Consider the following 144,179-nt stretch of genomic DNA (forward strand, 5'->3'; position numbering starts at 1 on the left):
ATTTATTCGTTTATTAAAATTTATATTTGTTGCAATTTTCATCTGTTTTTAACTGCGGTGATCCTGTGCAAACTAACAATAATTACTCAGTACTTAATAAAAATATTCAATAAATCATTTATTCAATCGGAGTTCTTAAAGCCGTGCCCTAAGAAGCTCTATACTCTTGTCACTATCTGATTTTAATGGTTTAGACAAAGCAATAAAATTTTTCACATTACGTAGGAGCCAGAAAATATATTAAATGCATGGTCAATGATCAAATTGTTGAAAAATAAAGAATTTACAGAATTTATGGGGTATTTTGTTAATTATTAATTTTTCAATCTAAATTCCAGGGAGTCGACTTTTTTACTCGTATATCTATTTACAATAAGGGGTCCCAACTGTATTCTTGGTGTTTTCTCTTTTCTCTCGGACCTACACTTTGACTTTGATCAATACCGCAAGATTATTTCAAATCAACTAATATTTATTAAGTTTCCCCGAAGATAAATACGCTTCTGGGCGTAATCAGTCCTTTATTGGTAAATATAGTTTTTAAAAATTACAAAAAAATAATCAATGTCTTCATTTTTTTTCTGACAGTTATTTTTACATGAGATGTTCTTTATCGTAAAAACGTAAAGACGAAAGTCAAAATCGTATATTTTTACTCATAAATATCATTTTAAAATTAATCCATTTATCTAAAAATCATGATGAAAAAGAAATACACTTACTGGTATTACGTTAAGATCTACGTTTAATTTTACTGAAATGGTTTTAATTACACATGGGACAATTGCTGCCATTTATTGAATAAACCACTACCTGTTAAAGATGGATATTGATGTTGGATTAAAAGCCAAGATAATAACAACAGGGATATATATTATATATTAAGTTTCATGCACTTTACTTAATTGTCAAAGCGTATTCTCAAATAATACTTTCACTCAATCTACATAATGTTTTATTCACTGTTCATCGGTCAGTGCAGTATATACACGTAACTGCAATAAAATGAAAACAAAAAGTATTGCAGGGTAATCAGCACATACACGGGTCGCACGGGTATCTGACGTTACTTATACTCCTACCTAAAAAAGTTTATTATAAGGTAGGGGTATTTTTTTAAAAAAGAAAAATAAGTAACGTCAGGTGCCTGTGACGGGTCGGTATTCCACGCCGATACCCGTGACAATAACGCAGTCAAGTGTAACGAATGCGAAGAGTATATGCCGGTGCTGATATCGTAGATACTGTGATACAATGTAGTAATACCGAAAATGGCGTATGTCCAAGTCTTGTTTAGCTTTATTGATATATTTAACGTATACTTACCAATAATCACTTATTATTTATTAAATATTGAGGGGTGCATCAAAGGCAAAATCACATATTAATGTAAGGATCTTCTAAGCTGTGATGAAGGATATGGACATAACGAAGAGTATTCAATATCGAAGTCCATAAAACAATACAAAATAGGAGCAAAACAACATGTACCTTCAAAACATCAGAGGTGGGGTCAGGTGCCATGGAGGAGTGAGCATCCCCTGCTGACCGGTCACACCCACCGTGTGCTCCTTTTCGTGATCGGGAAATAACGGAAAATCCGTCGTCATGACCAATTCAACTACATGTATTGGACTGTGGTGGTTGGTGTGTTGTCGATGTGCAATAAGGTTTGGATTTTTCAATTTTACCGCGGGAGCCAAACGAGCTTCGAAGGATTTTTTTCTATAAAAACCTGATTCCCAGAACTTCTCTTCAATTTTCATAGTAACCAAATTATTTTTGGACATTGCTTGATGGTGTCCTGTAGATGAGCAATAAATAAAACTTTCATTTTCAACCTGTGCTCCACACATTGGTCGAAGGACTTTTATTCTACAAAACAATCCTGGTTTCTCAAACTCCTCTTAAATTTCATGCAGTAACCATCTGATCTTTTCTTGGGGGGGGGGGGGGGGGATTCTGCTGTAGATATGCAATAAAGTTTCGGAATTTCATTTCAACCCCAGGGGTCAATTGGAGATTGGAAAGTATTTTTCTGATTAAAAAGCGCTGGTTCCTAGGACTCCTTTTACATTTTATGTGTTAGCCAAATCATTTTTGGAAGATGGTGAAATCATATAAACGTGCAATACGGTTTCGGAATTTTTTAAAATTTTCACCTAAGGGTCTTAGGGTCTAAACTGGAGGCTAACAACAATGCCAAAAACCTAATGAACAGTGATTTAGAACGGAAATATATTTGATTTTAGGGTTGGAATGTTTCTAAAGAAAGTTCAGATATAGTATTCTTATCCTAGCCTTCCCTCTTTTACACTTTCTTCCTCGCTCGAACTCCTCGCATGCATGTAATTCAATTGCAGCAAGTTCATCTTTTTATATATGAATTTTTGCGCCCTTTTGGTGCTTCTAGGTTTTGAAATTTTAACTTTTTACCGTTGTTGTCAAATAATGTTTTTCACAGAAACCTGATTCCCATTTTTTAAAGTCAGGATTTTTTTAAATTCATCAAATTATTACAAAAATAATTTTTTTGCTTGGTTGGACATTATATTCACCCAAGCTGCAATTTTCTTTCCGATATTGCACTTTGTGCCCTGGCCGCCTAAAAGATGATCCATGATTTCAACAATAACATGTCTCTGAGAATACCGAGGATATATGTACAAAACTTATCATGGTCCTTTTGCTTGTAAAGAAAAACTTTATTATAAGATTTTTCCTTCATATGTATATTCTTATCATATATTCATATATTTTTCAAAACTTATTCAGAGAGCTTTCTCATTAGTTTTGTAATTTCTGCATGTATGGTCCTTCAGAAAATTTTCAAAACATTTATAAACTACATACTTTCCATTTCTACAGCTTATTGCATAAAATTGTTGTTATATCTTTAGCCTTTCGTGGGCTTCAATGCCAAATTGGTGTAATAAACATAATGTGTGTTCGGCTAAAAAGAATTTCAAGTAATTAATTTCGTTAAATTCATAGAGGTTATAATAATACACAAATTCTTGGCTCATATTAAAGTAAAGGTGTATTATTTCGGAAAAGTTAGGGGGAGTTGAATAGCTGTTTATAAAGTGAGCAAAATTTAAAAAAAACATTTCTATTCATACTGAAAAAACTACGTTTAGACAAGATACCATTAATGAATTTTCCCTTATTTTCGCCTGATTCTCCTCGTAAATAAAGGCTTGATTCAAAATCTTAATGATAATCTTAGTTTCATATCATAGCGCGTGTTACATGTACAAGTTCTATATGAATGTGTATATAATTCATGTATGTATATATAATGATTCAAAACTATTAATAATGCACTTTCTTAGCAGGACATTCCCTGAAAGTTTCCACTTTGCACAAAATGATGTTTTCAGGAAAAAGTTTACTTATACTCGCCTACTTTTATATCTTACAAAAATTTCTCAAAGAAAACTTTCTGAATTCGAATCTTCTCTTGAAAACTTTTGCTACAAAATCATTATGATCTGCTGTGTTATATAATAAAAATATAATAGAAATTTGTTCATCACATGTTTTTGAAATGTCTTTGGACAAACAATTTTGTCAACTGTCCGCTGGATATCTCGGTAATTATGCCTCAGACACCCGACGTTACGTATTTTTCTTATTTAAAAGAAATTAACCCATTCATTCCTAATAATTCCATAAATTTGTGTATTACTAGGAAAAGGTTTTTTAAAAAATATATAAGAAGAATATGTAACGTTATGTGCCTGTGCAATGTGCCATTAAGCATTCAGACGGACGTGAATGAAAGCACTTAATCCCCTTTAATTTTTTTGCTAGAGGTAAGTAATAATACGACTAAATCATGTTCAATACGTATCCTAAAATCCCCTCTTTTGGCACTATACATGCAGCTACAACCATCCCTTTGCAATATGGAATATTACATTAATATGGCCAAACATAATTCTATATTTTCAGACTTATTTCTGCAATACGTAAATTTATTTGATTAGTAGAATGCAATCATTCTTTCAATGATTTAGAGATCGCTTAATAGATTGCAAGTAATTAATTGAACATTTTTAACACTTTAAATTCCCATCTGTTGAATAATGTTCATCAATGATAATAAAAAATATATAAGAAGTATCATACAATTTTATTAAGTGGTATAGGAGGAGTTGCAGATAAGAGATGTGCGTGGGTGTCCTACAATATATAGAAAAAATGGCAGCATCAATGTTTTGCTGTGCGAAACCTACGAAAGCCCAGAAGGCTCATTCGAGATTCAAGTTTCGAAATACGAGATTCAAAATTCGAGATTCGAAATTCGAGTTTCGAGATTCAAGATCCAGATTAACCAATCAAAAGGCTCATTCGAGATTCGAGGTTCGAAATTCGAGATTCGAAATTTGAGTTTCGAGATTCAAAATCCATATTAACTAATCAAATACGGGTTCAACATTTGAATACTTCCCTTTATTATGTTTTATCTATCAATAAATCGTTTAATATATTTATAACAAATGAGTCATTTGATTAAATTACAATACAAGAAAGAGTGTTATATATATTAGAAGGAAAGTTAAATAATCATTTGATTTTTGATCAGCAAGATATACTTCAATTTATATTATGACTTCTTAAATATTAAATAGAATGCATATATCAGGAATATATATATATTTTTGCATTGTCTGCTGTATATAAAGGGTTGCTGACATAATAATACAGTTATAAATAGTGTCTAAAGATTAACAAAATCCCCACCCCTACCGGCAACACCTGCCAATTTTTCCCGACACTGAAAATGTTACTTAAAAAATTTGAAAGGCAAGGTAGCCTTGATAAATAAAAACCGCGCTCGTTTTCCTAATAGAGGGAATACATTAAAATAAAGTTTTCAATTACTTATCTTCATCTAAGGCTTTGATTTCTTGAACTAATTAACAATTATATATACAATACAGATTGCAAATATGAATTAGAATAAATGCAGCATTCATTTTTCTGATATCAAACAGTAGATTAGTCTAAATTAGCTGCAGAACTATAGCGTTATGGTTTTATATTTTAGTCTCTGACCATAGCGTTATGGTCAAAGACTAAAATATACTCGGTTTTTATTTATCAAGGCTACAAGGATTTTGTTAATCTTTAGTCACTATTTATAACTTTATTATTATGTCAACAATCCTTTATATATAGCAGACAATGCAAAAATATATATATTCCTGAATATGTATTCTATTTAATATTTAAGAAGTCATAATATAAATTGAAGTATATCTTGCTGATCAAAAATCAAATGATTATTTAACTTTCCTTCTAGTATATATAACACTCTTTCTTGTATTGTAATTTATTCAAATGACTCATTTGTTATAAATATATTAAACGATTTATTGATAGATTAAACATAATAAAGGGGAGTAATCAATGTTGAACCCGCATTTGATTGGTTAATCTGGATTTTGAATCTCGAAACTCGAATTTCGAATCTCGAATTTCGAACCTCGAATCTCGAATGAGCCTTTTGATTGGTTAATCTGGATCTTGAATCTCGAAACTCGAATTTCGAATCTCGAATTTTGAATCTCGTATTTCGAAACTTGAATCTCGAATGAGCCTTCTGGGCTTTCGTAGAAACCCGTAAAACGTTTCCGATCAAAAAGTAAAATAGGAGGTTACAATGGCACAATGTAACAAAGAATCTTTGAAAGTATCATTAAATTTCATTCAGTGTTATGAGAGGAGTGAGGATAAGAGATAGGTACCCCAAAGCGTAACGGACAGACATCATGATCACTATAGGCCTATACCCTCCACGCTTTTAAGCGGGGATATAATAATATATATACTAGTATACAAAATTATTATTAGCATAAATATTGACCGATAATTCTACCATGAAGTTTATCGTAGCTGGTGTTGACAGTCAAATATTACGTTTTATTGAACGCTGACTTTGTATTACGTATACGAGTATATCCGAAACATTCCGAATACGAGCGTTCAATATCGAACGCCCCGTTGTAAACAATCAAAGTACTGAGACAGTACTGAAAGACGGGGTCAAAATAATCTTCATGCTGGATTTCACAAATGCGATTGTTTTATAAGTATTGATAACACTTTAATTTTTTTTTACATACTAAAAACAAACCTGTGAATAATATAAATTTACGTTTTTCATTTAATTTGAAGTGGAAATTTCAATAATTGCTAAGCCTAGAAACCTTTTTGAACTGTCCGAATTTCACCGGGTCCGAATTAATATTTTTCAGGAAGTAAACAATGGGTGATGCGTACGCAGTCGTAATACTACGCAGGAATGTACTTTGTTTACTAGTGTGATTTTCCGTTTTAAATTTTCAAAAATGCTTCATAAATTTGAGTTAGAAAAAAACTTCTTATCACTTTCTTCAATTTGATACAGAATGTTTATATTTTGATCAAAACAATTTCTGCACTCTTTCATATAGCGTAGATTTAATTCATGTGTTATCCCCACGGCTTCCGTTTTGAGGCCTCCGACAGTAAACTAATAGACGGGGTCACGTGACCCCGTCTAAAAAAAGTCGTCTGGTCGTTTGAATTCTCAAAGCTAAATTAACGACATGAAGTGGCATCTAGGTAAGATGTGTTTATTTTTCACACAAAATGAAATTATTTATTAAAATTTAGTACGTAGTAGACCTATTAAGGGGGTCGACTATAGTTTTATTGTGTGAAAACTACAATAACGAAACTCCTCATTTTTATTACATATATAACTTACATTAACTTCAGTGTACATGCAAAGTTTGGGGGAAATCTACCGTCCAGGTATTTTTGAGGGACCGTCTCAAAATACAGGTACATTTACTATAGGATTATATAGGAAAATGCCAATTTTTAGCACTTTAAAGCAAATTATACAAATACTACAATAGACATTTTGTTCAAACTATAATATTTGATGAGTAATAATATATTATACAATATACCGGTACTTGTTGGCTGTTCAAATGCACTCGCAAGCTCGTGCTGTAGCATAGGAAATCTGCAAGAACAGGTCTCTCCCTCAATTTAAGTTAAAAACTGTATAATTTTTTTAACTGATCTGGTGCTGCCCTACATGAGGGAAAACGGAGGGTCTATTAAACGAGTTAATATTCTAGTTCTTTTTGCCACAAAGATTAGCCAAAGCCCTTCTGATTTTTTTGTCATAGTACCAGTAAATAAATGGGTTACAGACATGATTAAAGAAGAAGATGGTGTTAAAGAATCTCCAAGTATTCAGTCCAGCATCTGAAAGTTGTAGTGGATCAAAGTTTTTATGGGTGTGATTAATAATAACTACTATAAAACCTGGTATATAAGAAATAATATACACTGCTATCACAGTGAGGAACATAAGGCTGATTCGGGTCGAGGCGCTATTGCCATTGGTGCTCGTAGGCGTTTTGTTTTTGCTCAGACCATTGGCTTTAGAAAGGCGATCGTCATTGTGAAGCATTGTTTCCTGAATGGACTCAGACTGCTGCCTCATGTTAATGGAACCGTTTTGTGTCTGTTTTCTTTTTTTCATTGACTTAATCGCCCGATACACGGTCTTGCAAACTGGAACATAAAGAATTGCTGTAGCAATGACGTTGCCTAGAGTTAGAAGAAATAGAAAACCGACGTATATGGTTGTAGAAGATGAAATTTCCATGACCATTCTACATACGAAACCTGTAAAGTTCTGTCCTCTAAAAGACAATTCTTCTTCTTTCACTCCACTGTAGAAGATCAATGGAAAAGCACAAACACAGGACACTAGTGTAATTAACACTATAGTTAAGCGCTTGGTAGTGAGTGAGAATTGCCAACCAAATGGTTCACATATCAAAAAATAACGTTGCAAAGCTATTACTAAAAGGCAATGGGCAGATATTCCAGACAAAGTTGTGAATACAAAATACAGAGATCGGCATACTATATCATTTGGAAAAATGAATGCATACTCGTCAGCTAAGAGATAAAAAGTTCCTTGCGTCAAGCTTCCAAGCGCATCCACCATTGCTAGAAATGGTATGAAGTAACGGGAATCTTCGTTGTTCTGAATCCAGAAAGTGTAGAGTGAAAACACCAGTATATTTCCTGAAAATCCCGTAACAATCCCCACACCTTTTATGACTGTGTTGGGGTATATTATAGAGGCATACTCGTCGTTCTTTTACCTTGCGAGAGTCTCCATGTCGTCCATGCTAGATAATTCAATATCTTTCCCATAAATAAAACTTAAGGTGATAAATTACACTTCACATATTTTTTTTAATAAATTAAGGAGTTCATGTGCCGATCTCCCGGTGCGGTGAGTATAAGTACTCGTATGGATGAGAACATCAGCTGAGTCAGTTTCTTATCTTGCGTCTATTGATGGACAGTCTCCGGTCTCTTCATCAAAGCAGGTAAAGTACACGGCATATATAGGATGAGTGGCCCACTACAAGACCACTCACCTCCTCGCATGGATACAAATGACAGACTTCCGGTGTAAAATTGCAAACAACAAAATTAAAGCTGACATGAACTCTTAAAAAGCCATCATTTTTCATCTTTGTACGACTTACTACATTCCTGTACGCCTTTGTCCGCCATATTTCTTCGATTCCGCCATATTTAATTGAAAATTTTTAGTCACCTGTACCTGCTATATATAGCTTTGTACGATTGCTTCACTTCAGTGATTTTCTAGCCTGACTGTCGACATGTACACATCTCCGATAACAAAGTTTTTAGAAGTCCAAAAACTGACCAAATACATGTTTGAAAAGTAAAAATTCAACAAAAAATAGAACTATACCGAGAATTAAATTATTTTTGAATGCATTTGCTGCAATATAGAAAATAAACTAACACGGAATACATACATGTACATCAAACACCCATGCAGGCCGAGAAAACGCGTCAAACGCAGTGATAAAAACATTTACCTGACTACTGCTATCGTTACAGGGATGTGCACATGTCGATAGAATTATCCTATTTTACTTTTATTGAAAAATTCATCTCAGAAGTCATGTAATCCATTGCTAACTCAACAGTAAAAGATGCCTGGACACACGTGGCCCATGCCGATCATTTTATTTGGTCAGGGAAAATATCAAAGGTTGAAAGCTCAGTGGGGTTGAATGAAAAAAAAATGCAAGTAATTTTTTCAAAGATAAACATTACTCTTGTCTGTACATGTTGTAAATAAAATTTACGATTAAGTACATGGTTTAACTTCATCAAATTCATTTAAAAAAAAGCAGGCATTATTACGAATCATTCACCTTTTGAAGATATTTTCCCGTGATATGAGGGGGGGGGGGGGTGGGGTGTAAGAAAACATGCATAACACTCTCATAAAAATAATGTAAGAAAAACGTCTGAAACAGATTGGATTTCTTTATGATCAATTATTATCAAATAAATATTGTGTATTGGCTTTATTAGACCTAATATAATTTGATTTAAAGTTATTTATAATTTTATGCACTATGAAAGAAAAAGTGAGCACGTTCACATACCCCACGCCAAAAGTCGAAGTAGTGCTGAAGTTACCAGAAAAAAATAAAGGAATCGTAATTTCCTTGTAATATGCACATCTATACACATTGTGTCCTAAATATCTGCAAAGTTTGACGAAATTGTGTGCAGCGGTTTATGAGGAGTTGCGCTGACAAACTGCTCACCTCTATATTCAAGATATGGCCAAAATCTAAATGTAAAAGTGCGGAAATTCCCGAAAAATAAAGAATGCGGAATTCCCTGGTGATGTGCAAATCTACACACACATTGTCTCCTATAAATATCTACAAAGTTCGACAAAACTCTGTACAGTGGTTTATGAGAAGTTGCGCTGACCAAAAAAAAAAAAAAAAAAAAAAAAAGACTGACTGACGGGTCAAAAACATTATACCTCACGCTGGGGTAAAATAAACGAGTTTGATTCTTTGGTACAATGATAATGAAAATAGAATTAAATGTGAATTAAATTTCTAGACATAAATAAGTAATGATTATTAGAAAAAGCATATAGGAAGAGAGAGTAAACTCCTCGTGAGAATTCCACATTCTACCTAAAACTAGCTTTTTAAAAAATCTCTTGTCTGTTGTCCAAGTTCGACACATACGTTTGAGAGGGTATTCGAGAAAGTTCCCAATGTTCCCATTCCTGTGATTTATATTTCACGTTTATTATATCCCCCGCCTGAAAAGTGGGAGGTAATCGTTATGTCCGTTCGTCTGTCTGTTACGCTTTGGGGTACCCATCTCTTATCCGCAAATCCTCTTACACCACTTAGAGAAATTTAATGAAACTTTCAAAGAATCTTAAGTTTATTACAGATTACCATTATGCACCTCCTATTTTACTTTTTGATCTGACACGTATGGGTTTAGCGAAATATGGACTTTGTCATTATAACCATATGGGAGGCAGGGGGTATCATTTAGTGAGTTCATTGCTCATAATCCATGTACGTCTAGTTTCTCTTTCAATATGGGCGTTTGGGTTAATTTCCTGTCCAAAGTAAAATTATTATTCAATTTATGAAGTTTCGACATCCCGCCTGAAATAGTACAGCACAAAGTGCGTAGGATTTTATACCTATCATTGCCCCAACGGGTGGTTACAGAAAGAGAGAGAGAGAGAGAGAGAGTTCAATATACAAAAGAATAAATAATAATTATCCGTATTCAACCAGTGTCAAGTATCCCTACCCTAGCTTTTAAAATTATCTCCCAAATTCACCTACAGAAATTATTTATATATATAAAAAAATACCTAGACTATCAGGCAGGGATACTGAAATCTCGAAATACTTCCTGTGACAACATAATTATAAAACAGTTACATTCCTCAAAAAGCACATACTTTGTGGTCGGAGTGACACATTTTAAAAAAATCTCATAACTGAATTCGGCAGAAATGTCTGTTTTCCCTGAATATTTAAATAACGGTCATGTCAAGTATTTTTGCATGCCCCCCCCCCCTCCAAAAAATAAAATGCCTAAATGTCAATCTGAACAGGGGATGGCCATCCTCCGTGTGTGTATGTGTTAAAGAATGTATAGATGTACACATAAAAATTTGTATTCTGGTAAATTGCTTTTAAGATTTGAAGTAAATTATAGCCGTATATCAAATTACTTTGTTTAGATTTGAGATTAGTACTAAAATAATCAGTTATAATTGACAAATGAATTTTGCGACGCAAACCAACTGCAGACTATATACATGTACATGACTTTGTCTAGAATGTATATTAGAACTACATGTAGATAAACAATTCACAATTATAGCTTATGAACATCAGTTATAATCCCCCCCCTTTCAGCTGCGTAAATACCAAATAACTTCTCTTTCCACTTTTGATATTTTCCCTGACCAAAATCTGATCAGCACGGACTAAGTGTATCGTCGTGCTAGTGTGTACGGAGTAATGACAGTGTGTTTACTATTGAGCTTTTATGGAGTTTATTTCTTTTTTGTGATGCATATTTCAATAAATGGAATTCAGGGTGTATTTCACTTGACTTGTGCACATCTTCGAACCGATGCAGTAACCTTATTACCAGGTATGGGTACGTTTACAGCGTTCGAGGCGTTTTCTCGATATGCATCAATCAGTCAATTGCATAGGACCTGCAAATCACAGACGTTGGTTGTTTTGTTCCATTCAAATGATAAAATTTCAAAATGTGTTTTCAAATTTTACTGCTTTTCATTTCAAGTTTATTCTGCATAAACTGGCGCACTGTAAAAATACGTACTCATGCATCTAAATTTCTCTTCCAAACTTGCATTTTTTTCTTTTGATTCAAATCAATATTCATTCAAAAATATGATTATTATGTTGTTTATTTTGTTTTTGAAATGTCTTGATCACCTCATGTGTTCTCATATGCTTTACCATCGGAGATGTGCACAAGTCGATACCCAATCCAAAAAATCATTCAAGTGTAACGAGCGCATTGGGGTATACATCGTTACAATGAGACAAGGTATCTGAAAGAAATATGGCGGAATACAGCTATAGTTGGTATGAAACAAGTCGTACATAGATGAAAATGTTGCGTATTTAAGAATTCATGTCAGCTTTAACATTATATAACAGTTAATGCCAATCGTTGGTCTTTTTAGTACACAATCATTACTTTGCCTAAGATAATAAAAGAATGTCGTGTTATAACATGAAAAATATACACAAGCTTTTCACAATACATCCATTGGTTCAAATAACACTTTTTTATGTTATGGAGATAACGAAACTGTACATAATCTGGATCAACGAGCCATCGAAACCATAGTAATTGGGAGCAGAGTATAAACAATGACTTCCAAAAAAACATCCGAGGCTGAATTAGATGACCTCCCCTGTTGACCACTCAAACTTCGTGTGCTCCTTGTCATGATTGTCACGTGGTCAAGCTGGCTTTCTCCAAGAATCACACAAGTTCAATAAGTTTAATAAATTTATTTACAAAAAAATAATAACAATAACAAAAACCTCACACCATCTACCGCACTCTGATCCACACCCTTTACTCACTATTAAACAGTTAACAAAAAAAACCAATTATCTTGGTAACCAATTAACAATCAACCCCGGGTATATATCTCAGTTATCAATCATGAATCAATCAATGTTTCAATTATTGCCAAACATTTCCCAATGTAGTAATCGTCTCTGTACCATCGATCATCATCGTCATCATCATCATCAACGTATAAATAAAACCATCTCAGGTTTGCCACTAGTGTTCATCTAACGAACTATCACAACGTTACGTGGTTCGACTTATCTGTGTCTATCCACCATCAGCGAGTCTTGATCACACACACAGCCTCCTTCCGGGCTTTAGTCCTGGAACCTTTCGCTGTGTCACCACGATCAGACGATCCCCTCAGCTTAGTGCATGTACCCAATATCCAGTACCAATATCCTCGACGCTACAATGATGCATATTAATAAGTCACATGTTTCACTACATATGTTTGGCAATACCACTATGTTTGGCAATTCATTCTCAATATAAAAATTAATCAAAAAAGTACTAAGTATAATGGTTACCAGTTAACAAAAGTCAAAACAAATTATTGTCAATATGGCGCACCTTACTTTCAACTTCCGGTCATTCACTTCCGCCCAGACATTTAAACCAAAATTTAAATGGACAAAATATTCTACACAAAGTAACAAAATTGAGTACCAGAAAATAGCAAACATTTAACAATGAGAACTGTAAACGTTATCGATATAATACAACAGCCACTCGAACACTCTCGCTAACCGTCACACCCGAGTGAACAACAGGTAAAATGGTGAGAGCTGGCCAAGTTCAGAAATAAGAACGAAGTTGTACTCAATAATAAATTTGCATAAAAAAAACTATATACAAAGCAAATAATATCATAAGTAATACTTACCACGGACCTGTCTCCGTGCCAGTGTCAAAATATTGCATGTACTGCTGCTATGTACATATACTAGCTGCTTCGAATCAGAAAAGTGTCTGCAGCTACGCTTCTCTGCCGGGAATGACCAGGCCTCAATTGTTCTGGTCGGCTAAGCTATTTAGCAAGGACTTCTGGGTATAATAAGCATAGGGACAAAACGCGGGAAATACAAATTATATTACAAGTGCAATAGTGATTGCTACAATGATCGGGAAAACAGAAATATCCATAGAAAATTAGAGGAAGAGAAATCATCAAAGGTGGGATCAGGTGCCATGGAGGATTGAGCATCACCTGCCGACCTGTCACCCGGCCTGCCTTATGGTCCTTATCATGATCGGGAATAATGCAAAAATCTGTAGACAACTCAGTGTGAAAATAATTAATAAAACGTCCATCAGCTTTTGACTTAAAGATAGATTGTATTTGGAGACAAGGGCATTGTCATTACAAAAAAAAAATCAGCACAGGAATACAAATAAATATTGTTGATTGATTAAACGTCGTTGATATATCTAATGGTAAAATGAAAATCTGAAGGTCACAGCAAGAGGCTTCTTTTCATGTAGACAACAACACGTCTGCTTATATTAAATGAACACAATTAGAACTCTACCCATGGGAATTCTACAAGATTGTTGAAAGACTTTAATTCCAAAACAATACATTGATTTTGCTCATCAGAAGCTCAAGCATCTTTAAAATATCAGCTTCTCAGGACGGGTTTTTTTCACAAATTATTTTCTGAGTGAACTATATTACAATTTCTTTTGATTTAGAATTATGGATGGAGACTCATGCATATTTTGAATTTTATATTTCAAGATTTCATAAATTTCACTCTTATGAAAGTTGAACAAATTATAAGTTGAAATCATTAAAATTCTTTACTTTAAAATAGTTTACTTTCTTATAAACTGATTTTAGCCTTTATATTACAAAGGGAATCCTTTACACTGAGAAAGAAAGAAAGAAAGAAAGAGAAAAAAGAAATGGAATAATGCGAGATTTCCTTTAGAAGGGAGGGAGTCCTATTCCAGAGCACAGATTTCGGGAGAAAGCTCAATATTTATCTTTTGACTCAGTTGAGCTAAAAGAGATATAAATTTCCATGAATAGATTTCTTTCCTATGAGCAATAACTCTTCAAGATATGAAGAATAGAATTGAGTAACTAAGGGTATATACTATTTCCATCCAAAAAAGGGACACTCTTACCTTTTTCATTGATTTTAGGTGTACATCGAAATGTTCATTAGGTATTTTTTACTGTTTTTAAAGGATCATTCATTTATGATTATAAAAAAAGGTAAAGATAAGGAAAAGTGATTAATTTCATATATAAAGAATAATACAAGTCGAGAATAATTGCATACTAAATAAAAGATAGATTTGTTGGCAGGTAGAGTTCAGACAAATCTTATTCTTTAGAGGGAGCCCTGATAATCATTAATTTTTCGTGTTAAAAACAAGCAGAGACCACTAGGATAAGAATATGGGGTCTTATATTTTCTCAGTGAACAAAATTACAATTCTTTGATTTAAAATTATGGATGGATACTCGTAATTTGGACTATATATTTTAAGATTTCGTAAATTTTACTCTAATGAAAGTTAAACAAATGAGAAGCCTAAAGCATTCAAAATCAGTTAACTTTCATATAAACTTTTAGCCCTTGTTGAAGTGTTTTTAGCATTGATATAACAGGGGAAATCCTACACTGAGAAAGAAAGAAAGAAATTGGCTCCAATGTGAGATTTCGACAGGGAGGGAAGGAGGGAGTCCTATTCTAGAGCACAGATTTCGGGGAGAAAGCTTCCTTGATCTTTCAGCTCAATAAAACAGAAATAGATTCTAATGGATAGATTTCTTTTCTATGAACGATAACTCATCAAGATATGAAGGGAAGGGTTGAGTTTCTCAGAGGTACATCTTTGGTGAGGTGAACTATCTTCCTCTATTAAATAGACATTCTAACCTTTTTCACTGATTTTAGGTTTGCATTGAAATATTTTACCAGTGTTTCTTATTGTTTTAGGATCATTTGTTAAGTGTTATAAAAAAGATGAAGATAAGAAAAAGTGATTAATTTCATAAACCACATAAAGAATAATACAAATCGAGAATAAGCTAAGGCGAAACAGATAGCTATGGGTATACCAAAAGTGAGATCATGTGTGGTTTGGGTGGGGATAGGGGTTAAGAATCCCCTAATTAGCTTGTATCGTGTGCAGAGGTGAGCTTGACCAACCTACGGAAGCCTAGAAGTGTGCATCCATAGATGTATCATCCACCATGCAAGGTCAACATAGGGCTTACAGTTACTAGTACTTGGAGATGAGACCTGCACCAAATACTTTATCCTGCACCAAAACTTTAATCTACTTCCAAAACATTAACCTGGTTATTCCTTAGCTGAAACCAGAAATAGTTAACGAAACACACTCTCTGCTTATAAATCCAAAACTTCGAGTATTACACCGCTTTGGTCAAGGAAACAAACTTATGCTTTGGCTTGTTAGGGCAGGTTTGTTTTTGGCAAACTAGTGAACCCTCTAGATAATACACATGTAATTCCTATAAAATTTCCGCTCGGTTGAACTAAAAGAGATATAGATTTTAATGGATTTTCTTTCCTATGAGCGATAACTCTTCAAGATATGAAGGAATGAGTTTCTCAGAGATACATTTTTTGCAAGGAGAACTATCTCCCTCCACAAAAAAAGACACCCTTACCGTTTACATTGTTTTTAGGTGTACATCGAAATGTACATTAAGTGTTTGTTATTGTTTAAAGATCATTCATTAATAATTATAAAAAAGATGAAGATAAGGAAAAGTGATTAATTTCATAAATAACCACGTGAACAATAATACAAATCGTGATTAAGGCGAAACAGAGTCATGAGAACACTAAAAGTGGGATCATGTGTGAGTTTTTGTAGGGATTGGGGTTAATAATCCCCTTATTTCTGTAGTTCATTTCGTGTGCAGATGTGAGCCTGTGTGCAGAGGCAAAATAGACCGCTGCGCGCGATTATTCTGACACAAAACTCAACATCATCACTGGTTGTGTTCAGAGGTGGAACTGGGTTACTGGCTGTGTGCAAAGGTAGAACTTGACAACTGGTTGTATGCCGATGTGGAACTAAACTACTTGTGTGTAAAGGAAGAACTTGATCAGTGATTGCGTGCGGTGGCGGAACTTTACCTCTGGTTGTGTGCCGATGTGGAACTAAACTACTTAATAGTATTGCGTGCAGAGGCGAAACTTTTCAATTGATTGCGTGTATATCGATGTGGAATTTGACCACTGGTGTGCGGTGGCGGAACTTTACCACTGCTTGCATTCAAAGGCAGCACTAAACAAATGATTTTAGAGAATCGGAACTAAACCACTGGTTGTGTGCGAAAGCGGAACTTGGCTACTGGTTGCGTGCGGAGGCGTAACTTGATCACTGCATTGTTGCATAGAGAGACAGCACTAGACCAACGGATGTACAGAGTCAGAACTAGACTAGTGGTTGTTTGTGGAGGCGAAACTTGACCACTTCTTGCGTGCAGAGGTGAAACTTGTCAACTGGTTGCTGAATTTGACCACTGGTGTGCGGTGGCGGAACTTTACCACTGGTTGCATTCAGAGGCAGCACTAAACAAATGGTTTTACCGAGTCGGAACTAGACCACTGGTTGTATGCGAAAGCGGAACTTGGTTACTGGTTGTGTGCAGATCAATTTGACCACCAGTTGCGTGCGGAGGCGTAACTTGATCATTGATTGTTGCACGGAGAGACAGCACTTGACCAATGGTTGTACTGAGTCAGAACTAGACCAGTGGTTGTTTGAGGAGGCTGAACTAAGTCACTGGCTGCGTGCAAAACGATGCAGAATTTGACCAATGGTTGCATGCAAGGCGTAACCTGACAACTGGTTGCATGCAGCACTAGACCATAGGTTGTTCAGAGTCAGAACTACACCACTGGTTTTGTGCGGAAGGGGAACTAGCTAGAGAAATCTGTTTATGTGCAGTGGTCGAAAATGATCAGTATGTGCAAAAGCGAACTAGGTTGTGTGTGGAGGGCGGAACTTGACCACTGGTCGTGTGCAAAGGTCGATCTTGAAAACTTTTTATGATGGCGGAATTACAGATATACCAACAACAGGTTGTGCGGAAGCGGAACTACATGTACTTCACTGCAGTTTCTTGTGGAGTCGGAATAAGACCACTGATTGTGTGCAATGAAGGAATTTTAACGTTGATTGCATACACTGAAAGAAAAACCTAGTGAATTTAACTAGTGTGTTTCGTAAGGCGTTGATCGTGTTTAGTAAACTTTCAGTTTACTGGTTAAGATAGTGAGTTGTGGAGCGGGGGTCGTGTAGATACTTAGATACATGTACCTAGTGAAAGTTACTCATCAATTCTAAATTTACTAAATCTTATCTAGTAAATATACCAATATCTGGTAAAACTACTATTAAGGAAGTGATTGTATGGACAGTGAAACTACTAGTTTTCTTCGTGACTTTAACTAGTTATTTTTTACAGTGTGCAGAGGCAGAACTTGAATATTAATGACCCGATATCGTTATCCGTTTTTACCATCTTAATGAAGGATCACTTCATTATAAATAGGGATTTGACCTATAGGACCGGGCTTGGTTTTTTGCTCTACAAAAACCTTGTCGATTTCCGTTCTGAACTTCTGATTAATGGCATTAGGCTGAATACATATAACAATTTGTTTTTCCTAAATCTTTATTTCAGCGAGTAGAGGTAGGAGGAACCCTTTCATTGATTTCCTGTGTTTGTTATCTCAAAATGTAATAATTGATATTTGTCTTAACTTCTCAATGTGCATAATGGTAATGTTTACTACTTTGACATTCTATTCTTTATGTCTACGCTATTTAATCCGTGAATATAAGAAAACATGCCATTGATGTGTGCAAATTATATAGGCCTAAATCAAATCAAAAGGGAGTACGGTTACTGATATATGTAGCCAAAGTCAATGTTATTAAATTCCAAGGAATATATACAGTTGACAATCATCGCAGCTCAATGCTGCCAAGAATACATGTATTGAGTAACTCGGAGTGAGTTATTCTTGTCCTCAGAGAAAGTGTGCTTATACTAAGGTTTGTTCCGCCTGACTGACAACTGTACATTGGATTTTTACGATTTGATATTTCTTTAGTGTTTCTTATATCAAGAATGGGCATGCATAAAGGATATATAATTGAAGGAAAATACACAAGTCTATAAAAAAAATATTAAAATAGTCTTTGAAAAGGCGAAAATTTAAAACTTTGAAAGTGTGGTACAAGGTGGATTCGAACCCCCGACTTAAAAATGTTAGCTTGCACGATATAAAAGTCAGTGCTTATATCAACTGAGCTAGTCTGACTGCTAAATTTATAGATATAAATTCGAAGCAGATTATCAAAATCAGGTTTCCTTATTTTTTGTAGGTTTTTTTGTGAATTTCGACCCTAGGGCAGGGATGCCCCTAAAAAAATCGATCCTATCGTAAATTATTCCTTACACCCAAACCTATCAAAATATCACAATTGTATTTAGCGGTAGGCCTGCCCTGAAGGACTTCTAGGCCCAAATTCATTCAAAAATCAACGCTTTAACGGACAAAATGGTGTTTCGGCCAACTTTGGAGGTTTATTGTAAAGTTGTAAATAATAAATTTTAGGTAAAAACACAAATTTGAAAAATTTAGACATATGTACGGTAGAAAACAACAAATAAAGATTAATTTTTAAATATCACTTTTTCCGGGAAATTGTTTTCTCCTATAGGTCAATTCTTTTGTCAAAGTGAATACATCCTTTCAAAAACAACGACTGTGATCATTCTTAGAGTCCAACATAATTTAGCTTATTGAATGCAAAAGGTTCAAATGAGCCAAAAGAAATTATTTACATGTTTCTTTTACTTCTTTCAGACATCAATGATTATCTATAATGAGCTGCATGCTTTGGATCTTATTCTAAAACAGAACATATATCAGCTGCACTCGTGTTTGGAGTAGCTGTTTGTCAAATGCAACAAATATGTCTTCATAGAATTTTTCGGTTCTATAAATTTTGAGAAATGTGTTAGATATAAGCATGTGATCAGAGACAAGAAACGATTACGATCTACTTATATTTAAAGTGATGTGCATCAAGTGCTGACAATAAGTATGAAAATCAATTTCTCGTGCAAAATAGACTGAAAAGAACAATCCGAAGTCTATCAAAATGCCACAGTTTCCTGTGAGGAAGAAATGACTTGTTTCATTTCATCTCCCACGTCGGTATAATGCAAAAGGAAAAAAGTTCTCGTACGAATAGGAAAATAAAACACTGACTTAAATTAAATGTCATAAATTATGCATGTGTATTTTGTGTAGAATTAAAATCTGACATTAAGCATTTCCAGACGATCTTTCTTGTCATGGTAGGGATTTTGAGGACTTGGTTTAAGAGGGGGCCATACCGGGCCGTCGCTGCATATTGCGTGATAAATGAATGGATTTTAATTTTAAAGACGTAACGACAAGAAGTGCGAAATGGAATCGATAGATAAAAATGTCAAATCATTCCTACGTACCGACAAGATTTCCAAAAATCATTCTCAGTCTTCAGGCATTTTCATTAAATATTTCTTGTATCGTAAACACGCGTTGTATGTTGACAGAGAATTTTCTGTCCTTCGTTTATTTTTTTTTCAGAAAAACCATCACGGGTTCAACAATAAACTATGGCCTTTTGAATAATTCAAGTAAAAAAAACTCATATGGAGAACAAGGATGACATGTACTTCCGGTAGTTTTCGGTAGTTTAGTAAGCTATCACTTTTATTCTTGTAAAAAATGTGGTATGTATTTAAAGTAATTGCAATCCATTTTTCGATTTTAAATAAATAATCAAGCATCTTAATTAACTATACATATGTCCAAGTGAGCTAGGGGTTTTTAATAAGTGGAATTAAGTCTTAAAACAGATTTTACTGGATGCTAGATATAATCATAAAATAGTTATGAATATGTACCGTCTTTAATAATTCTAATCGGGGGTTTTAAATCTAAGATGAAGAGACAGTAATTTATCTTAACACCTGAATATACACATGGTTAACTCTGGAAAACTATATTATCTTAATCTTATAGCCAAAACAAGAACGGGCGTTTAAAGGCTAAGAAAAACTTTGAAACAGCCATGCATTTATAAATCCTAAAGATCAAACAAATGCCCTTCTAATGACTTTAAGACATCGCAGAACTAAAAGAATATTAGAGTCTAGTTAATTTTCGTTTCAAGTTACTCCATTAAATGGAATACCCCTAATTTATATCTATTCAGTTAAAACCATCGATCTTTTGCCGTTCGCACTAAATCCATGTTTTGAAGTGTCTCTAAATAGCAACCATTCTTTAATGAATTAAACCTCAAACAAATGTCCTCTCTCTCTCTCTCTCTCTCTCTCTCTCTCTCTCTCTCTCTCTCTCTCTTGAATAAGTAATTAAAATTTCAATTAAAAGTAAACAAATATGGTTAACAGTTATATGAAAGAAAACTAAATTCAAGCCGGTTTTTTTTTTTTCATTTTAATACTCTATTCAATGATGTTTAAATCTAGTCAATTTTAAATTATTCACATTAAAGATCTAGAATAAATCGGTGGATGTTAGTTTAACTCGATCAAAGACAATGCAAATCGTTTCTACATGAGTACCTTATGAGAATAACTTATTTAGACTCAATGACATTGTCTTTTATTGTATTAGGAATGGTACAATACGGCCAAAAGCATTCATCAGGCATCCGTCAAAAGCGTGCATTGGTACTGTAGCTCCTGGTAACTAGTGACAAATCAGATCGCAGTTTAAATGTCTGTGGGATCGCAAAGTGTCAGATGTTCAAATGTTAAATTGTTACCAGTAGCAGGACTTGCGATATAGCGTGCATGTACGACTTGTAGAGATCTACACGAACAGGTGATTTGCCGCCGACCAGGAGGTTTAGGACACTATCCTTGTCTTCTACTTAAAGAATAATCATTGTAATACTTAATAAGAGTGGTTTAAATAATCATTGATCGGATAGAAAAGACATACGCTGGTTTAACGGAATTTAAAAATCGATATGAGTACAAGTGTTGCCAAGAAAGAGGGTGGACCTCTTGGCCGAAAGCAATCACTGATGCCGGACGCGGCAGCCCGGAAGCAGTCCATGATCCCGCCGGACGCTAGACGTCCATCCGTCATTCCGCCAGACGCAAGAAAAGCATCTTTTGATCCGCAGCACGGCGCGGCCGGACGTCGGCCATCAGTGATGATGATGGACCACGCCAGAAGACCCTCTCAGGACCGGAAACAGTCCATCGTGGAATCGACCACGGGCCGGTCCACCATGATCATGACGTCAGCACATACACATCGACCAAACGTTCGTTATGAAAATACGTATAAAACGGAACCTGACGTCAAATTCAGGAGTGCTGAGGTTAGAGACACTATCAAGGACATTTTTGAACGTGACCTTGGTTCCATGGTGTATGACAAGGAAAAATGCATAAGTTTAACTACAACATTATCAGAGAAAATCAAACACCAAGTGAAGATTCTAGGGTTTCCTCGGTATAAGATTGTGGTGGTAGTGGCTATAGGACAGACTGAGACCCATCCCTCCATTGCATTTACCAGTCGCTGCATCTGGAATCAAGGCACAGACAATTTCTCAGAATACACATTCAAAAACGCATCTCTGTACGCAGTTGGACTGGTATATGCGATGTACATGGACTAACGAAGGTGCTCTGTGAAAGGATAGCAACGAAATGAAATGTGTTATTTAATTATCGGCCATAATATGTGTTATTTTACATAGATAATGTACACAAACACTTAAACAGTGCTGTGTCGCATGAGTATTGGAGCGACTGTATATATCTTCAGTCCCATGCATCCCTTAAGCCTGTTGTAAAAGGTTTTAACAGATTATGGTTTGCCGTTGAAAATGTCTATATAATTGAGTTGTGTCTATTTATTTCCTATTGGTGTGTCGAATTTGTTGGAGAGACCCATAAATTCTTATGTGAACTATTAATTGAAATTGAAAGCTATTGAAATCTTTGAGTTGACAGGTTCTCTAGCTTTAAGCTTTTAAACATTTTTCTTTCCTTCATGTAAAATTTTGGTCCACTTCATTGATCTGACAATATGCAACCCTTCCATATTGCCTGAATGAACCTTTCTGAATAACAGAGGGAAAATCTATATCATATTATTTGTTTTATTCCTGCAATAAATAAAATCATAAAAAGAAAACTATTATATCAAAATGAATCTTTTCTTTATCATAGCTCAAATCAACGTCATGGTATTGATCAGATATAACTTATGAATAGTTTTTGTTTGAGGAAATTTACAATGCTTTTAAATAAATCAATTGGAATAAACGGGACATTGTGGTGAACGGAGGGGTCGTAGAAGATTTAAATTCACGTTTAACACATCCTTTTTTGTCATCGGAAGAAAAAAATGAATGTCGTGACCACGTCCAATGCCTCGACGCTCTGGAATTCTGAACCCTCCATACAGCCGCGCAAACAAAAGATTCATAATGGATTCTTAAAACATCAAAGTGAATACCCGTCTAAGTGCATAGATACGGTGTGTTACAAACTTAGGTTCTGTGCACAAACATATTTTTTTATTAATATACATATTGTACATAAAACAGATGATTAATAATTAAATGAAAAGTAGGGTTCCCCGTTATCTATTTATAACATTATCCATGTTCTTTATCTGTGTAATGGGTTCACTTACATGGTCTTCGTAAATTTTTCTTTTTCAAATTGTGAGTTTCATATATTCAAATGTTTTATATACTGAAAGGAAAAAGAAACGCATATTTTACTTTTAAATTAAATTAAAACTATCATTTCGAAAATGTTTTCCAGTATTGTTATCAAACATTTCAATTCATCTTTAATCTACAAGTTACCAAAATCTTGTGTGACTTTGACTGATAATTCCTGAGTTATTGAAATTTATATGTCGATACCCCCCAAAATTAAAATAAACATTCTCATAATCTCCCTTGCACATTGGTAACAGCCTTGATTTTCCTGTGTATTGAGTTCACCAGAGCATTTATCTTTCTCATTTGATTATTATTCAACCCTTCCGACAATAGTCTTAATGGTTGATAGTAGCTGTATTATTCCAAAGCTAACAAATCCCCCCGCCAAATGAGTGCCACGAATTTTCATTTTAGGATAGAATTAAGAGAATCCAGCTGGTTTGGTACATTTGAATGTTTGTGAGAAAGTCTCGACAAACACTGGCTACATTTTCCCAGTGTGAACATGCTAAAAACATTACGCACACGACACGTACGTGCGCGCGTGAGAGTAAAATCGACGTAAAAGTTGCCAAGCTCGCGGACCAAATTAGAGCAGAGAATTTCTGTCAATTTTAGGGTGAAAATATTGGTATGATAGTTTGCTGTATAAATATCGATTTCAGTGATAATACCTTGACAACAACCGAGGTGACATGATGAAAAGCCCTGTCTTGATGTGACGTTGTTACGCGTCAACGTCACCGCCATGGTTGGTTGGAAACCTTTTAATTTACTCTCTGACAAATTAAAAACCCTTTTTTGTTGAAAAGGGCGAAGCCCCCGGAAGCTCCTGGATTCTAGAGATTTTGAAGGGTTAAAATGAGGTCTACCAAAGCCCTGGTGGGGGCTCGCGCGGGGGCGAAGCCCCCGGAAGCTCCTGGATTCTAGAGATTTTGAAGGGTTAAAATGAGGTCTACCAAAGCCCTGGTGGGGGCCCATGGTTGGGGGCGAAAAGCCCCCGGAAGCAATTCCTGGATTCTAGAGATTTTGAAAGGTGAAAATGAGGTCTACCAAGTAGACATATTTGATTTACGCTAACTTTGACAATTTTAGGGGGGGCGCGCGCCGGGTGCGCCCCCCCTTAAATCCGCCACTGAGCAATTTTAGTGCAAAGTAACAAAAATACATATATGACCAATTTTCATAATTTTCGGCCACATAGTCATTGATTTTTCGCATATTATGTTCTTATGCGTTTCTTTTTCCTTTCAGTATATATGCAGGAAAATTTAATAATTCTTTTTAAAAAGCAATTGTAATGACTGCACCTGCAAAAGCGACGAATGGTAATCCAACTACAGGTACCATTTAATTAATGAACTTAAAGTTCGTCTGAATAAACACGTGTTAGGAGGAGGGAAACAGCTTACGTCTGCTCGTGGATTAATAGAGACTTTTAACACATAACCCTCTCTAATCCACCGCCAGGATTACAAAGTCATTCAATATTATGGAAGATGATTATGTTCTTAGGCCGCACAAAGGAGGCTCCAATTTGGAATCAGAATGACTGACGGCCCCACCATGACCATAAATCATCACCACAAAAGAGTAGCACAAGTCACGGCCATAACGAATTAAAGACCCTCAGTTAGGTAAAAGTAAACTACCTTCAAACAATATGGCTTTTAAAAATTTAATTTTTTTTTTCTTTTATTTTAAAAATAACGTCTAAGATCTTGATTTGGTCCGAAATTACTTCCAATACTAAATCTTAACTTTTACATCTAGTATGCTGTGAAAGTCACATGATTTTCAAAAAGTCATCACACAATAATGTAGAACGTTACATTTTTTTAAAAAATAAATTAAAATTGGATTTCAACCAAGTAGACCCTTTGACTACTGATTTTGAAGATTTTTATGTTGACACTATTTGTAAAATACACATTTTGAGATGTTTTGGGTCTGGGCATTATCTGAGTAAGGACCTTAAAAACTCAGATGTATAAAAAATAGTATTTACATAACATGATATCAGATCTTTTTTGAAAAAGTTTCTTTGGTTTAATGACAAACTAAATTCTGTTTGATACTCCAAACTATTAAACATAAAACTAGAGACTGAAAGAATGAACACAGATATTAACATCCTTGAGTAAAGAACCAAACAAGATGATAAGGGTTCTCAGAATATTCACTATTCATGTTCCCTGAGCATTCACAAATTCTCTCTTTTAATTTAAATGACATATGTTCAATTTTTTTTAAATCTAAATATACAAAAACAAAATGTGAGCTGAATGTCTAAGAATCATTTACCTATGCTAAACCACAAGTAACACGGGGTGAATTAAGGGACTGAGTCTTCCACTTACAAATTGTGCAATTTCCACCTGTCTTAACTATTGTGTATCCCACTTATTAATTATGGGATTCAGGCCTGCCTTAACTTTTGTGTATTCCACTTAAAAATGCTATAATTATTGTGTATCCCACTAATAAATTGAAGGAGTCATGCCTGCCTTAATTTTTTTTGCATTTCACTTATAAATTGTGGGATTCAAGTTTGTCTCAACTATTGTGTATTCCACTTATAAATGGGATTTAACCTTGCCTTTACCCTTGTCTTCCAGTTATTTACATGTAACCAATATATAAAATCAAGCTAGTTAACTGCATATAAAGTTAACCAATTAATTTTCTCTTAAATTGGGCCATCCTTAAAAAATTGTTTGTTTGGAATTGCCGCCTGAAGGGTTTCAGACACAGGAGGGAGGGAGGGAAATTTTTTTTTTTTTTTAAATTGAAGAAAAATTTTTAATTTTTGATAAAAGTCTCAGTAAATAGTAAATACATTTTCTGACTTTTAAAAAAAAGTATCTACCATCAACAAAAAAACCTGATTTTACATAGATCTGACACTATATTTCAGTGTTTTGTATGGTGCATGTGATACATGTAATGGGCAAAAAAATTGATTAAATAAAAAAAAATCTTCCTACTTTTGGTCAATAAAATTTTTTCAGGAGGGGGCAATTTCAATGAGGCGGGAGGCAATTCCAAACAAACTATAATTTTATTTTGGCCTTGCTGTAAACTTAAATTGAAAAGAAAATGAGAGAAAAAATATATTATTTCTACCATTTTTTTTTTATTTCATTGTAAAATAGACATCTTTGCTTATCTATAAAACACTAAATTTGAAATTCCTTATCAAAGTCAAGTGTAAAATTATTCTGTCAATTTGACAATATTTATAAAGTTGACAGTGTGAGACACACTTTGTTCACTTGCGGGGTGAAGGTCGGTTAAGCTGTCCCCGATGCGGTGAATTACTGAATCTCTGCTGTTCCGTATTACCTCCCCTGTAAAACTCATTGGGAACGGTGATGCCTGAAAGTGAAATACCCTGTCATGTAATGATGTATTTTTTTTATTCATGTAAAAATAAATAAAGCCTTTATAAATTCTTTTACATATTCAAACCTGTATTTATGGTCATGCAATAAGTACGGTTGTAAACACCACAATCATTTTTTTTTTGCACTTTACATACTTTGACAAAACATTGGAAATATCACATATGACAAAGATCTATGTCTTTTTTTGTCAGCATTCAGACATTCATTATGTCATTTTAGTATTTGATTCATTTAAACTTAAGTCAAATAATTCTATGATATGATACTACCCAACTTTTATTTAAAAGCATAAGTTTATTTACTCCATTTGATCACACTAACATTTAAAGCATAAAAAATGGCACAGAAAAGCAAGGCAATGGAACAGTTGTCTATAGAAACATGCCATCCATGGTACATGTCCTTTTTTATATTGATTTTTTCCTTTGGATTTCTATTTTTATGAAAATGCTTTAAAATGATTAAATGATATATTTTCGTGTGCAAAATTGATGCTTTGCATCAAATTTACTTGTTAAATTTAGATTTAATTTTAATTATTTCACATTGAAAGAGAGTGTAATCCTTCATTTGAATAAACGTGAATCCCTTCATCCAAGAACTTTGTGAAAAGTTTGGTGGAAATTATTCGTACATGTACTTGAATAGAATCAAAAATATGAACAGTTTATAAGATGGAATGATACATGCTGGACAAAATGTGATCAGAAAAATTCACTTGAGCTTCAAATCAGCTAAACATAAAATCCTAAAATTAATTTTGTTTTATATTTTTTAAAAAATGCCCCACATCAAAATATTTCATTGCTGGTACTCCAAACAGAACCATTAATTAGGCCTAACTTTATAACTGTAGATACTCACCAAAGTTGACCTGGTTACTAGGATTGACAACGCGGCCTTGTTCTAATCCATGACTTGATGCCTACAAAATAACACAGGGGGTTGTACAAAAGGGAATTATATTGACAGAACATTCTTGTATGGTTATATGAAAAATTCATGTCATTCAAACGAATGCAAGTGTATTTTTTTTAGTAATTTTGTTTGCCACAGTATCAACAAAAGGCCCACAGGCCACATTGCTCACCTTAGTCCTGCTGTAAAACTGACCTGAGATTGTAGCCTCAATATACCCTTATGAGGTTATGATTTATGAGGTATTTGACCAAAGTTGACCATCTCATTTGACCACAGAAAACTCTAAAATATATGCTTATATAATGACCCCACCCTTTGCCATAATTTGCACAAAATTCAATAACACTAGTCCTTTCACTTAAGATTCATCTTCTATGGCCCTGTAAATTAGTTCTTAAATAGATGATTTTCAAAATGAACCCTCATGTACCCTTCTTTGTTTCTTAAACCCCATCCACACACCATCCCCCGGGAGATGATGTGTCCCTTCATTTGAAGAGAAAAATTGATCCACTTTATTTAAAATACTCTGAACAATGTTTGTATAGAATTGTCTCAGTGGTTTCGGAGAGAGAAAAAATATTTGAAAGTTTAAGACAACAACAATGGACAAATCATTTTGATCAGAAATGTCCATTTGAGCATTGAGCTCAGTCCAGGGATGGGGTAATTGAAAAAAGTAATTGTAATTGACCGTAATTAATTAAATTTTTTAAAGTAATTGGAAGTAATTTGTAATTGAACATTTTTTCAATTACTTGTAATTGTAATTGAATTAATTACACTGAAAAAATACCATGTAATTTCAAATACATTTTTCAATTACATTCAATTACTTTATACAGTGCACATTCATGATACATTGTCACCACTACCTCCCAATTTTACTGTCTTTCATTTAATTGTAATACATATCCTCAGTCCTCCAATTATAAAAAATTTAAGACAATGTTTACAAGCAACTAAATGAATGATTTGATAATAATTATCTAGTGTCTTTCTAATGAGTATATAATTTTTTTTTGTATAGGTTTATCTAGATTTTGTACGAGCCTTCGTGGGTCTATTCCTTAATATGAAACACACATTTATTATATTTCAATTTTTCTTGTTTGATCAATAATAAAGAAAAAGAATGTGTGTGTCATAATTAAGTTAATTCCCTCTTGTTGTGAAGAAATAATAGCCCTCCAAATCACAGCCATAAATTGCAATCAAAACAAGTCAACTCCTCTAAGAAGGTATTCATTCCATGATTCAGAAAACAAAGCCGATGGAGATAATTATTTCAATCATAATGCTCTGCTAACTTAAGAAAAGAAAAACTTTTAATTTGATAATTATTTTAACATCTAAAAAGATTTTTATATACATAAATTTTGTATCTGAGAAAATTATGTTCTGTACAATCATCTATGAAGTAAAAATGTTCAACATAAATAACAATTTAATTCAAATGTTTAGGTTCAGAAATATTTAATTTGAGGGGTTACAGTTGTGACTCATTTTACACTTTAAGATACCTCCTTTTAATAAAATATCATAAGCCATCAGGGATGCAATTTGTGTACATGTTAATATTGCGTGGAAGAAACTGCATCAGACTGTGATCTCGGATAGTTCTTCTTTTAAATAAAAGTTATAATTCAAACCACAAAGAAGTGTACACAATGCCTACATCATATCATTTCTTGTATTGTTTGAGCAGAGGCTGAGCTTATATACAAATGAATGTAGTTCTGTATATTCATTGACACGGATTGGAAAAAAATCAAAAAATTTAAGATGTAATTTGTAATTTAATTAATTACATGTCTTAGAAAGCCTGTAATTTAATTGAAGAAAAAGTTAAAGTAATTGTAATTTAATTAATTACTTTTTAAAGTAATTGACCCCATCCCTGGCTCAGTCGGGCTAAAAGTTTAATAACATAGTGATACTGCAACACGTGTACAAATCCAAAGAATGAATATAATCTTATCATACATGTAGTAAGAATGTCAAAAGAAATCCTTACATATAATTCACTTCACATCTAAAAGGTTGCTCAAACAATCTGTGTTATATCCTATTCCCACACAAAAAATTCAAATTGTTATGACCAAAGAAAAACATTTATTAAAACAAGAAAAGGATGTTTGAACACATTTACATGGCCAGGAACACGTTAAGCTCCAAGACAGTACCGTTGTCAGAAACATTTAAAGTTAAGCACTAAAAATGGCTCGTCATGAAATTACAGGTAAGGTTATGACAAAAACTGTCCGGTGTCATTACTTTAAAAGACAGGTCGTGAGCAGTTTTTCATTTTTTTAAATTAAATAATTTCAACCAATGTCTGAAATTGCAATGGGGAACAGGACTGACACCTCTTTTGGTGTTATATGAATTTCAGCCGTTAAAATGAAGTAATAAAAGAGGAGTTTGCGTTGGCAATCACATGCCCATGTGTGAAGTCATGATCGTCAGCCTGAAAATTTAATATTTCTTACGTAAAATTTATCGTAATGGTCCTTTTATTTTGAAATATGAAAAAAAACTTAATTTTACATGTGTTAGGCAACTGACAGCCTATTCTTTATAGCAGGCTTTAAGAAATCGAAATTTAAAAGCAAAATGTCCGTTGTCAGTACATGTAAAGTTTTTCTAGTCCGGTGTCTTTTTCTTAACATGTAAGTTTATCAATAAAACAGTCTGACTAAAGCTAGTCCCTATTTCACTTCGTTAGAAGTGAAATAGTAAGGGCTGGTTTTAGTCAGACTGATCAATAAATACGTATATAACAAAAATGATCAAATGTATATGTACTCTTACGAAAGAGAAAGCATATTGCAGAAAATTTTGAATCTTTTGGGGGGTCGTCTTCGGAGTAGTGTTGCCTACCATTCTCTGATGTTTTTTAATATATAGAGTGCAAACGTATAACAATTCCTGAAATATTATCAGTAAAACAAAAATAAAATATTGGATCTACACGAACTTAAAAATACAGAAATTTTAAATACGTATTAAATTATTGACAAACAAGTTGCTGAAACAAGAATATCAAAAGTCTTGTTTTAGAAAGTCATTATTTCAAAAGTTCCTTGGTCGAAGCAATGATATTGTCAGCAAATACAATTTATCATGGAGTCAAATGCTGACTGACGTTTTTCATAGTAATTATTAGGCCATTTTTTACACATTGACGGATTTTTCCTGATACATTTCCCGATCAAGACAAGGAGCACACAGTAGGTGTAAACGGTAGACAGAGGATGTTCACTCCTAAAAGAATTTTTTGAATACGCAAGGAAATTTATTCAAAATGAAGAGAAATATGAACCAATGACTGGAATCTTTTACTTTGAGATATAAGCTCTTAAATTAATGTTTGCATAAAATCTTTGAATATTTCCTCAATGATAAAAACATACATGCCAACCTTCCCGATTTAGGCGTGATCCTCCCGATTTTACCCTTTCATCCCGCTTTCCCGATCGTGAAAGAATTGCCCCAATTTCCCGATTTGAAAAAATCACCAAAATTTCCGATTATAAAAGATTCCCTACCGCTGAATTTTGACAATCGGGATAACAGTGTCAAACTTGTTTGTTAAATGCATTCAGATAAGTTTCATTGTTTATTTAACAATGTTAATTAGCTACGGGAAATCACTTCACGCTTGAACGCACGCAGTTGTCCAGGTACAAGTAATGTTATAGCTTTCTTGTCAGTTTTAAATGCAAGGTGAAACACATAGATTAACATTTTAATTGTTAGTCATTTTATTAAAAACATAAATTAAAGACAATGAAATACTAATCAAACTATAAAATCGGAATCCAGAGAGATCGTTTTTTTGAAAACGAAAGTAGAAAAATACAAAGCATAGCTGCTGATTTTATCTATCTATAATGAAAAATATTGTAAAGTTTGCCAGTCAAAATATTATGAAAAAATTAAGATGAAACAATCAAGGGTATGTCAGTTAGAATTTCTTTTCCCTTCCTTCTCCCAAAAGTAATATTTTATAGGTATGTGCATGACTTTAGGAAATACCCACATGGTACCATCAAGCCTGACAAATTTCATGACTGTAAAAAAAAAAATAATTCTCCTTTGGATATGTGGTATAAATTTCAGTAAATTTAATACCTTATTAGAATATCTAATTAACTGAAATATAATTAAAAAATCTCAAGTATCAAAACCTCATATATTTTTAGCCTTTGAAAAAAATGATTTAAAAGTTGTACAATTTTCAATTTTTCAATAAATTATGTGTCCTGGTAGAAAAAAAACAACAACATGTTTTTAACGAGAGAAGCACTTATTTTAGCAAAAATATTTCAATTTTGGAAAAAAAAACATTTTTTTAAAATTTTTTTTTAAATTAATTTTTTGTGTTAAATTAATCCTTAAGTTGTATTAATAAGTGATATCAAATATTATAAATTTAAAAAAAGATCATTTCATTATCATTTGATTTCACGACAAAATGTCGTGAATTTAGAGCTTTGAAAATTATCGTCACGCGCTAAATCCCCCATGGGAATTTTCAAAAGTTGGCATGTATGTAAAAATATTATAATATATATATTAATAACAGATAATACAATATTTGAATACATATTGTTTTTCCACCTACCGCCCAGATATAATTATCAAAAGTTAACATATTCGAAAAAATTTTAATATTTTTTTTTTATAGATTATTGTATAAATTTTCTTAAAACATCACTTATTTGGGAAAACAAAAAGAGATAACCATAAAAATTTGGTAAAACTTTTGTTTTTCACAAAAGAAATCAACGAAAAAAGGAAAATACCCCCCTCCCCCGTGAAAAAAATTCTTTTTTACAGGTGATATGGACTATTTTTTTCCAAAAATTCAAACCAAAGCATTTTGTGTTTCAGGGGGGGGGGGGGGATTTGTATACTTTATAGACAAAATCACAAAAACAATATTATCATAGATATGTTTATAGACAGAAAACGACAAAAAACAAAAAAAAAATTACCACAGATAATTCAATTTTACTCCAGCATGCTAGAGGTTCACGGCGAGATACTTTTGAATTGGCGCCACATATATAAGGAGCGTAGGGACGTTAACCGAGGCTCTTACTTGTAGGAGTAAATTCAATTTATGCCGCTATGAGAAATCTATTAAATCTTTAACCATCGGATAGTTACCATGGTTACGGATTTTATTAATCGAAAAAAATAATCTTTGTTTTTGTTGCGCCATTTCTGTTACCCTGTTAGTGCGATGGAAAAAACCCTCCACCCATCCTTTTTATGGGTTCATTTTTGTATTATTTTGCATTCTGGTCAAAATTTGTATTTTTCTTATAGTGGTAACTTGTCATCTGGGATTGGTGCAATTGTTTGGATGCCTCCAAGGATTAACTCATTTATGTTATATTTTATGCATATTTACATGTAAAGTGATATTTTACCTGCATGTAAATTTCTAGTCATTCTCAGGGGGATCACACTTGTACCTTTCATGCACCTATGTTCATGTTTTATCTTGTTTTGTTTAATATCAGGTGATCCCCCTTAATGGTTTGTTATAATTTTACTTTATGCCATTCAAGTGAATGAAATAATCGACAAAACTGCATATCTGTGTTTGGTTAATATTTACTGCACTGTCATGCTGATTTTTTCACCAATTTCGAAGCGATTTACAACTGAAACATTACATGCTATTAATACATTTATCTTTATAATTTCTTTGCCGAAAACATAAGAAAACATACTAGGAACATTTAATCATGTCCAAGACTATTTCAAAATATGGTGATCTTTCAATGGAGAATATTGTCTACCCCCGCCCCATTTTTAAGAGCTTGAAATAGGGATAATTCACTATTTAGCGCTGGTATCAAAACAATTCATCAATTACCACTTAACTGTTCTTTGTATTAAAAACGATTTTATGGCCAAATTACCATTAATATTAAACAAAATGAGTGACAAATGTTGGCAGGAATCGAGAGTTAGCGAGCATATTTCTTCCTTCACTTTGAAATTAGGCTGAAGCCCATATGCATGTCACACAAAAGCTGAACATTATATGAACTATAGAAAATAGCATACGTTTAGTTTCTTATGACTAATTAGTTCACCCATTTATTGAAGGCATGTTTGAAATTTATCAAAGCATTTTAAAAAAAACTAAAATCGACCTCCTTCATAGCGTATACGTACAGTAAAGTAGCGACAACGGACCAATGACAACGGACTCAATTTTCGTACAACGGACATAAATTATAATAAATCAAATATTTCAGTTTTAATTTGTTTTATTTTTTCCATAAATGCTTATAACATGTCTTGATACTGATTGCATCAATTGGTATATATATGATATTCTATTTACAAAAAATATAACATCTCAGAAGGAAAATGAATGAAATCAACGTTTGACTTCACCAGGGTTTAGTATCGCCAACGCAAACTCCTCTTTTATTACTTCATTTTAACGACTGACATTCATACAACACCAAAAGGGGTGTCAGACCTGTTCCCCATTGCAATTTCAGACATTGGTTGAAATTATTTAACTTAAAAAATGAAAAACTGCTCACGACCTGTCTTCTAAAGTAATGACACTGGACAGTTTTTGTCATAACCTTACCTGTATTTTCATGACAACGAGCCATTTTTAGTGCTTAACTTTAAATGTTTCTGACAACGGTACTGTCTTGGAGCTTAACGTGTTCCTGGCCGTGATTTATGTACTTCCATTTCCTCAGTGAAAACTGTGCATAAACTAATATATGCACGAAGATTGTACCATGGTAGGCTGAACTGTCATGAAACATTTGCTAGTACATGCGTATCATTATAATAATTACACAACCCTCACCCATCTCTACCCCTATGAAACAATGTGAATTTTAATTAAAAAAAATCTTTTTTATTTAAAATCTTTTCTTATCCTCTGCTTATAGGTCCTAGTCAATATCATCCCTAAAACAGTTATTTTTTGGCATGTATTTCTGTATTATTATAAATGATACATACCACAAGCAAATTTTCTTAGCTCCCATACAAAAGAGCTACATTGGGATTTTCTCAATTTTTTTTAAAAAGTGCAGAAAATTTGACAATTTTATCTTGAGAGAGTTGAGAGTAATATAAGATGTACATCTTCTCCGGGGAAGGCATCTATCTTTACTGTGAAATACTTATAACTGTTAAGAGGTCTTCAGCTAATAAAAAGGGTTGTTATGATAAATGTTGCAGTGATGAATAGGAAATATGGCTGCCAATGCCTTTTACGAGTCATGTGTAATTATTTTAAAAGATTGGGTGGTCCAGCTGCTAATTTTAATTGATAATTTTATTTGTACTAAAATTTAAGTACTGTATCATTATATAATGATTTACAAATATCAGGGGTAATTTCGGTTGGGCCAACAAGAAGAATTATTTGTTTGATGTACTCTGACTGACGAGTCAAAATGGCCCCTATTCAATCTTTTTCCTTTATTTTCCATTAACATTTTTAAGCTATGGTATATAATTTCTTCTTGATTCTTTTTGATTTATAAAAAATAAATCTGTCTAGATATCCAGTGTGTAATGAGAACATCTTTCTGAATCTTTGATTTTTATGAGTTTTCAAATTGTTCAATCCTGCAAAGCGAAAAAACATAAATACCTACCTACCTTGAAAAATGTGGTTCAGAGTACATCAAACAAATATAGTTATAATGATGTCCTTTTATCATTTTCTACTTATTTTAAGCTGTGCACAAAAAATACAACAAAATCATATAAACAAGCAGGCATCAAGAATTTAAATGTACAAGATGTGCTTGTAGGCAACTTATCGAACAAATTCAATTTTACTTTCTACATGTTCTATATGAATCCACATTCTGCTATTATCTTATGTAAGAAATATACAATTTTTAAACTCAATTTTGACATAGTTACTTTAAAAATATCCAAGAATACATTAATAGATAGTGAAACATTGTAAATACATAAAAGAGAATCAATTTTGCAAATGAATACCTATCAGTCATTTATAAACAATCAACATAAACAGAATTTAAGGCTATGCACAATTCAAAGGGGTTGATGTTATGAATACGTTGAATATTCAGTAGTTAAGCTCTTAAGCTATATGTTGTTATATAACAACTTACTAACTAGTGTTAAGCAGTATTCACTAGCAATTTTTTTTTTCAAAAATGAAAATGATATATCCAAAGCATTAATGATAGAAGTTTTATGAAGAAATAACACATCACAAACTTTTTTGATTAAGTACTTCACAAATAAAAATGTAAAGGCCAGTTTTAGAATACAGTGTCTAGCTAGGTATCCCATTGGCCAAAAGCATCATCATAGATCAGAGCTGGACTCTGACACTTGCAGTGGTATTAATTATCTTTTCTCCCATGAGTTTATACTTGTATTAAAGATGCCAGTTTTGCTAAATGGTATGATATAATAACTTTTTTTAGAACCAAAGCATTATAAATACAAATGTATATCTATAAATGCTTTAAATATATGCAAATTAGTGAATTATACTACCTTACAGAGGATTTTGTATCATGCTTCAACACACAAAACAGAAAATAAAGGCATCAGTCTGGTGTCAGGATGTGCAGGAAAAGGGCAGATCAAGCAACTGTCAGTAACAAGCGTGCAGCATTAAAGATTTAACCCTACCTGTAGGGGAGACAACACCTGCTGGTAACCAGGAACTTGTCCCTGTAACAGTTGTGTCCCCTGCTGACATGGATTAAAATACAATGGATAACCCACAAAGGTGGGCACGTTATAAAATAAATTGGGTATGTTAGTGGGAGAAATATCACCACTGGAATGGTCACCATCCTGTGGATTCGGATTTCTTGGAGGTGAATTATATGCTTGACATGTTATGTGCCCCTGCATCCCGGGATGCTCATGCAAATCATTCATAGGTGGAGATACCTGCATTGAAGGACCATGATTTCTGGACTGATGCATTCTGGGATCTTGGTTCCTCTGTGAGATCCTGTTAGTTTGGTTCCTGGGCATGCTCAGTTGTGGATCATGTCCTGGCATCCTAAAGATCTGCTGAGAGGGCGGGCCAGTAATGTTCATGCCCCCTGGGGGTCTGGAGTAGGCCTGAGACAGATGGGATGAATTATGAAAGAAGGGTCTCTTGTCCTAAAACACCATAAAAAATCAGAAAAGTTAAAAAAAATAGAGAATACATTTTTTTAATATTATAAATATCCCCTTAAAATAGGCTAGAAAGTATATGTATTCTAAATGCAGAGCTAATTACTCTTACAACTACAGACAGAAAGACAGACATGCCGATTTCCACAGTTGACACCCCTTTAAACTTTCTAGTGGATGGTTTAAAAAAATTAAAGATTTTTTAAGTCAACAATCTAATGGGGTTTTCCATACCCTCTGGTGGACTGGGGGAGACATATACCCCTGCATTTGAGGATATGGCAGTAATGGGTTCTGTAGAGACTGTCTGGTGTGAGGAGCATACTCCTGACTCTCCGAGTTACTTCTTCTGTAGGCTGTAAGAAAAGAGTTACGTTTATATCAATGAAATCAGGTACCAAAAATTAAATTTTCTTAAAATCATACTACTCACTATTGGTAACTTCAACCAGTGTATCATGTCACACATTGATAAATCTACAACTGAAACACCAATTCACCTCTTGGTACATTATTTCCTTGAGGACTGTTCTGGCTGTGGTAGAACTCCCTCTGGTGGCTGTTCTGGTTGTGATGAAACTCCCTCTGGTGGCTGTTCTGATTGTGGTGATACTCCCTCTGTTGGCTGTTCTGGTTGTGGTGAAACTCCCTATGCTGGTTCCTCATTTGTTGGTTTAAGAATTCTCTCTCCTTTTCAAGTTTTCTAGCTGCATTTATTTCTTCCATTATTCTTCTTTCCCTTTCTCTTTCTTCCCTTAATGTATTTTTAAAAAATATAATTTTAAATTTTGCTAATATGAAAAAAAATATATCTCCAATCCCAATTATAAAGAAGTCCAGGGATGTTTGTTTTGGGGGCATAGGAGAATATAATTGGGTATGATAGAACATGATAATCTGCAGAAGCTACAAGCCATCCTTGGGGAACAGGATTTCCACAATTTCGAATTTAAGACTGCCCCAAGATACTTCCAGATTCAGCTTTTCTGGCCAAATGGTTCTGGAGAGGAAAGATTTTTTTTCATTATATATCAATGTTAAACCTTGAGTCCCTATTGTGGCCCAACCTTACTCTCAGAGGCCAAGTTTTGAACAATTTTTAAAATTCTACACTACACCAGGAAACTTCCACAAAAATTTTAGCTTTTTTTGTTCCAGTGTTTATGGAGAAGATTTTTTTTTCATTTTCCATTTCATTTTAAGGTAAACTTTGAGTCCTCATTGTGGCCCAATCCTACTATTTACAGCTTACTCCACTTATATTGAACTCGCTTGTTTTGAAATTCCGCTTATTTTGAAATAAAAATAAAAAATTTTTGACTTTCATATTCTTTCCATTAAAATAACGGTTATATTGAAATCGGCTATATTGAAATATCGCTTATATTGAAGTCACTGATCGATCCCCACAGGTGATAATGAGTTGTTTTCTTAACGGTTATATTGAAATACTCCCTGACAGCTGTTGTTACAGTTGGTGACTGATATCATGCCTGACTGACCAGTTGATATACAAAGGTGTGAATAATTAAGTTTTCATCTTATGTGTTTTTATACTGCATGCTCTGACGAAATAAAATTTATCGCTGTTAAATGTATTATACATGTAATATGGACGTATTCACTCAGAGGCTAAACGCAATATAGTAACCCCCACAAATCTAGAAACTTAGCTTTGAAATTAAATACGTACCGGTAATGTTATTGATAAGCCTAAATTCGAAATAGCTATGGGATTAACCAGAGTACACTTACGATCAAATACATGCAGCGATCAGCAGTACTCAACAGTTTATGATCGGTGATTTTTCTCCAAAACATACATAAATGCGACCGGGGCATAATAATGAGGTTGAAGATTGTCTTATCAATGCAACAGAAAGAAACAATTTTATTTAAACTTTCAAGGACTAATATTCCATGTAATCAGTACACTGTTATAGGTAAACGATGACAAAATTAATTTGTTCGGGTTTGTTCTTTATTTACAGATCAGAATTGAACTTTTAATAAAAAAAAAAAAATGGCGGCTTCATGATTTCGCTTATATTGAATTACAAATATATTGAAATAATTTGCATGGTCCCCTGAATTTCGATATATCCTGAGTAGGCTGTATATTGACAAATGTAAATAGTTGTATAAATATATATGTATAAATGTTAAAAAGTTTAACAAAAGTTCAGCATTTTGATATCTGTCATTTAGATATTTGTAAAAATGTTCAGAACAATTCTTATTATTGTATATGAATGCTTCCTACCTCTCTTTCCTGTTTATAACTACTGGACATTCCTTCGCGATGTGTCCGATTTTGTTACAGACTCGACATCCTCTGTCATTGGGCGGACTTCCTGAAGTCAACCGGTCTTTGTCAAAGAAATAATCCTAAAACAAACATTTCAGAAATCTCATTTTTAAAAATTGAAAGTAATTCTATTAAAATGTTCATAAGATTGCTTATCTCTATTAATATTTCTCCTTACCGCTGGACTTGAGTACGTGGTTGGTATATTTTCTACAGGTGTACAGTAAAGCAGTCGTCCATGGACAAAGGCCTTCATTATGTACTGATGCACTGAAAATTAGTGGAGAACAGCTGTTAAACATATGACTCTTAACAACAGGCGATTAATATGTAGTAAAATATGAGTTCCACTATATCACCCAGTACCTTTTTAAATACTGTATACAGGGAAATTTTCGCCCCCGTTTTATTCTCATCCCTAGTTCAGTTAGACAAATCTAAAAGGGTCGAATTCAAAGAATACAGTATAATTTCTTAAACAGAACTCTGACTTGGCCAATCTAAAATGGGGCAAAATTGTTTGCAAGTGAAAGGGCAGAAATAAAGTGGGGCAAAAATAACCCTGTATACACTATTCTATTGCACGTCTTCTCAGTGTAAATCCAGAAAGTCTTATACTTTTTAACTTACAAAAGAACTAGTACTGGCAGACAGTTGTTGTATACCCAAAACTTTATAAAATAAGAATGAAATAAAAATACACTTACTTTTTCTAGACAAGCCTCCGCCCAAATTGTGGTTTAAATCAAATGGATCTGAAATAACGGTGTTAAACACACAAATAACTATAATGGTATAAAGTGTAATAGAGCAGCAACAAATTTATATTTCATGCCCCTTTTCTTGGTTTTCTGCAAATGAAGTGCAAGATATATGGAATATCATAAAGTTTATAAATGTTACTGGTGTGTACATTACACAGACCTTTTCATATAAACATCATTTTCATGAGTAGTTCAAGATATGTCTATGTAACATATTTGTTCATAGATTTATACTAAAAACAACACTCATAAACCTTACATCCATGTTATTATAAAATTGTTTGTTTCAATATTCATGTAGGACAAATCTATGTTGAAATACTCTTATTTTTTGCAATACATGAACAGTAATCTTACACCTTTACTCCGTATTACTTTATACAATACTTACCTTCTATTGCAATACATTTGCCATTCCATAACTTCTCAAATCTTGTCAGCATTTCATGTTGTCTTATACACACAACACATTCCTCCATTTTGAATTCTTCTGTATAGAATCTGAACAGCCCGGTCCAAAGTTCACTAACGCTGGCATTGTTCTTACCATAGTGGCTCCATAGGTTAGGCTGAAACAGTCATACACAGACATTATACACTTGTATGTAAACAGTAATACACTGGCATTATACACTCATACATATTCACACATTGAAATTTTACAACAGTATGTAAACAGTCATATATTGAAATCATAAACTCATATGAAAACAATTTTACATTGATATTACACACTCATATGTTAATAATCAATATTTTGTACTTTTGCATATCTTCAATTTCTCTTTCATAATTTTTTATACAAAAATTTGCTGGCTATAAAAAAAATCACCATAAGAACATACTAAAGCCTCAGTGTCGTCAAAGTGCCAGGCATTCCACCCCTCTACCACTCTCTCTGGTTTATCTGGCTCCATGTGAATCTGATTGTAAACAATAAACAGCTATATCTTACATAGTATTGTTACTATAGCAATGATATATAAACAATTGGAGAGATGGTTAGGAATCTTAGAATAATTATCTTTCCTGAACAGAGATCTGTTGACTACTGACCTCCTGTAGGACGGGGAGAACTGGTGGTTTACACTGCTGTAGATAGTAAATCAACATCAGGATATAGGCATAGGACGACAGGCTGCCACGGGATGCATCACCAATCTCACAGATCTGTAAATTCAATAAAATAAATATTTCAGGATACAGACACAGGGTGACAGGCTGCTACACAAGGCATCACCGATCTCACAAAAATATAAACAGATGCAAGGCCAGGGATGTCAAATTTTTTCAGACAGCCTAGTCAAATAGTCTGGGTTTTTGACTGAGCAATAGTCAAATATTCATTCAAATAATTTTCTCCCATCAGTTTAGCTTGATGTCCTTTTCAGGCTGCTTGTACACCCAATATTTACCTTTGCAAACACTTTGATGGCATAGCCCAGCACTCTGACTCTTGGGTCCATTGTAGCATACAAATTAATCATACGTGTATTGTGTAAGGCCTGAAATAAAAATCATATACTGATATTGATATATGCATCTTTTTCACAAAGTACATGTACTTTTATTTAAATTTCATCTGTAAACAATAGCTAAAACTGAAAGAAAGCAGTAGATACATGTATGTATAAGTTGTTAATACCAGAAGATTATATAAGCTGATATCTCCTTCCAGTTGGGATGATCGGTGTTTGAATTTGATGATTGGAACTTTAGCTGTCGTAATGGGAAACACATTGTACAAGCCTCTGTGTGTCTTTAACTTCTTTGTGACTTTCTCTATGCAGTCAACATAGTCCAAGTTCTGAGTGAAGGAAACATCAAGTCAAAATACATATTATGTCATTACCATTGTTTTGAAGCAGTAATCTTAATTACCCCACCTCTGTTGATTTTTCCGTGAAATCCTATTTACGAGGTTGAAAATTGTCACGTGAAGGAGGTTGATTATTGTATACCTGGTCAGTTGTAAATCAATACCCGGTCGATGTATTAGGTAACAAACATAATGTGACATCATAATAGGCACAGTATGACGTGATGAAGCATTTAGCAAAGAAAATCATTTATAAACCACAGATAAAACGTAAATGTTTCATCCAAAATTGAATGTTACATAGTGTTTTAGTGATTTCATTAGCAATGAATACCTGGTTAGTAAATTTCATACCTGTATATTGGTCCGTCTTTTCGCCAGGTTAAAATTTACTAATCGCATGTATATTCTTTATATGTATTTAAAACACTATGTAACTAATGATACCCTTATTTCATGCATATCTTACACCACATGATATTTAACAGAAAGAAATTTTACAACAGAACAGATTGAATGCATTGTATTATTTCAATAATTGTCCAAATGTTACATCATACCTCAGGAACTGGGAGATCATCAAAGGTCATACATAGGTCAAGGTCACTGTGACGAAATCCAAAGCCATTGTTTGATGAACCAAACAGCTCCAACCTTGCAGCTATTACGAAAAAAGGTTGTAAAATATTTTAAAGATTTTCATTTGCAATGAATATCAAATATGTCTCATTGCTGTAAATCAATATCTTTTCTCTGTTTACATTTTGTAAACCTTAGAATTATTCCCATTAAAATTAGACCTACTAGGGTAAAGTTCCTGGATGAAGAGTTCAAGTTCCAGGCGTATGGTCTCCCTCTCTCTGATCTCCTCTCGTGACGGAGCAAAATCTTCTACAATGTACAGAAAGAAATGCATGTCTTTACCAATGATATTTTCCTGAATTAATAATATTTTAAAGGCATGAAGCTACTCCATTTGAGTTGTGTATTTAATTGGATGAAGAAAACTTGAATATGTTTATGCAGCCTAAAGCAGGAAAAACCGATACAGACATGTTTAATACATTCTCATTAGTTAGTACAGAACAATTTATTTTGCACCTTCTATACTCAGATATACATAATACTGACTATTAGTTACTGTAGATCACTAAATTTTCGCGACACCTTACTTTCGCAAGATAGTCATTGACTCTTGATAAGCGAGACAAAATTTTCACGAATTGTGGTTATTGCTCTACATAATCTTAAGTTATACTAATATACGCGAGAATTAAATTTTCGCGAGCACACTGTCAGCGCATAATTACGCTAAAATAAAGTATATATACGAATAAATAGTGATTTACAGTAAATGGAATACATCCAACTGCTAAAATCAACTAATTACAAGAGAGGATGAACAGGATATATTGGAGAAATTAGACATGATTCTTATAACATGTAAATGATATTACAAGTGCTTGTTCTCTTACTTGGAACTCGTTTGAGGACCTCTGTAAGGATCCGCAGGTGATCCTTTGTCATCTCTGGGAGGGGAACTAACTCTGGTAGGGAGTCCTCAGGACAGTTCATCTTAAGATGACCCTCCTTCTCACATATCACACATATCACTTTGGGGCCCTGTGCAAATTATGATGTTAGAAACATTTTCCAAATAAAGTGCAAAGTTACATTTTTATAGATAATAAAGGATTTGCAAAGATTAACATTGTTTTTCAATCTTTCACTCTAAGACTAGACATTACAGTATGCTTACAGTGATTGGGATAAGCACACGCCCTACGCCATTGTCGCATTAAATTAAAAAATGTCACATTAAAATTAAAAACGCATCGTGGTGCATATATAATCAGAACTACATACTTTTTAACTTTGAGCTTTCCCCCAAGCACTTGTAATCTTTCCTACAACAATGTTGTACAGTTAATTTTGACATTTAATGTGCATGAAGTAAACTGGTGTCAGGAATGCAGCATGCAGATCTAAAAAATACATCATTCCGATAAAGGAAAGTCTTTGTCAGTTGTGAGATTAAATATAGAATTTGGTATCTTCATTTTAGTCATCATTCAGTAATTTGATAATTGCAATGATGTAAAGTCAATTGAAATTCTAACAGCAACTAGTCAATTGTAAGTTTGTAAGTAGGAAATGTCCCCTTAAAAAATCTGTTTGGCACATTGAATTTAGAAATGTCACATAGACCCTGACTTGGAGAGTGCCATTGTCACATTTACTCCCTAGCTTATCCCAATCACTGTGCTTATAAAACATCTTTTTGTATACAAATAATTATTCTCAAATGTCACATGGAAACATACTTTTCCATCAGACAGTGTATCCAAGGAAAACACATAATTGTATTCCAGAGCTTTCTCCATTTTCTCCAGAGAACACTCTGAGTCAATGAGATCGACGGTGGTCAATCCACCATTTATTTTTTCACATTTGCTTGCATCTGACTGATCACTGCTAGCAGCCCTGTTATCTCCTGTTTGAGGAAACTTGGAATGAAACACAGAGAGGGCTTGTTTGAGAACATTGTCTACAATGCCTTTAGCTACCTCTTCTATGGAACCTGATTGAGACAATGCCGTAGATGATATGGAGTTTTCTGTCACAGACTTCTCTGTACCAGCAGGTCTGTCACCTGATTCTTCAGTAGATTTACCAGAACAGGCCTCACACCCAGACATCACAGATTGTTCTGAACAAATGGAGCCAGACACCTGTTCCGAGAAAGAGTCTGTTGCTTCCTGATTCACCGACTCACCACAGTCGGAAGTTTTCTGGACAGAGGTTTCTCTGTCAATTGCTTCACTTCCACCCTCCCCTAAATCTGACTTGTCAGAAGAAATTCCAGCTCCTGATTTCTCAATTTTGGAATTATTTTCAACAACCTTCTTTTTGGCTTTTGCAAGGAAAAGTTTCTGTTCTTCATCAGAAAAAGTTGAAAAATTAGATGGCAGTCCAAAATAGAGATAAGATATCCTGATGCAATCCCATACATATTCAAAGAGTTCATAGCTTTTCACTGAACGTGCAGCATTTCTTTTAGGTGAAAATGGATCTGAAATGAGCAAAAGAAATAGCTACAGAATTAAGAAGCAAACTTGAACATTTATTTCTTTTAAGCTCTGAACATCAATGTTATTTTTTAAATCATAATTGAATGTAAATATTTCAAACTAATTATCAATCCATGATTCCAGAGAATGGGATATTGATTGAGTAATTGCTAGCCTTCAACCTACAATTTACAACATCAGTATAAGACTTCTATTACTGTAAACCAACTTTTATTCGCGTGCGAGAAATTTTCGCGAAGTTCGCGAGGGTCTCGTTATCGCAAACATTTCTCGCCGTGAACCAGTTTTAATGTCTATATGAACAGATCAAAGAAGGCTTGATCGCGAAAATTAATCGACGCGAACAAGTTTACTTCCGGTAAATCGCGAAATAAAGTCGTCGCGAATAAAAGTTGGTTTACAGTAATTCACAACTACATGTTGATTGATATGTAGGGACAGACAATACTGGCCTCATTAACAATTTCAAAATAAATGCTACCTTATATAACATGTCAAACTCCAACATTTGTGTTTACCTTCAATGGCCAGGCGTTTTGTGTTCCACTTTCTCTCCACCCTAGATAGAGCCTGGTGTTGTCTGATACAGATGATGTTGACAGAGTTCTCAAACTTGAGGCTGTAAAACTCCAGCATCTCTAACCACAAACTTCCCACACTGTCTGTGTTCTCGGAATGCCAACTTTCCACCTGAAAATTACAGATAAAATTAAAAGGATAAACATGGTATAATACTGCTCTATGGTATTTTGATAACAGTTAAAATCATCACTTTCAAGTTGCAGCTTATATTGTGTAAGATATGTTTTGACAATGCAGATGATCAGGGTATTTATCATGCAGACTAAGTCTGCTCCCAAGTCAAACAATCCATTTTAAAATAAATATCGAAATTTAAAACAAACCTGAGCTGTAACCTGTTCCATGTTTAATTGTTTTGGAGCAGGTGCTTTTTTTGGCTGAGACTTTGTTTCCTCCTCATATGTCTGTAATTAAATATTCATTAATATTTTCTGACTTATTATACAAATGTACATACTTCATACTTAATTTTTCTATGACCACTCTGTTTTTATAATTTCATACTTTTGAATTTGTCTTTTCATGCCATCAGCCTCCATATTTTAAACAACTGGGGTGTAAAAAAGCTTGAGTTTCTCAAAGATGTAATACAAGTACATGTACCTGTAAGACAGGCAGAACAGGGGGAGAGCACTGCTGCAGGAAATACACAGTCATCAGATAAAAACAGTATGCTGGTACAGTTCCCTCCATCTGACAATCCACTTTACAAATCTGTAACCAGCAAATTATTACATATTCATTCCCTATCCAAAAATGCACCATCAAATAGTGAATAACACACAAACATCAATCAAAGTCTTTAAGGGTACATCCTTGAAATGGTCCATTGCACAATGTGATTCTAATTCAGTATGGAATTTACATGTCTGTCAGTGAATACAGGTCGAATTAGAAAAACATACTAACCTTTGCCCAGTATCTGAAGACCAGAGCAAGTTTCCTGAATCGGGGATCACACTTGGTGTACATAAGTAGAAGTTTGTTGGTCTCTCGAGCAAGGTCACTCCCAATGGTCAGCTGACAGGTCAAGCCTCTCTCTGAGTCGGTGAACAACACACAGGGTACCTTGGACGAAAAGTTACTCTGGACGTCCTTGTATTCCTCTGTAAAATCCACAGGTAATTAAATTCTGGTGCATGGTACAGTTTGTCACAAAAAAGTATTTTTACAAGCATTTTATTACTCAAAGAAAGCAAAAATATTTCTTCAGTTTGAGAAATGGATAAAACACATTTTTATGCTGTAAAATCACATATTTTCGAGGGGTCAAATTTTCGTGGTTTGAGGAAAATATGTTGGTCCATGGGGATTTGATTTCATGGATGGAGAATTGTTTAGTAGTTATGTATGTAACATTTTACATTTCGTGATAGACATAAATTCGTGGGTCTCTTCATACCTTGAAAACCACGGAAATTAAACCCCTATGAAAATTAGTGATTTCGTAGTAAATTATGCACATTATGGTGCTGACAGCATACCTAGAGACTTCATTACTTTATATGCGTGGGTCAAGGCTTTTGCCTGGTTGACCTTCTGAGGAACAACAAGGTCAATGTTTACATCACTCTCCTTCATCCCGAGGGTCGACAGAGAAGAACCATACAGTATTAACTTTATATCTGTCAAAGCAGGAAACATTAATGTCATACATCATCATGAATCCATGAAATTCAAGTTACACATAGCAAAATGGATATTTGGACGGAATTGACTTTTATATAAATATTTATTATATATTTTTTTGGATAATATAATCACAGTGCAACATTTATAAAAAAATTAATTAAGATCTTGGTTTTTAGCCATAACCTACTCATTAAATAAAACAGTAAACATGCTGCTGTAAATAATTATCTTAATCAGTCAGTCAACACAAAAGGTTTATTTTCTAAATACTACTGAATGTAGCACTGAAAAATCCTGCCTACCTTTGAGCTGTTCTTCCTTGGTCAGTTTGTCCTGTAGTGACCTAGTTAGACCCTCCCTGTACTGTACATCCCCCTCAGATAATCCCCACTCTGTAAATATCCTCTCTACAAGCTGATCAAGTGCTGCCCTGTGGCTGGCGGAGGGACATGGAATGCTTTTTAACTTAGTCTCAAACTTACTGACCTGGAAAAAAAGAAACAACTAAAATCTCATCATAAAGAAAGATTGAATATGTGCTTAAAAAAAGGACATTGTGTAATTGAATCAAATAGTTATGTATAGATTTATTGATTATAATGTAATTCTATCACATGGTGTGACTATGACTGACATAGAGACTCTCTACCCCTCTGAAGTGACATAAAACTGAATTAATGACAACATTCTGACCTCGTTCCTTCTCTTGTGTCGACTGTCTCGGCAATGCTTCTTACAGTCCTCCACAGCGTCCATGTGATAATCACAGAGTCGACAGAAATACCGGGCTCGAGGGAACCTTAGAGACTTCTGTAGGAAGATAAGCAACTCACAACAGTGTTTATCAGGAATATGTAATTCATAAACATTATATAAATTAAACAATTCTAATATTTATCATACCAGGGTATCACTAAAACACTAAAAAACATAGGTAATCAGAGATTACAGAGCTCACCTCAACGAATGTTGTCTTTAAGTAAGGCAAAGTCACACAATTAACCAACAAAAAGTGTACATTCCAGAAATGAAAATATTTAACATCGAATACATTGAAATAGACCTACATAAAAAATTTAAACTAGTTGTTCATGAAAATGTAATTAAAATTAAGCATCTGAAGCAAATTTGAGAGTTTTCATCTCCTGATGCAACATTTGTGCAAGTTTGGTTTGGTTTATACAATGTTATATAAGCCTTCAAGTTTTTTGGTAATTGACCTGCACCCATAACTTTTACCTGGTCTATTATCTGAAAAAATGTATGTCGAATTCAGCATCCAAAGTAAGTCCATTAGTGTGCATCCTAAGATGTATCGTCCATGCAAGTTTGCTCATTATAGGGCTCATAGTTAATTGGAAATGATACATTCATCACAAAGTAACATTTTCACTCATCCACAAAATGTAGGTCAGATTCAGCATCCGAAGCAAGCCTGGTAGTATGCATCCTTAGATGTATCATCCATGCAAGTTTGGTCAACATAGGGCTTATAGTTACTTGGAAATGAAACCTGCACCAAAAACTTTAACCTGTTCACTCAACCAGAAAATGTAGGTCAGATTCAGCATCTGAAGCAAGCCCGGTAATATGCATCCTTAGACCTATCATCCATGCAAGTTTGGTCAACATAGGGCTTATAGTAACTTGGAAATAAAACCTGCCCAAAAAAATTTAACCTGTTCACTCAACCGGAAAATGTAGAGATTTCAGATTCAGCATCTGAAGCAAGCCTGATAGTATGCATCCTTAGATGTATCATCCATGCAAGTTTGGTCAACATAGGGCTTATAGTTACTTGGAAATGAAACCTGCACCAAAAACTTTAACCTGTTCACTCAACCGGAAAATGTAGGTCAGATTCAGCAACCGAAGCAAACTCTGTAGTATGCATCCTTAGATGTATCATCCATGCAAGTTTGGTCAACATAGGGCTTATAGTTACTTGGAAATGAAACCTGCCCAAAAAAATTTAACCTGTTCACTCAACCGGAAAATGTAGGTCAGACAGCATAAGCAAGCCTGATAGTATGCATCCTTAGATGTATCATCCATGCAAGTTTGGTCAACATAGGGCTTATAGTTACTTGGAAATGAAACCTGCACCAAAAACTTTAACCTGTTCACTCATCCGGAAAATGTAGGTCAGATTCAGCATCCGAAGCAAGCCCAGTAGTATGCATCCTTAGATGTATCAACCATGCAAGTTTGGTCAACATAGGGCTTATAGTTACTTGGAAATGAAACCTGCACCAAAAACTGCACCAAAAATGTTAACCTGCTCCAAAAACATTAACCTGGCCAATCCTTTGCTGAAATTGCAGCATCTGAAACTTTGACTGGTACAATGAAACACATTAGAAGATCTTCCATGCATGTCTAATCAATATAGGACATAGAAGTACTTAAAAAGAAAACTGCTCCAAAAAACTTAACCTGGGACGACAACTTGGACTTGGACACCGACGCCGACGCCGAGGGTATTACATAAGCTCCCCCAACTTCGTTGAGGTGAGCTAAAAATACTGTTATATTTTAGTTAATCTTTTTTTTAATATAAAATTGATTTGGAAGATATGCAACATAATTTAAACTTAAAGGAATAAGTCCATGAAATAAAACCCTTGAGAGGATTCAACAATCAACATCTAGGAAATATACAGCACCTTTTTTAGAGGAAATATTTTCTCTTTCTCCAAAGTACTATGTAGAACCTCAGTGGAAGTTTTGTCATCCATATCTAAAATGTTATAATATTTTGTTTATCTACCGGTACTACAGTTTAAAATTAGCTTGCATGATGTGAAGAAACATAAAACCTAGATCCCTTACTTTGCAAAGATGGCCTAAATAAAAATCTATATCCCTTACCTTGTATAGATGTTCCTGATCCCTTATTTTGTAAAGGTGACCTAGAATCTATACCTTGTAAGAGAAACATCTAGATCCCTAACCTTGTATGGATAACTTGGATCCCTTTCCTTGCTGTGACTTTACCTTGTATGGATAACTTGGATCCCTTTCCTTGCTGTGACTTTACCTTGTATGGATAACTTGGATCCCTTTCCTTGCTGTGACTTAGACGAGGACACAGGAACATCCTGGGTCTCTGTTTTCTTCACTTGTTCCCTTTCACGTTTTGCCTGTGGTTTCTCCTGGGATGTTTGTGGGTTCTTTAGTTTCTTTTTGGGATTCTTACAAGAGATAGGTACAATAATAAGTTTAATTCATAAAATAAATGACATTTTTTCAAATGAATTAAATATTTTTCTTAATTTTTTCAAATTGTGAACATTTAGTGTATACAGTATATAGGGTACCTTCAATCTCTGACAATGCATTGGTTCATCAATGTGGAGAGAAATTGCCTCTCTATTCAGATGCATGTTGCACAGGCGACAAAAGTACACTGGAACTGAAGCTTTCTTCATTTTCTGTTAACAAAATGTAAGGGAAAGTAAGTTCACCTCAATTTTAACACATTTTTTAGACTTTTTTACAGGTTAGACGACCCTTTAGAGAATTTTAAAATTTGACTCTTGTTACAGGAATGACAAAACATACATGCTTCAGAGGGAAAATATGTTCTTTCTCCAGTGCACTTAGGAATACAGGATCTTCACCTCCTATATTTAGAATGAAGATAAGATGCATTTAAGAAATACACATAAAACATACTTTTGTATATATTTATGAACTTAAATGTTTGTCAACAAGTGCATTGCACTGATATCAAAACTTTGTAAGGTTACCTGTGAATTAGCATTTTAAAACATTCTATATAACATAATGAAATAATATAAAAATTTTGACACAATCACATATTTCTGAGCCTTTGGCTTAGATAAGCTACAAAGTTTACCATCTTGATCCAGTTCTGATTGTTGATCTTTTGTTTCCTGCCCAGCACCTTTCTTCTTTTTCTTCTTTTTCTTGTCCAGATTGACAACCTCCACCATGTCATCTGGAACAGCGTGATTGACATTCTCTGGTGCTCCTTTACCCCCGCCCTGTGTTGATGCTAATTTCTTGTCTGCATTATCAGACCTGACAGTCCCCAGTGATGATTTCTCTCCAATGGAGCCTGTCTTGTCTTGCCTGTTCTGTGTTTTTGAATCCTCTTTTTCATGTTTGGGTGAAGGGTTCTCTTTTGTATCAGACCCTATTTTCAATATTTTCTTGATATCTAATTCAATTTCCCCTACTGTTAAAATTTCTTCATTTTCTGCCATGTCTGCTCACTCATTCTAAAAATAGAAATGTAAAAACATTAAAAGTTTATGCAATCTACGAAACATTATATAATCTTTCTTAAAATAAACAGTTTAACACTATCAAGTCTGATAAACTATAACCTTCACTTCAACAGTTTGGAGTCCTCATTTCATATCTACATGTATTTCAAAATTTTGATTTGGGTTCAAATGTTTTAGACAACAGGTGTAAATATTTAACTTTTATTCAATCTGGCATTCTGATCAGTTCTGCAGGTTAGTCTAGAAATTTAAAACTTTTTGAAGGACATTTTAAGTCAGTAGCATTTGACTGAAAGCCATTCAACAAAGGAAGAAAATTCTGAAAAACTCTGAGAGTAATTGACCATAATTTTTTTTTTTTTTTGGGGGGGGGGGGGGGGGGGGGGGGCAGGAATATGTACAAAGGTGATAAGTTAAAATAAATATGAATTACACAACCAGTGTCTTACTGAGGTCATTTTTTAAACATGCTTCAATCCTCTGTAAACCTTCAACTGCTGGGTCATAATTATGACCAAGGGTGCAAATTATTTGGGAAGGCGAGGGCAATCTCTCAGCATACCAGATTAGCACTGAGTTTTGGATGGCAAAGAGTGAATGACAAGTAGCTGCTTGACAGTACAGATAATGAAGAAGAAAAGGCCAAATGAGGTCAACAGATAAAGTGTTTATGAGCTAGGGAGACAATAGCGAAAAAGACAAGACCTAGCAGCATTGTATCTTGATTGAGGTCAAGAATGAGAGCTGAGAGTGGATCTAAATGTATTTCTTTAAAAAGTCTTGAGACTATCAATGTTTTCCCTAAAACCGACTACCTGCTAAATTGACCACTTTAACTGATAAAATGCTGCTTGAAATTAAAAAAATTAATATTAAACAGGGACAGGGAAATATTTGAGAGAAATGAAAGCAAAGGTTTGATAACTAAGGGAAGCAGCAGCATTGTCTATGTCACTGCGTGACTGTCAAGAGGATCTATGCTGGGTGCTAGATTTAAAAGAAAAAGCTCCAATCTAATCTAAGATTTTTGTTGCTAAAAAGCAGTACTGGAAACTTAATCGGCTTGCAACTTCATTGATCCTTTTAATTCATTTAAAGTAAATTGGGCATGACACAAACCAGGGACCTATATACTAACGGGATAGGCAACTACCTCAAGTCTTGTGATATCTCCTAAGTCGCGGGTTTTTCGTAAGTCAACTTTAATTAATTATATCTCTAAAGCTATTACATATTTGAGATAATCCTTTAATTATCTGTCAAAAAATCATTCAAGATTTCCTTTTAGCACAGATTATGCTCCTTATCTTAGCAGTAATTTTGTTTTATTCAGAATCAGCACATGCCCATGATCGGCCATATTTCCAAGAAATCTCTGATTTTGGTGTTTTTTTCTTTATATTTAAATTATAGCGAGCGCAGCGAGGCGGCGCAAAGCGCCGCTCGCGTAGCAAGCTCAATACACTAACGTGTACGAACGGAGGAAATTCGGGTTGAAATCTGCACATTGTTCCAAGAAATTTTTATGAGTCCACATGAAAACATTCTTAATTCCCCATAATCCTTTGCAGTGCATAGCAACATGGTGGCTAAAACATAGCAACAACTTACTTGAAAAAAATTACAAACAACGATTTAATGAAATACCCATGCCACAAAACTATCGTTTGCATTCTAAGTCAACAGGACTTTTTATTTGACGTACGTCATACTTTTGTCGATAAATGGCTCGGGTATTTCCGATTTTGTCGGAAACTTCCGAAAAGTTCGGAATCTCAATCCCGATGCCTGGGAAGTGATATTTTTAATTCTTTTCTTCTTTTTTAATGAACTGAGGATAGGCAGTGCAAGTAAAAGCTGTGTAATTTTTTTTTATAGTAAATAACTGCGCTCGCCCCAACGGTCGCACCGTAGAACATATTATTATTATTCATGCTTTAAAATTTATTAAAACAGGTTGGGACCAATCGCCCAAATGGGATATAATAGCCCGTTTGAGATACAATATCCCAAATGGGCTATAAATTTACAGTGCAAAAATTGAAAATTTTTATTTTGGCAATATATATCATAATTCCGCATCAATACAATTAAAAAGGAATAACTTTTGGCAAGCAAGTTTTTCTGCAACTCTACTGTTTTTAAGATTGATCCCCAAGAAGTTACGGAACCTCCGAGGGATCAATTCTCCTAAACAATGGGCATACAGGAAAACTTGTCAACCAAAAGTTATTCCTTTTCAAGTGTATTGATGAGGAATTATGATATATATTGCCAAAATAAAAATTTTCAATTTTTGCCTGTAAATTTATAGCCCATTTGGGATATTATATCCCAAACGGACTATTATATCCCATTTGGGCGATTAGTCCCAACCTGTAAAAATCAATTACAATACATAAAAGGAATAAATGATATTAAATTAAATACCCTATTTACTGGGAATAAATGTAGTTTGAAAAACTTGTAGTGTTGTGCGTGATGTTTTGGGTAAATAAACATGGCGATTAAGGAGTTGCCTATCCCGTTAGTATATAGGTCCCTGCACAAACACACTCAGCAAATATACCTAAGTGGTTTATCAGCTGATCAGCTAAAATGTGGCAAAATTTGTAACGCAAAAAAATGTTACAGTGGTTCAAAATGAATTAAAGCTATATTGCCTAGACTGAGTATTATCTGAAAATGTACTTTGATTAGTCCCTAACAGTTAAAATGAAAGTAGGCCTAAAGCCAAGGGTAAAAATAAACAAAATTCAAGATGTGCATTTTAAATAAAGCAGATGCAGCTTTTCAATGCCCAGAATATGATACCACTTACTTTTAAAACCGCAATTTTTTAAAACGTTTTGTCAATACTTTCTGCAGATATTTGTACGCAGTATGTTACGTCTTCCACGAAATTTTAAAAGAAATAAAAATCGACCAAGTAATGGGCGCTGACATATTTGACAATGTATTGTGGGAAATAAAATTTTCGAATTCACAAAATAGAACAACTTCTCTTTTTATATACATAATTTATTTTGAATTACTTTTGAAATAATTTAAAAACTTAAATAAAGAAGAATTTATCAGAAAAATAAAGTTTACACAAAAGAATTGAATTTTACGAAACTACTGCTAACCCTCACAAAAGAGTGTTGGTAAAATGGGTAGGCAAACCCGGGCCGGGGCAAATTAAAAGCCGGGGCAGATCGAAATTTTTCATATTTCCGTCTTCATACTTTATCGATCGAGCTGAAATTTTCAGAATCTATTAAATACACGATTATTAATATTCGCTGCTAAAATTGCACTGAAATACTTTATAATTCTGATTTTATCGGCGATTATAGATTTTCAAGTTGGTAAAATAGGTAGGCAGTTTCCCAATTTCCCAATTTACGTTTTCAGACATATGCTACATAAAGTCCATAAATTTCTGGATAATTCTGGTGTTTAAGAATATATTTTAACCATTTATTAATATTTCTTCATTGGTTATTGTAATATTTACGTAAAATTACATGTTTTAGGAAAACCCGGGTCATTAAAACCGGATCCGATCACCCGGGACAAACCTGAAAATTCCGGAATAATTGTACAGGTGACCTGTTTTTACTGAAGAATGTGTGTCATCTGAAAAAAAAAAAAGTCAAATCGATTTGTTGGAAGCTTGTGTTTAATTATTTAAATAGAAATAATTTATTTATTAAATTTGCACTGACATAATTAATGCAGAATCCCTCACACTGGCTTTAATATAATCACACACAAGCTCTCTTGATCAATTTGGGCAATACAAAATTGGCTTACCTTATTAGGTTAATTATCTCAGGGAAAGAAGCTGGGAAGAAAATTGTTGTGATGTTAAAAAAATTAAAAGATCAAAGTGACATCTTTTGACAATTATATACTTTAACAAGTTGAGTTGATTTTCAGGGACCCTATATATTCCTCCTTTGTAGTGAACTTTCTTTAGTTCATTTTAGATGCATCCAGCAGTTGTCAGTCTTCTGTATGTTTCTTATATAAATGTAGGTATAAGGTCTTTATGAATAAATAAATAAATGTTTGTTATATGATCAATATGTTTTACTTGTCATCTCATCGGACTGGAAAAATTGAATTGATATGCTGTATGGGTTAAATAATGGGGGAATCTTATAAGTAGCAAAAGAAAGTTAAATCAGTTAAATATATATATTAAAAAGACAGCATATTGGTTCAATCAGGTATAGTATAACATGTATGGATACCTAACGGTGACAACTAAGTACATGTTTTTCCTTATTTTGTGTTCAACATCCATCACTCTCCTTTCATATCTGTGTCCGAGTTCCTTCGGCAGCTTCGGGGTTTACTGGGGTTTACTGCCATATAACTGTATATGTTATATCAAGTATTCACCCATTGCACGTCCTAACTCCCAGCCAGATATTACAAAGGAAGGAGAGATATACACGTACATAAGAATGTATACTTTAATATTGATTTCCAAATAGCATGAGAGAGAGAGAGAGAGAATCTTGGATTCTTGGATTTGTGACTTGCCTTTATTTTTAACAATTCAGATATAGACGTATTATATATAAGGTATATAGGATCGATCATCATTCACTTCAATAATTGCTAAATAATAATTATAGATTTATATACAAAGTTTAGAAAAGTTTAAATTTATTATAATTTTTCATTTTTATTATTTTTATTATAGTTATGTCGAGATTAAAAAGCTGACTATAAGTGTTTATTTCAATTTATTTTACCACAAATTAGGAGAAGCAATGTGTCCAGAATATGAAAATGGTGACCATGTAAACACCAGCAATATGGTATTCTATATTTTATCATCTTGTCAGCAATGGTTCCATCAGAAATGTGCAGGTGTTTCAAACCCAGGTGACAGTTTCCTTTTCAACTGTCCCCAATGTAATGCACCAACTTCTCCCTGTTTTTAATCATTACAGTCAAAAGACTAGTGCTATTTATAATTAAGTGATATTAAATTACTTATTTGATTGTTTTAAACAAACTGAGTCTGGGCCCTGGTAGGGCGATCGTGGTGACCACGATAAGAACAGTTTGTATGTTTTAAATATAAAAAAAAAAAAAATTAAAAAAAAATAAAAAAAAATTAAAAAACACAAAAAAATGTACATATTAAATTGCACAGTTTACTTTTAAATATTATATCAATATCAAGACTCAAGAAAGTCTTTAATTTAGTGCTCCGTGAGTAAATATTTAATTTCAGAATAGTGCTAAATCAATTTAAATTTTAATCTTAAGATTAAATCAAAAATTCATTCCAAAAAACCCATTTTTCAAACTGATTATTTTAATTAATAAAAATAAAAAAGGCTCTTATGAGGATACCTCCATGTGGTTAGAGCTGGGCAATGTCACAACAGTGATAGCTAACATCCTCCAATACAAACATTTATTAATTCGGAATTTTCGGGTTTGCCCCGGGTGATCGGATCCGGTTTTAATGACCCGGTTTTTCTGAAAATGCGTAAACTCTGCATACCTATAGCTTTTATAATTTTATAATGTAAAACTAATTATATTTCGTTAATATAGAGTGTAAAATATTTGAAAAGTCCATAATTGTGATGGTTTAATCAGTCGTAATTCAAAAATACCGTAAAATGTCGTATTGATTTTGCATACCCATTTTACCAACCTGGAAATGAACAATCGCCCAGAAAATCAGAAATATCGCGTATATTGTGATGATATTAACAGCGAATACAAAAGAACCTTCAAAAAACAAAATCTGAAAATTTCAGATGAATTGGTGGAGTTTTAGCGGAGATATTTGAAAAACCTCGATCTGCCCCGGCTTTTGATTTGCCCCGGCCCGGGTTTGCCTACCCATTTTACCAACACTCCTCACAAAATATTTCTATTTGTCGTGAAATCTGTCATGTAGGTGCGATGTAGGGGTTTAAATATAATTCTTACGCTATTTCTTAAACAAATGTGCAAGTATTAGCTTAATGAAAAGACATGTTCTCCAGTGGGGGATATTTCCGCGGTTTCAACTGTCCATTTTTCGCCAGTGGACTCTGTGAACGTCCATACTGCCACTACCGACATGTGAAGACTGAGGAAGGTAGCAGAAAGACTTTGATGTTTTCTTGTACATTTCGATGGAGAAAGTGATCTAAAATAATAAACAGCATTTTTTGATATCTTTTGTATTACTTACATCATTTTATTTTATTGAGATTCCACTCAATTGATAAGAATTACATTCAGATATTTATTACAAAAGGGGTCAAGTTACATGTTCACTGCATGTTATAAATGAAATATATAAGGTAAACATGAAATTCTCAAAATTTGAAGTTTGGTATTTAGGAAGAAACACGTGGATCATGTCCAATCAAAGGAAGATTGTGATGTATATTTTGGAATCACCATGAACTTGAAAATCATTTGTAGGCTTGTTAAAGAATTATATAATAAATATGCTGACAGTTGCAAGATTTCTGCATTAACTATTAATTGTCACTACTCCAAAAAAGTGATCAAAGAATTCTCACAAAGAGATGAGGAGTAAATTCAATTAATACCTTCATGCCAAGTTGAGTCAGTGATATAACCTGTTATGCAAAGAAATTGATAAAACAATGCGACTTTGTTGAGATGTATATCAACCAGGAATACAAGTCAAACACACTTTAAGAAATAAATACATTATGTTATTCTTATTTTTCAGAGAAAGTACAAAGTAAAGCTGCAAGCAGTGGATATTCAGATGCACAGATTGAAGAAGATTTGACAACAGGAAATGGACTAGTTTGTTTAAAAGGAGAAGCAGTTAAAGTGAATAAATACACAGGGGAACCTGAAATTCAAACTGCAGAAAAGACAGATCTCGGGAAGTTACCTCAGGAACATGTCAACAAGTACACTGGGGAACCAATGGTGGCCCCGCCGTCAAATGAATATGTCGTGGAAGTGAATTCACACTGTAAAAAGTACAAACCAACAGATAAGAAATATAATGGAGAACTAATGGGGGCTCAGCCATTAAATGAATACACAGTTGAAGTGAATTCAAATTGCAGGAAGTATAATCCAACAAATAAAAACTATAATGGAGGACCAATGGTAACCAAGCCATCTAATGAATACACAGTAGAAGTGAAATCAGAATGCAAAAAGTATAATCCAACAGACAAAAATTGTGATGGGGAACAAATAATAACTCAGCCATCTAATGAATACACAGTAGAACTAAATTCAAATTGTAAGAAGTACAGACCAACTGATAAACAATCACTCAAGTCTCAAAGACCCAAATTACAAATACACAAACCTGTTCAAAAAATAAACAAGTACACAGGTGAACCAGTAGTGGACATTGTTGACAAACAAACATACACTCCAGAAGCAAAAGACTTCCCTGAGTATAACCCCACTCCCATCAATCAGTTAAAACCTAGTCTCTCCAAATATCAAGCAGGTATATTAGACATTGAAAATGAGCAAGAATATGACCCACAGAGTAATTTTTCTACAAAAAGCTTGCTTGAACCCTCTCAGCCAATGGCTATTAAAAGAACTTTTACCTATGACCCCACCACCCCTGATTTCAATCACCCTGCCAAAAGAGCCAAAGGCGATCTAGAGGAAGCTGGGCCAGAGGATAATAAAGACGAGAGTGATGATGGAGAAATGGGAATGTTCAGCGAAGATGAGGAAGAAGAAGAAATCAAGATTCCAACACTGGGAGATAGTTCTGAGGAGGAAGACTCGTCAAAACCCTCCATAATTACGGACGTGAAAGTGTTTGAAAATTTGCTTTTACCAGTTATGGATCATGACAACAATAGTAATGAAACTTCAAGTGAAACAAAGAAGTTATCAGAGTCGGGGAAAAAGTCCCACACTGAAACAAAAGACCATGCCAAAAAAGTCAGAACGAAGGAGAAATTATCAAAATCTTCTGCCAGTAATGATTCAAAGAAAAATGGGCACTCACAGAAAGAAAGAACAAGTTCCAAATTAGACTCATCAGACTCCTCAAAACACAGTTCATCCTCAAAATCTAGAGAAAATTCCTCCTCTAGGGCATCTTCAAGCAAATCTTCTGTGAAAGACTCCACAAAGTCAGTTGAGAAACAAAGTTCATCTAATTCCTCAGACAAATCATCTAGCAAACACACACATCACAAATCTTCTACATCTTCCTCCTCCAAACCCAAATCATCCAGTGAAAAAGAAACTCCAAAAAAGCACTCCTCCTCCTCCTCCTCCTCCTCCTCCTCCTCAAAACAAAAACATGAACACAGTAAACATTCAGCTCATGATAAAAGTTCAAATAAGCAAGACCATAAAAAACATTCTACAGACAAAAAGAAAGAACAATCTGGGAAGTCACATAAAAAATGTGAATCTAGTGGGCACAGTAAAAATGAATCCAGTGGGCACAGTAAACATGAATCCAGTGGGCACAGTAAACATGAATCAAGATCAAAAAGTTCAAAGGAGACTTCTAAGGACTCTGTGAAAGGAGAGAGTAAGAAGAGGGATAGGTCGGTTTCACTGGACAGTAATGGGTCTAAGAGGAAGATTGTGGATATTAACTTGGACTTGTTTGGTATGGACAGCGATGAAGAGGACAGCATTCCTCCTCTGATCAGTGATGAGGAGGAAGAGGATCCGTATGAGGAGTGTCTGAGGATTTATAATGAAAGTAATGTCTCCAAACCATCACCCAAGAAAAAAAGCCGAACTGAAAGGGTAAATATGCATTGCTTGGAGTTATTTGATCATGTTAAAGTAAAGACTAAAAGACATTTAGTTAAACGGAGTTAAACTTTAAAAAAAAGACTGATAAAAAAGACGTGTTAAAGTAGGTCTATACTCGCACTACGTCATTTACGAATAGTAAAACCGGAACCACACTTATTTTTTCCGAGATGTGATTTTTGAACTATATTGGATTGACTTTTACTCAGCGTTTTAATTATCCGGTAACGATTTTGCTCGAAGTCGATCGTGTCAACAAACGTACAAACATTGAGTGATTCTACAGTTTAAGGATAAATTAATTAAAAAGAGAAGACTTGGAACAACTTTCGGTTGACAGAGAAAAAATTAGGTAATAAAACAACATTTCTGTGAATGACACATGTGTAATATGCCATGCCGATAACACGAACTACGAACATGCTACATCAGTACATGAAAGTCGGGGCGGCTTTTGTCGGTGGCCAAGTTAAAGCTAATAGTAATAATTCGCAAGAAAAGTAATTAATACGATTTGACTTAGACAAATTTAATTAATTTTATCCATCACAAATTATAAATTCACCTTGAATAATAAATTAAGTATTTCATAAGACGCATATCCCCCCCCCCTTAAACCGGCTTACCCAACAATCACAATGCAAAATTATCTTTAGGCTAGAATAATAATTATTGTTATACCCTTATAAATATCATTCTATATATTTATTACTTATAAAAAGTCCAACAAAAGAACTGTTTATTAAGTCGGTCTAACAATTTCACTATTGACCGGTCTTACATAAGAATTGTTAGACCGCAACGTCACTCCTCTGTTACGTCACAATTAATCGTTCAATATTGGCGACGCGGAAATGAGCTACAAGAGTTGTTGCAAACAGCAAGGTAAGGAAGAAGGGAAGAGTATGTTTTGTGATAAATAATTTTTGTAATACAATAGATATATAATTGATTTTGTTATACCCTTATAAATATCATTCTATATATTTATTACTAATAAAAAGTCCAACAAAAGAAATGTTTTTACATCGGTCTAACAATTTCACTATTGACCGGTCCTACATAAGAATTATTAGACCGCAACGTCATTTGTCTGTTACGTCACAATTATTTAATCATCGTTCAATATCGGCGACGCGAAAATAGCCGAAGTTAAGAGCTACAAGAGTTGTTGCTAAAAGCAAGGTAAGGAAGAAGGGAAGAATATGTTTTGTGATAAATAATTTTTGTGATACAATAGATAAATTGATTTTGTTCTTCCTCAGCTTGATGTTTTATATTTACTGAAGAAGCCATAGTTTTCCATATAAAATATAGCGTGTATTGATTAAATTGATCAATTTTAAGTGAGCAGTGAAGGGTATAACAAAACAGTTATAGACTGGAATTCGGGCAACATATGATTTGTTGGACCTGAAGATGACAATGTTGCCCTTGGCCTGCGGCCTCGGGCAACATTTTCACCTTCAGGTCCAACAAATCATATGTTGCCCTCATACCCAGTCAATAACTGTTTATTGTTCTTTTTCAGCTTGATGTTTTATATTTACTGAAGAAGCCATAATTTTCCATATAAAATAATTGATAATATAGCGTGTATTGATTAAATCGATCAATCTTATGTGAGCAGTGAAGGGTATAACAAAACAGTTATAGACTGGGATTCGGGCAACACATGATTTGTTGGACCTGAAGGTGAAAATGTTGCCCTTGGCCTGCGGCCTCGGGCAACATTTTCACCTTTAGGTCCAACAAATCATATGTTGCCCTCATACCCAGTCAATAACTGTATATTATATGAAAAAAGTTGAATCACTCGCAGCATACTTACTTTCTGTAACAAAAGCATCCAGTTTGTGAGAATCAGTCAATCACGCCCATTTTCATTTTCTCCAATTTACGGACAAGTAGTGTTTTAATGTTTTAGAGTATTATAAGATAAATTTTGGGGACAATAGGTATTGAGTGTGTATTATCATTGTTTTAAATGTGTTCAACCTTGTTAATACAAGTATACACTCAAACTTTAACAGAATTACAGGAAAATGTGGCAATATATTACTGTAAACCAATTATTATACGCGTCATTTTTTATTCGCGACTGACCGTTAGAGAACTAATCTGCGACGATTTATTTCCGCGAACAAGTGGTCACATTTTTTTTTATTTCCACGAGTATTTTTGAATCAAATTAAAATTTATATCCGCCCATAACAGTCTATGCGAAAGTCACCGGACCGTCGGTTTTTACCGGTAAAATTTAGGTCGGGTTGGTAAAAAATTTCAGTATACAGGACCAAATGTCCGGTAAAAATAAGACTGAATAAACCTAAATTAAGAAGTACACATTGTCCAATTCCCCTCAAATATCCTTTATTTGACCAATTTAGCAGTAATACCTGATTAATTTTTAAGTATTACAACCCTGTCATAATCGTTTTTATTCTAATTCGAATTTCCTCTGTCAAGGGTTAGAGATCTTTAGATAGCTCATACGTAGATTTGGTTGGGAAAATATTTAGATAGCTCATACGTAGATTCGGTTGGGATTTTTTTTTTTCAAATGTCTAATGATCATTGAACTTGAGTTACCATAATGACTTGTTTCAGGGAAAAAAATATGCATTGAAAGTGCATATTAAAATTTAAGAAAATATATATTTGATACAGTGTATGTTGTGTAAGTCGAATATGAAGGGGAAAATACTTGCAATTGTATAAATAGATACCTTTTACAAAGGAAAATTATAAATAGTTAATTTGTCCATTTCACTCTGAATTTATTTAAGGTTAAATTTCAAAGTGAAAATTAACCCAATCCCACCCACCCTCTCAATCTCAGTATAATAATGATGTATGGATTTAAAGGAAAAAAAGTTGGTCTGGTAAGAAATTGCTTGGTCTGGTAAAAATTTTAATATTACCAGACATTTTGTCCTGTAAAAATTTTTAACTTTCGCGTAGACTGCCATAAACTAGGTAAAATGGTAGCGTGAGGTCTGCTTACGCATTATTTAAGATATTCTGTGCATTGTGTCCATTTAAAATCTTACATCGGCCCATAAAGTGCATGGGTAAAATGTTTACCATAAACATACTTCATACGCATTTTCACAACGCTCAAACGAAAATCAGAAAAAAATCTAGGAGATTAAAATTGATTTAAAACTCTCAATTGTATAAGTGCCTCGTACTAATTGGTTAATCGACACTTTCTAAAATCTACATAGCCAAGAGGCAATTATTATAAATGGTTTGGACAGAGCAGGACTGGGCCATAATTAGCCGTAATTAACCAGGCTATCTCTGACTCGTCTGTAACAATAAATGAACACAAGCTGAAATGATTATTGACATTTTAATCATTTAAAAACAAATAGTTTTAGATTAATTTTGCCTTTCGTTTTTATTTTTTCTGAACTGCTTCTTGTACATGTCGTACACTAACAGTAAAGTTTTTCTGTGATTACTTGTTGAACCGTCGGGATCGGTATTGAAAAAAGGGCAAATGGTTCGCGACGATAAATATCCGCGAGCAGAGGTTACTCGCGGAACTCGCGGATATTTATCGCACGCGTATAATACTTGGTTTACAGTACTTTTGGATGAATGAAATTATGGGGGTCCCTTTTAGTGTAGAGCTCATTCCAGGAAAAGTAATGCATCAACATATAATTTTTTTAGCTTATTCCTTTTCTTAAATGTTATTTAGTAAAAAGAATGCAAATTTTTGAAGTTTGAGTCCATAATTTTTTCTAAAATGACCGAGATTGACCTGTGAAGCACATTTTCTCAGATTTCATTTTGATATGTTAGCCTAGCAAAGTGCAAATAATTATAATAATTCATGCAAAACAATGATTTTATATGGTTTACTAACAAGTTTTTACTCTATTTTGTGTATTAAAGTTGAATATTTAGACTTTAATTCATTTAAATACAACAAAATGTAGGATAGGTAAATTTCAGTATTTTACATTTCGGGACATGTACTCCGATAGGCAATAGCGGAAAAGTGAACATGTTGACATATAATTTTTCTTGTGTCTATCCATTGCTGGGATGTATATCTAACTTATAAAAGCAGATTTTTTAAGATTGAGCCCATTTAGCGCCGAGTGTAGAACTACCTTAAATGAAGAATAGTATTTTTAGCTCACCTGAGCCAAAGGCTCAAGTGAGCTTTTCTGATCACATTTTGTCCGGCGTCCGTCTGTCTGTCTGTCTAGCTGTCCGTCTGTCTATCTGTAAACTTTTCACATTTTCGACTTCTTCTCAAGAACCGCTGGGCCAATTTCAACCAAACTTGCCACAAAGTATCCTTGGGTGAAGGGGATTCAAGTTTGTTCAAATGAAGGGCCACGCCCTCATTCGAGGGGAGATAATTGGGAATTAATGAAAATTTGGTGGCATGTTTTAAAAATCTTCTTCTCAAGAACCACTGTGCCAGGAAAGATGAAACTTATGGGGAAACATCCTCAGGTAGTGTAGATTCAAGTTTGTTCAAATCATGACCCCTGGGGGTAGGGCGGGGCCAAAATGGAACCAAAGTTTTACATAGAAATATATAGGAAAATTCTTTAAAAATCTTCTCCTCAAGAATAACAAAGCCATAATTGATCATATTTATATGGAAGCATCCTCAGGTGGGGTAGATTCAAGTTTGTTCAAATCATGACCCACAGGGGTCGGGTGGGGCCAAAATGGCCGACCCAAAGTTTTACATAGAAATATATAGGAAAATTCTTTAAATATCTTCTTCTCAAGAATAGCAAAGCCATAATTGATCATATTTATATGGAAGCATCCTCAGGTAGTGTAGATTCAAATTTGTTCAAATCATGACACCCAGGGGTAGGGTGGGGCAAAAATGGCCAACCCAAAGTTTTACATAGAAATGTATAGGAAAATTCTTTAAAAATTTTCTTCTCAAGAATAGCAATGCCATAATTGATCATATTTATATGGAAGCATCCTCAGGTAGTGTAGATTCAAGTTTGTTCAAATCATGACCCCCAGGGGTAAGGCGGGGCCAAAATGGTCGACCAAAGTTTTAGTAGAAATATATAGGAAAATTCTTTAAAAATCTTCTCCTTAAGAACAACAAAGCCATAATTTATCATATTTATATGGAAGCATCCTCAGGTAGTGTAGATTCAAGTTTGTTCAAATCATGACCCCCAGGGGTTGGGCGGGGCCAAAATGGCCGACCAAAGTTTTACATAGAAATGTATAGGAAAATTCTTTAAAAATCAGCAAAGCCATGATTGTTCGTGGGACTACTTTTGGATTTAAGCTTTTCAAGTATAAACCAATTCTGCTTTTTCCTAGCCACAGTGCTCAGGTGAGCGATGTGGCCCATGGGCCTCTTGTACTTTGTTAACTTTGTTTTTCAGGTGTTATAAATGTTAAAATTTTAAGTACAGTGAACACCAATCTACTATGTGTATGTTTAATTATTTTTTGGATTAATTTTCAGAGTATCAGTGAAACAGAGCAGTCTGAGAGTGTGCCGATTCCAGGAAAAAAGAGGACCGCCCACAAAGGAAGCAGAGAGGTATGTGGCATCTGTATCACACTCTTCCCTGAATTCATTTTGTTCAGCTGTGAAGATGCTATTTGAATTATGAGGTATACATAGTGTAACATTGATTATTGATTTACAGGTGACAAGAAAGATTCCAGAGAAGCCCCATTCAAAGTTGTCCCCAGCTCAGATCATGCACAACAGATTTGTAATGATGCAGAAACAGGCTCAAGAAGAGGCTGGAAGATCTGTAAGTTCAATATTTAAAATCTTAATTTACAGAGTTAAAGATATTCCAGTTAGGTAGATTTTGAAATGTTAGTGAATTGATCCTATACCTTATTCTGCAGGTTTCTTAATTTTCCATTTACAAAAGCAAATTCTTGGAATGCTTACCCATAAAATTGGTTGTAAAATTATTGAAAATATGATAGAAATCTTTTTGATATGCTCATGTTTGATTGCATTCTACAACAGCAGGAAGCTTCAACATCATCATCATCAACTGGAAAACATAGGGTTGCACATCAAAGTAACGTAAACCAGAAAGTAAAGAATGGAAGAGAGGGGACCAAAGTAGTGGATGGGAAAACTGTAGTCTCCACGGCATCCAAAACTCAAAAACGCACAGCTCATGTACCTAATGTGGTAAGATAGCATAATATCAAAACAAGATAGAAAAATTAGTGGATTTGAGAGTGATAAAGACAAATTTCTTTATCATTTTTTCTGTCTACCTGTATAGAGAGAGAGAGAGAGAAAGATTAGTGATTTAAAATTAGAACCTTCTACTTGCAGAAGAATATCAAGCGACCCACAATTCCAGCGGAGTATGGGAGCAAGGTCCCGATCAGCGTGAGGCAGCGATATCTCAATTCTATCATTGATGAATGCTTGCCTCTTTATGATAATGAAGAGGATGCTTTTAAAAGGGTATTTACTATTTATTTAAGAATTAGAATACACAATATGCCTTTTCACTTGTAGTATATTTATGTGCAGATTGAACAGAAAGGTCTTTGTTTTGTATTTGTATATGCAAAATTTCAGACTGCAATTATAATGAGAATACACTAAGAATACCGTATAATATATCTTTTTTTATATCACTGACAGGGTTTAGAGGAAGAACTCACTGTGTACAAAAGAGCCAGTAACAAAACTGTCTACCTTAATGTCGCATGTAACACAATCAAAAGGCTGCGAACAGAGGCAGCGGAACTTACAGCTTCTCCGACAAAACCTACATCCCCTCTGAAGATGTCTCATGAAGCGGTGTTAGGAGGTAAAAACGCAACCAGGACGACCTACACCCTCAACAGATCAGGGGGCTCAACAAAGGGACCCATTGAAAACTTCAAAGGTATGTTTTACCTTAGTTTTTGGACATCAGAAGTCACTCTGTAAAATCTTACAATCTGCTTCTTGAACAGCTTATTGGTATTGTCTCTTAGCTGTCTCATATATGTGCTTTTCTTCAGTTTGTGTGTAAACAATTTTTGAAATTGCTATTATTCAGTCTGGTACAAAAGTAGATCATGTTGATAATAACATAACTTTTTTACTGGTCACTTTTTTTTTTTGGGGGGGGGGGTCACTTGGGATAATTCATAAATGACATTAAATGCTGATGTTTTGATATTTCAAATTCAGTAAAACGTTGCACAATTAATAAAGAAAAAAGATACTAGTGATAAACAAAGTGATCATACATTTCAAAAGGATGTGAAGAAATAAAATATTTTCATATTTGGGGAAAAATTAAACAAAAATTTTGGTTTATTTAATATTTAATTTTATAAAGCGGTAAATAAAGTCTCATCAGATTCTTCTTTGTACTTCTGAGTGATTATCCAGGTTTATGACTGTACGAGTTAATTTTTTCAGGGAGTGAACTTTATAACAGACTTGCCAGGTACATAATGACAGAAGAACAGCTTCAGGAGAATGGATTTCCTCGACCGGATAGTGAGAATAGCTCAGTAGCCAAAATATACACAGTCAGTCAGCAGGAGCAGAACAGTGCCAAACTTAAAAGTAAGATAGAAAACCTTAATCAGTCCAAGAATTACATAGTAAAAGAAATTTCTCTGTTTCTCATACATATACAGTGTCAGGATCACATTAACCATTATTGTAACATTTCTAGTTTGCATGAAATTTGTTATTTTTAAGCACATGAGAAAATTTGTGTGCGGTGTGGGAAGCGATTCATGGTGTTTCCTAATGGAACGTATGCACATCAGGAGGAGTGTAGTTACCACTGGGGGAAAGCTTGGAAAAAGAAAAGTGAGTGCTGTTTTGTAAAGGCAGTGTATTTATGACCATCAGTAAAAAAAAAAGGACTACATTACTATGTGTAACTGAATGTCAGGGTGTAAAACAATATTTAATAGTTGTAATTTATCTCTTTCAGTTGCTGGGTACATTGAAACTAGATATACTTGTTGTCAAGGAGATTTAGGGACAGAGGGTTGTCAAATTGCTAAGGTACAGTAAAACATTTTTTTTCTTCTTTTTCAAAAGTGTACAAAGTTTAAATTTTATAAGTTGACAGCTTTTCATGCAATACTTTACATGCCTATCATTTTGGAGAACAATATATAAAACAAATTTCAATATAAATTATCACTACTATCTTTCATACTTTTACCTGTGTAAGTCATACTGGACATGTTTGTTGCAGTGTCATGTCCATGAGACCAATAAGTGGGAGAACCGTACGGGTTATATGAAGACCCTCCCATGTTCACCTGCACCTGATGGAGATTATGGAGTGTATGCCATGGACTGTGAAATGGTGAGACCATCGTGTCATCTTGAGCTCAGTTATTTATGATTTATGTATATGAAGTAAATGTTTTATTGTAAACTGTGTACAATTATTCTTTGTTGTAGGTGTACACTCAGGGTGGTGTGGAGCTCGCTCGAGTTACTGTGACAGACTGTGAGAACAACTCAGTGTATGAGACCTTGGTGAGACCAGACAGAAAAATTATAGATTACAACACCAGGTACTAGTCAATAATGATTTATAGATGTGTTAAAATAATAAGATATCGAAGTTTTCAGTTTAGGAAGGTTGAAGATGATATGTCTGCACATGGGGTAAATATGAATTTTCATTCAGATTTCTATTAGTTAAAATTAATTTAATTGAAGAAGAATTTATAACTTTAATTTCATGCAGAAGAGTATTTTGTTTTGCATGTTTTAATCTTTTTGTAACTGGAATACAGTTCATTACTTTAAATATATGATGTACTGCCCATATTCTGAGAACTCTTGTTTATTTATGCTTCATTTTATCCAAAGCTTTAGTTGATCATGTTGTTTTTGAGTTGCCTTGGTTTTGTATACAGGTTCATTTAATCATGTTTTGATTGGTGTTATCCTTGATTGACAGGTTTAGTGGGATCACCAAGGAAGACATGGTGGGTGTCACGACAACCATCAGAGATGTCCAGGCAGTGCTGCTCAGTCTGTTCACAGAGAAAACCATTCTGATTGGTCACAGCCTGGAGAGTGACCTGGCAGCTGTCAAGGTCAGTGTTACTTGTCATCAAGTCAAGGTCATTATTTCTCATACTTTCTCTGCTTTGTAATGTTGAGATACTATGTTAGCTTTTCATTTATTTTCAGATTATACATGATACTGTGGTAGATACATCAGTAGTATTCCCCCATCGTCTTGGACCCCCCTATAAAAGGGCCCTTAAAACGCTGATGGCAGAATATATGAAGAAAATTATCCAAGATGATGGTAAGTCCGTGATGTTTGTAACAAGAACTGTTGTGAAGTATGTAAGATATTCAACATAATAATTTAATAACAAATATAGCAAAGACTTGAAATCGTGAGGGGTAACGTCGGTTACAACCCACCTGAGCTGTGGACCTCGAACGGGACAGGTGTCGATAGACTTCTGTATGGTTCCAGGGTAAATTCACAACTGACTATTATTAGAAAGTAAACACTTGTTGTACTTAATAAATTGTAACCCGAACCCGACCTCTTTTCTACTACAGAACCAGTAATATTCAATGTAAATTTATATAAAATATAAAAATGGTGTCAAATTTTATTGTATTAAGGTACATTTACATGTTGGAATATAAAATGTGTATAATAAATCAGCATCAATGATCATAAATGTGTATCAGAGATATTCCACAATGCAAGATGATTTATCTAAAATTTACATTGCATTACTTCAGTTGATTTACTTTAAAAAAGTGACTAGTCACAAATTCACTTCAGTATTATGTTGATGTCATTATTTTTTGGTGTAACAGTTGGAGGCCATGACAGTCAGGAGGACGCCATTTCCTGTATGGAGTTGATGCAGTGGCGCATTAAAGAAGATGCTAGAAAAGAACCAAGATGTAGCTGATTCCTGTAAAATAGAATTTCAGTGATTGTAAACAGATAAAAAATGCCACAGTTTCTGTAAACACTTGATAATCAGCCACAGTTTCTGTAAACAGTTGAAAACCAGAAACAGTTTCTGTATACAATTAAGAAACTGCCACAGTATCTGTAAACAACTAACAAAAATGCCACAGTTTCTGTAAACAGTTAACAAAAATGCCACAGTTTCTGTGTACAGTTGAAAAATTGCTGTTTCTGTGTACTGTTGAAAAAAAATGACACAGTTTCTGTATTCAATTGAAAAAATGGCACAGTCTCTGTATTAAAACAACTAAAAATGTCAACAAGTCCTGTTAGCAGATAAAGACAAAGCAAAACAGGAAAATGGGTTGCTTTCGAACTGAAATTGAATGAAAAGTGAATAAGGGTTGTTTTGCCAGTAAAAATTCTCAGGTTCTTTCAGAGAGAACAATGTGTGGAATGATAGGAAGATATCTGTGTTAAATGTAGTGATACTGAACTGTAGTACTTAACAGTATTCTTTTACCTAAGTTTATCTATTTTCATTCTCTGGGAGAATGGTATTGTTGAATGGAGAACCTCTTCCTTTTGTTATCCTTATATTTGACAAAAAACAATTTGTGAAACAAAAATACAAAATACATGTACTTTGTGCAATCCATATCTTAGACACAGCACATTCTCTGACTCTTATGGTCCAGAGGTATTTCTAAATTCATTTTGCTTGTAATTTGTAACAATTTATTCTACCTCTCTTTTTACATGTTTACTTATATAGGATCTGTTTCTTTCTTAGCTTTTGGATTGTCTTTATTAAGTTCCCAGTTAGTTAATACTTTGTAAGAATATTAATAACTACAGTAAATTACCTCCTGTTTTAAAACTTGAATATTCTTGTTAAAATAAAAGACTGTGCAGTTATTATCAGCATTGACGTCTCAGTTGCATAAGGAAGCATGGTGACTGTTTGTGTGACATATGGAATGTGATTGTGTTATTGTTTGTATAATTTTGTATCTGGTGCAGTAAATTATTGAGATTCATCATGTGCTAAAATATTATTATGTAAATCTTAAAGAAATTGTTGTGTTAGAAATTAATGGGCATCATGCTAATAAAGTTGTTAGTTTTGGGGCCATATGTTTGTTTGTTCTTGTTTGTTTTTCATCAGTTTGAAAAACCAAATCTCTTCAGTGGCAAGTTCAGCTCAAACAAAATATCACAAAATGAACTTCCATGCATGTAGTTTCAGGGAGTCAATTTTTGAAGCCCCCCCTCCCCACTCAATGGTATACTAACTTTTGCAAGATATATGAAAGTAATTTATGAAATTCAGATTGCCAGTATACTAGTAAACAAATATTAAATTAATTTAAAAGAATTACATTTTCTGCAGTTTTGCTCTTGTAACGTGAAGCGGTCACCCATCCAAGGATTAAACAGGCTCGCCGTTGCTTAACTTGCCTGAAATAGAGGGAGACTCTACCGCATCACTAGAAAAGCTAGCTCACTTGCGAGGCAGTATAAGGTCCCTATATACTGTCCGCTACACTTCCCCCCACTCAGGGAAGCTTAGCATGAGTTCTCTCTGAGTGTCTGGGCCTCTTCAGTTACTGCAACCAATGCCGTTCCTGTACACGAAGTCCTAGTCTTAGAGCTTCCTGAAGTAGGTCGGAACCTGATTTCAGATACGGCAACCCATGCCGTCCACAGACACGAAGTCTGTATATGGACACAAAGTTCTAGCTCTAAGACTTCCTGAAGCAGGACACCAGACACCAGAGTCACTACGCTGCCACCAATTTTGTAACGTGAACCGGTCACCCATCCAAGGGTTAAACAGGCTCGCCGTTGCTTAACTTGCCTGAAATAGAGGGAGACTCTACCGCATCACCAGAAAAGCTAGCTCACTGGCGAGGCAGCATAAGTTCCCTATATACTGTCCGCTACACTCTGATTTCATTTAATTATGCATGAGCAAAGTAGCCATCATATTAGCAGAATTAGAACGTTGAAAACCCATTTTGCTGTTAAAATTTGGTCTGATATCAGCAAAATCTGGTACACAATTAGACCCGGAATGATTCTACTTCATTATGACAATTCTTTAAGAACATGTCTAGTTGGTCACGTGACTATAATCTCGGGGAAAACGCTCACTTTTCCTAGTAGAATTATAGTTCTTGGTTCAGAAAATCGAGTACCCTTCGTCCATACAATAGCGGAAATAACATAGAGTGGGAACCCATATTTTTGTATTTCCATCTCACATTAATATTCTTTCTGTTGAATTCGACATCGATGTATGCCTGTTTGGAAGGCCACTTGTATATTTATATATATACTTGTTTAAATGGTCAATGGGGGGAAAAGTCACGTAATAATGATACCATGGCAACAAATTCACGTTATGGGGATAATGGGTTGCTAAAACGTTAAGAGCTGTGAAATTTGTTTAAAAGCTTTTAGATTTATTACAGAACCATTTAGTCATTGTCTCACACTACCATCACTTTAGAACAACAAATAATGGTTCACACAGCCCCTGTAACAGCCTGTACTTGGTGTATAAACTCAGTAAAATATATCGCGCGCACAGACTTGCGTTAGCCATGTCATACCAGAAAGACCAAAAATGTCGTTTTGCTAACTTTGCTGGTTCTTTTCATTAAATGTTATAATAAAAATTCATCTTACTAAATCAGGGTATATGGAAAAAACTAGATCTCCAACCAAGGATGCTTTGTAGAAAATTTTATTGAAATTGGCCGAGTGGTTTTTAAGAAGAAGTCGAAAATGGAAAGTTTACAGACAGACGGACGCCAGATAAAAGTTGATCAGAAAAGCTCACTTGATTTTTTGGCTCAGGTGAGCTAAAAGTTTCTTTTGATATTTCTGAGGAAGATAAGGCTGGAAGTTGGTGGTAATTTGAATAAGCGTTTAAAGCATACATCAATTAACTACATTCATTATTTATTGAAATTTATGACGGTTGCTGTAAAACCCTGATTATGACTATTTTTTCCTTTTTGCTCGATTTGGATTGTTTATCTATTACATATGGTGTCCGGATAGGGCCATTTGCGTTAGCGCGACATCGCGTTCAGATAAACGAGACATCGCGCTAACACACAACACGCCGTCGCGCTAATGCTACTTTGCACAACGCGCCGTCGCGCTAACACACAACACGCCGTCGCGCTAACACAACTTTGCACAACGCGCCGTCGCAAACACACAACACGCCGTCGCGCTAACACACAACACGCCGTCATGCTAACGCACAACACAACTTGCTAAGTTGGTTAGCTCGACGGCGTGTTGTGCAAAGTTCCGTTAGCGCGACGGCGTGTTGTGCAAAGTTGTGTTAGCGCGACGGCGTGTTGTGAGTAAGCGTGACGGCGCGTTGTCTGTTAGCGCGACGGCGTGTTGTGCAAAGTTGCGTTAGCGCGACGGCGTGTTGTGTGTTAGCGCGACGGCGTGTTGTGCAAAGTTGCGTTAGCGCGACGGCGTGTTGTGTGTTATCGCGATTTCTCGTTTATCTGAACGCGATGTCGCGCTAACGCAAATGGCCCTATCCGGACACCATCATTACAAGCGGTATACTCATTTGTCGCGTTAACATTCAGGTTAACGTGTGGGTTCATGCTTAAACATCCTATTATCATGATTATTCAACAATAAAGATTTATTACAAATCTAACACAGACCCTTGAAACCCACGAGGAGCTAGGGATCAGATGATATGGAGAAATGTTTTTAATACTGACTGGCTACACCTGTTGTGCACATTGAATAAGATAAAAGTGATGGTATATACTTCTTATTTGTTGTTGAAAGTTCCAGTCTACTTTCAACCTTAATACGATAGAACAAACGATGTTATTGCATTGATCATATATACACTGTATGCAACATGTTGACTTTAAACGAAATTGTTTATATTTTTGTATAATCAACATATTTGTCGGTAGTCTGTCACAAGTTAGAATTCGTTCTCACTTAGAATATGTTCTTAATCGATAGAACCAACCGAAGGAGAATGGACTCCATATGCATGTAATAATGGTATACTGATAGATAAACAACTGTTCCCCCGCTGAAGGAAAAGAGAAGTATGGCACGCCAAATTCACAAAAATGAGATAAACATAGTTTCACAATTGATAAACTAGGTTTATTACTGTAAACTATAGTTAACAAACCGTAAACTATAGTTAACGATTCGTTAAGTATAGTTAACGATTCGTTAAGTATAGTTTTCATCTGTAAAACTATATTTAACGGTTGTTAACTATAGTTTACGAATGATAATCTAAGTTTATCTGTCTGTAATAAGCGTTAACAATAGATTTTGTTGATAAACATAGATTTACGTTTGTAAACTATAGTTTACAATCGTAAACTATAGTTAAGACTTGTTAATCATAGTTTCACAAATCGTAAAACTACATATTTATCAGATCGTTAACTATAGTTAACGGTTTGTAAACTATAGTTTACAAATCGTGAAACTGTATTTATCAGATAATCTATGTTTTGCAATCGCAAATGATTGTTTTCGGTGTTAAGTATAGTTTATTACGAAAGCCGGATAGGCTCATTTCTGAGAAGATAAAAAAAATTTAATCGTTATAACGAGTTAATTATCTCGTTATAACGAGTTAGTATCTCGTTATAACGAATTAGTTATACGGCTTTCGTAGTTTATGGTTGTGAAACATAGATTATCGCGTTAACTATGGTTTACAAATGTAAAATATAGATTAACGTCGTTAACTATAGTTTACAGTCCGTAAACTATAGTTTACAAGCGATAAACCTAGTTTATCGATTGTGAAACTGTTTAACTCATTTTTGTGAATTTGGCGTGCCATAGAGAAGAGAATGTGATGGCGGGGGGGGGGGGGGGGGGGTCAATAGGGTGGAACACTTTAAGAAGGGTGGGAGGGTCATAATGAGTTATAGTATAAATTCTAATTTAAACATATCAAAAGCTTCTTGAGATATCGCCCGGAAATGAAAGTTTTACACACACGTACAGAATGTATGATTTATTACCTTTACCTTTAGCTTTTTGACCTCAACATAAATAGGGGTCCTTATGCCATGGGGAATTAAGATATAAAATGTCATTGCAACAACTGAAACCCTTCTCGTACTATCGCACAGAAACAAAATTGTTAAAACAGTCAGAATTTTAAAATACCTTTTGATCTCAAATTAACAAAAGCTCAAAGGTTTCTCGAGATATCTCGTGGAAACAAACGCGTCACAGACAGACAGAAATACAGCTATAGACAGACAGACGGACGGACATACAAGCCGAAATTAACGTATTAGTTTGTCTTAGAGAGCACCCAAGTATAAAACATATATGTCAAACTCCATTTTTTAAAGATATCTATGGCACGCCAAATTCACAAAAATGAGCAAATCATAGTTTCACAATCGATAAACTAGGTTTATCGGTTGTAAACTATAGTTTACGGACCGAAAACTATAGTTAACAACGTTAATCTATATTTTACATCTGTAAACTATAGTTAACGCGATAATCTATGTTTCACAACCGTAAACTATACTTAACACCGAAAACTATCATTTGCGATTGCAAAACATAGATTATCTGATAAATACAGTTTCACGATTTGTAAACTATACGAACCGTCAACTATAGTTAACGATCTGATAAATATAGTTTCACGATTTGTGAAACTATGATTAACAAGTCTTAACTATAGTTTACGATTGTAAACTATAGTTTACAAACGTGAATCTATGTTTATCAACAAAATCTATTGTTAACGCTAATTACAGACAGATAAACTTAGATTATCATTCGTAAACTATAGTTAACAACCGTTAAATATAGTTTTACAGATGAAAACTATACTTAACGAATCGTTAACAATAGTTTACGGTTTGTAAACTATAGTTTACAGTCGATAAACCTAGTTTATCAAATGTGAAACTAGGGTTATCTCATTTTTTGAATTTGGCGTGCCATAGATATCAGTCAGATATTTAATCTATGTATGAATGTGAATGATTATTTGGAATTGATATTTAACGTCGTATATATCTAAATATTTACATCCACTGAATATTTTCTCCTTTATTTCTTAAGAAACCCCATTGCGTTCATCACTACATAAACTACAGTAGGCATGTCGCCTGTACAGATTTCTTAATCAGTGGCTGTTCCATCAATGAAACGTATAAAGACGTTCGCATCATTAATAAAATAATTAATCTTTTTAATCCTACTTTAATTGATTATTTAAACAGATATAAATATAAACAATAAAATGTCTTTCTTTGTTTGTTATTACTGGAATGAACGGTCGCAGCTAACCCGCTTACGCGGGTAATGTATTTTTTCTGCAACAGCTGCTTCCGTTCATTCCAGTAATAACAAACAAAGAAAGCATTTTATTGTTTAAATGAAGACCACAGCAATATTTCTGTACAAAATACTTTTCCGAGAGTTTTACTTCAAACTTAAGCATTGGGTCATCTCAACAATTATTGCTAGTAATAAGTTAGATAAATTCAAAATGTGAAATTGGTTAAGGTTCATAATTGTCAAGTATCTGACTTTTATTTTATTTATTTATTTTTTTTTTTTTTTTTGAAAAAATGATTTATTCGTTTGGTAATTATAAGTACCGGTATTCATTTCGCCTAGGATTTTCATTTTTTCCTAATTAATTATTCAAACTGATTTCACTTTAATAACTGTACATTATACAGCAGTCGGCCACAGGCATCGGTTTATCAGGAATCCACGGTCACCTAGGTTTGATTCTGTCTTTATAAATAGTGTCCCAAGTGAGTGATCCGAGCATAGCGACTACGACAAGATCTGCAGCCGAAGGAAGCTGTCTAAACAGTTTCCTCACTTTTGCATGTTTTGTTGGGCCATATTTCAAGCAAACATAAAATTCTATTATATACTGCCATGCTGTTGTCCCAAAAAACCTATAGGGGTTATTGTCTGAATGATTTGGCGAGGGAGCAATTAATTGGTATCAAAGTCTGCTACGTTGGGCCTCCAAATTATGTAACACAAATCCTCACTTTTGCAGGTTTCGTCGGACCGCATCTGAAGCAAACATATAAATCCTCTTTCATAAAGACCAGTTAGAATTAAGTACCTTGGTCAATATCCAGACTCTCAGACTATAGTAACATTTTTTTTAAATTTCTCATCGTCGTCTGAAACATATCAAAACCCAATAGATTTCTGACCTCTTGATGCCTGAACCACTAGCAGCCTTCGTTCGTTCCAAATCACTAGCGAAACCTTGCGGCAACGAGTTTATAAAGCCATTATCGGTCATGTGACGCTCTATAAAACACCGAACACTCCCCAAGGCAATCAGGATTCTGAAATAAAGTTTGAATTGACAAAAAATATCTTATAAGGACTCCTCTGGGATTACAAATACCATCAAATACAAGAAAAAACAAACACTTCAAATTCTGCGCAGACTTTGTGTTATTTTCGTGAGGTTTACTATCAGATGCATGCAGTTCTAGTTATTCTAGAGACCTGTTATTTGACATATCCTAGTCTGTATTTAAAGTTCATTTTAAAACTAAATGTTACATCTGCCACCCACTTATTCAATGACACCTTGTCTGTGACCCACGCGTACGTATGTACCATATCAATTAAACTGCCTCCCCATCACGTTTGTTATGACAGAGAACAGCGGATGATGTCCATTATTAGTGATTGCATGCCCTCAGCCACAATACCGTAATTGTCTCTAAAACTTCACCGTAAACATGCCTCATTTTACAAGTATCCTTTGATTGAATCGATACACTGCAATTAATGATATTAATCATGACAACTTAGGAATTTAATTATTTCTATGCTGGATTAGCAACAAGATGACAGCAGCCGAAGAGTGGAGGAATATTACACATATTCCTTACGAATCCTTAGTTACGACATATTTTATTGTGGAGTGTACCATCATAGGCCCTATCATCGTGGGAAACCTCCTGATCATCATTAGCCTGCTGAGGTTCCATCGTCTCCGTAAACGTATTTATGTTTTGGTCGGAAACCTTGCCGTATCGGATCTCCTTATTGGCCTCGTTTTCATTCCTTATGACCTCGTCTTTCTGACTCATGAAGACCTCGCTCGACAAAAGTATTTTTGTTTGATCCGCCACTCCCTGGTCGATATGCTTCTTGGAGCATCTGTTATGAACCTTTTTGCAATATCATTGGAGCGATATATTGCTGTAGTCCATCCTTTGCATCACGCTGCGATATGTACCTGGAAATCCTTGTCGATTGTAATCGCGATGTGCTGGTTGTTGTCGATATTACTCGCCTCGCTCCCACTTCTTGGTTGGAACCAATGGAAAGAAAACGTCCCTTGTGATATATTATGGATTTGGCCAAAGGCTTTCAAAAGCATTATGTTCATCTATTTCACTACATCTTTAGTGGTAAACTTTTTTATGTACATAAAGGTGGTTAGAACCGCATGGAGTCAGTTTAAAATTTGTGACAAGCCTATCCAGCGACAAGAGGACCGCCATAGAATAACCAGCAAGTCATACAGAAAGACTAAAATCATGATTCTTTTACTCGGAGCCTTTGCCATCTGCTGGGGCCCGTATCTGCTGATTGTTATATTTGACACCCTGTTTCTGGAGAATAATACTACAATGATGACTCTCAGAAAATTCCTGTCCATTATGGGGCTGGTCAACTCTGGGCTGAACTGGGTTATTTTCGGACTGAAAAACGCAATGTTCCGTAAAGCGTTCACTTATCTGCTACGGTGTGGCGTGGGCGTTAGTGAGGACAGTTTAGCTGTCTCAAGCTCAATCACACCTGTTTAATGTAGCGCTGTAAATATTTCATTTAGATTTGGTTGCTGCATAAAGGTTTACCAAAACATGTAGCGTTTCCACCATCATTTTTTGTTACTTACTTATCTTGAAAGGCAGTTATGGTGGAAACATAAGTCGACAATTGCAGTTTTTTGTCCAATATTAGTATGTATGTACATTGTAAGGATTGTGGTCTTCTGTCCAATATGTCAGCACATAAGTACTCGATCTGTCCAATAGATCAGTGCTTTATCAGTTTTATTGATCCAGTCCAATATGACTGTTTATCATAAGGGTTTAATACTCCGTCCAATAAATTATATGTCTGTACATGTATATCGTAAGAACTGATATACTGGCCAGTATGTCTGAACAGTAAAAGGGTTTTGGTACTTCATAGAATATTTCTGTACAATATAACAAATTTGGTCATTTTTTTAAAGAAACGTTACCACATCAGATATTTCACGAAACATCGCCCGCGTGGTGCAGTGGTTAGAGCGTCTACTCTTACTAGAGACGCGAAATAAGGAGTTGATTATTACGTCGCGGGTTCGAACCCCACTGTACTGAATTATAACTGATAATTTCACTTTGGCTCATAAAATCAGTCATCCTACACTGTACCTTATTTTAATCAATGTAGTTTCCTTCTGATCAATAAATCACAAAAAAATATTATTGTTAATAAAATATGTTTTCATTATTTGACTTTGATGACCTTCAAATGAAAGAAGTCATATCAAACACAATTGATAATGATGTAAAAACTTAAAGAATTGATAGAACGTCATGGGTATATCTGAATATATTTGTTTATGAAGTAGGGGTAAAACAAATAGTGTTCAAGGTAAAAGTCCATTCTAACTGTACAAATCATGAGTAGAGTATACAAAGGATTTTAAAACATCCAGAGGTGGAGCAGGTGGCATGAAGGATTGAGCATACCCTATCAACCTTTCACATCCGCCATGTACTCTTTGTCATAATCGGAAAAGGGGGGAAATTCGTGACAAACTCATTGTTTAAACAATGGCCTAACAATTAGTATGAAAATGTCAGTCAGCATTTGACTTAATGATAGAATGTATTTGCTGATAAGGTCATTGTATCTACCATAGAACTTGCAAAATAATTACTTCAAGCGAGACTGTACGTTGATATCTGTGTTTCAGCAACTTATTTGTCTGTAGCTTTTCTCGTCTAAGAATTGTTCATACGTAGACCTAGCTGCAGAAGTGTAGCTTCTGCTTTAACTCTCCGAATTTTCGAGTCGACATGAATGGAAGTTACTATTGTTAATTGTTAAATCTAAATGTCGAGTCGAATGCCAAAGCGAGTGTTTTCTTCTTCTTGTGTATGTGATATATAATGTAATAAATTATACTTCATATGGATACATATACAAAAATAGGTCTGTTAAAACGGGGCGCAAATGATACCCATGGGAATTCCGACAGATTGTTGCAAGAACTACCGGGTGCATAGATAATGTCGAACAGAAACGTAAGCATCTTTTTAATGCCAACTTATACCTGTTTTATAATAAGAAAGGTTTTTAACAAAATAAAATTTATATAAATATATTTCTTTATATGGCGTAATGTGGTATTGTATAGGGAAATATTACATTATACATGTATACGAGAGAAAGCGAGAGTTATACATAGCTTTCATTAAGTTCGATGTAAGGAACTGTCTTCGGCTTGAATTCTCACAAAGATCAACCAACATGGAATTACAAATGTGAAGACGGTATTTAGTCATAGGAAGATATGATATTTTCTCGCATAGTTATGTGAATTCATATCATTTTTTATCCTGTATTGACTGTCATTATCAAAGTAATAAGCTTTTATAGTGGGAAGGAGTGATCCCTAACTGCCTAATACGTCAAGCCATCATCGCGGTCCCTCGGCAGACAAAAGGAAGCCTATAATTAGATTGGTCGCTAACCAGATGTGGATCCCCGATCCTTACATCTCACAAAATCACAGAACCAGCAGATTATTACTCACGGGAGATTCTCACTAAATGCAAAATATGAAATATCAATAGCAGGGAACTCACTCAAAATCTCAAGAGGTGGAAACTTATGAAAAGAACGCATATTTCAAAGCCCTGATTGGACGGAAATATTCAAATTGTTTTGAATAGACCCAAATTAGCACATAGGATACTGTTGACTTCTTTATTTCCACAAGCCTCGATTTTTTTACCATCTTTGGGTAGTTTGTATATTTGACAAATTTGGAATGCCTTAAGACAATGGCTGAAGTGACAATGTGGACAGGAATCATTTCTTTATTTCTGGGGTTTCTTTGCCATATAACAGGTGAGTAGCTTTAAATTTTCTTACCGCTGTCTCTACATTGTAAGTTGGCTTAAGTTTGTATTGTTCAATTGATTTTTGAAGCTTAAAGGTTAAAATATCAGTCAAAAAAATATACATTTGTACAGGTATTTGTTTAGTCCGGGGAGTTTTTTTTTTTCAATTTACTGAACACAAAAAATAAAGTGTTTATTCATTGTGAACTGAAACTCTTAATTTGCACGAAGCATCAGTTTACTTCAAAATATTTTTTGTTGATCAATACTTCATTTCTTAATCAGTTCAGTGCAAAAAATATTTTTTTTTTTTACTTAGTTTCATTTTTGAATCCTGCATGGGCCTGGGATCAGCAAATAATTTAGTCTAATACCGAGTGCATTACGAATCATACAGACTAAATTAAACGAAAGTGCTTAGTTAAGGTCCAATACTTACCACTTTACAATGCCTCTGTGATAGATATTCATTCATCTCTGCGGAACATTTATTTACAAGTTATTTAAGTCTTTTTTAATGATTTATTCTTTGTTTATGATTAAAAATTAAGAAAAGACTTCTTGTACTTTACAATAAAAAAAATCTTGTATAATTCTGGATGACATGACATTCAATGAATACACATCATATTAATGAATAGTAAAGGGTAATAACTTTTATACTTCAGTTTCAGTCGAAAACAAGCTATTATTAGAGGCCTTATTCATCCCTAGAACTGGAACCCTTGACCAAGTTTTAAAGGATTTCCAAACAAAAAAGAAATGGTACAAAATACCTTATATAGTACAATTCTCAACCTATTTGCCTCTTTGATTCCCCTGAGCAGAGATGTACAAATACATATAACGCATTTCCAGTATACAAGTATAAACAATATGACGCCCCTTCCCAAACACTAGAACCCTTATCCTGGGGACCTCAAATTTCACAACTTAAAAAAAATCCTTTGGTGATCGTAACTATATATATGTGCACTAAAATAATGTGGCAATACATCTTTGATATGGTCTAGGGATTTAGAGTCTAGGGTAATGCGTAATAAAAGTCCATCATAGATGTAAACAAATGTGTTTCTTAGTCCATGGTAATACTATTCAAACAAACTTTTAGGGTGGGGCCACAATGGATGATCAAAGTTTAACATAGGAATATATATGAAAAATCTTTAAATAAACTTTTTCTCATGAACGGTAAAGCCATGATTGGTCGTAGATACCCGGTGTATGAAAGCATCCTCAGGTAGTGTAGATTCAAGTTCGTTCGGGTGGGAGGAATAAGTCTAGATATAAATTTCTAACACGATGGTCGGGTGAGCGTTAAGGCCCATGGGCCTATTGTGTTTATGCCGTGCTGTATCACAGTTGATTGGTGATTGTGTTCAATGAGATAGAAGTATATAATGGAAAATCGCACGATTACTAAACGCAGAGTTTTAGAATCTACCACGAAGCCAATTTTATTGCTTTTCTTCCAAGAATGTTCAATTTTTTTCTTTCCGTAATTAATTGTTACAAGGGATCGAAAAATGCTATCTGTTCCAGAATATGCAATATTTTTGTTTAATTTTTTGGGTGATAATTATTTATTCATAGTTATTGTCCCCCGCTTGAAAAGTGGGGGATATTAATTTGGGTTTGTCCGTCCGTCCGTCTGTCCGTCCGTCCGTCCGTCCGTCCGTCTTTCTGTCTGTCTGTAACGCTTTCGTTTCCACACGATATCTCGAGAACCCTTTGAGCTTTTGCAATGAAAGTTAGCATAGCAACTCCCTATGGACTAAAGAAGACCCCTATTGATTTTGAGGTCAAAAGGTCAAAGGTCAAGGTCATAAATAAGCAAATTCTGTCTGTTAAAACACTTTCGTTTCCACACGATATCTCTAGAACCGTTTGAGCTATCGCAATGAAATTTTACATAACAACTCCCTGTGGCCTAAAAAAGACCCCTATTGATTTTGAGGTCAAAAGGTCAAAGTTCAAGGTCGTAAATTTATACATTCTCTCTGTGTGTAACACTATCATTTCCGGTTAACTTATATTTCTAACATATTTCAAGAAGATTTTGAGCTTATGCAATGAAATTTTATACCAAAACTCCCTAGGACGTCTCTCGCCCCTCTCAAAGTGCCCCGCCCCGTTTGTTTTATTAGTATTTATAGTATTACATGTCGCTATTTTTAGCGCAGGGGCATGAGGAGAGTTATTGCGTATAAAACAGGTTCTCGGCGGACTTTATGTTCTTATTACATCTATTATAACTGTTTAATAAAGGCTAAATAAATCAAACACCATGGATTGTGTAAAATTTTGAGAATACCGAACATGAAAACATGAATATATACATGTATGTGACTTCAGTTCTGCATATACTTCAATCCGGGTAAAGCGACTCCGTGGTCTAGTGGTTGTCTCTCGCTTCAAATGTGAGAGGCCCTGGGATCGAATCTCGGTCGAACCTTTCTTTTTTTTTTTTTTTTTTTAAATACTTTTTTTTTTACTAAATGATAGTATTCAGCATGTGAAATGAAAAATTTATGAGGTTATAAAATCATCATTACAGGGTGATAAATATTCCATATAAAAAAATCTTCTATACACACAATAAAGAATAAGCAATCAAATCTTTATATGCATATTGACATACATGTATTTTATTTCCTTCAGTATACATGTATACATTTAATAATTCTACAAATTCAGTCAGGGGGAGCCGACTTTTTCCCTTAGCGGGGGACACGAATTCTCTGAATTAGCTTGTTATGAATGTTTTGGACATCTTCCTATTGAATCAAATTTCTCCTATTCTTTTAAAAACGGTAACATATTCGTACAATATTTTCTAAATTCAAGTTTATACTACACTTAGTAGTTATTCTGAAATTTATTTACTTCCTATCGTTCCGTTAAAGTCAAGACCTTTTATGAACTGTGGTACAATTTTGATGATGTAATGTTATAGAGTTTCTATATTTCGATCCCTTGAACATAGCAGGCTTGAACCATAATCATTTTTCTTTGCTTTTCCCATTTTTTTTTTTTTTTTTGGCATGGTTAATTTAATACAGCTGTAGATGTAAAGCTTCAAGGACATGAAATCTTTCATAATTAGCATGACAGATTCTTACGACAGAAATGCCTCCTGAATGTGCCCGTTTTTGGTCGATTTTCTGTTCCTCTGGTGTAATTAAAGAACCTCACCAATCCATTTTCGAGATTAGGCCCACCCATTTCTTCTGCTCGAATTAAGGAGGAACGGATGCTCATTCCTAACATAGAGTGTCATTTTGTACGATAGAGGACGGGTATCGATTCTCAGCTATCACCTCATTTGTCTCTTCCAGAAAAGACAGAGCACTTATTTCACAAGCAGCTGAGATTGTAAATGAAAAAGCTCTTTACCCCTCCTCTTTGTCCTCTGTACTTTTCCTTTCTTTCTGAATTTTTTTTCCCATCTGTCTGTACTCTCTTTTCCTTTTCTCTTGATCCCTCCTTCTTTTCCTGCTGTTTGTACTCTTTTTTCTTCTCTTTGTACTCTTTTTTTTCTTCCTTCTCACTGCACTCCCCTCTTTCCCATTTTCCTTTTACTCCTTTTTCCCTTCTCTTTTCACTCTCCCCTTTCTCTTTGCACTCTCTTTTTTCCTTCTCTTTGCATCCATTTCACTTCTTTAGAAACTATCTCTTCTCCTTTTCTATGTACTCAAATTTATCCTTATTCTTCTTGAACTTTCATGTACTGGTATATCACAATTATGTACATCACATGTTTTGTATGATTTGTTTTTTGTTTTTGTTTTTTTTGTATTGGTGAGAACATTCTAAGATAGTTAGAAAAACACTTGGTTATGTATCAATAATATATGTTTAATCAAATCAGATTAAATCCATTGTCTCCATCCTAGATTCCACGACTCTATGTGCTCAGTGCGACTCGAAGCGCGATCCTAAATGTGAGAGCAACCCGCCAGACCCCTCCGACTGTCTGGAGAGGACAAGCAAAAGAAATGGGTGCCTCATCACCAGGATCTATATTAACGGTAAATAGAAACTGACAGTTTACACTTCTATATCCAACATAAACTCGGATAGCTGAAGATATATTTAATCATTTGACGTTTTTAATAATTATAAAAGGACACTAATTCAACAATTCAGTTGAAGATCTCTATCGCTCATTAATGATATTTTCAATTCTGAATTCAACATTATATTGACATGCTTATTTGATAAGCACAATAATTGAATTGTTGTTCCCTTCAAATGAACTAAATAAACTATATCAATTAGATTAATAAATTCAGAAATCGAGCAATAATTGAATATACATGCATGCACGCATTAATTGAATAAAAAAATCACTCTCTTCTGTTCAATCTCAAGCATCAAGGATTTTACCCAATAAATCAACAATTTTAAGTTTATGTGAATTTGGTACTGCACTCTATTCAATAATTTATCGAATACTTTGTTGTTTTATACAAAACTGGATTTATCCACATAAATTGTGTTTTATCTTTAGATATTTTTCGACCAAATTAAATAATCTCATTTAAATGATGTCTTAATTCACTTGATGATATTTTTAACAATATTATCTATTTTGTCAGAAGATGGAGCGCCCTTTTACGTTAAAGTGAATGTGTTGAATTTAAGATACTGTAAATGTATTATATTTGGCGTGTAAGATATTTGGCGGAAATTCAATTTTCAACAAGTTAGCGTACATTTGATTTATCGCTGTCTGAATGTCTATTTATTAAAGTTAATATACAAGACATTTAGCGATGTACTTGAATTAGCGGACTCTGCTTTCCGCCAAAATCGCTAAATAGAATACACCGCTTAATGTAAGACGTTTACAGTATCATTGATAAATAGTTGCCCCCCTCTCACTGGAGTGTTCAAGCATTTTTAAGAGTAAATGTAAAGATATAGGCAATACCATTCATGGAATTTGTGGAGAGGTATATATATCAATTATATATTATCAATTTCTTTCAAAATTCCCAACTCACAAATTTCTACAGTCAATCTAATTTTTCCATGAGCATAAGCTTGGTCAAAGTATTCGTATTTTAGTATTGCTTTCAAGTAACCAAGCTTCATGAAATTGTGTAGAAGCACTGCATCTTATTTCAAGCCTCATAAGTCACTGAGATATACTCAATTTTTCATATTAGCAAAAAGGCCCGTCCATTAGACTTTTCTTAACAGATCCTTTAATCAAGGAGGAAACGTTACTGTCAAAGATCTCAGATCCAATCCACAGATGATCAGGTCAAAGTGGTTTTTGATAGGCTTGGAGGTATTTAGATTATCATCCGTAAAAGTAGAGTGGTAATTCAGAAGATTAGAACAAACATTTCCCGAAGTGATTCTGATATGGTATTTCAAAATGGCCGTCTCTTTGCTGATGAACTGATCAAAAATCCAGATTGCAGTCTCGAGAACGATTAGTTTGTCATTCAGCAAGATTTGTCAAGCCGTCCACTGCATGGTTCCTTACATTTACATTCAACTTCATTTTAATCATAGCTGAGCACGAAAGAAACCATAACCATATGGGAATTGGACAAATTTGAATTGAATATACAAACACTGTAACTCAAAACAATATACTATGCCTCTAATCCTCAAATCAGCGAGATCATAAAAAGAGACAGAGTTTTTATTCCAATGGGACATTTCAAGATTCAAGCCAGAGTTAACGGGAATCAGGCACGTACAAATCTTGAAGATCACTGATGGCAAGTTTTCTTTTTGTATAAGCTCAGGAGAATCCTTGCGTTCGCCTTGACTCGTTTGAATTGCATATGAAACAAAGACAATGACAAGAGTACTATAGAAGTGAAAATCGGGGGTCTTTTGGATGAAACCTGAATGCCGAGTACGGGTCTAAATTTTAAGTCCTTGGGTATAATGGTCCTTCGAAAATGGGGTGTAAAACCACATATGCATACAATCAATCAATTCAAATAGCTAATTTGATGTACTTGGGTATGTATAATGTACCCTATTGATATGTAAAAAAAAATATATCAATAGATACATTATACATATTTATAATCCAAAACCCAAGTTTTTATGAATAATCTATGATGTTCTGTCTCATATAAGGCTTGGATATAATTCTTGTTTCTATCAATGTCATATTTCAGATCGACAGACGGCGTTCGTTCGTAGCTGCTCAACCTTGGATTCTAAAGTTGACAGGGAAGGTTGTGTCAACGACACTTTGACAGCCAATAAGAAAACTTGTTACATACTTTGCTTTGAGGATGGCTGCAATAATTCTTACATCATTTCCGGTTACATTTTACAAATAATTTTTTTGACAATGTCCTCTTTTATCATTTCAAAAATATTGAGCCGAAATAGTTAAATAGTTAACTCTCTACATGACAATTATCAGTGAAAATAAAAGAAACTATTTAATATACGAGGGTTGATCCAAAAGTTCGTGGAATTTCTTTCCAAAATTTTATCGTGATTTGATGAAAGCAAACAATAGGTATATTTATAATTTAGAGTCCAAATGCAACAATATTGGAAAATTTCACAACTTTCCAATTACAAAGAAGGTCACACGAGCTTTCTGAAAATGGATTGTTGTGAAACCCGGGGGAGAATTCAACGTAACGTCAAGTTAGATATGTCACGTTACGCTATAGACGCATCTCACCCTGATGTCCAATTGGAATACGTAATTCTTCAAAATGCTGCCTTTATCTCAAAAAAAGCCTGGATATCCTCTCGCATTGACTTATCTTCATTTTTTTCACTGATTTCAAAATACTCCCCATCTTTCCATATGATGTTCCAATTTCAGTAGCAATGTCAAAAGCAGTACGTCAGCCGACAACGTTTATTAACGCTTTTAATTTGTCTAGGGGGATAAACACTTAAAACAGAGCCTCCTAAAGGTGGCCACACCTTTAATCAATGTCCATGGTAATTCTACTTTTCTTGAATTTCTTATGCCACTGGAAAACCAGTAACTAAATGTATTTTCCCCAGCATATGTCAATAATACAAGCATTTAAGATAGAGTGATCCCGGGATTTTCACAAAACTTGTGACTTGATCGGAATATGACGTTGTCTCACAACTCAAAGGTGAACAATTAATCACCAATTAATAAACTAAATATCCAGAAAAATCAGTAAAACGCGCATACAAAGGCTTATAAAATATCAAGCAATCGCAATAATGACGTAATTTTCGTTTTATATGCCACATAGGGCGGTTTTATGCTCATTACAAGTATTAAGAATTTAATTGATAATAAACGCAGTAATGTCTCCCCCGCATTTCCAAACAACCGTTTCTATGGCAACTGCCATAGACTTACTATCATAGATATTTTAAATGATTTTTAATTTAAGATATTCAACAAGTGTCTATATTCTCATTTGTAAATTTCAACCATTTTCACTAAAAAATAAATAAAATATGAAGAAATTCCACGAACTTTTGGATCAACCCTCGTATTTTGCTGTGAGGAAATATAACATTATTTTTGTTATTTTTAATTTTCTTACACATATTTTGAAGGTATGGTAGTTTATGTTAAAGACTTAAAGTACATTTTGTTTTCATTTAATCAGAAAGCTGAAACAATACAACATTTCATTCGGGGAAATGTTCGCCCCAAATCATAAACAATAAAACTCGTATTTTATAAATAATCTTTCTTAGTTTTATATATGGCATATAGATAACCAATAGAATAGTAACTATTCTACCCGAGAGTATTACGAAAATAAAACTTTTCCCAGTTGTCAAAGCAGGTAACAATGTCTTTGTTTATTTGGCTCATTACATGTATGACAATCGCAATTTGGAGTGACCTTTACTGTAATAGTTGCCTTTCTAGGGAGAAAATTCTTCAAAATAATTTTTGTTCGAAATATTTTTATTTTCATATTTCCGATTGGTGATAATTTCCTTTTTTGTCGAGGAATTTCTAGTTTGGGAATATTTTTCAAATTTGATAATCATAACAACTTATTTGAATTATCGTACCTAGATTCCAAAACGTCATAAAAATACGCAAGAACATGCTCTTCGCACGACTAATTTCTAAATGAAGTAGACTACTATCAAACTAGTGCTAATTGTAACGGGGACCGTTACAGATGTTCCCCAAACGCTCCCCAACTCCCTATTATAGTCATATTCCCTGTAAGCGTAATTAAATAAGACAAACTTTATGCATTTGAGACTTTAACAACGTTTACACAGAAGTGTACTATGTTCATTCAAATTTTATCATTGCACACTTGCGCATGTTAATGTATGTGCGTAATGACCATATCATATTCTCTGCACAATCTATATATTTCAATATGCTAAATATTAAAGTATTTAATCCAAAAGTATAAAAAAGCACAAGTGCATTTTTGATTTTACCCATTTCACGTACACGCACGTGCATACATGAGCATGGTGACCACACCTTCTTGTAGAAGTCCATTACATCTATCTATGTTCTAAATCCCACCCCGTTTGGTTGAAAACCAAGGGAGTTATAGCTGTTTAAAGTTTCAGCCAATCAGATTGCAGCGCACGTACACGCACGTGTATGTATGTGCAGGGTGACTTTACCTTCTTACAGAAGTCCATTATATATATCTTTGTTCCAAATCCCAACCTGTTTGATTGAAAACCAAGGGAGTTATAACTGTTTAAAGTTTCAGCCAATCAGATTGCAGCATTAGTACACGCACGTGTATGCATGTGCATGGTGACCATACCTTCTTGTAGAAGTCCATTATATATATATATCTATGTTCCAAATCCCATCCTGTTTGGTTGAAAACCAAGGGAGTTATAGCTATATAAAATTTCAGCCAATCAGATTGCAGCGCACGTGCATGCACGTGATTTCATGATAATTGCTATATGTCAATTTGTAGGATATCCTTATGCATGGCTATGTTCAAAATTTCAAAGGATTTCATCAAAAAACAAGAAAGATATTGAGACTTTAGTTTCAGCCAATCAGAGCGTAGCGCACGTGCATGCGCGTGAGATCTTGCCATTTTGACCACGTCATCTTGTTTATGCTACTAATACATCCTTACATTATGAGTTTCAAAACATTTCATCAAAAAATTAGAAAAGTTACGGCAATATACATTATTTTGGTCATTCACGTGTTGCACGTGCGCGCTCTTGCAAGCACGTGCGTGCAAAATGACCTTGATTCCGCAAATCTACATAACATGTCTACTGACCCTAAAAACATTTCACCTTAGTTGGATGTGTAGTTTACGAGATCATTCGCGGACAAAAAAGTGCCCAGGAAGAAGAAAAATAATAATAACTAGATACGATCTCGTTGCGAGCAACGAGAGGTCTTCCGTCCGATTCAGGAAAAAAAAAACTTGTAAAATCGAACTAAAAAGTGATTAAAAATTTTGATCACAAGGAGGAGTGAATCCAGGTCGCCAACGTGAATGCGCCTTTTTTTTCTCTTTTTTTCCCCAACGCGCGAACCATTTAGCTATTGGGAATACTGCTTTAAATATACTTGTGTATACTTTTGAAACAGTTCACCTGTCTAAGAATCATAAAAGGCGGGCCACTATTCATAATTTCGTGTCAAACGCCACGCGTAAATATTCGCACCTTTACTGATCTATTAAAGAGGAGCATTCAATGAAATTAATTAAATAAAACATTCTTATCACCTTTATTTTATTTCGGCGTTAGGAAAGTTTATTTAACACATTGTACACATTACATATCCTATCTAGCCCAGTAACACTAAAGCAGTGAAACGTAAATTAAGTTTTTTAAGATTGACACTGAATTGCAACGTACTACTACGTGAGAGTCCAAGTAGTTTTTTGCATTTCATGTATCCTTATGTCAGAATGGTTTAATCAAACGCTCAGCTGCCTCCATAAGCCCCTACTCGCGAAATGGCGGAGTTGACAGAGACAGCCGCCATCTTGGGCCCGCTTCAGATTTTCAAATATTAATATCTAGAGTTCAGATTAACCAATATTAAAACAACTTATATAGTAAGCATCAATAGAAGTGTCTCTATAAATATCCCAAAAATAAATGAAAAATATTGAAAAACAAAGAAAGTTGAAAATTTGGACTTTTTGAATTGGCTTCCGGTAGCGACAGGAAGTACTGACGACGAACGAAAAGTTGCGTCCTGGAAAGTATTGATCATCATCTATAAACTCTGAAAGTTTCACATTGATATCTTTTACCGTTTTTGAGTTTAATCGTGGACAAAATGTCGTTTTAAAATCAGGAAAATGGTCCAAAACTTGGCACCAGAGAGGAATTTCCAAAAACTGTCTTGGAACTTTCAAGAGTATCTTACAACACATCTTTCCTGAAAATTTCATGTTATTCTATCCAGTAGTTGTCGAGAAATCGTGTCAGAAAAATAATAATAATAATAATAATAAGAAACAGAGCAATAACTATAAGGTCTTCCGTGAAGACGGAAGACCTTAATAAGAAACAGAGTAAAAACAATATGTTCCCCAACTTCGTTTGGGGAACATAATAAGTTGTTGATTCAAGGGCTTCAACAAAAGTGACCATTTGCAAATTCTATGGATGATGGCATGATGTAATGACATTGTTTTCAAATACAGTCTGTCGTTAAGTCCAAGCGCCTATGGTTAAGTCGAACGACTGACGTATTTAATACAAATTGTTAGGACTTATTTTTCACTGAATTATTTACGGACTTTTCCGTTTATCCGATCATGATAATAGTCACGTGATGGGTAAGGTCGGCTGACAGGGGATGCTTACTTCGCCATGGCACCTGATCCCAGCTCCGTTTTCAGAGGTCTGTGTTGTCTCTACTCGTAATTTGTATTTTCAAATGGACTTTTCAGAATGGTCATTGTTCGTTATTTTCCCATTTGATTTATAAAAGGAATAGATACTGATTCGAAATTTATCAATATATGTTTGTTGGTTAATAAATGATGTAAGTCTGCAAACGAATGCGCAGTATATTCAAACATAATTTTCTTTTCCTGTGATCGATGACGTAGGCCTAATTTATCTTATGTACAAAACTAAAATAATGAATTTTCCTCTGCAGGACTGAGACAGCGAGGACTGTATTCCTTAGATTCTGTTCAATAATCATATTTTTGCTCCACATAACTGGAGTAATAAACGATTTGCAGACATTGTGATTGCGTAATAGTGTTTAGAACGACACGTGGGACGTTACAAAAGCTCGATTAGGCCCTCGCCTATTTTCAGAGTTCTATGTGACTTTGTTAAATACATGTACTTGTATAGAAGAGAACGGGTTTGTTACATCTTGCAATGATTAATAAAGCTCCAGAAATCAATACTTCCTGTTTGTTTATATAGATACTTGAAAAGCATTGCATAAAATGACGAAGATCCCATCATAAATAATGAAAAAATGTTTCTGACATTTAAAAAATTGCACCGAATAAAGCTGAAAATGTTAGGTTTATTTCATTTTTAGAATATGACAAAAACCATTTATCTCCAGGGAAAATTTCTCTAACAACGATTAAATATGTATTTGGTGAGCAGGGACAAAACATACGTCTAATGCACAGGGGCCTGTAACATACTGTTTTTGATATTACGTAATCACTATATGTTTTGTTACTTTTGTATATAAGGAATGTTACCTTTCTATCGAAAAATCGGGGGTATAAAGGTCTGCAGTCTGTCTAACTATCTATTTGTCGGCAAAATTTTAGATTGGTCGAAGTTTTATAGCTTTCCTATATAACAATGTAAACGTTTGGGACAAGACCCTCTATGATTTGGACATTGACCGTGAAAGTTTGAAAAATTTTAATCACAAGCTTTACTATAACTTTTCAATGATTGGTGTTACGGCTTACATATTTCATAGGTTGATACCTTAAGATAAGTCCTTTGTTTTGATACCAACATTTTTTCATCTCTTCATATTGAAGGTTGATGCATTTTAGATTGATTAAATGTTGTTTAACTTCCCTCTCGAGAATTTTTCACTCTTATGAAGATGTCACCACTTGCCGGTGGAGAGCTGCAAATTTTGTTCTATACTTGACACTCAGGGCCATTGAGCAGTGAGGGATTTATTACGTACTGCAACACGGGACCTCGGTCTATACGGTCTCATCCAAAGGACCTGTCTCCACGTCCCAAAGTGGGATTCAAACCCATTGCATAATATGTTTTTAGAACATTTAACCTACACCATAAGCTACAATACGGGGGAATAATTGTTTTCATTAACATCTTGTTTTGTTTTACAATGTATATCTTCGGTTCTGAGAGAAAGTTGATTTTTTGGGCCATAATGTCCTGTTTCTTAAATTTCATTTACACAACAAGCTTACAGCATAAATAACAAGATGTGTTTGTGAAACGCTGATGTCCCCGTATGACAGCTTATGGCAAGGGTTGAATTCTCTCAAATGCATGTCAAACTCCAAAGGTCAAGGTCAAAAGGTCATCAAAATTGTTGGTACTCAAAGGAAGGTCTTGTTACAAGGAATACATCTGTGAAATATGAAAGCCCTAATTTTAACTGTTAAAATGTTAAAAAATGTTCAAACTCAGTAAAATGTACATAAAAATGTTATTCACAAAAAACCTAAAAAGCATTCTCCAAAAACTGATTGACTGAAAGTAATATGTCAATGAAATATCTTTGCAAATCAAAAAGAAAAAAACTCTTTGAATTTATTTTTAAAAAAAATATTAAGGTGTGGTGTTTTTTTAAGTAGGTCAAACTCCAAGGTAAAGAGGTCAAATTTGGTGGTAGCCATGGAAAGGTCTCAGGATTCTTGGGGGCCGTAGGGGGCCTGTATAAGGCCCCATTCCCAATGGTAAAAAGTATATGTTTCCAATTTCATAACAGAAAATTCACAAAAGAGAATCGAAACAAACAAACATGGTTAAAAATGTTCAAACTCAGTAAATGTACATAAAAAATGTTGTTCACAAAAAATTTCAAGTTATAAAAGTAAAATGATTTGTCCAAAACCGTCTTGTCACAAGAAACAAACTTGTGAGATATGAAAGCCATAGCACTACCCACTCAATAGTTATGGCTAGGATAAAGTTGACAACAGACAGAGACAAAGAGACAGACAGTACAAAAACAATATACCCCCGGGATCTTTCAATCCAGGGACATACATGTACCCGGTAATAATAAAAAATTGGCTGACAAGTTGAGAATCACTGCTTATATTATACTGATTTTAAGCACTAAATACAGTAAACAAAGCATGTTCGGCAATAAAAATGAAAAAAAAAATGTCTTTCAAAATAAATAAATTAATTAATTAATACAAAAAATAAGGATAAGAATGTGTTTAATAGCCTAATTACAATGGACACAACAGATTTACGATGCGTATAACAATCCAAATGTTCTCAGGGATCCTATAATAGTGGCAAGGACCGGGGGTTCAGATCGCGGGGTCTCTCTCACACTCACTTAATCACGTGTCAGTATTTATCCGGGTATGCTTTTTCCGGGTTTCTACTGAGTCCGTAGTTTAGAGTATCACCCGCAAATCTGGCGTAAAGTCTCTGTTGTTTCTCAAACTCGGCTTTCAGCTTCTCATCCTCGTAATTAAAATAATCCCCAGCATCAGGGTTTGGGTATTCTGCCAGAGATTTTTCCTGAAATATATATACAATGTATATAAAATATTGTGAGATAAATAGATCAGAAAATAGAAAAGAAAAGGCCACATCAGAAGAATGAAACCTTGTACACACCAGGGAAGAAGCCAGATTTGCTATTTGATTCTGGACATCCATTTTCCAGTTCTGAAATTTAAAAAGTTAGTAAAATAAATTATATTTGCATATCGAAAATTTCACATCGAATGACTAAAAGAAAAATTTGCAAAAGTATGCTATATAAATAAAAATCAACAACGATTTGAAGGTTATCATAGACGCTACCTCTGCATTATTTATTGCTTTAAAGAAACTTTCTATGTTACCCAGCAGAATAAAACACAGAGGTATAGAGTCAAACACAGAAAATCAATATCGTATAAATATACTGCACAAATTTGTTATGCATACCCTGTTTGCAATACTTAGTAGTGTGAAACATGAAAATGCAAAATGTTATTAAAATATTTCTTTTCAACCCACTTGTAATTAACCAACTTCTTTGTTTCAATAATTAATCTGACCTGTTCATTGGTATTGATAACTTAATCAGGTTATATTGATACACAAATATAACGGTTGTCTATATAGTTTATCTTATATTTTAAAACCAAATAAAGGTAATAATTCAATTTCTGAGTAATATCACAGAATGAAATACATTTGGAACATAATCAACATGTACATAATCCAGCATGGTGTCCTTAACTGACCTCAAATAACTCTCTTTTCTCCATGCTCCACTCGTGGGGGAGGGTCCATTCCTCGGGGTGGGCGCTGTTCTTGTTCAGTCCACTAATGGCGGGAAGATCCACGCTACTGGCACTGTCCGAATTGTCGGAATCCTTGTTCGCCATTTTTTACAAAGTCTGAGAATGATTTATAAAGCTTGATTCAGATACACGTTTTCTTTTGGTCTGGTTTCACCGTATTGTGAGCTGTATGGAAACCCAACCAAACGGACAGACAGACAACCGCACGTTTCCACACCTTGAGACAGACAATAGGCCAATGCAGCGAAGATTCCAAGGCGCTAATCAGTTTTCATTTTATCTTAACACAATGTTTAATGGGTATATGAATTAAGTTGTTAAGAGTCTACCTCCTCTACGGTAAGCCGGGGTTATCGGATTTATGAATTACTGTTCGGGTCCAATAATTACTTATTGACAGGGGGTTTTAAATTATGCATGTGCATTGGAGTTGAACACAGCGAACCTAGCAACTTGTCTTTGAATTGGTCCCATACTTTCGATACCCTGCTTGTCTACATATTACTTATATCAGCGACTTCAAACCTTATCTAATCATCCATTTAAAACACAATACAAAATATAAATGAGCTGTTAGGCCGCTCACGTCAGTGATACAGACACCGTCAGGCACTGTGCAATGCTTTACAAGTACCGGGGGCTAATCATAAGATTTTGTGTCAATAGATTTTGTTTCAGTTAAATGTTTTACATTTTATATTGCCCGTAATCCAGCTCAAGAATTCGATTTGTATCGACACCTGCAGTTGCTAATCTCTGAGGAGAGATGTTGACGATCTTAATTCACTTAAGGTGACTCTTTCCAAGAAGAAGTAATGTACCTGTATTTTAAAACTGTTCTAAATGCATATACATTAACTTTAAATTACTTTTTTCACTTTGGAATAAATTAAACGAAGTTTCCTCGATAAAATAGCTGGTATGATCCTGATTTTCTGAATACGGATTTGTTGAATTCTAAAGGTGCAAGTTTATTTAATAATTAGAGGGAGTATATTTTTTTTTCGAGAAATATATATAACTTCATAGAATTTCCTATCATCTAATTAAACCCGAATGATTAATTAGTTATTTAAATTGGCACGATCAACGTTTTATTGATCAGCACCGGAATACGTACACGGACGTCATATGAAGGTTTTTAATCTGGAGTTACTAAAAAGTAATCCAAATGCATTGTAAAACACAAGAGGAAACTGCCATAACAGTGTTACTATATTTTGCTCAAAGTGCCCAAAATCTGGAGAAAGTGGGATTTTTAAATCATAGCTTCTTGTGTTTCTTCACTTTTTGATTGTAGTCGTTTTATCTATTACAGTAAAACAAAAGTAAAAAAAATATAATCACTTCCGTGGTTTTATTTTCCCATACTTTTTGCAATGAATTTCAGTAAAGATATATATAAAAATGGACTGTAAAAGAATGAAAAAATAAACCTGTTAAATTCTAAAGAGCCTTATTGCAAAAATCCGGATTTATATGACAACATACATTGTTCAAATCGATGCCGAGGCATGGTAAACATTTTAAATGAATTATTTTAAAGTTATCGAATTGGCCACTCAAAATCCTTCACAATAACCAGTTATGACATATTTATTTTATTATCTACAATTTAGTATAATTTACATTGTACAAGATTTGCTTGATCAAAAAATAGATATAACAAAATCAACTGAATAGAGCACACGGTCACTTAACTAAACGGAACTTTTTAAATAAATAGATTTAGCGCCAAAAATATAATTGATATTATTTTGTTAATCATAATACCGAAAAGGTGCCTATAAAATTCTGGAAAAGTAAGAAAATGAATAAATGTCGGCAATGAAAATAAAAAATTGTCGTAAATGCAATGCAAAATTCCAGAAATGAATTAAACCCCCCTCCTATTCCCAGGAAACTAAGCTTTGTAATTGAAGTCCTCTTAAATTTGACGAATCTTATTTCCAGGCCGAAAATCACGAGTCAGAAAGAAAAAAAATAAGAAGTCGTGTTATTCAAAATCACAGTTAACTGAAAACCATATATCGACTTATATCTTTTTTTCTCTTACTACTTTCTATGTACACTTTACCAAAAAATTCAAAATAAAAATCCTTCGTATTTTCAATTATATAATCGTCTAAATATCAAGAAAATCTGCAATTACTCGCGAAATAACTATCTTTCGCTCCCAGTTCCTATTCAATTTACAGACTATACATGAATATTTTTTACTCAAGCAAAATAAATCATTTTTTTCGGAATACACTTGGATCTATACTTTTATATTGCTCATCCTTTTTCCCATATACATGTATAACCATGTACTGATATTTAATTTATAGGGTTTATACTTTATCTGACGGCATAATCATTAACAAATGTTACAATTGTTATCTGAAAATTTCAATCGCTCTATTTGAAAAGCCGCCTGGTAAACATTTTAACGGATGCGCTGTAATGCATTTCAGGTTAAAATTCTATAATCTTGAAATCGTTGTTAGAAGCGTATTGGTACAATCCGGTTCATCCTTTGTCTTTGTTACACGGTATTAAATGAACTATCAAATTTATTGTGATCGACCGCTACAGATAAAGGCAATATTTGATCACGTCGATGATATCGGTCCAATAATTCATTCCCAATTAAAATTCAGATATTGAAATAAATGTTTTTGATGAGATAGATTAAGTCTGTCAGTTGTGATGGGAAAATTCTGCCAAATGGGTTGTTTTTCTAAATTTTCAAGTTGGACATATATTATTTGAAAAATCGCTGTAAATTGTCTTTGAAATGAACTTCAAATGAAACACTTTAATTTACGAATCACGGATGGTAATTTATGCAGAATTTTAAAATGAAGCAAATTAAAAGACGTCGGATCCAAATATGACAAAGATTTACTGGAATTAATTTATAAGGTGCAACTACCTGAAGGATATAAATTTTAATGAGGTGATAGGATTTCGACTATAAAATGCATCCGCCAAAGCCAACAAATTCAGCTTCGCGACTGAAGGCGAAGAAAAAGCACGTCATGAAAGACATTGAGGAATGGATGGTGAAGGATCTCACATTGGACCTCAATCAAGGAAATACCCGGATGTCGGGCAAAAACGACGACACAGTGACAGAGGTTCGCATGCTCAAAGCGCGGCTGATTGACTTAGGAGTCGAACGTTACAAGTTTCTTTCACATTTCTCTCATGAAAAGCAAAAATTTCTAGAAAACAGGAAACGCAAGGAAGCGGGTGCCAAACATCTGCGTTCGTACTCCACCATGAGTGAACCAATCATGTCGTACGGAAGACCAAGTACAACTTCTTCCCGACATTCAGTAAACGAACGCAGCGATGTCGCAAGTGTGGTCTCCAAAAAGACCGAATACAGAAGTCCAAAGGAGTTTGTCCATAACAACACTCAACAAAACTTACATCGTCCATTGCCGCCACATCGAGCCAAAACTGTTCAGTTCTTCCCTCAAGCCCTCGATAATAAACAGAGGAGCAGAGATAGCCGAACTGTCGTTAGTGAACCCCCGAGACTTGGAATCAGCCGGGAGAACACCATGGCATCCAGCGTGTACAGCGCCACGAACTCAATATCCTCCTTTAAGAGGGATGAGGACACCCCCTGGTCTAGGCGCAACAAACTCAGCAAATATGGCGGGAAATGCCCGAGTGTGACGGGCGATCCACGCTACGCCTTCTTGGAGAGGGCGCTATCATCTAAGTATGATAAACACATCAAAACAAATGTTACAGACATAGTGAACAGCATTGAATCGCTTCATAAACCTCCTAAAAATGCCAAGGAAGCAAAACCTAAATGGGAGGAAAAGATCCAAGCCTTTATGAAAGAAGTTGGCTTAAGCTGGTTTCAGGATTAAATACAATAAAGTTTCTTTGTTACTGATATCGTTTGAAAACTGTGCATCCATCTAAGTAAGGAATATCAAAATGTACCGTGCACTTTCTTCTGGATTTTTGGTACTTTAATAATTTGTAGTTCTTGTTATTTTGAAAAATAATATGTCAAATTATTACTTCGGAATAAAAATAAAATTAAATGGCTGAATCGTCATTATTCGGGATATCCCTTAGTGCTGGAAATAAAAAATACCAGGGGCTTTTACAAATCTGTTTCTTTGTCGTATATTTTAGGGGAAAAAATGATAAACTAACCAAAAACTTTTATGATAAACGTGATGACTTCATATTTCCTATGATCAACTATTCTTATTTATGCAACAATATACCATTATAATCTGAATATGGAGTTTATTTCTCTCAGTTAATTCGATTTTAATACAACAGAGTATGCGCTACTTGCAATTAATTTCTAACACAAGGCATGCTATTGACAAAAAAGTTGATGACACATGGATATTCTGTCAAATCTATTATCGAATCAATTCCTTTGTTAACAATACAATATAATTAAGATGAATGTGGACTGACGTTTCAGTACAAAGTGTAAGCCTTTATTGGCTGCGTATGTCACCGTTTTTCAATCGTAAGCACATGCACGACGGGTTTGGCCTGCCGACAGGGGATGCTTACTACTCCATGGCGCTTGGTTTCACTCCAAATGTTTTCTGTGTTTCTATTAACTCTTCTCCCAACTTGTATTGTTACAATGGATTTTTAATTATTGTTTATCTTCATCTATGATTCGGGTATATATATGCATATGAAATTTATTATTTAATTTTTGCTACTCTTGATTGGCAATACTGAGTATTTTGATTCTTTGAGGATTACCTTAGCTTTTTTTATCTCTAGATGGCGATTTGTCTCCAGACCTGTCTACCCTTTTCATTGCAAGGGTGTAATTTCAGATTTTTTTCGGTGGAATTTCAGAGGTAAAAGCGTAATCAATCATGTTTTCCTATTTTGTTGTTTTACTACAATGTATAATACTTTATTTTCTCTCAAATCACCGAAATTGTATATTACTAAACAAAGCTGGCATAATCTTTTCTTTTTCGAATCATCTATTGGCAAAAAAGTGTTGTAAAATACCAGTTTCCTATATTAAACTCAAATCAACCGCACACCCCTTAATGAAGCATTTGTCAATTTGTATCAAATCACTTAATTGAAAGCTTGCGTTTGCATGTTTACTCAACTCGTACATACATGTAATAACACTGTATTTTATTTTTTTTTTTACACTCACATTTCTCTATCTTGTTCAAAGCAATGTTAAAATGAACTAAATTGAGCATAGAAATGGGTGTACTTATTGCAATATCATTTAATCGTTAACATAAGTAGTGCCTTCTCGTGTTCTTCCGAATCTTCGCAATATCGGTGTACATGTAACTACTAGAAACATTACGTTAGTTATCGAACTGGTCCTCTATTAAATACTTTTACTAGAACTTTTCATTTCATTTCAGCAGGTCGTACTTTGACTCTAAATTTAGAAGTTCATAATGGATTTAAACCAAAATATCAAGAGCGTAAAATTAATATCAGTGGCGTAATAGCGTAATTTTGTGGTAAAAAGCGGAAGAATTACGCCAAAAGCGGAAGGGTAGGCAGGTCTGTGTCTCTTTGCAATTATGTGGGTCACTCGAAGGACTTGCATATCGTTCTAACACGTCTTAACTTTAACATTATTATACTCTGATTTTATTCATGTCATTTCAGCTTGATTTTTTTGGAAATGTCTATAAATTTTTAAATGGACAAAAAGTTTCATCAGATCTTAAAAACATTCTGGAGAAAACAGCCATCTGCTGACTTCTCTATTTTGGATTGTCGGTAGCAGTACATGTAAAAGGAAAAAAACATATCAAAATATGGCAAGATTTGGTAAGATTCTAACTGTTGCTTCTAGTAATGCCAAGATAATTTCACACATAATAGTCAAGGGGTAATACCATTGTTTAGCCATGAACATCTATTAACTTTTATATAGAATTCATGAAAATTAAACTGCGTATCCTAATATCTTTAGAGAATTGATCCATAAGATTGGGTATTTAAATTCTGTATCAAAATTAAATGTCTTCTTATGAATGACATCAGCTGTTTTAATTATAAGACCTCGGGTATTAGGCCACCTGAAGCTGTGGGGAGGTATTCGGTTTCCAGAGGTCTGGGGACGGCGTCAGTCAACCGTCGTGACGGTCAAAAAGTGCACTCATAAAATATAGCTGTCTTCTTGACACATTTATAAAATGTCATAATGTCAGTTTTTATATATAATTTCCAATGCGTAATTATGTTATGGTCAGACGATTTTATTGAATGATTATATATGTGATTTTATAAAAAGCAGGGTTTCAGTGATTAAAAAATAACATTATCGACAATTTTTCTTCTAAATCAAAAAAAAAAAAAGAAAAAAAGATAGGTATGTTGTAAAAAAAAAAAAGAATTTGGGTTGTTGAATTACAAGTTTTCCCCAATCTCAGTCATCAGCACCTTCTTATGGTGTCCCATTTGCATAAATTTTACAGTATGTTAGGAACAATGCACTAGCATGAAGTGACAATGCGCTAATGCGTCCATTAAAACGCAATGTGCACAAAGTGGTGCGTTATTAAGTTACGATAGCGTTGTTACAACGCACTTTGAAAAATTACGCACTTTGAAAAAATTTGTTACATTTTTGCGAATGGTCTTTTGGGGACACCATGGTAATGTTTCGATTTTCATATTTATAAAAAAAAGACTGAGATGAAGCCAGTTCAACTTATAAATAGCTTGTCATTCACCTGGGTATTGGAGACGATGCCCTTTCAGGAGACCGATATGTGATTATTAGTTGTGAATGAGTACATTTTCGATCGAAAAAGATTTTTCGGTGGACTCCAGGAGGCAGAGTGAACCGAAAACCCTTTAAAAATTGAACTAATAATACATGTATCTGCACGGTTTTAGTGTATGTACATGTGCAACTTTCTAATAAAAAAAAAACTAGCGTAAAATTTTCTTCCATGATACTTAAATACTTCACCCTCCCATTACTTTCAATTTGTCGATTACTTCACGTCTTCTAACCCATGTATAGACAGGTTAATGCCTTGTCTATTATAAAGCTCCTTCAGCTGTAAATTGATATGGTCTCAGCTAACGAACATCAAGTACAATGTATATGAGTATTAGAGAGCCTTCAATCCGCTGTTCTCACTTCTCAAGTAGCTGAACGATCAATCGAACACTCTCGTCTTGTAACAGGCTTTATAAGCCATCTGAACAATCCGAGAGAATGAAACCTTATATCTTTCTATTTGGAGAGCTGAGATAAAGAAGTTTACAAATCTTAGGGAAGTAAGTGGTACGTGTAATATTGCTGGTTCCGTTATATGATCAATCCCAAGGTCAATCTCAGCGGTTTTCTAAATCTACAAAACAGAGGCTTTGGACTTCTCCTATTTCATTTTTTTCTTGTAATGTGATAATATCTATTTAATAGGTATTGAAATATTGGATACCTTCATTTACAGGCTAAAATGCTTAAATCGAAAAGATACCCCGCCGAATCGAATCTTGGTGACCTAATCCTGTTGTCTGGTATCTTCCCCGCAATCTGTTGTCTGAGCACCACGTCTGATAGCCCTGGGTTACCATTCCAAGATCAGATCACAAATATGCATTTAAACCCACTGCAATCCAAACAGATTATAGTCAGGGAATCATGATCATTCCACAGATCTGAAATATTTAAATTATTTTTCGCGGTTTCTTCCAGAGAGACTATAGTTTTGTACTGAACAACTTGAATATTTGCGTCACGAAATTCAAGGTTATAAAAGAATAGATTTGCATTGATTTTTGTTCATTAACATTTACAACGCTTTAAAATAATATTTTTTTTAAATCTATGCGAAATTCTTTTAATTCGTGAACAGTCCGTCGGATCCGGAAAATAGAAATGTAAAACATTTGCAAAGATATCATTTTGGTTACGTGTTATAAGTAGTGCTGCTATATTTTAATTAATTAAAAGATTAATCTAAATCAGGACAGAGAGGGGGTCTCTCGCTCACAGACCTATTACGCACCCCACCCCTCACCAAACCTGTAGTCAGGCTTGTAAATTTAGATCTTACTGATTTTCTCAAATCTTTATTTTCTTTCAATCGTATACCTTTTTTAAATCACTGCAACCTTTTCTCTCTTTGGTCGTCAGTGTTTTAAAACAATAGTATTCTTTAATACATTTGTATTTTCGGAAGTGTGAAACTGCTATAGGTAATAGGGTAATAAAAATTAAGCCTGTGTAAATTGAATAAGCCAGGCTACTTTGATGGATAAGAATGACAAAGATTTGTGCTCTTTGAGGTAATAATGCACAACTACTGGCATGTGAAGACCATCTCAAGATCTGGGGTCCAAGTGTTGCCTCCATTTTTATAAAGTTCTTCAACTGATGCATCGACCAACATGTCAAACTTAACGTCTTTTAACAGGATTGATTCGTATCCGTTGAGCTAGCCATATCTGATGTGCCTTTTTCATAAATAAAACACAAAGCAATTAAATCGTCTTTGCTGCATGCATTGAAATCTTAGTACGTCAACACATTTAAAGAATACACTGACACATTGTTTCCACTAGAGGAGTGCTAACATGACACCGGAGAGTACCATTACACAGACATTAACAGAGGTCGACCTAAGATGAAGGGGGAGGAGAAACGTCGGAGAGAACGGATAAATAATGCTGTGTTCCGGAGGAAGAAGAGGGCTACTCAAATAAAAGAATGGATGCACGGAGGAAACCTGTACAACGTCAGCAATACCCGACCCCCGGGGCTTCCTCCTACTCACTTCGTGGAGGAGAGGAGATTGGAGGACTCGCTGTATGAGTTGGGGAGGAAGCGACTAACCTACCTGTCCAGGTACGAAAATGAGCGACTCATGTTCATAGAGAACCAGAAACGGAAGTCCAGCGCGATACGGCGGAGACTGGCGGACCGGAGTGTCGTGTCCCGCGGATGGACGGTCACTGAGCGGTCCCTCCTAACCAGGGAAGACTCCTCCAGAAACGAGTTCAACGCGATGGGACTGACATCTAAAGCAGTAACAAAGGAGGAAAAGGACAGGCTCGAGACGCTTGTCTCAAAATTTGACGATGCAGCTGAAGAGCCGAAATTGTCTAAAGAAAACACTGGACATCCGTCATCGAGAGGCAAAATGGTGCAGTTCACTAGTGTCTTTCAAACAGAGCCACATTTTAGTCGAGAACCAACGAAAGACGTGAGTCGCCAAATAAGCAGAACTCCAACTTTAGACCGATTACCCAGCATTCATCGGGAAAGATCGAAGTCGAAGAGTTTACCGATGTCTTCTCTGATTCCGTGGTGCAAATTGAAATCCACCTCCATCCACCCTGGCAACCGTCTGCCACCATTGACCTCTGACCCTAGATACAATCGTCTTGAAAAACTATTGTGTCCTGTGTATGTTTCTAAAAAATACAAGGATGTGTCGAGTACTATAGAGAAGCTGGAGTCGCTACATGTTCCGCCTCAACAGATCCGCGTGAGCCGCATACAGCGAGAGGCGCGGATCAGAAACTTTCTCAAGGAACACGGGCTTCTTGTAGCCTGAATAAGATTTTACGAATTTTCTTACATTTTGTCAAGGAATCTGTGAATAAGAAAATATGGAAGATATTCTTCCAATATCTGAAATGTTAGTGCGTGTGCTTATAAGCAACTGTAATTATTGCATTTTATGTCATTCATCTACTCTTTTGTGTTTGGAATTGTTTTAAGTATTCACCTACTTATGCTGATATTTTAATACACACAACGAACTTAGTATTTCTCACTTCTAACCTCTTAACAGTTTCATTTGTTAACGTTTCGTCTGACATGAAGATGCTATATATCAAGTTCAAAAGTTCATTCAGTCAATACGAATCAGGAGTAAAGAAAATGGGGACCTCTCAAACATCAGAAATGGGATTAGGAGCCATGGGGAAGTGAGCATCCTCTGCCGACCCGACACATGATACATCCCTCATGTGTTCCTTGTCATGATTGAGAAATAACGGAAAATCAGTGCATGTGTAAATAATGGCTTAACAATTAGTATAAAAACGCCAGTCAGCATTTGAATTAATGATAGACTGTATTTGCTGACAAGCTCTACGAATCACGATAAATAATCTCAGGGGGTTTTTGACACCGGGTGTGCTATATTTTTTTTTCGCTTAAATTAAAATTTATAGAATTTATTTGTTAAAGGTTTTTATCAGAGCCATATAACATTTAAGAGCATTATGTAATTTTTCCCAATAGAACACGTTAAATTATGCACGACAGATAAAATTTATTCACAATGAATCAAGGCAACACAAAATAGTACAACAAATAGCGTCCACGCCCAAATATAAATCTAAACGAAAAATCAATATCTTCCGTCTTGATCTTCCGTCTTCCTGAACTTCTTCAAAAAATCAAACTTCAAACTCTTAAACACTGGGATTTGGTGTTGTCTTCCTGTTTCATACAGCAGTACTCAACCACCACACTTGATTACAATGAACTTTTTATACCCGCTTAAGATACATTTGCTCACAACTCATTGTAAATTTTATACGAAGCAATGTAGCATTATTATTATTTTGAAGTGTATGTTTCCACACACGGATCTTGGTACCTATGGTTAGCCCCGTCGTCGCAAACCACGGCCAAGATGTACGATCCTCTCCCATTCATCGTTGCAATCCACGGCCAAGATGTACGTTCCTCTCCCATTCTGGCCAGGTAGGAGAGAGCAATATTGCGGACTCCGGACCGTGGCTTGAGACGATGAAGGAGAGAGCAATATTGCGGACTCCGGACCGTGGCTTGAGACGATGGGTTAGCCCATCCAAGCATTAGACTAAAGTGAACTTTTGGGATCAGAGTTGAGCTGTTTTGTCCGCTTTGCTTTTCTTTATCAAATTTTTTGAACGACGATATTCTTTATAGTCTTTTTGACAGATTTTTTCTGTATTTAATAATGACTGCATTATTTCTTTATATAATTGCAAATCTTAGCACAGCTATTATTTTGATGGACTAATTTGAGATAGAAGCATTTTAAATAATACTATATTTCTTCAAATGGTCATTGTAATTTCCCTATATTATTTCAAAGTATTTGAGATAACAACTGCTGTCTTTCTAAAATGTTGTTGCTGTAACAAACAAGCATCTAAAATAAAGCAATATACATGTGTATAAATATTGCATGTAATTGAGTGTAACATTGAAAATTTTCATCCAAAGAAAACCATTGTCAATGATACACTCAACTACATGCAATATTTATTATATTTTTATTACTGAATGTTTTATACAAATACATATAACAGTGAACCGTGCGCGCATAAATTCTGCGCAGTCGCTATTTTTTGGAATATCACCCGTCGTCAAGCACTGTTGACTGTTGCTACGCTGGAGATCGTAGCTTCATTATTCAGCGGGTCATAGTGTTTTTTAACAAATGTTTCTCGACCAATCAGATTTCACTAATTTACATGAAAGTATAATATTGGAAAATGTTTCTTCGGTTGCTTAGAGACAGAATTATAATTGTATTTTTACACAATCAACATCGGCCAGTGCGGACACAGTACAGCTGAAAATGGTGTTAAAAGGAAGCGACTAAAATATGACAATACTAAAAGTTTTTGTTTTATTCTACTGGTAAGAGTCCGGTAGACGTTATACATTGTTAAGTGTCCGCCACGTGTCCGTTTGTCTGTAATCATTTTTTCAAAACGCTACTCCATTTACAATTCCGTTCCGATTTCAGTGAGACTATATCTATATATACACGAATATAATATAATAATATATATTTTAACGCATCCGATTATTTTTATTTTGAAAAACTGTCTTGGCATGGTTTGTAAAATTAGAAATTTCTGTGAAATTCTTATAAACGCTATACACTCCTCCATAGTTTTCAAAAAGACTCACAGAAGGTACACAAGTAGATGACTACGAAACATAATTCTCTGTTTCAGCTTTTGATTTTGATGAACAGTGTTGCCATGGTGCATTTCTGTGAAATTCTTTCCAACACTACCTCTTCTATAAATTGGTCCAATTTCAATAGGTCTTGATACATAAGTGGACGTCATCAAGAAACTTGTATTGGTATTCCAACAAAAATGTCCTCATTTAATATTCCTAAAAGTAAATGAAATTACTGATTTATTTTAAATGCAACCCACTGTGTTTTTTAAAGGCAAATCCCTGAACAGTTTGGTTTCATCTCAATAGGACTTAGTGCAAAAGTAGACTATTATAAGTAAAAACCAGAAGAACTACAGTTTCATCAGAGACTTCTACTTTCAATTTTAAAATTTTATCAAACTCAGTCTATCTTATCAAGGGTTTGTTTGAATACATGAACTGAACAATAACTGTCAGGCCATTTATTGAGGGATAATCATTGCTACTAATCGTTTTTGAAATAAAACTGAAAAAAATTCAAAACAATTCGTTATATGTAATTTCGTATAATAACACTAAAGAGATTTATTGTGGGAATATAAGAAACTACAAATAAAATTCAAAACATTACGTTGTAAATTTTCTGCAATGGCCACAGTGTCTTACTAGTATTTTCTTTGACATAATTATGAGAAAATAAGAAATATTTCTCTACACATATAATAGATTAAATCACAGAATTTAGTACAATCAATGTTATTTACATGAGACAGTATATAACCTAAATAAGATATGTAAGATTTTTTTTCATTTCTTGCTTTATCAGAATTTTAATAGCCCTAGGAACTTTCTCCTAATTAAAGTATTACTTCTGGATTATAGATCATAATGTACTAAAGTTACATTTACAAATTACAATTACATGAGTAGGAATCAGTAATTAGAAAGAACTAATTTACAGTACATCAAACAAATAAACGGTAAATAATTTACAACATGAATATGAATAAAAATCAAGTAAAATAAAATATATAATTTAATACATCACAACATAAAAAATGTCCACTATTTTGGGAACTATTTGTGCATTTCAATGTACAAGTTGAATAAAATATTATCATCATGAATAATAAAACAAAACAAACTACTACCTACTAATGTGTGTGATTTAAAAAAACACAAAGATTTGCAGTTAAATTTAAATTTCTGTTTCATGGTTAACTCCAGGATATCCTCAGGAGAAATAATTGGTGCATCTTCAATCAGAATCTTAAATTTTCAAACCTCTCTTATTCCTTCCATAGTACAGTTCCAGTTAGTCCAACATTTCCTCCTCGACTTGTTTCTGTTTCACACTAATGGGAGTTAACTCCCATAGGTACTCTGAATCCCCACACTTCAATGTGGTCAATCAATTATCAACAGAACAAAAATACCTCCATCCATGATCTTGTGATGGAATCACCGATAACACTGACATCTCCAAAACACATGGCTTCTGTCACGTTTTATATCCTCTGTCAAGAAGATGGGGTCGAAATGCATGGTTCAAATATTTGGGGTAATATTTGACTTAAATTTTAATCTCAGTGATTTTGGAAGTACAAAATATTTCAATGACAAGCTTTTTGAGCTTGGCATTGAAATATTTGGTACTTCCAAAACATACTGAGATTAAAAATAGCTATGTCAGATTTGATCTGACTTGTGTGTTAGTCTCTCCACAGAGGGCGAAAAACAGAAGCTGAAAGGGCTCAACTGTCATTGGTATTGTTCAAATAAAAGGTATGTGGCACTTTGAAGAATCTGTGAAAAGAAAAGGAATTCTAAAAAATAAAAGAGAAATACTACCCTCTAAAATATATATCTATAATAATAGGAAAAAATATGCTTATTTTTAATTTGCAAGAACTTGACTTTCTTGTAACAACATAAGACAGTGTGCTCACCAAAATCTCATTCTTGCATATATTAGTACATGATTATTATTAATATGTTATTCCTTAAGATTATATAGAGCAATAACCTTAATCCATGCAAATTTTGTCTCAATAATAAAGAGTTAATGAATACTAGTATGTTGCAAAAATTTCATGATCTATATTAAATAAGCAAATGATAAACCTACACTAATGACAGTTGATGGCCTTCTTGCCAGAGTCAGTACAAAGGTCACGAGGGTCATCACCACCACCAGGTGGCACTGTGTCTCCCCGAGCCATCAGATGCTGTAGATATAAATAGACCACTATCATATATAAAATTGGAACATACCCTGTACTTAGAAATTGAATGAATGGATTGGTTTATACTTATACTAAATCTGACAAACTTTTTTGATTTATTTGATAAAAGTGTATAATAATGATTCAAACTTTTTTCTTTCTTACTTGTGACTGATTGGTATTTTGCTGGTAATAGTTCTGAAGTTGTTCTGAAAAAAAAAAATAAATATGCTGGATAAATTTTTGCCAAGATTTACTGAGCTTAGCATTGAGTCATTATTTTTTTTTAAATGCCAGTTGGTAGATTACATAGAAAGCTGTCATTACCTCTTGTGAAGACACATCCACAGATTTCACACACGGTGCGGGAGGGGTGGTTTGTGTAGGTACAGTTAGGACATCCCCAGGCCCCGGGGAGCTGTTCAGGACACAGCTGGGCCTTATTGGTCAACTGGGGTCGGAAATACTCCCCTGAAGTGTCTACAACATAAACAGATACATCATCAGATTACATGTAGATCACTAGGCAACTCTGTATTGAATCCAAGGGTATGCCTTTTCAAAAATATGAGTTCTAAAAATCTCAGATTCAGTTTGCTGTGAATTTTTAGCTCTACTGGTCAGAGACCAGAAGAGCTAATGCGATAGTAATGCGTCCGTCGTCCGTCCGTCTGTCTGTCTGTCTGTCTGTAAACAATTTTTCAAAATGCTACTCCTCCTACAGTTTTGGTCCGATTTCAATATAACTTGGCACACAAGTAGACTACACTAAGATACATAATTCTGTGCATCAGTTTTTGATTTCGATGAATGGTGTTGCCGAGGTTACTAAAAATAGAAATTTTTGTGAAATTGTTTCAAAATGCTACTCCTCCTACAATTTTGGTCCTATTTCAATATAACTTGGCACACAAGTAGACTACACTAAGATACATAATTCGGTGCATCGGTTTTTGATTTCGGTGAACGGTGTTGCCATGGTTACTAAAAATAGAAATTTCTGTGAAATTGTTTCAAAATGCTACTCCTCCTACAGATTTGGTTCGATTTCAATATAACTTGGCACACAAGTAGACTACACTAAGATACATAATTCTGTGCATTGGTTTTTGATTGTGATGAACGGTGTTGCCGAGGTTACTAAAAATAGAAATTTTTGTGAAATTGTTTCAAAATGCTACTTCTCCTACAGTTTTGGTTCGATTTCAATATAACTTGGCACACAAGTAGACTACACTAGGATACATTATTTTGTGCATCGGTTTTTGATTTAGATGAACGGTGTTGCCAAGGTTACTAAAAATAGAAATTTCTGTGAAATTCTTTCAAAATGCTACTCCTCCTACAGTTTTGGTTCCATTTCAATATAACTTGGCACACAAGTAGACTATACTAAGATACATAATTCTGTGCATCGGTTTTTATTTTGATGAGTGGCAAGGATCATTTTTCTATCTTTTGCTGATTTAAAGTCTCAAGTCCCAACTGCTACTTTTCTCTTCCTTTGTTTTAAGTATTAACCAGTAGAGCTACAGTCTCGTCAGAGACTTCTGGTTTATAAAATATATTAATTAGAAAATCTCTCAAATACAGGTCTCCAAATGTTAAAATATAACTTCAATTCATTAAGGAGATGCTTTTGTCTTACCTTGAGGTCGTGCTGTTTGGAACATGTATGGGGGTACAGGTTGTGCCATAGGATCAGACTCAGGCTGGCTTCTGTAGGGGGTCATGAACTCTGGCACAGCAGGACGATTCATCATTTGGTAGTACTGCTGTTGGGCATTCCTATCCTTTTCACGCTGAAGCTATCATTGAAAAAAATTCATAGCAATCATTCATTTAAACAAAATATCAATTAAAAATAATTCTTATGATCAAATTCAATGCTTATGATGTACCTCTTTTTTCAGTTTTTGATTTTCAGAATGTAACTGTACATTTTCTGTCATTGTTTGCTTCACATTCTTCTCTGCACTTCGAAGCTGCAGAAAAGAACAACTTTTTTTTTACATCTTTACATAAAACAATTGTTAAATATTTCCAACCTTAGACTACTTTGAATAAGTCCTGGGAGTTCCTAGTAAACTAAATCGAACACCCACCTGTCTCTCGAAGCCCCTGAGCTGGTCCTGTAGGGTCTTGACCTTCCTCTGCTCTGCCTCCAGCTGCTTCCTGAGATCGTCCTTCACAGACTGAGCATGGGCCCGGTCACTTCTCTCTCTGTCAAAGTCCTCCTTAAATACTGTCAGCTGTGATGGGGGCAAAATTATAAATGTCAATGATTCATGGACAAGATCTTATCTCCTGTTTCTATCTTTATATTTCTGATGAAATTTATAAAATATTTCTGATGAAATTTATAAATGAAACTTTTCTTTTCACTAAAATTAACTGAGTCAGACATACCTGTTCTCTCAGAACGGCATTTTCTAGCTTCAGTTCCTCACTGCTGCGGCTTTCTGTAAGTCCAACAACTCTAACCCCATTGCCTGTTCCCTGAATATCATGAGATAAAAATATGCATAGAATCAAAGCTATAAATATCAAATATCATTTCAAGAAAAAAAAAAAATCTAAGATTCATCTTCTATGAATACCCTCTACACTTTAACCTTTGACCCTTACCTTAAGGACATTCACCTCAGCCTCCATGGCACTCTTCTCCCTTTTGAGTCCATTAATGACCTCTAATGTCTGATAAGCTTCCGCTTCCAAGGCCTCGACCTTCAGAGTTTGTCTGTCCAGTCTCTGTTGTAAATCTTCCCGTTTGGCCTGAATAAGATCATAAAAAAACTATAGCAACACTGAATTATTAAAGAGGTTTTGATAGACATGAAAAGTTATTTTCTCGCCATATAATGATAACAGATATAAACATGCTCAGATCCCTGTATTATCTATCAACTTAGAGTCACCATTGAGATGTAAAGAATTGTTTTTTTAAGAAGAGATTTTTTGTAAATCCTTTTTGTAAAGCCTTCTTTAATTTATAATTTTTAGCTCACCTGAACCAAAGGCTCATGTGAGCTTTTCTGATCACATTTTGTCTTACGTCTGTCCATCTGTCTGTCTGTCTGTCTAGCCTTCTGTTAGACCTTCTGTCTGTAAACTTTTCACATTTTCATCTTCTCAAGAACCACTGGGGCAATTTCACCAATACCTCCCATAAAAGTATCCTTCGGTAAAGGGGATTCAAGTTTGTTCAAATGAAGGGTAATGCCTTTTTCCAAAGGGAGATAATTACAAATTATTGCAAAATTATCCTCATTACCTCTGCCTCGTTAGTCCTTTCCTTGGCATTAAGAAGAATCTTGTCAAACTCTTCCTGTCTTTTTTCGTCCTGAGCTTTGAAGTTTGTGATTTCTGCTCTCAGTTTATCATTCTCTGACTTTAACTTCTCCTTATCTCGCGTCCACTGACTAAAATAGTCCCGCCATTTCTGGGTTTCCTTCTGTAACTAATTCAAACACATTCCCATAAGATATTGAGCATAGATCTGTTTTAAGAATACCTAAACTTTTCTTTAATTTTCCCATGAATTCAAATAATTACTTTGTCTATAGTCTCCTGTTCTCTACTGCTAAGTCTACCATTCTCCATTTTCTGAAAAAAGTAAAGTAAAAATACAATATGTAAACAAAAAATATTTACAGTACAACTAAAACACTGTGTTTTAGAAATGTATACAGATTTCTTTTTTTGTCCTGTCATTTTTGCCCTCTGGTGTTTGAATCAATTTACATTTTAAATTTACAAAGACAGTTGCATTAAAGATACTTCTTTGAACTTTGAATTCATCAATGATTGAGGAATAGGGGGCAGAGCTTAAATAAGATAAACATTTCATGCTATAACGTTACATGACATTAAAACTACATGTATTTTTCATAATTTATACATCCGCTTAAGTGATTGACTTTTTTATGCATTAAATGAGCTATGTGTCCCTCTACCTGTACATCTTTTCTCCTTTGTTGTTCCCAGTCTAGGACCTGGGTCTGTAATAACTATTTATTACATTTTATGTATGAATGATTACTATGCTTTCATCAATTTTTGTTGGCATTAGTTTTCGTGGATTTTGTAAAACAGACATTTGGGAGGATATGTTATTTCGTGGACAAAACCACTGCCTTTACAAATAAATAAGATATTTCTTAATTCACTGAACACTGAATTTCGTGGATTATCGAAATCCTCGAAAATTGGTGTTCATCGTATATATTGATGAAACCACAGTACAAATTACAAATAGTTTATTTTCCCCCTACCTGTACGTCTATTCTCCTGTGTTGTTCCCAATCCTGGACCTGGGTCTGTACTGACTATTTATTACATTATATCTGACTGTATGGTCTATTTTCTCCCCTACCTGTACGTCTTTTCTCCTGTGCTGTTCCCAGTCCAGAACCTGGGTCTGGGAGGACATGGATGAAGCAGGACTCAGGTTGTTGACCTGATGCTCCAGCTGTTGTATCCTCTGTAGCAGACGGCGATTCTCCGACCTTCAATTCAGAAAGAAGGTCATATTGTAACAACAGAATGGAGGAGGAAAAGAAAGTGAAAGAAATCTTATGTTTTTAAAGGTTAATTTATACTAATTTTATTTTGGTTGTTCATAAGGCAGCAATAAGTTCCTTACTTTTCTTGTTCTAGTTCTTCTTTTAGTGCTAAATTGCATGTCTGTGAAAAAAAAAACAACAAAAACTTTTTAAATTTCTATCTTTCTGATCATCATTTAAACCAACAAATTCCTCTTTAGAGAGCTGCAACTAAAATTCAAAACAGCTTATTTTTCACTTTTTTAAAACACAGCAACAAGTGTAGGTACAGAGCCTACATTGCAGCAGTCAGCTATTTTTCACTAGTTTTACACATCGACACAGAGCGCATTTTGTTCACTGACCTTGTATTTCTTGGTCTCTTCTTCCTGTTTTTCGATTTCTGGGACGAGCTCCTCCAGGAATTTCCTCATTTTCTCAGCGGGGCCGTCGGTCGTTAGGTCGATCGTACCGGCCACCTGGCTCACCTTTATACTCAGTACAGTTTCCTCCTCTCTGTTGTCTCTGTTCGGCTACAATCAACAAACAGTATTATGTCGTAATCAGCAGGTTTAAGTGATATTACATAAATGTATAATTTATTACCATATGATAAAAATCATCAAGTTTTTAGATTTATGAACAGTGTTATGATTTTTTTTCATTTATTTAAAATGGTTTGCAAGCACCTAAACTGATTGCTATGCAGTAAGAATCTTAATCAATACTTCCTAGATGTACTACGTATGTAAAAAAAAAAATATCATGTACATTTATATGTAAATAAAACTATCAAAAAAGGAATCCTCAATTTTCAAATCTTGAACTCAGGACCTGTAGGGTTAAAGTAATGAGCTGCAACCCTGATGTCTAACATTTTTGTGGCAAAATTGTAATTAACTATTTCAAGGACAAACAAAAAAAATATTCATAAACTGTTATACTCATACAATATATTTGCAGTCTGAAGAACTTTTTATAAGCTGTGATAGAAGCTATATTACATTATTGTCGTCCTGTACAATATTGATTTCTTAGATAATCTTATATACTAGATTGTACAAAAGTCTTTCTTCCGAGACAGTTTATTACTTTGATTTAGTCTAATTGATCATAAAGGTTTAAATTATAAAAATATTTATCATAGAAACACATTTTACCAGCTCAATAAAATTGTCAAAAATGCAGCTCATATTGCTTTAAATACTGAATACTTTTGACTTTGACCCTTTTGACAGAAAATAATGTTATTTCAATTTGTGCTGGGAAACCTTGCATTATTAATTCTTGGAGGGCTTACAATATTTTGGGCATCAACTGGACCAGAGAGTTCTTCCTGGGGGCTGCTAATGACCTGCTGGGACTCTGACATCGATGGAAACTCCATCAGATTCAGGCTACCGTTAGAACTTGTGTAGTTGACCTTCGTTGAGAGCTGCCGATTTAAGTTCGGAGAAGTGTTAGTTTGTCTTGTCATCTGCTCCAGAAGCGATCCAGAGGGGGTAGGGTCAATTCGCTCAAAACTGGAGGCTGATTCTGAGGTGCGACAGCTCCGATTCTTTGCGCTGTGGTTTTCGAATTCTAGGGACTCTTGTGTTGGCATCTTGTCATCCAGAAAAGGTTTGGCATGTGTAACAACATCTTTGGGGGGTGATGAGTTGGACATTGTAACTGTGTTATGGATGTAGCTTGGAAAATGTTCAGTGGTGTGCTTTTGTTGATTATCAATTTTTAAAGATGGAGGACCTTCAGTCTTAACCTTCTGAAAAAAATTATGGCTATTTTAATATAGTTATGAGTTATGGTCATTGTCTTGGACATCTCATTAGATAGTAATGTTGGACAAATCGTAACAAATAGTTCCTTGTCATTTTTAATTGACAGGTCATTAAACTCAAAAAACAATAAATCAACAAAACGATAAGTTGACTATGTTAATTGAAATTAAATTTGACAAGGAAGCAATTCCTGCTCATTAAACTGAGTGCACTAACGTTAAATGTAACGTCTATATCATGATCCATTACGTTTGGCTGTGATTGGTTGTTTTTCTGTATCAACTCTAATGCTTCGCGGAGAGCTTTGTTTTCCTCCTGCAACACTTGACACTCTTCTTTTTTCTCAAGTAATAAGTTTCCTGTAATTAAACAACTAAAACAATTACTTAAGAACACTGACTTTTTAAAACAAGTAATTTTTATTAAAAATTAATAAATTGATAATATACATTTGTACTACTGATTTATAAACGAAAGACACAATCTATAATTTGTGTACATTAAACTTTGATATTTTGACAGATGACATAAATGATCTCAGGTGAAATTCTACCTAAAGTTAAGTATCCTCGAATTTTTCCGTGTAGCAGTTCGTTTTCCTCTTGTAGTTGCTGGATGTCACTAGCATCACTAGGGAGGTGTAAGGAGGTCTGAGATGCATGATGGGTCATTCTTCACGGCTGATATCCCTGGTATAAGCATTGTGCCTAATGCTTCATTGTAATTCTGTTGGGAAAAAGAATTATATAGAGTTGTAAGTATATTAAACATGTTAAAGAGGAAGTCGTTTAAATAATTATATACACATAATAAATTAGAATCATCACCAAGTTTTTACATAATTATTGTGAATAGTAGGTCACCTGTTTCCTAATGATATGATGTTTTAAAAAAAAAATTAAATAAAGGAAAACAAACTTTGGCAAAAAGTATGACATGTCAATCCGATTTTTTTCTGAAATAAACAAAATGGTGTGTTTTATCATGATTATAGTGCCAGTATATGAGAGTGACCAGTTACCTTATGTAAGTTTTATACATTAAGTACTTTATTCTATATTAAGATCTTTTATTTGGATATGCTGATCAATACGAAAAAAATTTATACTGACAAATATTTCTGAGAAAAAACTTCAATCCTATAATTAAATTGTCAATAAAATCTTCAAGTGAACAAGTATAGCTTTCCCATACTAAAAAATGTTTTATTTTTAGGTAAATATTCACAAAACTTCCGTTATTTCCTGGTTTATAGTGAAACCCATGCAAAGATTAAATCAGTGGTCAGTATTGGTGTACAAATAATCACTAAACAAAAAGAATCATTTCATAATGGTCTAAATATAACTAAAAATTATCTGCTATACGTGGGATACCGGTAATGACAAAATGAAAACAAGGTCTGTAGCAACGTGAAACTAAAAAAAATCTATGAATGGTCCTACGATAAAGGCCTAGTACGCCTCAGACCTAAAATGAAAGTTGAGGCATATGTTTTGGTCATCTTTTCTTTTTTGTTAAAAAGATTTAAGATATCAAAATAATGAAAACATGGTTACTTACTTTGTATCAATTCCAATGAGGAATGTAAAAACAGGCTGTACTCTTACGGTTTTCCTTTCAAATTTTTATTGGACAAACGATATATTTCCTTGAGCTACGTAATATGAATGTGCCAAAACGAAAATTGTTTTTAAAATCATACATTCACTGATGGCAATATAACAGTTCGAGCTACGAAAAATATTATCGTTCAAAAAATAGAAAATGGTTACCTTTCTATTTTTTGAGATAAAACATGGACAAAACACCAAATACAGTAAGGCGATTAAAATTGCGGAATAGTAGGGAAATCCCCTTGTTGTCTAAATATAGAAGGCGCAATGCTTGATTTATGAAGTCATCAATAAAATCACTATTTATTATACAGAGTCTATTGTATTTCATTAAACATTTATTAATGAAAGGAAACAACCCAAATTTTTTAATGTACATTTTCACAATTAGAACGTTGAATAATTATAATTTTCACATATAATTAAAATAGATTAAAGTCACGAAAAACATTTTTTTAAGGGAATTCATGTGATGAATATTTAAGTATGATTGATGCTAACTTTTTTTAGGCCCCTGTATAATTTTATCATGTTAACGTTTATTTTCATGTAACCAATAATTTATTTTTTGGTGGATTAATTTAACCATTTGATATGCATTGGGGGGGGGAGGGGGGGCACGTGCAGGCACTTGTTTTGGTAATACATTTTTGAAAATTTTCAGTATCACACATAACCACAAGCAATATTTATATATCGAATCTAAGGCCGAATTCCTTTGTTTAATAATATCTTTTTCACCCTAATGCTTTTTTCATTAAGATTCAACCACAGAAAAGTCCCCAAAAATGCTATCTTCTTTATTACGTATGGTGTATTGTTAACGTATTTTTATGTTTCATGATAATTGGCACACTGCTTAACTGACTTTTAATATGGGCATATACTATAGTGTATTAAGGACTTTTTTCTTTCTCCATTTTATATGTTAGGCTACGTATGTTTTACTGAACTACAAAAAATTAAAGGCTTTTAAAAAAGATTAACTCATAGGTACATGTATAGCTAATTCCTTATAAAATATATTGTAAAATCACATATTTTCGCGGTGACAAATTTTCGTGGTTTGAAGAAAAGCACTTGGTTCATGGGGATTTGATTTCGTGGATGGAGAATTGTTTCTTAGTTATATATGTAACATTTTACATTTCGTGCTGGAAATTCGTGGGTTTCTTCATAGCTTGAAAACAACGAAAATTAAACACCGCAAAAATTTGTGATTTTACAGTAGTACATTTAAAATATTTTGATGTTCAGGTGGGAAGATTTTAATATAGTATCAATATCTATTCAACTTTTTTTGATCCCAAACAGGTTTTCGCACATAAGACTAAATGAATATTCTTTAAGGGGGCCGACTATAGTTTCCATCGCGCAATATTTCGCGCATCATAGTAAAATGACGCGTATTTACTGTTTTAATGCAACTTTTTTTGCTTAATTATTAAGATTTAACAAAATTAAGAAATTATAGGTGTAAAAATGTAATTACAATTTGATATAACTGATTTTTTAACCGATTTTGCAATTGATAGGTAGATTGACGTCGTTGCAGTGTGTTTTTGACGTTATGATAATCTGTAGCTCTTAAAGAAAGGGGTAATAAAAATATTATTAAGGAAAAAGTAATAAACATAGGCTCTTGAAATTTAAAAGATAGAAATTTGAGAATATCACCAATATTTTAATCATGTTTTTATGTGAATCCATTGTGTACATCATATTTTGTAATACTCTATAAAAATAGTAAAATTTGCTAATTTTTTGCATTTTGAGATGCCCCCTCTGGTAACAAGGTGGTAGAATTTTGTGTTTCTTACATATATTGTATAATATAGTATTACTCATCAAATATTATAGTTTGAACAAAATGTCTATTGTAGTTTTTGTATAATTTGCTTTAAAGTGCTAAAAATTGGCATTTTCCTATATAATCCTATAGTAAATGTACCTGTATTTTGAGACGGTCCCTCAAAAATACTTGGACGGTAGATTTCCCTCAAACTTTGCATGTACACTGAAGTTAATGTAAGTTATATATGGTATAAAAATGAAGAGTTTCGCTGTTGTAGTTTTCACACAATAAAACTATAGTCGTCCCCCTTAAATTCAAATTTTGCTATGAAAATATGTCAGATGTTCAAAGAGATTATATTATAATTTATTACATGTATATGATTGAATAATTCCTACCTCTTTAATTGGCTAAGATCCAATAGAAAATAAAGAAATAAATAGAAGAAAAAATGCTATGTTGTATTCGCCTGCACGTGACCTTCCAGGTGAATACTCTACAAAACTTTTGATAAGCTATTTCATTTGCTACCAACTTCCATTCTGATGAACATAACATTAGGGAATATATAATTTAGGGCGGGGTGGTTATGGGGGTTGGTTGCAGGGGACTTCCACCCCCATCCCAAACAATTTTTCTGAACGTGATTTTTTTTATTTTTATTTCAGAGTAAAATATTCACTGAAAGAATGGTCCCCTACTAATGGACCCCTAACCTCAAAAATGGAATATAAAAGAAATCTCTTTTTATGGGACTCATCAAAGTTTTTTTTCAGCTGTCAACTGTAAACATATAAGATAGCATTAACTACTTTATAAGTTTGTATCATTTACCCGGGTAATTATTAAATCACATAATAAAACCATTATTACTGTTTTTGAAGTCAATACGATGAATAAGCTACCTTCGAAGTACAATATTCACCTCGTCATTTGGGTTCGGTGAATATTGCACTCCTCGGATGGCTAGATCATCGTATTGACTTCAACAACAACAATAACTGTTTAAATTATATAGGTACTATAGTAAATCAGACAGACAGTAAGTAGGAAATGTATATTATAATATTCTGGACAATTAAAATCTTGCAGAAGGAAACTTGTGCTACATGCCTCTGTATTGTAGTGCCTGTCAACAGCCACAAAATATCAAGGGTCAAATCATTAAAATGCATTGAATGATTGCCACCGTGCACAGAGTTGTAGATACATGTACACAAAATTCACAGTACGGCTGCTTACCGACATGACATTCCAACGTTTTCACAATTTATCCTTATTTTCTAAACCAGAACACCAGTGAACCTTTTCCTACTGTCTATTAATATAAGTAGGTTTCTAACTTCCGGGTCAGTTGAGCACGTACACAGAGGTATCAAATATTTACTATATAACTTCCCTGTCGCAGAATTAATGTTTGTAAAAACGTGTATTTACTCAGTTAAAGAGTGTGTACCAAGTAGTAAAGTGTAAAGATAAAAATCAAGAATCCCCTGTATTTTGCTTCTAAGTAAGTCGTAATATGATATTTCATCATTTAGACGTCAAGCACAAATCTCTGATTAGCTGCAGCACCTAGGATTGGTCAATCTTACGCACAAACTGCTCAAATTTCTATAGTAATATATGAAGTAAACAATGAGTATTCTCAGGAAGTATAGCTATTTTGTTAATTCACATTTTACCTAATCAAAATCAGCCTCATGATTATTTTCAGTTAATTATGAATATACAATTTGCAATTATTGATTTTTTTTTAATTTCCTTATTTCAAGTTTTAATTTTGTGATATACATATCAAAGAATTTCAAAACATTGTTGACACTGAATTTGATCAAATGTAACAGAATTAATCGACAAAGCATGTCTACTATTTTCTTAAATTAAAATTAGAACAAATTAACACTTTGCCTTGTTAAAGTTTGAAAATTATTAATTTGAACTTCAAAATAAATAAATAAATAAAAAGATGTGGCTTGAACAAAATACAGTTATACTTTCAGAGAAAAGTCTCACTTTTACTCCATCCATTTTCTCTTAAAGAAATTATCGCAACACATTATTTTCGCGAGCAAGTTTTTTTTACTTTTTATGTGAATCAATTTTTTACAAAGTGTTGTTACTGCAGTATATGACGTTTATAAATAATTATAATTAAGCGAGAATAAAATTTACGAAAGTAAATTATTGATCCAAATAAAGTTTACGTGAATATATCACACACATTGTGATATATGTTGTGATCATTTCGCTACAATAATTGATACAAGAGAACCACTATTGTCAATCTTATTTCTCAATTCCTTTTTTTTTTTTTTTGCACTCTTGATGTAGGAGTCAATTTTTTTTCCCGTCGTCCATAAAAAGGCAAAATATGTGCACAATAGATCTAACCAAAAACAATAGATCCAAGGGCATTGGATCGCTCTTCTGATAAATTGTACACTCTATTGCTTCTATTTGGAGTCTCTAAGTATCCTGTATATTAATTTTAAATAAAGCCTTCAAATTCCAAAAGTAAGTCATCAAGACCTAAATCTTAGCTTAAACTCTCGGAGAGCCCAGGATAATCAACTGACAAAGTGTGATGATCCTAAGCCCCTTATTATCTGAAAGATTAATATATAATCATGAGATTGCAAAAGTTGGTCACAGTGACCTACTTTTTAGTAAACTAACTCTAAGACCCCAATATGCCTCAAATGACAAATTTTTATTATCTTAAGACTCTTATTATTTGAAATATCTAAATAATGCCCTGAAAATCCAAAAAGTAGGTCAACATGACCAACCTTTTATTAAACACATTTTGATGACCCAAAATGCATCAATTGGCAGAGATTGATTAATCTTAACAAATCATTACCCAATTATTTTAAAATTTCCAACAAATTTAAAAAGAAGGTCACTGTGACCTACTTTTTAGTTATCATTATCCAAGGACCTAAGATGCATCAATTGACAAATTGTTTACTATTCTAAACTTTTAAGTACCTGGAGATATTTAAATATAGCCACAACATTTCAAATTTAAGTCACCATGACCTACTTTTGGTTGACATTTTTCAAGGACCCAGATGCATCAACTGACAAAGTTTGATGATTCTAAGTCAATAAGTATTGGAGATATTTAAATATATCCATAAAATGTCAAAAGTAGGTAACGGTGACCTACTTTTGTCTGTACCAGGAATTGTAATTAAAGAATATGTGTTTCAAACGTTCACGTTTTGACATTTGCCTTTTTGCCATTTTGTATATGTACAGACAAAAGTTAAGAGCACAAATTGTGCACTGTCATTGCAAAATGTACATGTCAATGTACATTTTACATGTAGATATACAAATTTTAATAGCAGTCGGAATATCTACTTTCTGATGTCGGCCATCGTAGCATTCCGCAATAAATTTTATTATTACGCCCCCTCCAAAGACCCGAATTCGCCGCTGGAACTTTCACATTTACTTTTACGGTAACATCCCCTTGTCTTTCTGATGATGGCCTCGGCCGATAATCCAGGAGCCACCAACCCCCAACCCCACCCCCTGGAGGGGAGGGGTCCTTCCTGGGTCATGGAGAACTACCTATCCACAAAATAAAATGAAGTCCAAGCCAGTAAAACATGCTTATATGTACCTTATATTGGTACAGAGAGGGGGGGGGGGAGTGGGAGAGGGAAAGAGAGGAACTCTTTTATGTTGTTTGCCTGTAAATTTGTGTTTGTTTCGGATAATTTGAACTTTGCATCCATTATAGAGCGGAACAAATTTGATTTTCAACGAAATATGAGTCACGTGCTTTTTTCGAAGAAGACATTTGTTTAAAAGTGGATAAATTAATAATAAGAAAAATCAATCAATTATGTTCCACATTTTTTGAATAACGTACACAATGGCTCAGCAAATAAAAATTACACAGATGATACATAAACATTAGTTTTAATATTTCAGCCTCTGAAAATAAACCCCCAAAGATGCCCCAAGAGATTTAAGTTCATTTATTTTTCATAAAAAAGGGGGAGCCGGATCATTTCCAAAACAAAAAAAATGTAGCTCAATTATTTTTTCCCGGATCATTCTTTTGTATACGTTTGTATACGTTGTCGATTACTAGTATTCTTTCATTTTTTGGCATTTGTTATAACACATTAAATGAATACATTAAAAGGCTTTTATAATTATTTCACAGATGATATTATATCAGGTCTAGCTGTTTATCAGTCTGTCCGCAAAAACTTTAACCTTGCCCGTAGCTTTTGACTGGAGTGGGGCTATGGCTTTCATATTTCACAGGTGTATTCCTTGCGACAAGACCTTTCTTTGGATACCACCAAATTTGACCTCTTGTCCTTGGAGTTTGGCCAACTTATACAAAACTTAATGTTAACCTTGGCCATAATTTTCGAACAGCTCGTACTAGGAATTCTTATTTCACATGTGTATTCCTTGTGAAAAAGACCTTCCTCTTGATACCAACAATGTTGACCCTGACCTTGGAGTTCTGCTTGCATTTGAGAAACTTCAACCTTCGGCATAAGCTGCCATACGGTGTCTTGTTTCATTTGATAAAAGTAAACGACCAATTGTAGATTAAACCAGAAGTCTCTGTCGAGACTGAAGCTCTACTGGTTTGTACTTATAGCAAAGGAAGAGAAAAGTTCTTAAGCAGTTGGGAATTGAAACATTACCACAGCAATAAAAAAATAATCATCCTTGATTAAGTCTCTTTATGTTCTTAGTGTAGTCTACTTGCATGCCACATTATATTAAAATCAGACTTAAACTGTATTTGGAGTAGCATTTTGAGAGTATTTAACAGAAATTTCTATTTTTAGTAACCAAAGCAAAAATGTTCATCAAAGTCAAAAACTGATATACAGAATTGTGTATCTTAGTGTAGTCTACTTGTGTGCCAAGTTATATTGAAATCAGACCAAAACTGTAGGAGGAGTTGCATTTTGAAAGAATTTCACAGAAATTTCTATTTTTAGTAACAACGACAACACCGCTCATCGAAATCAAAAACCGATAAAAAGAATCATGTATCTTAGTGTAGTCTACTTGTGTGTCAAGGTATATTGAAATCAGACCAAAACTGTAGGAGGAATAGCATTTTGAAAAGAATTTCACAGAAATTTCTATTTTTAGTAACCACGGCAACACCGTTCATCGAAATCAAAAACCAATAAATAGAATTATGTATCTTATTGAAGTCTACTGGTATGCCAAGTTATATTGAAATCAGACCAAAACTGTAGGAGGAGTTGCAGTTTGAAAGAATTTCACAGAAATTTCTATTTTTAGTAACAACGGCAACACCGCTCATCGAAATCAAAAACCGATACACAGAATTATGTATCTTAGTGTAGTCTACTTGTGTGTCAAGGTATATTGAAATCAGACCAAAACTGTAGGAGGAGTAGCATTTTGAAAGAATTTCACAGAAATTTCTATTTTTAGTAACCACGGCAACACCGTTCATCGAAATCAAAAACCAATACACAGAATTATGTATCATAGTGTAGTCTACTTGTATGCCAAGTTATATTGAAATCAGACCAAAACTGTAGGAGGAATAGCATTTTGAAAAGAATTTCACAGAAATTTCTATTTTTAGTAACCACGGCAACACCGTTCATCGAAATCAAAAACCAATACACAGAATTATATATCTTATTGAAGTCTACTGGTATGCCAAGTTATATTGAAATCAGACCAAAACTGTAAGAGGAGTTGCATTTTGAAAGAATTTCACAGAAATTTCTATTTTTAGTAACAACGGCAACACCGCTCATCGAAATCAAAAACCGATACACAGAATTATGTATCTTAGTGTAGTCTACTTGTGTGTCAAGGTATATTGAAATCAGACCAAAACTGTAGGAGGAGTAGCATTTTGAAAGAATTTCACAGAAATGTCTATTTTTAGTAACCACGGGAACACCGTTCATCGAAATCAAAAACCAATACACAGAATTATGTATCTTAGTTTAGTCTACTTGTATGCCAAGTTATATTGAAATCAGACCAAAACTGTAGGAGGAGTAGCATTTTGAAAAATTGTTTACAGACAGACAGACAGACGGACAGACAGACGGACGGACAGACAGACGGACGGACGACGGACGCATTACTATCGCATAAGCTCTTCTAGTCTCTGACCAGTAGAGCTAAAAAACGACCAAATGTAGATACAGATATAAATAAAGCACATAAAAAAGAATAAATCGCCAAATCAGGGTCTAAACGGGATACACTGCAGTACATGTATGACCCTTTTACCTTGACCTTCGAATTTGACCCACTTTTTATAAAATTAAATTAACTTGTCCATAACGTTTGAATTGGTAGTGTTTGGGCTTTCATATTTCACAGATACATATTCATTTTCCTGAGACAAGTCCTTTCATTATATAGGTAACAGAATTTTTCATCTTTTGACCTTGGAGTTTGATTTTCATTTGAGAAACTTTAATGTTCGCCAAAAGCTGTCATAGGGGGAGGGGGGGGGGGGGGGCAGATGTGTTTCACAAGCACATCTTTAGTTTATTTTGACGTGAATCAATGTATATTTTTTAATATTTGATTAGTGTAGAGGTTAGCTTATACTAGTACAGTGTATTGTACTCTCGGACATTGACTAGTACCGGATATGTAAGTCTCACTGATCAATTTATTTTAATAAGGCTCGATGCGCAATTTTAAGGCGGGGTTAGAATATAGAATTCAGAGATCAAAGACTTAGAAAATTGTAAAACTGTGATGTATTATGAATGTGCCTTGTCTTTTGGGGATAATGTACCTTATTTCCAGGTTGAATTGAAGCTGTTGTCCAATATCCACAATATCATCAAGCCCAGTGAACGATTCCTGTAACCTCTGTGGCAACGCATTTTGAAAAAATTACGCACTTTGAAAAAAAAATTCAAATTGGGACAAAATCAACGCACTTTGAAATTTTTTGGGATATAACGCGTAACTTTCGCATTATAACGCGAAAATTTCGCGAATAAACTCCTAACTTTTGCGTTATAACGCGAAACTTTTGCTGTTTAACCAGACATTTGCTTTATTTTCAACTTTCTTTTGATTTTGTCATCAAGTTTATTCATTACAATGATAAGCAAAAGGCTATCTTGATCTTGGACTATCACAAGATAAATTTAAGCTTTCTTGCTATTGAATCCATCTTTACTGTCACAATTTGTCTTTCTCAACGCTGTTCAAACAATTCAAAGTTTATGCTAGTTTTCAAAAAGTTAAACTTCAAGATTATTAATTTTGGGGAAAATCACCCCTTTCCGGCGTCTTTTTTATGCACTCTTGATTTTGATCTTGATTTTATTGATTGCTTAATTTACTAGCGTACAGTTGTAGTAAATGTTACCGATTAAAAAAAAAAAACAGCTTGAAAAAAGTGTGAAGTGGAGATTTTCCTTAAAAAATAATCAGTCTAAAGATTTAACAATTGAAAAAACATGTACAAGAAAGTAAAACTCATTTTATTAATTCAATGGTAAGGTTTTAGAATAACAAAAATATTCTGATGACTAATCTATTCTATTCTTTGTTCGTTTCTCCAGTACATCTTCTGAGGAAATGATATTTTATAAATAAGTTCCTGAGAGTTCCCGCCTGTGTTCATGTTCTAATCTGTCAGTCAAGATCAATGTTCTTGAGTAACATTACTATATGCATATTATATCGCGAAATAACGCGAAAATTACGCGTTTATTCGTGAAAGTTACGCGTAATAACGCGAAAAATACGCTTTTACTCGCGAAAATTTCGCGTTATAACGCGACAGTTACGCGTTAATTCGCGAAAATTTCGCGTTATATCGCGAAAGTTACACGTTATATCGCGAAAGTTTCGCGTTATAACGCGAAAGTTACGCGTTTATTCGCGAAACTTTCGCGTTTTAACGCGAATTTTTTTTTTTTTTTACCTACGAATATGAGCTCATTAGGCTTTCGTAAATATTGACCAAGCCATCACATTTTTTCAAAGTGCGTTAATATGGTCGACATTAACGCACTTTGAAAAGAAATTTAATTTTTTCAGTGTGTTGATTTGGTCCCAAGTTTAATGCACTTTGAAAATCTTTTTCAAAGTGTGTAATTTTTCAAAGTCCGTCGTAACAAACCCCGGTCCTTCCTCGATCCACATTAAAAGTGCAACCCCCCCATTTCAGTGAGAGTTGTCTGAAAAAGACTTGAGCAGTTCCTCAGAGTTCCTTTCCACGTTCATATCGGCATCATTTCGTGCACTGTATTAGAATACTCATGGAGATATTTCAGCATTTCCTCTCCGTTTGGATCTTCTTCAACCACATATTCAAGTCCTGAAGTTAGTCTATTTTCTATTACCAGAGTTTCGCCATAATTCGGAAAAGATTATCAAAAACCGAGCCATTACATTATGTAATGGCGTTATTGACCGTGTTCATGTTGCAGATAATCATGGCGGGGAAGTCGATGTTTTCGGCGGACACCACTTGAGAGACTGTGGAACATGAAAAATTTGATAAAGTTTATGAATGCTTCCACAATTTTAAATGCAACCAACGCACCGGTTATCAACGACGTCAAGAACATCCAGATGTTCTTGACGTTGTTGATCTAAAAACCCAAAGAAAATCTAACAAGAGGCCCATGGGCCACATCGCTCACCTGAGCACTGTGGCTAGGAAAAAGCAGAATTGGTTTATACTTGAAAAGCTTAAATCCAAAAGTAGTCCCATGACCAATCCTGGCCTTGCTATTCTTGAGAAGAAGATTTTTAAAGAATTTTCCTATATATTTCTATGTAAAACTTAGGTCGGCCATTTTGGCCCCGCCCTACCCCTGGGGGTCATGATTTGAACAAACTTGAATCTACACTACCTGAGGATGCTTCCATATAAATATGATCAATTATGGCCTTGCTATTCTTGAGAAGAAGATTTTTAAAGAATTTTCCTATATATTTCTATGTAAAACTTTGGTCGGACATTTTGGCCCCGCCCTACCCCCGGGGGTCATGATTTGAACAAACTTGAATCTACACTACCTGAGGATGCTTCCATACAAATATGATCAATTATGGCTTTGTTGTTCTTGAGGAGAAGATTTTTAAAGAAATTTCCTATATATTTTTATGTAAAACTTTGGTCGGCCATTTTGGCCCCACCCTACCCCTGGGGGTCATGATTTGAACAAATTTGAATCTACACTACCTGAGGATGCTTCCATATAAATATGATCAATTATGGCTTTGTTGTTCTTGAGAAGAAGATTTTTAAAGAATTTTCCTATATATTTCTATGTAAAACTTAGGTCGGCCATTTTGGCCCCGCCCTACCCCCGGGGGTCATGATTTGAACAAACTTGAATCTACACTACCTGAGGATGTTTCCCCATAAGTTTCATCTTTCCTGGCACTGTGGTTCTTGAGAAGAAGATTTTTAAAAGATGCTACCAAATTTTCATTAATTCCCAATTATCTCCCCTTGAATGAGGGCGTGGCCCTTCATTTGAACAAATTTGAATTCCCTTCACCCAAGGATACTTTGTGGCAAGTTTGGTTGAAATTGGCCCAGCGGTTCTTGAGAAGAAGTCGAAAATGTGAAAAGTTTACAGACAGACAGACGGACAGACAGACGGACAGCTAGACGGACAGACGGACGCCGGACAAAATGTGATCAGAAAAGCTCACTTGAGCCTTCGGCTCAGGTGAGCTAAAAATCAAATAGAATAATGTTGGTTTCACCACATATTGTATATACTTGTCCTTTCTATTTTAAATCGAAGACCCGGGTGCACTTAGTTTTTGCTCAGTCCGTTGACTCCGTTCCTCTATCTGTTTGTCTGTTTGTCCACTTTAAATTTATTTTACCCATAAATTTTGTAAATTTTGATTGGTTGAAGTTATTGCTTTCATATTGCACATGTGTATTCCTTGTTACAAGAGTTTTTGGGGGTACCAAGTAGTCCAACATCTTGAACTTGGAGTTTGGCCCACTTTTGCAGAATATTTCCAAACATTAATCATAGCAACACTTTTCAGTTGCTGATGCTAAGGCTTTCGTGTTTCAGTTGTAAAGTTCTTTGGACAAAAACTGTACTTTGCTACCAACAATTTTGACCCAGCTGCAGAACTGTAGCTCGCCGAAAAAAATATCCACAGACTAGAGAGCTACAGTGCCACCCGTTGTAAAAACTGTATATTTATTGCACAATAAAAATCAGCTTACTTCTGGATGAATTCTTCCAAATTCTTACCTTAATTGCAAAAAAGATAGATTAAAAAAAAATCCTTACTCCTCTGTCAAGTACTATCGTAGTCGACATCTCCACGAAGTTCATTAGACCGAATAATCTTGCAAACCAAAATGCCAGTATAAATAGACGAAATGATCTTAATTTCAGGGCCAGGAGGGCAGTAAACAACTATTATAAGGAATGTTTTGTTGAGGCAACAGAGAGATAATATGTTAGTAATATTTTGAGATGACAGTTAATACACGGAGAAATAAATTGAGAACCAGCGCAATAAAAAACAGTAGCTCTCCGGTCTGTCAATGTATTTTTTTCGGAGAGCTACAATTCTGCAGCTAATTTTGATCTAGACCTTTGAAATTGACCTTCTTTTAAAACAAAAGGCCCACGGGACTTATAGGTCACCTGAGTATCCATAACCAGGCGCGTAGCCAGGCGTACGTTTGTACGCACAAACGTCCACATCATTTTCAAAAAAAAAGAAAAAAAAGAAAAAAAAAGAAAAGAAAAGAAAGGAAAGGAAAAGAGAGCGAGTCAGGCCTAATATTGTAAAGCGTACTCATCATTTTTGCAAAGTATTAGTAAATAGTTTTAAAAATAAAAAAAAAAATACTTAGAAACAATTCAACAGAATCAGTTTTGGAGGGAAGTACGATATTACTAGTATACACCTAACTGAAATCAAAAGATTTCCCCGGATTTTGGATAACTACGAATATTGCTGATTTTTTTTCTAAGTGTAATAACATTCTTAAAGAGTTTCAGATACCAGATTTGTGAATATATTTATGAACATTCATTTTAAAATGTATACAATGTACATTGCTAATGTGCAAGGAAATGCGTTGAAAATAATTCTTCTGTCTCTGTTATTTTCAATCTTTAGAGATGTATTTTTAATATAAATGTAAGGCTGACTATCAGTCAATTACGTGGTCTGTCTAAACCAGTCAACCACTCTAACCAACTACCGTATGTAATCATACGTATTTGTCAAGCTTAAAAAGTCTAAAAATTGTTTTCGTGGGTTCGCTTTTGGATAGATTTTTTCTCATTTTTGAGTGACTGTCCGCATTTTGTACAAGGAGAGAACAGACCTTAAATGTGGCTGCGTAACAAACCGAAAAAAATGTAAGAAAAATGCTATCAGAAGGGTAAAACATGCATCTTCGAAAGTTCACCAGCTTCCGGGGGCGAGTTCGCCCTAGACCCATCGGGGGCTTTAAGTCGCCCCCCAAACCCCCAGCCTATCCAGGCGTCCACATCAAATGTACCCTGGCTACGCCCCTGATAACAACTTTCCAACAATTGAATTTGATTCGTGTTTTAAACCAAAACCCATGAAACTCACAATTTTGAAAGAGGAACCATTGCTTATCATAATCATACACTTAGCATGCTTACTTTGGTTACTTAATACCCAGAGGTAGATCAGAGCAACAACGAGAAAATGCATTTCCACTTTGAAACCAGTTGTGCACCCCATCCCACAGGAACCACTGACCCTGGGGCCACATATTTCAAAATTTTGGAAATTTTATCATGAATTTTATTTCATCATAAATTGTTGATTAATGTCAAAATGGGGGTTTCAAAGCATTAATTTATTTTCAGACTATGAACCCTTCCCCCTCCAAATGCCTCTGACCCAGGGGCCCGAAAATTAACCATTTTGAAATAGGCAGCTTTCTTCATCATAAATATGTACTTAGATCATTGGTATAATACACAGGACAAAGGAAAAGATTTTCAAAGAATTCATGCATTTTCATGATATTAGCATTAGAGCCCCGCCCTAACACAAGAAACCCTGACCCTGGAGCCCTGAAATTCACAAATCTCAAAAAGGCATCCTTCCACCTCATACATAGTTCTTTGGTTTAATAACCAGGTGCAGAAAAAAAGATTTTCAAAAAAAATAATTTATATTCACTGTATAATGTTTATAGCCCTCTCCTAGCACTAGAACCCCTGACCCTGTAGTCCGAAATATCTGACGTTTTCCTGGCTTTCTTACGATTTTGATATTTTACGTGCCAGGAAAACGTCAGAACCGGCGCCGTTACGAAAACTGGGAAATCGCCGCCTCCAACCGGAGGCGGCATTACCGAGTTGATTTTAGATAAATCGAATTAAATTTCAAAGTCACAAGTTATCAAGAGTACAATACTTTTAGTACTTACCAATATTGTTTTTATGGTTCATTTTTAGAATTTACAATCTGTTCAAAACAATTTTATCAGACCAGGCGCGTAGCCAGGCGTACGTTTGTACGCACAAACGTCCACATCATTTTTCAAAAAAAAAAAAAAAAAAAAAGAAAAGAGAAGAAAAGAAAGAAAGAAAAAGAGAGGGAAGAGCAAGACAGGCGTAATATTGTAAAGCGTTCTCATCATTTTTGCAAAAATATTAGAAAATATTAGGATAAAAAATCAATGAAAATCTACAGAATCAGTTTTAGGGGAAAATATGAGAGTATGTACACCTCACTGAATTCTGAATTAAAAGATTTTCCAGGATTTTGGTTTACTATTGAATATTGCAGAGTTTTTTCCAAGTGTAATTACATTCTTAAAGAGTTTCACTATCGTAGATTTCACTATAAAACCTCAGTTGGCTCTTTTAAAACAAACGATAATTTTATTAAATGCCTAAAATTTCAATTTCTATTACTGGAAACTAACTTCCAACCGTAATGCCTAACTTCTGTAACGATAACCCCCTCCCCCCTTCCGCCTTCAAAAAAAAAACAAAAAAAAAAACTAATATCCGATTCGTGCGAGAATCATTATTCAGCTTTATATATGAATAATTTAATTTTATTTGTATTCTCGCCTCTCATTGGTTGATTTCCAAAAAGGAACGCATAACATTTTGTATAATCTGGTTTGGTATGGGGACACACCCCCTTGACGACCAGCTTAATCATCATATCCATGCAATCCCCTCATTTCCAGTCCTCGGAATCCATGGAAAATTCCAGATTTAATAAATGTACCTTCAACTTTAATCAATTACTCGTTCTTACCTCATGTAAACAAACATCATGGCTGCTAGATCTATGTATCAGTCATTACCTCCCCTCGCTTCAAATCACTTCCGTTACTACGGTTGTATTATTGCGCGGTAAATTTGAACTTATAAAAAGCAACACAATTTTACATCAAAAGTTGTTTAATTACTTTAAAATTAAATTATAAGGAATGACTTTAATTCTTGGCCATATTATCGAGTATAATCTGGTTTGGGTCAGTTTACGCTTTTTTATAATCCGCTTCGCGGATTATAAAGCGTAAACTGACCCAAACCAGATTATACTCGATAATATGGCCAAGAATTAAAGTCATTCCTTAAACAGTAAAAATCGATAAATTAGTAAAATTTAGTTTTACCTTAAAAAAAATAACAAGTCCTCTCAAGTATTGACATCCGTGATACTACCTTAAAACATTTAGCATATACGAGTATTTTACAAGTTTTTTAAATGTTGCAAAAAGTACCAGATTTGTGAATATTTAGGAACATTCATTTTAAAATGTATACAATGTACATAGGTAATGTGCAAGAAAATTAGTTGAAAAGAATTCCTCTCTTTGTTATTTTCAAGCTTTAGAGGCGTATTTTCAATATTACCGGTAATGTAAGCCTGACTATCAGTCAATGTACGCGGTCTATGGCACGCCAAATTCACAAAAATGAGCTAATCATAGTTTCACAGTCGATACAGTAGGTTTATTGGTTGTAAACTATAGTTTACGGACTGTAAACTATAGTTAACAACGTTAATCTATATTTTACATTTGTAAACCATAGTTAACGCGATAATCTATGTTTCACAACCGTAAACTATACTTAACACCGAAAACGATCATTTGCGATTGCAAAACATAGATTATCTGATAAATACATGCAGTTTCACGATTTGTAAACTATAGTTTACAAACCGTTAACTATAGTTAACGATCTGATAAATATAAACTATAGTTTACAAACGTGAATCTATGTTTATCAACAAAATCTATTGTTAACGCTTTATTCAGACAATTAAACTTAGATTAACATTCGTAAACTATAGTTAACGACCGTTAAATATAGTTTTACAGATGAAAACTATGCTTAACGAATCGTTAACTATACTTAACGAATCGTTAACTATAGTTTACGGTTTGTAAACTATAGTTTACAGTCGATAAACCTAGTTTATCAATTGTGAAACTAGGTTTATCTCATTTTTGTGAATTTGGCGTGCCAAAGCGGTCTGTCTAAACCAGCCAACTACTCTAACCAACTGCCGTATGTTAACCATAAGTATTTTGTCGTGCTTCAAAAGTCTAAAATTGTTTTAGTTGGTTTCGTCAAACAGAGCTTTTGGACATATCCTTTCTCTTTATTGAGTGACTGTCCGCATTTTGTACAAGGAAAGAACGGACCTCAAATGTGGCTGCGTAACAAACTGAAAAAATGTAAGAAAAATGCTATCAGAAGGGTCAAATATGCACATCGAAATCGTCGGAAATTCACCAGCTTCGGGGGGCTTCGCCCCCACCTATTGGGGGCCTTAAGGCGGCCCCCAAACCCCCCGCCGATTCAGGCGTCCATATCAAAAGTACCCTGGCTACGCCCCTGCAGACTGTCAAGATTTGTCTTCATTTCGTGTATTTTAAATCTTGCAAGTCCTGTGACGAAATGTGGAGTAATATTTTCTTTTCATCGATATTGGTGAGTACAAGAGGCATTGTGCTACTGATAAATTCTTATTTCTGAAGTTAGTTCGGTTCGCAAGTATCAAAAATCAACTTCGGTAGGAGACGGTGAAATTTCCAGTTTTCGTAATGGCGCCGTTTCTGACGTTATCCAGGCATGTAAAATATCAAAATCGTAAAAAAGGCCTGGAAAACGTAAGATTTTTCGAACCACTGACCCTGGGGCCATGCTATTCAAAATTTTGGAAGAGGCAGCCTTATTCAACATAACTATGCACTTGGTTAGTTTATTTAATGCCCACGAACAGAGAAGAAGAATTTCAAAGAATTTGTGCATTTTCACTATATAATCTATATAGCCCCACCCTAGCACTAGAACCCCTGACCCTGGGGCCATGAAATTCACAATTTGGGAAGAGGCAGTCATTTTCAACTCAACTATGCACTTGGTTAGTTTATTCAATCCCCAGGAGCAGAAAAGAAGAATTTCAAGGAAAAAATGCATTTGCACTATATGACCTACTTAGCCGCGTCCTAGTACTAGAACCCCTGACCCTGGGGCCATGAATTTCACAATTTTGGTAGAAGACTCAATGCTGATTACAATCATACTAACACTTTGACTGCTAGATGTCCAGGAGTAAAGAAGATTTTTAAAGATTGCACTAATTTTAGTGGTTTTGGCCCCACCCCCGAGGCCCGGGGGGGGGACAGGGAGGGACCATGAAATTGACAATTTTGTTTCTCTTTACCCATAGATGCTATATGCCAAAATTGGTTGAAATTGGTTAAGTGGTTTCAGAGAAGAAGCTAAAAAATGTTCAAATGTTAACGAACGACGACGGACGAAAACGGATAGCAATAGGTCACCTGAGTTTACTCAAGGACCTAAAAATTAATATTGGCCCTAAACATTGAAATCTTGGTGCTAGGGCTTTGATATTTCATAGGTGTGTTTCTTGTGACAAGACCTTCCTTTGGAATTTTGACCTTTGATCTTGAACTTTGAGTTTGGTCTTCTTTAAACTTTGCCATAATTTTAAACAGTTAGTGCCATGGCTTTTCATATTTCACAGTAACTGTTGTATTTCTTGTGATACGACCTTCCATGGGGTACCGACAATTTTGACCCTTTTTCAAACTAGAGGAAAGCATTAATGACAAATTGACAACTCACCAGACTTTATAAAAAAAAACGTGATAAAATGAAATTTGTATTGCCAAGTTCCCCTATTTATATAGCAATTACTATACCATTATCACATACATATGGAGTTCATATCCCCAATTTAATTTAATATTCAAGAGCATGTTCTACATACGAACAATTTCTGAAATGAGGTAAGCTTTTGACAAATGAGTTGATATACAAGGATATCAAGATCCATATTGCCACGGTCGAAACGATGACTTTATTTTCATATTCTGTCGTTGGGTCAATTGCATGTTGACAGACTTCTTTCGTTCAAATTGCGAAGCCATTATCCCAAAATTGAATTGACCACTGTTTTTTTACGCGGTCATGACAAGGAGCGCACGGCGTGTGTGAGAACAGTCGCGAGTCGGAAGGGGATGCTTACTTTTCCATGACAGTTGATCCTTCCTCTAACGTCAGTGCGTGTTGACTCTAACTATAATTTGTAATGTTAAAATGGACTCTAAAGAATGATTATTGGTCGTAAGTTAGAAAATTTACCCAAATTTAATAAATTATATTTTCTTACAAGATTAGTTATGTGCATGTCAACATATCTAACTTGCATCAGTTGCATGTCTACATAAATATTGCATGTCTACATAATTCTGTTTAATGTTAACATACTTTATCTTGCATGTAGGGGGAAGAAATATGTCGTCATATGGAGGTTATTGTTACTGCGATAAATTCAATAAATCTTACTTCAATGATTTTTGAATTGCAACAATTTTGAAAACTTGATTCTCTTTGTGTTGCAAATCAACCGAGTGGAAAAATTAATACATCATTTTGCATTTTATTGTGCCTTTAAAATACATTTCTTTTTCGAACATTATTATATCCAGAGCGACAATCCTTTTATTTCCTTAAATTGAAATGATCGAAGAACTTAAAAATTAAAACCATAACTTTATTTATCACAAGAGTATCAAAAGGAATAAAAAGGAAAATATCTACGACATAATAAAATTTTGTTTTTGATCATTTTAAATACATTATTTTGCTTCCTATTTAGCTGAATTTTCTTAGATCAAACTGAAAAATGTCTTTCATTATTTATTTTTATTATAACTCTTTTAGCAAATGTTAATGAACAATAGCAAAAAATTAAAATAATTTGAACAACTGCAAAGCGCGACCGTCAGCTTTTAAAAGGATCGGCATAAATATTGAAAATATTTTTTTTAAGATTGCGGAACATTCTATTGTTTTTCAAACGTTTTGTGCATGTCATTATCGATGGGCGTCAAAGATAAGCTCATAATCACAAAATAAAGAGCAGATCGATTTTAATATCTCATAACATTTGGGCAAAGATATTGAATTTTCATTTAAAACAATTCAGAATTTTGTATTGTATTGCATCGGACGGACGGACAGACAGACAGAGGAACGGACAGACTCAAAGGTACCCTATAGTCCCCTTTGGTTTAGTCGGTATGTGACTAAAAATGTGTTAGTTTATTTTTATTATACCCCCGCTTGAAAAGCAGGGCGGGGGGGGGGGGTAAAATAGTAACGTCTGTTTATACGCAAGTCCGTTTGTTATGTTTTGGAGTATCGATCTCTCATCCACAACCCCTCCTATACCACTGAATTTTAATGAAACTTTCACAGAAATTTTTTACCTTTTGCATCTTCTATATTACCTTTTCATCGAAAACATATTTTGGTTTCCCACAGCAAAACATGGAAACTGCCATTCTTACTATAATATTGAAGGGTTTCCATCTCTTATCCGCAACTCCTCCTATACGGTAATAAGTAATACCACTGAATGAAATTTAATGACATTTTCACAGATTCTTAATTACATAATGCCAGTGTGACCTTTTTAACTTTTTGATCTGGCACTTATTTCGGGTCGTCTCCGAGGGCAAATCATAGACTGTGCCATTATAATCATATGGGAGGCGGGTGTATCATTTAGTGAGCTTAGTGCTCACAGTGCCTTTAGTTTTATATTTATTTCTCAATGCATGTACTATTGCTGATGCTTATTATAATTCAATTCTACAGACAAATATGCTTCTATCACTTCCTTATTCTACATTTGCCAGACAAAGTCAAGAAAAGAGAAATCAAGTAATGAAAGAGCAGAACTTTGAAAATTAAAGAATGTAATTTATTATTTATCTTAAATTTTCTAGGGGGGGGTATCATGAAACAAATAACTTTTTTATATATATACATCAAAAGACAGATATAGAATGGGCATAAAGCATCAACATGCACAAAACGTAATCATAAAAAAATATCTAATTTACTAAATTTTGTGTAAATTTTCGAATAAGATGTACAACAATTAACATACAATCATAAGGTCATACGCAACGTAGTTTGAGCTTTATTGGCTTCTTCCCTGGAGTTGAAGAGTTCCACTAAAAGAAGGACCTGTGTCAAATACTTTAAACGTCTATATATATGGATTTGTACACCTCTTCTAAACCAAATTTTGATGAAAAAAAATCTGGAATTGATGTTTTGTGATTTTTGTACATTTTTCTTTCAATAATACAAAACATTTCATAATTTGATATCTTTTCAAAACCCCTGGTAACACATGATGATTTTTTGTCTAAGAACATGTAATGGTATTGTAAGTTAAAAAGAATATCTTGAAAAGGTAAGGTACCTTGCGTATGCATGTCCTTAATTAAGCAATTTTTTTTCAGCATATCATATCTACTTCACCTAAGATTCGTGAGATAAACAGTTATTGATAAAGAGTTTCTATAGGCAAGCAACAAAGAAAACTTAAGTTATTCCTAATGCCATCGTCTTTAAATTGCAGTGCAATCTAACCGGTATGGTACATAAGTTGGGAAAGTTGCTAACATTATTCATTGTTCCTTAGTTACTATAATCAACCGTGACTACAGAGTCTGATTTTAGAGGATCAACCTCCATTTTGTCTACAGACAAGGAATTTTCTTTCCCAGAATGTTCCCGTTTTTTGGACGATTGAAACTTTGCGTCCGAAACAGCGTAAATAAGACGATCCCAAAACAAGAAGTCGTTCAGCTTAAGGTAGGTATGAGTTCGTAAGAAATGTTTCATTTCCGGCTCAAGAGTATCAATTTTAACATTGTTCATCAAAATAACAATTAAATGACGTTTCCTTTCCAGTAGAGTCTGATGAAAAGCTTTTCGGAATTCCAAAAGGCACCACTCGCTCTGCAGAAAATTTTCGGACAACACAATTATCGTGTGTCTGCTTCTCTCAACACTTTCAATGATGTTGTCCGATATACAGGCCCCAAGAACAAAGTGTTTATGGTGAAGACAAAGCCGAAGTTTTTCCAAGCGCTTACAAAGAGTTCCTAAGACCCAACTCTCGTCCAATGTGCTGTAGGATATGAAGGCGTCGTACTCCTTCAATCGAATGGTGGCGCTTCTTCTTTGTCTCCAGAGGCGGATCCCAAGTCTCGTGTAGGACAACATTCTGATTTCCCTCCTAAACATAATAACAATACAAATAAGGGCGACAACTGCCAGAACAATTAGAATGATGAACGAGATATTCGGGTATTCGGATATTTCTGGACAGAGAAGCTTAGCGTCAAGGGATTTGAAGGTCATATTCGGGTATTCGGATATTTCTGGACAGAGAAGCTTAGCGTCAAGGGATTTGAAGGTCATCCCTTGTAAAGTTGATGGAAATGAGCAAGTTTCGTTTGCAAGGAATCGGTAGGGCTTTGCCCAGTTTTTTTCAATCTTGTTCTTGACAAAGCGAAGTATCCTTTCTTGGTCGTTCTCGCATGTGCAAAAAAATGTGTTCTTAGAAAAATCAACTAGCATGCCATTAAGCTGTTTAAGTTTGTCTATCAAGGTCATGGTAATTTTGGAAATATTGTTGTGATGTAAAATGATTTTTACACCGCCTCGGTTTGGTCTCCTTAGATAAGGGATTTCCTTAATTCTGTTGTACGAAAGATCAATTATTTCGATGGATTCAAAACGTCGAAACCAGTTGTACTCCGTGAAATGGGTTGGTACAAAGTGTAAATTCGCATTTGAGAAATTTGCAATACGCAAGTTCTTAAACTTTCCAGAACGTAGAAAATAAAATATTTCATTCTCTGACTCTTCGCTTAAAAAGGCATACTTCGACTGAAAAACTGACTTTTCGTACACTTCCAAATCGTTGTAATCACAGTCATTTCCGACAGGTAAGTCTTGAAATCCGGGAAAATCGCCTTCAAAACTTGTTTTACTCTGTTTTAAGACACGGAGCCCTCGAGGAAAGAAGGTCACGCAACCGTAAAGTCTCTGTAACCAGTCTGAATGCTGAAGAACGTTTGTGGTATTGTACAAGTACGAAGAATTTGTAATTTCCAAAACTCGTAATGTCATGTTGGTATCCCTTAAATCCTCAGTGGCATCGTTCCCCAGATCTCGTTCTTCAAAGTTTGCAAACATCCCCTCTATTTTAAGACAATCTCTTATCCGCAGTTCTGTCAGATTCCTGGCATTTATTGGATGAGTGAGCACGAGTTGTCCACCTTTACACGCGATGTTCAAATGTATCGCTGGGCGGCTCTGTGACAGGGTCCACTGGCGGAATTCTGAAAACCTCCACTCCGAACGCACCTCACAGCTGACTTCTAGAACGCTACCACTGTCCATGTATCCACAAGAACTAAGTATATCGGTAATGGCATTTGATTTCCCAATTATGAGTACCAAAACAATCGCTGTGAAAAACATGTTTAACACAGTGATGACACAACCTGTAAAAAGTGACGTTATTAAATTAAAAGAAATATAAATGTCTGCGCTCCATGATTTTGTACCGTTTTAAACTTAAAAGAGATGTAAATATTTGCGTTCCATAATTTTGTCCATGATTGGAGAAAAAAAAATAATTACCAACGTTAAATGAAAAAAAAAAATAGCCAAATATCCCAAATTAACACAAAACCATCATTTTTATAAGTATATATAGTTGCAATAGAATGAAGTTCTACTTATCATGAACTTGTAAATATAAATTCTTACCAGTCGACAAGATTTCGTTTACATTGTTCAGTCCGAATGCTAACAGAGAATATTTTGATAGAATTTATGACAAACATCGAGTTGATTCCCGGATCAATGCTTTTAATTTTTGTCAGAGACATTATTTGTTATGCATCGTAATTTTTTTGTTGTTCAAAATTCAGAGCTTGGAATACATCACCAGGGTATATAATTAATATTAATTAGCTAACACGAACCGATTGAATTCCGACTGTCATCGAAGACAAAATATGAAATCTGTACGATTCGCTTCATCTTCATCAAATTTAATTTGAAGTCAATTGGAATGTGAATATATTTTTCATACTTACTATAATATGAACAGGCAGTATGCTTTTAAATGCTAGATTTGTGCAAATGCACCATGCACATTTCATTATTCTTTCTTGTTTCTTTTTTTTTTTTAATTTTATTTTTCACACAATTTTTTTTTTTCATTTTAACCAGACTGATCTTTTGAATATTGCATTCAGTTTTCAGACGGTATTTAAGAAGGGTTATTTTCCCCCCTCACAATAAAATTCATCCACCTGCCCCAACTCCATAATATACTTTTCAACCCACATAACAGCGAATTTATTGAACTGTAACTTTACCCTAGTGAAATATTTGTAATTGTCAAATCATCACCTACAACGATCGAGTGTCCGGTTATAATTTAATAGGGAGAATCTATTTTTAAAACCACAAATCATGCTAGAATTCTCATTTTCAAAGAAAATTATTTCAGCAGATGGTGTGGTTAATTTATATTCCAACAGCAAGGTAAACCAAAAAAAAAAAAAAAAAAAAACGCTAACGTAGCCAAAATAATTCTTCTAGTTTATGTACGTCATACATCTTTCCAAGAAAGTTTTGAATTAAAAATTTGAGCCCAGTGGTCCCCATGACCTGTCCAAAAAAAGATAAGATTGTCCCTGTGTTGATACTAACAAAGTCTGTTTGTTTTTGTTGTGATCTTTCGCAATGGAGAAAGAAAGTAGTCTATAAAATAGCAATTCAGTCTGCTTATTATACAAAAAAAAAATTAAAAATACTAGAATTATTATAAAAATTTCCTTCCCTTTTCCAGATTATTTCTTTTTTAGATGACAATTTTTTAAAATATTATGCCCAAACGGTGGTCACTGCTTTGCAGGATGGAAGGGGAGTTAGCTGAAATTAATAATGGCTAGAGTGATTCGTGCATTGTACTCTCCCTCTCTTTGCGATTCCTTCATTATTGTTGTCCCCTGCTTTCGCGAAAGCGAGGGGACATTAAATCTCATTCGTCTGTCCGTCTGTCTGTCCATCTGTCAGTCTGTCCGTCCGTCACAAAAACTTTAACCTTGCCCATAACTTTTGATTTAGTGGAGCTATGATTTTCATATTTCATATGTGTATTCCTTGTGATAAGACCTTTCTTTGGGTACCACCAAATTTGACCTTTTGACCTTGACCTTGGAGTTTGACCAACTTTTACTCAAAAATTCCAAACTTTTACTTTGGCCATAACTTTTGAATGGTAGGTACTAGGACTTTCATATTTCAAATATTTATTTTTTGGGACAAGACCTTTCATTGGATACCAACAACATTGACCTTTTGACCTTGACCTTGGAAATTTACGTACTTATGTGAAAACTGTAACCTTGACCATAATTTTTGAACAGTAAGGGCTATGGCTTTTATACTTCACATAAGTTATTCTTGTAAAAAGACCTTTCATTGGATACCAAGAACTTTGACCTTTTGACCTTGACCTTGGAGTTTTAACTACTTTTTAAGAATTATAACCTTGGTCACAACTTTTGAACAGTAGATACAAGGACTTTTATATTTCACATATGTATTCTTTGTGGCAAGACCTTTCATTGGATATCAACAACTTTGACCTTTTAACCTTGACCTTGGAGATTTACGTACTTCTGAAAAACTTTAACCTTGACCATAACTTTTAAACGGTAAGGGTTAGGGCTTTCGTACTTCACGTATGTAATCCCTGTGAGAAGGCCTTTTATTGCATACCAAGAACTTTGACCCTTTGACCTTGACCTTGGAGTTTAAACTACTTTTTAAAAACTTTAACCTTGGTCACAACGGTAGAAATAGGACTATCATATTTTAAATATTTATATTCTTTGTGGCAAGACCTTACATGTGATATCAATAACTTTGACCTTTTGACCTTCACCCTAAAAAATAATATTTCGCCCACAAAGACACCGAAAGCGGGGGACCACAATTCTTTGAATTTGCTTGTTTCTTTTGGAGAAACATTGTTGTTCATTTGAGCAAACCTGGACTTGTGATTTGGTAGAAATAGGTTGAGTAGTTCTGGAGCTATCGAACGCATGCCAAAAAGTTCAAGTATAATGCACAAAAACGACGAAAACAAAACGTGTTTCAAATTTCGTATTGAGTCACTTTAATAAGATGACTGAATTGTGGTTCACATGGAAACTTTTATAGAATGAACAAAATAATGATACATCTTTGATGAAACACATAGGGTTTGCAAAGAACATGGAAATTTAATAGCATCAATAATTAAAACTGTACATTTGTATGGGGTAACTGTTGATTTGGAATTCGGTAAACCCGATTTACCGGATTGTAATCCCATGGGAAAATCTGACAAGTAATATGAACATAGCCATTTTCGCAATAATCCATTAATAATTTTGTCATGGAAATAATAATTGGTCTTATTTTCAATGTCTACAATAGTTCTGTAATATTCTTTGTGCATGGGAGTGATTAAACTTAGACGCTCATGAATAATGAGTAATTCTAACCATGTCAGTCAACATTTGGCTTATCTCAAAACATAAAATTTAAAATAAAAATTTGGATGAAAGCTATTTAACAATTGTTGTCCTAACAATAAACTCGTATTACAATTGTCAAAATGAGCTGCCAAGGTTAAAAGATAAGACGCGTGGTGGCCTTTCTGTCTCGTCGAGAGAGTATATTTTTTTCATCGATTTTGAAAATTGTGACCCATTAGTTGCCTCTCTTTAAAGTATACAATTCATCAGAATGGGTCTGGAGCTCCGGACCAAATTGACACTCATTTCAATTTTCATTAAAAAATTCATTATTACAGAATACAAAAATACTGTCTACAGCATGCTCAGGGGTAAAGATTTTTTTTTAAAAAGATATGATTTTTAAAAATATTTGACCAACATAACCTCATTCTGCAGGTATTAACAACGAACAAAGGGAACTCGCATTGCACAAAATAAGAAAAAAAATTACCATGGTCTTTTAATACAGATTTCTGGATTAGAATACGTAATTTTGTGTAGAGAGACTTGTCCCCATTTTCCCCGAGAATATCCATATGCTGTAAACTTAAAATGGTAATTGTCTCCCCCTAGTCGCATCTCATCTAATGTATCCAAGAGAGAGTTGTACCCCTTGTCTGGAATTTATTTACTGCTTGCAGATCCTTTTTTTATTATTAAAAAACCTTTAAATATCTTCTGATAATTACAGGTCATATTTACATGGAAGTACATGTATACTTGTTTGTTCAAATCATGACCTCCAGGAAGCTTGGGGC

The 144,179-nt window shown here is 34.3% G+C and overlaps 9 protein-coding genes and 1 long non-coding RNA gene across 21 annotated transcripts; 5 read left to right on the plus strand and 5 right to left on the minus strand.

Moving 5' to 3' along the window:
* The first annotated feature begins 21,357 nt into the window (after window positions 1-21,357).
* Window positions 21,358-22,784, plus strand: LOC134235213 (dynein light chain Tctex-type 5-like). The gene has a single exon (XM_062717350.1). It carries the CDS (start codon window positions 21,601-21,603, stop codon window positions 22,261-22,263), a length of 663 nt encoding a protein of 220 aa, XP_062573334.1. The 5' UTR covers window positions 21,358-21,600; the 3' UTR covers window positions 22,264-22,784.
* A 3,657-nt stretch (window positions 22,785-26,441) lies between these two features.
* On the minus strand, window positions 26,442-54,245 carry LOC134235180 (terminal uridylyltransferase 4-like). 5 transcript variants are annotated; one of them, XM_062717284.1, is made up of 31 exons: window positions 54,107-54,245; window positions 50,899-51,273; window positions 50,601-50,662; window positions 50,357-50,470; window positions 50,077-50,230; window positions 49,703-49,776; window positions 47,730-47,846; window positions 47,339-47,522; window positions 46,889-47,029; window positions 46,314-46,510; window positions 46,008-46,118; window positions 45,728-45,808; window positions 45,341-45,512; window positions 44,055-44,803; window positions 43,206-43,353; window positions 42,535-42,621; window positions 42,291-42,391; window positions 41,557-41,718; window positions 41,327-41,416; window positions 40,968-41,081; window positions 40,757-40,834; window positions 40,303-40,480; window positions 39,855-39,902; window positions 39,326-39,417; window positions 39,103-39,227; window positions 37,340-37,593; window positions 37,074-37,195; window positions 36,606-36,824; window positions 36,339-36,380; window positions 27,597-27,657; window positions 26,442-26,703 (listed from the first exon to the last, which is right to left on the minus strand). In XM_062717284.1, the coding sequence occupies exons 2-31, from the start codon at window positions 51,266-51,268 to the stop codon at window positions 26,597-26,599; spliced, it is 4,554 nt and encodes a 1,517-aa protein (XP_062573268.1). In that variant the 5' UTR covers window positions 51,269-51,273; window positions 54,107-54,245; the 3' UTR covers window positions 26,442-26,596. The 5 variants fall into 5 exon arrangements, with proteins under 5 accessions (XP_062573268.1, XP_062573267.1, XP_062573266.1 ...); XM_062717283.1 differs by having other exon boundaries at window positions 36,339-36,398; XM_062717282.1 differs by having other exon boundaries at window positions 36,339-36,401.
* A 2,930-nt stretch (window positions 54,246-57,175) lies between these two features.
* On the plus strand, window positions 57,176-71,087 carry LOC134235181 (RNA exonuclease 1 homolog). Of its 2 annotated transcripts, XR_009985353.1 has the most exons (16): window positions 57,176-57,395; window positions 58,005-60,034; window positions 65,523-65,600; window positions 65,710-65,820; window positions 66,048-66,218; window positions 66,369-66,503; window positions 66,687-66,933; window positions 67,458-67,607; window positions 67,746-67,859; window positions 67,987-68,060; window positions 68,257-68,370; window positions 68,469-68,584; window positions 68,977-69,115; window positions 69,213-69,333; window positions 69,867-70,823; window positions 70,915-71,087. XR_009985353.1 is itself a non-coding variant. In XM_062717288.1 (15 exons), exons 1-15 carry the CDS (start codon window positions 57,290-57,292, stop codon window positions 69,962-69,964), a joined length of 3,804 nt encoding a protein of 1,267 aa, XP_062573272.1. In that variant the 5' UTR covers window positions 57,176-57,289; the 3' UTR covers window positions 69,965-71,087. The 2 variants fall into 2 exon arrangements, 1 of the variants encoding a protein (XP_062573272.1); XM_062717288.1 differs by having other exon boundaries at window positions 69,867-71,087.
* On the minus strand, window positions 69,921-77,637 carry LOC134235186 (uncharacterized). The gene is made up of 3 exons (XR_009985354.1): window positions 77,591-77,637; window positions 77,217-77,354; window positions 69,921-69,967 (listed from the first exon to the last, which is right to left on the minus strand). It is a non-coding gene; the product is annotated as an uncharacterized LOC134235186 (long non-coding RNA).
* Window positions 77,638-77,641: 4 nt separating this feature from the next.
* On the plus strand, window positions 77,642-79,385 carry LOC134235183 (tyramine/octopamine receptor-like). Its single transcript, XM_062717296.1, has one exon. The coding sequence runs from the start codon at window positions 77,868-77,870 to the stop codon at window positions 78,834-78,836; it is 969 nt and encodes a 322-aa protein (XP_062573280.1). The 5' UTR covers window positions 77,642-77,867; the 3' UTR covers window positions 78,837-79,385.
* Window positions 79,386-80,711: 1,326 nt separating this feature from the next.
* LOC134235214 (uncharacterized) lies at window positions 80,712-88,061 on the plus strand. Its single transcript, XM_062717351.1, has 3 exons — window positions 80,712-81,162; window positions 85,052-85,186; window positions 87,308-88,061. Exons 1-3 carry the CDS (start codon window positions 81,096-81,098, stop codon window positions 87,529-87,531), a joined length of 426 nt encoding a protein of 141 aa, XP_062573335.1. The 5' UTR covers window positions 80,712-81,095; the 3' UTR covers window positions 87,532-88,061.
* A 6,420-nt stretch (window positions 88,062-94,481) lies between these two features.
* On the minus strand, window positions 94,482-95,925 carry LOC134235185 (uncharacterized). Its single transcript, XM_062717297.1, has 3 exons — window positions 95,528-95,925; window positions 94,911-94,961; window positions 94,482-94,811 (listed from the first exon to the last, which is right to left on the minus strand). Exons 1-3 carry the CDS (start codon window positions 95,669-95,671, stop codon window positions 94,635-94,637), a joined length of 372 nt encoding a protein of 123 aa, XP_062573281.1. The 5' UTR covers window positions 95,672-95,925; the 3' UTR covers window positions 94,482-94,634.
* A 2,338-nt stretch (window positions 95,926-98,263) lies between these two features.
* On the plus strand, window positions 98,264-99,642 carry LOC134235215 (uncharacterized). The gene has a single exon (XM_062717352.1). The coding sequence runs from the start codon at window positions 98,551-98,553 to the stop codon at window positions 99,460-99,462; it is 912 nt and encodes a 303-aa protein (XP_062573336.1). The 5' UTR covers window positions 98,264-98,550; the 3' UTR covers window positions 99,463-99,642.
* An 8,397-nt stretch (window positions 99,643-108,039) lies between these two features.
* On the minus strand, window positions 108,040-120,827 carry LOC134235182 (TNFAIP3-interacting protein 1-like). 7 transcript variants are annotated; one of them, XM_062717290.1, is made up of 18 exons: window positions 120,694-120,827; window positions 116,590-116,762; window positions 116,253-116,395; window positions 115,559-116,020; window positions 114,624-114,791; window positions 114,360-114,400; window positions 114,090-114,222; window positions 113,270-113,320; window positions 112,989-113,174; window positions 112,343-112,489; window positions 112,124-112,213; window positions 111,820-111,966; window positions 111,616-111,699; window positions 111,363-111,522; window positions 110,042-110,194; window positions 109,880-109,923; window positions 109,618-109,717; window positions 108,040-109,295 (listed from the first exon to the last, which is right to left on the minus strand). In XM_062717290.1, the coding sequence occupies exons 2-17, from the start codon at window positions 116,705-116,707 to the stop codon at window positions 109,619-109,621; spliced, it is 2,226 nt and encodes a 741-aa protein (XP_062573274.1). In that variant the 5' UTR covers window positions 116,708-116,762; window positions 120,694-120,827; the 3' UTR covers window positions 108,040-109,295; window position 109,618. The 7 variants fall into 7 exon arrangements, with proteins under 7 accessions (XP_062573274.1, XP_062573275.1, XP_062573276.1 ...); XM_062717291.1 differs by having other exon boundaries at window positions 120,690-120,803; XM_062717292.1 differs by lacking the exon at window positions 120,694-120,827 and adding an exon at window positions 117,812-117,830.
* Window positions 120,828-137,764: 16,937 nt separating this feature from the next.
* Window positions 137,765-140,317, minus strand: LOC134235216 (toll-like receptor Tollo). Its single transcript, XM_062717353.1, has one exon. It carries the CDS (start codon window positions 140,315-140,317, stop codon window positions 138,461-138,463), a length of 1,857 nt encoding a protein of 618 aa, XP_062573337.1. The 3' UTR covers window positions 137,765-138,460.
* Window positions 140,318-144,179: the final 3,862 nt, after the last annotated feature.

The sequence above is a fragment of the Saccostrea cucullata genome, unplaced genomic scaffold (genome assembly GCF_032062105.1).
Source record: "Saccostrea cucullata isolate Sc308-1 unplaced genomic scaffold, CSIRO_AGI_Scuc_v1 ctg23, whole genome shotgun sequence".
In the NCBI taxonomy this organism is placed as follows: Eukaryota; Metazoa; Mollusca; class Bivalvia; order Ostreida; family Ostreidae; genus Saccostrea; species Saccostrea cuccullata.

Bases quoted from the DNA above. Each gene is read 5' to 3' on its own strand.
- LOC134235213 (XM_062717350.1), top strand. From the start codon at position 21,601: ATGAGTACAAGTGTTGCCAAGAAAGAGGGTGGACCTCTTGGCCGAAAG.
- LOC134235180 (XM_062717282.1), bottom strand. From the start codon at position 51,268: ATGGCAGAAAATGAAGAAATTTTAACAGTAGGGGAAATTGAATTAGAT. The intron at 50,663-50,898 runs GTAAACTTTGTA...TTCTAAATATAG, and splicing joins ATCAGAACTGGATCAAGATG to GAGGTGAAGATCCTGTATTC. The intron at 42,392-42,534 runs GTAGGTCTAATT...TTTTCGTAATAG, and splicing joins CATCCAGGAACTTTACCCTA to CTGCAAGGTTGGAGCTGTTT.
- LOC134235181 (XM_062717288.1), top strand. From the start codon at position 57,290: ATGTTCTCCAGTGGGGGATATTTCCGCGGTTTCAACTGTCCATTTTTC. The intron at 66,934-67,457 runs GTATGTTTTACC...TAATTTTTTCAG, and splicing joins ACCCATTGAAAACTTCAAAG to GGAGTGAACTTTATAACAGA. The intron at 69,334-69,866 runs GTAAGTCCGTGA...TTGGTGTAACAG, and splicing joins GAAAATTATCCAAGATGATG to TTGGAGGCCATGACAGTCAG.
- LOC134235183 (XM_062717296.1), top strand. From the start codon at position 77,868: ATGACAGCAGCCGAAGAGTGGAGGAATATTACACATATTCCTTACGAA.
- LOC134235214 (XM_062717351.1), top strand. From the start codon at position 81,096: ATGGCTGAAGTGACAATGTGGACAGGAATCATTTCTTTATTTCTGGGG. The intron at 81,163-85,051 runs GTGAGTAGCTTT...TCTCCATCCTAG, and splicing joins GTTTCTTTGCCATATAACAG to ATTCCACGACTCTATGTGCT. The intron at 85,187-87,307 runs GTAAATAGAAAC...GTCATATTTCAG, and splicing joins CACCAGGATCTATATTAACG to ATCGACAGACGGCGTTCGTT.
- LOC134235185 (XM_062717297.1), bottom strand. From the start codon at position 95,671: ATGGCGAACAAGGATTCCGACAATTCGGACAGTGCCAGTAGCGTGGAT. The intron at 94,962-95,527 runs GTCAGTTAAGGA...TTTAAATTTCAG, and splicing joins AGAAAAGAGAGTTATTTGAG to AACTGGAAAATGGATGTCCA. The intron at 94,812-94,910 runs GTGTGTACAAGG...TATATATTTCAG, and splicing joins CAAATCTGGCTTCTTCCCTG to GAAAAATCTCTGGCAGAATA.
- LOC134235215 (XM_062717352.1), top strand. From the start codon at position 98,551: ATGCATCCGCCAAAGCCAACAAATTCAGCTTCGCGACTGAAGGCGAAG.
- LOC134235182 (XM_062717290.1), bottom strand. From the start codon at position 116,707: ATGACCCATCATGCATCTCAGACCTCCTTACACCTCCCTAGTGATGCT. The intron at 112,490-112,988 runs GTAATGAGGATA...GATCTTATTCAG, and splicing joins AAAGGACTAACGAGGCAGAG to GCCAAACGGGAAGATTTACA. The intron at 109,718-109,879 runs GTAAGAAAGAAA...TTATATCTACAG, and splicing joins AAAATACCAATCAGTCACAA to CATCTGATGGCTCGGGGAGA.
- LOC134235216 (XM_062717353.1), bottom strand. From the start codon at position 140,317: ATGTTTTTCACAGCGATTGTTTTGGTACTCATAATTGGGAAATCAAAT.